This window comes from Chenopodium album, chromosome 20 (assembly GCF_948465745.1).
Source record: "Chenopodium album chromosome 20, dcCheAlbu1.1, whole genome shotgun sequence".
Taxonomy (NCBI): Eukaryota; Viridiplantae; Streptophyta; class Magnoliopsida; order Caryophyllales; family Amaranthaceae; genus Chenopodium; species Chenopodium album.
Genome location: NC_137853.1, coordinates 6,439,519 through 6,574,161, shown reverse-complemented (window position 1 = coordinate 6,574,161; position 134,643 = coordinate 6,439,519). Strand labels below are relative to the sequence as shown.

General features: G+C 34.8%; 11 protein-coding genes and 4 non-coding genes across 15 annotated transcripts; 7 read left to right on the top strand and 8 right to left on the bottom strand.

Annotated features, from left to right (window-relative positions):
• Positions 1-14,208: 14,208 nt before the first annotated feature.
• Positions 14,209-16,840, top strand: LOC145598026 (putative polygalacturonase). Its single transcript, XM_081654312.1, has 6 exons — positions 14,209-14,264; positions 14,377-14,727; positions 15,130-15,250; positions 15,373-15,547; positions 15,630-15,700; positions 15,978-16,840. Exons 1-6 carry the CDS (start codon positions 14,229-14,231, stop codon positions 16,688-16,690), a joined length of 1,467 nt encoding a protein of 488 aa, XP_081510438.1. The 5' UTR covers positions 14,209-14,228; the 3' UTR covers positions 16,691-16,840.
• A 504-nt stretch (positions 16,841-17,344) lies between these two features.
• On the bottom strand, positions 17,345-21,517 carry LOC145598488 (mitogen-activated protein kinase homolog MMK2-like). Its single transcript, XM_081654848.1, has 6 exons — positions 21,195-21,517; positions 19,676-19,805; positions 19,359-19,496; positions 18,630-18,962; positions 18,030-18,213; positions 17,345-17,927 (listed from the first exon to the last, which is right to left on the bottom strand). The coding sequence occupies exons 1-6, from the start codon at positions 21,371-21,373 to the stop codon at positions 17,755-17,757; spliced, it is 1,137 nt and encodes a 378-aa protein (XP_081510974.1). The 5' UTR covers positions 21,374-21,517; the 3' UTR covers positions 17,345-17,754.
• Positions 21,518-46,288: 24,771 nt separating this feature from the next.
• LOC145596688 (heat shock protein 83-like) lies at positions 46,289-51,052 on the top strand. Its single transcript, XM_081652909.1, has 4 exons — positions 46,289-46,429; positions 46,533-46,674; positions 47,472-47,752; positions 49,347-51,052. Exons 1-4 carry the CDS (start codon positions 46,289-46,291, stop codon positions 50,883-50,885), a joined length of 2,103 nt encoding a protein of 700 aa, XP_081509035.1. The 3' UTR covers positions 50,886-51,052.
• Positions 47,903-47,975, bottom strand: TRNAA-AGC (transfer RNA alanine (anticodon AGC)). Its single transcript has one exon. It is a non-coding gene; the product is annotated as a tRNA-Ala (tRNA).
• TRNAA-AGC (transfer RNA alanine (anticodon AGC)) lies at positions 48,321-48,393 on the bottom strand. Its single transcript has one exon. It is a non-coding gene; the product is annotated as a tRNA-Ala (tRNA).
• TRNAA-AGC (transfer RNA alanine (anticodon AGC)) lies at positions 48,733-48,805 on the bottom strand. The gene has a single exon. It is a non-coding gene; the product is annotated as a tRNA-Ala (tRNA).
• TRNAA-AGC (transfer RNA alanine (anticodon AGC)) lies at positions 49,109-49,181 on the bottom strand. The gene has a single exon. It is a non-coding gene; the product is annotated as a tRNA-Ala (tRNA).
• Positions 51,053-51,562: 510 nt separating the features above from the next.
• On the bottom strand, positions 51,563-62,165 carry LOC145596687 (uncharacterized). The gene is made up of 9 exons (XM_081652907.1): positions 62,033-62,165; positions 61,244-61,373; positions 59,179-60,063; positions 57,274-57,325; positions 54,252-54,344; positions 54,087-54,135; positions 52,957-53,230; positions 52,700-52,829; positions 51,563-51,854 (listed from the first exon to the last, which is right to left on the bottom strand). Exons 1-9 carry the CDS (start codon positions 62,163-62,165, stop codon positions 51,771-51,773), a joined length of 1,830 nt encoding a protein of 609 aa, XP_081509033.1. The 3' UTR covers positions 51,563-51,770.
• A 9,071-nt stretch (positions 62,166-71,236) lies between these two features.
• LOC145596686 (protein FAR1-RELATED SEQUENCE 5-like) lies at positions 71,237-73,210 on the top strand. Its single transcript, XM_081652906.1, has 2 exons — positions 71,237-71,594; positions 72,149-73,210. The coding sequence occupies exons 1-2, from the start codon at positions 71,544-71,546 to the stop codon at positions 73,208-73,210; spliced, it is 1,113 nt and encodes a 370-aa protein (XP_081509032.1). The 5' UTR covers positions 71,237-71,543.
• A 4,220-nt stretch (positions 73,211-77,430) lies between these two features.
• Positions 77,431-79,390, top strand: LOC145598487 (protein ROH1A-like). The gene is made up of 2 exons (XM_081654847.1): positions 77,431-78,146; positions 78,633-79,390. The coding sequence occupies exons 1-2, from the start codon at positions 77,610-77,612 to the stop codon at positions 79,356-79,358; spliced, it is 1,263 nt and encodes a 420-aa protein (XP_081510973.1). The 5' UTR covers positions 77,431-77,609; the 3' UTR covers positions 79,359-79,390.
• Positions 79,391-83,076: 3,686 nt separating this feature from the next.
• Positions 83,077-91,078, top strand: LOC145596525 (monodehydroascorbate reductase, chloroplastic/mitochondrial-like). Its single transcript, XM_081652701.1, has 18 exons — positions 83,077-83,360; positions 83,462-83,651; positions 83,764-83,863; positions 85,692-85,769; positions 85,958-86,029; positions 86,253-86,371; positions 87,014-87,098; positions 87,617-87,706; positions 87,976-88,077; positions 88,223-88,312; positions 88,479-88,559; positions 89,305-89,376; positions 89,471-89,565; positions 89,760-89,848; positions 89,960-90,022; positions 90,136-90,176; positions 90,704-90,835; positions 90,941-91,078. Exons 1-17 carry the CDS (start codon positions 83,348-83,350, stop codon positions 90,815-90,817), a joined length of 1,494 nt encoding a protein of 497 aa, XP_081508827.1. The 5' UTR covers positions 83,077-83,347; the 3' UTR covers positions 90,818-90,835; positions 90,941-91,078.
• Positions 91,079-94,397: 3,319 nt separating this feature from the next.
• On the top strand, positions 94,398-96,702 carry LOC145596526 (heavy metal-associated isoprenylated plant protein 39-like). The gene is made up of 3 exons (XM_081652702.1): positions 94,398-94,659; positions 95,112-95,187; positions 96,087-96,702. The coding sequence occupies exons 1-3, from the start codon at positions 94,648-94,650 to the stop codon at positions 96,407-96,409; spliced, it is 411 nt and encodes a 136-aa protein (XP_081508828.1). The 5' UTR covers positions 94,398-94,647; the 3' UTR covers positions 96,410-96,702.
• Positions 96,703-99,194: 2,492 nt separating this feature from the next.
• LOC145596564 (1-aminocyclopropane-1-carboxylate synthase-like) lies at positions 99,195-101,896 on the bottom strand. The gene is made up of 4 exons (XM_081652744.1): positions 101,464-101,896; positions 101,191-101,322; positions 100,717-100,877; positions 99,195-100,452 (listed from the first exon to the last, which is right to left on the bottom strand). The coding sequence occupies exons 1-4, from the start codon at positions 101,614-101,616 to the stop codon at positions 99,447-99,449; spliced, it is 1,452 nt and encodes a 483-aa protein (XP_081508870.1). The 5' UTR covers positions 101,617-101,896; the 3' UTR covers positions 99,195-99,446.
• Positions 101,897-112,704: 10,808 nt separating this feature from the next.
• Positions 112,705-121,313, bottom strand: LOC145598096 (2-C-methyl-D-erythritol 2,4-cyclodiphosphate synthase, chloroplastic-like). Its single transcript, XM_081654402.1, has 3 exons — positions 120,881-121,313; positions 120,334-120,464; positions 112,705-113,190 (listed from the first exon to the last, which is right to left on the bottom strand). Exons 1-3 carry the CDS (start codon positions 121,239-121,241, stop codon positions 112,957-112,959), a joined length of 726 nt encoding a protein of 241 aa, XP_081510528.1. The 5' UTR covers positions 121,242-121,313; the 3' UTR covers positions 112,705-112,956.
• Positions 121,314-127,497: 6,184 nt separating this feature from the next.
• Positions 127,498-133,126, top strand: LOC145597761 (G-patch domain-containing protein 1-like). Its single transcript, XM_081654006.1, has 11 exons — positions 127,498-127,633; positions 127,780-127,864; positions 127,983-128,059; positions 129,559-129,583; positions 129,680-129,770; positions 129,904-129,970; positions 130,187-130,271; positions 131,387-131,562; positions 132,027-132,260; positions 132,334-132,450; positions 132,645-133,126. The coding sequence occupies exons 1-11, from the start codon at positions 127,556-127,558 to the stop codon at positions 132,708-132,710; spliced, it is 1,101 nt and encodes a 366-aa protein (XP_081510132.1). The 5' UTR covers positions 127,498-127,555; the 3' UTR covers positions 132,711-133,126.
• The last annotated feature ends 1,517 nt before the right edge of the window (positions 133,127-134,643 follow it).

Here is a 134,643-nt window from a genome sequence, read left to right as displayed (position 1 = left end):
CTGAATCATCGTGATTGAGTGTGTGATAATTTCATTATGGAGCGGTAAGGGTTGATGGGATTGATTTTTTTGACACGCTAACTGACTTTGACTCTGATAGCATGTTAAATGACAACTCAATCAGGAAGGAGATTGAAACCTAATCACCCACAACTAATTTCTGAATCCGGATTAGCCCAAAGGGTAAACCGGGTGAAACAACACCAAAAAAAAAAAAAAAAATGACAACTCAACCAAAAACTGATAGTTGATACCTACAGATTGATTTCTATATTCTATCAATTCAAGAAGCAGTATTAATTTCCATATACTCCTCAATACTCAATCTTAATACTACCTCCGTTTCGTATTAGTTGCAACTTTAAAATATTTTATATCTCACAAATAATACCCCAAAGTTACAACTAATAAGAAACGGATGTAGTAATTATGTACTGGTAGTAAAGGTATAATGGTGCAATCAATTAACTATAGCAAGCACCAATTTATGAAAGGTAAGTTACATTATTTTGTAGACCCTTTAAAACAATACTCCCCTTATCACAGAATAACTAACATAGTTAAGCGTTGCACGCACGTCAATACATAACTTCTCCAAAAAGGCGGGTGTAAATTAATTTACTGTAATTGTAAGACGAGTTAAAGTTATTCGATATTAAAAGTATTTAAAGTTACCCTTTATACTACAAAAAGTTATTATATATTTTTCTAATAATAAATTATATCTTACAAAAACTTATAATGTATTAGACTAATCATATTAGCCTTTATAGTATGTGTGAGAGGACCAACTCAACCAAAAGCTTAAGTTGATGGTTGAGGCATAGTAATATGTTATATAAACTATCACTCCTCCTCACATGAAAGACCCTTGAAATATGGATACAACACAGGCCCACCCATACCTTATGCGAATTAATTCCACTTTGAAGGAGGGGTGGATGAGATTCGAACTCGTGACCTTTGTGTCACGTTGGCTCTTGATACCATGTTAGAGGAGATCAACCAAAAGTTTAAGCTGATGATTAAGGCCCAGGAATATGTTATATACACTATCAGTATGTAATCACGAATCTATAAGAAATTACACATTAAAATAAAATTTAAACCAATGACAATTTAAAAGTTACACTTTGTGGGGTTAAAGTTATCATAAAAATAGTTAATGTCACCCTCAAACTGACCATATTCATTAACGTACACCCACCTTACACAACACTTGAATTGATCTCTGTAAAAAAAATGAAATTATGAAACTTTATATCAATACTTATCTAACACCATATTGTATATATCATAAAATATGTTGTTACTATGTTAATAAAAAAAAAATGTAGTCAAAGTTAATATATGAATAGTGAAAAAAAAGTTTAACGAGAGACAGTACATAAAAATTTATTTTGTTGCAAATAATAAGAAATGGAGGTAGTAATTAAATTTGATGGTTATCGAGTATTTTTTTATTTAAAGTTGTAAGAGAAAGCATAAACTTAGACAACATGATAAGTTTTGCTAGAGTGAGTTTGTTGAGAGTTCATGTCAACAGAGAATCAAGATTAATTAGTTGATTCAGTTTGTCGATGGATTTTTTACATCAAAAAATGAAAATTAGTAATCTAGCATCTAGGTCAGAGACTAGCAAAGGTAGTAATAGTAGACATTAGACATTATTGTATGCTCCACCTACAAACTAGAAAGCACCTAACTAGGCTTTGAAAGATGAGGGCATTACAGTGTAATTACTAATTAGCTTTTGTTCACAGGGTTGCAAAACTTGATTAATCATCTTTATATGATACCTTTTTCGATAAAATGTTTCCGTTGAATGTATATTATTATTACTTCCTCCGTCCTCCTATTTAATACGAAGTATTGGATAGACAATATTGCTGTAAAGAAGTTGATAAATGAGAGGAATCACAAAAATCATGTGAAACTATTGAATTGAAATACATTATAGTTCACTTGTAAATGTCCTATATTGGATAATAAAGAAAGATGGTACTACTTAATAAGCTAGAGGAGTTACTCTTGCTATCGCCAATAATTGGCCTGGTTTTATTATAAAACCCCTTATGACATAACTCTCCTCCTCATTGTATTGGTTGTCTAGGCCCGTTTGATGAAACATTCAAGAACCGAGGAAGTATTAAGAAAATGTTACGAACTTAGCTTCTTTAAAAGGTAGCTAATTGGAGAAATTAATATTTTAAGAAAATGCTTTACTTCTTTAAATGGTTATGTTAATTTGAGTCTTGCTAGGTTCAGACTCGATAAAGCCTTCTCCTTAATTACTAAAAACCTGCAACAGAAAAAAAAAAAAAAAAAAAAAAAAAAAAACAACGTGTATTAATTAATAATTAATTAAAATAGTGAAAATGTAGGAAAAAAAAAAGAGGTTTTAATTGGACTATTGGTCCCAACTCTATATATGAAAATTGAAAAAAAAAAAAATTGTCTTAATAAAAATATGGCTCAACTACAAACATTGACATGAACTTATGTACACAATAAAATTAAAATGAAGTTGGATGGTTAAGACACTCACTAATATGAACTTAATTAATAAAGCTAATAATGTCACTGGAATTGTCTTTGACTACAAATTTCTTGCCATTGAGTGTCTTTGATTAGTATGTTGTTTATGTCACTAAGTTCCTTTAGCGTCTAAGTTCATGTCAATGGTTGTAGTTGAGTCATAGTTCAGGTCAATGAGTGTAATTTTGCCTTTATATTGTTACATAAACTAGTCTCAACTTATTTTGAGGATAAAATAGAGCTTTGCCTTTATTACGTACTGATATACTTTTTGAAGGAAACTCGATCAACTAAAAAAGAAGAATTTAACAATTACTATTTTGGGACTGTGGCTAATTTAATCAAAGTGACAGATGATCAAGTGACATCGACTTAGTAGTGTATCTTTGGCCTACAGGCACCCTTCCAACCGAGCTTAGGCTATCATAAAATAACCAACTCAATGTTGCTATTGAGGACAACCCCTAATTAGTGGTCTTAATTGAGCACTAAGATATACATATTTGTATTAGTGGTCAATTTCCTTGATTAAACACCACAAATATATCTTTTTTAGCTTTTGCTAAATATTCTGATTAGGTCTCCAAGCCACATCAAATTGCAATGACTATTGATGGAATATTGGGTCCCTAACTTTTTTAAAAACCAGTTTGTTTGATGGTATTTGTTGTGTTTTTATGATTATTATATCGTGGAATTTGATCCGACTCTTTTATAGCTTGGTTTAGATTCTTCAACTATTTCATCATGCTCTTATGCGACTGTTAGATACTAGTATGAGTATGTTATCACACACGTATAAAGTGATGAAGACATTTTAATAAAGAGAGTTTTGATTAAAAAAAAAAAAAAAAAAAAAAAGAGCTCATTTGACTAATCTAGAGACTTGACTTTAAAAATCCATTATATCAATTGTTTGGTGAAAAGTTGATTCAACGATATTATGCTCTTATTGCTCAACCCTCTAATTTCTAAAAATAAAAAATAAATAAATAAAAAAGAGAAAGAAAAGAAAACACTTTTTTAGGTCCTTCAGCTCGGCTGTAATCTTAAGTAATTGACAACTTTGTGTTATATACCTATACTACCTTGTTGGGCTTGTTCTAGTAGTATCTTGATGAAACATGTTAATCAAATAATAATGATCATTAACTGATATCCATATGCTTTTCATATCTAGTTAAGTTGGAGAGTATAGAATAGAGATTTTACTGAATGTCAATCTAAAATTGCCAATTAAGGATGTAAATGACGTTGTCAATCTAATTGCAATATGTGATCTGCATGTCTTTTACTTAGTATAATAGTGATGGCTTGCTTAATTGTATGGGCGTCACCCTGTCACATATGATATAAACGGAAACAACCTTTTTTCGAACATCTATTGTTATGATTTAGAGTGGAACTAATTGCAATCAATACCCACAACAACAATATGAACAAATAAGTAAGCAATCAATCAATGAAGAAATAAACAAAGTAAGTGGAGACGATGTAACCTTGGAAAAACCTAAAAACCGAGAGAAAAAACCCACTTTGCACTATAAAGTAGTATTGATAGTGAATGAACATGAGAATACAAGCATGAATCGTATGAAATTCAAATGCACCTCACAAAACCTCTCATAAACTCTTAAACAGTGTTTAATATTTTGTGAATAATGAAAGATTGACAGGTACAACTAGACCTGGTTATTGGGCGGGTCGGGTCAGGGTCGGTGCGGGTCGGTTGCGGGTCAGGGTCAAAGAGGGTCACATTTTATAGGGTCAATATAGGGTCGGGCCAATGTGGGTCGCGGGTCGATAATGGGCGGGCCTACAAAATATCAATTAAAATAAATATTGGACAAAGCCATTATTAAATACATATGAATACAAATTAATCTATATAATTATTTTTACATTATGTATTTTCTTTATCAACTAAATTGGAAAACATGTTGGCCCTGTATTGACCCTACCCAATAAGGGCCCTGTCCATTAATGGCCCTGTCCATTAAAAGCCCTATAAGCTTGGCCCTGACCCTGTTATCATTGGGCTACCCTGTCCAATAACCACCTCTAGGTACAACGTATAGTACATATATATTCTCCAAGCATTAAATTAACGATCAACAGCTAATTAAGAAAAAAGGTGCGTGGAAAAAATTGGGGAATCAAGCCCTTGCGTGAACGTGCCCTTTTCGGATGCACAAGGGTCATCTTCTCATTAAAATCAGCTTTGTATGGACGCACTAATTTACCTTACGCATATGTTAAATGTTTGATTTGTATATATCATCATAGTAAGCAAGCCCTTGCGCAAACGTGCCCCTTTGTGGCCTTTTGCAGATGCGCATGCAAGGGCCATCCTCTCTTTGAAATTAGATTTGCGCAGATGCACTTCTTTACCTTTCGCATATTTTAAATGTTTTATTTGTATAGATCGTCATTCAAGTAAAAAAAAGGGGTTGTTTCAATAATGTGAGCTTATTAGATTATAGAGATATGTAAACTATTTATGGCTTGTATATATATAGGATTGTAATTAGAGTAACTATCTATCTTTTATCCTTTGTTGGGTTGTAAAGGTTATATATTCCAATGAAATCACTAATTCTAGATGTCTAGGAGAATTGGCCAGGCCACTCCTCTGATAGATGTGGTATCAAAATTCTAAACAATCAAACCCTACTCTGATCTCTCTCATGCCATTTTACATTACACTTTGTTTATATTGTGCAATTTTGAGTTGGCTCTTAATAAGATTAATGTAATATGATATCTTGGATTGCCTCTCAATTTGAAAATTGTTGCATAAACACGAGTGCAAATAAAGATGATTATATAAGCAATATTAATCATCAAAATGATTTTTTTTTTATCGAGTAAAATTTAACCTTGGGTGTATATGAGAATTTCTCGCTTAAAATAGTTTTTTTTTTCTTTTATCCCCATTTAAGGGATCTCTTTTAGGCTTTTATTCTCCTTTAAGTGTTCTCTTTTTGACTTGTTACTTGTACCAGAATCAACAAAAGAATAATAATTAAAAAGAAAAGTAAAATGTTCATTTCATCTAAGTTCAATCTATCTGAACTTATTTGCTCTTATCGATTTGAGCTTGTACACCATCCAAGCACTAGCGGTGGTGCTATAATTATTAATTAACTGTTGACCTCATAGATAAAACATGTAAAACACCACAAATTGAAGACAGCTAGTAACTTTAAACTGTACTATATATAGCTAGGAAAGTGTGTTTCTCTTTCATTCCTTAATTATTCACCTAATATAAAAACACCGTAGAATTATACAAAATAATCACCCATCAAATCATATAATGCTGATCGATGTACAATCATGTCCATCTAATTAGTACAAATATATATGGCCTCACTGTATTAGGTGGGATATTAGGATAATCACTTTAGAAAAAGAACTATCAACTACCTTTCTATATATATATAGTCAAATCTGTCATGCCCTATCTTTTTGCTAATCACATTTTTCCTTGAGAAAAAAAAACATGAGTAGAGGTGAAAGTTATGGTGGTGGGCAAAGCTCCTTGGGCTACTTGTTTGGCTCGAAAGAAGGGCAACTGGCGAACAACCCTCCTCCATCACCATCTAAAGCTGTGAACCCGCCTTATGGTACCGACATAGAAGAAGAAAATTCCTCTCCACAAAAGGTAGAAAACACCAACAATAACTATCATAGAGCACAAGGCCCTAACTCAGGAAATTTCATTACTGTGAGTACTAATTTGATGGTTTTTCGAAAATTTCTAATTAGCTATATATTATAGTTTGGTATGTAGACTATGTATTAAGATATTCAAGCTTTAATTTTCTTTTCATCTTTAGGATCGTCCATCAACCAAAGTGAAATCTGTTCCGGGAGGAAGTTCATCACTCGGGTACTTGTTTGGAGATAAGCAGTGATGACCTTGTGCTCCACACTTCATGTTACCCTAAGCTATGTGACATAGATCTATATATATTTGTTTTTTTTTTTTTTATTTTTTTATTTTGTGTGTGTGTGTGTGTGTGTGTGTGTGTGATGTGCCTAAAACAAGGGTTTTTTTAGCTTGTTTGTGTGCAAAGAGTTTGATTGGTGTATTTGATTATATTCTATTCCGGTTGCATCGTACGTATGTATGTGTGAATTCTACTAATTCTAGGGTTTTACTGTTTGTAATATGTAAATTTTTCAAAATTTATAAACGAATTTCTCATTTGTGTCATACAAAGCCAATTATATAAATGGACCATATATTTCAATGGCCTGGTGGTGAGATCTCAATCATCTCATGGCTTGTGTGTGTTTGTCCTGGTTGTTCTACTTGCAGAAAATCTGTGTTCATATTAGATCTAGGGATTTTAATTCTTGATCTTATTAATTGAATCTCATTTTCTGATTTCGCGTTCTTTTATATATATAACTCGATCTGATCAAGATTATGATATGTAAGCCAAGGCCTTTTTTTCTTCTTCTTATAGAGCACCTTAAGCACAACACTTGATGGATGTAATTATATGATTAGTTGATGTTCAATTAATTACCTAATAATATCAATGAATATATTAGCTTCTACTTCATGCATCGCATATACTACGTATGTATTGGCTTGATTTTTGTTGGCATCTCACTCGATCTCCTAAGCTCGTTCCACACACTGATGCAAACAAGGTAACTATGCTTTTGATCTATCATTTGGACACCCCTTGACCTTGCTTTCCCTTTCTAATTTATGCACTTTAATCTTATTTTCTTTTTTCTCTTTCAATTTAGCTATTGATGATCTACGGAAACATACGATTATTATTGTAGGACCTCTCAATATATACGCGCTTATGGGAAGTTATTACATACGCGAGTAAGTATTGTAGGATTATAATCACTATATTAGGATCTTTTCATCTCTTTCAAGCTAGATAAAGTTTATTTTTACCTACTTTATGCTATGTGTATGAAACTTCTTTTATTTATTATCGAATTTAAGTTAGATATTGATTGTTTAATTCACACAATACTAAGCAAGCTAGTCTTACAATTTGAGTACGTGCAGTATACATGTTATTGGTAAATAGCTATGGATATAGACAAGTTGGTGTATGAATTGGTGTGTATGTAAGTGTGAAATATATTAGGACCGACCTCATCAAACACAAGCAAGTATTCCTTTTTTTATCCAACCAAAAAAGAACTAGCTAGGCCGATATACAAAATTATGAAGTATAAATCAAGTTGTATTAAGTAATGACTAGCACTAGCATTGAGTTAAATTTCCCAAAAAAAAAAAAAAAAAAAAAAAAAAAAGAAAAAAAAAAAAAAAAAAAAAAAATCAAAGAGAAGAACTTTTGGAAATTAGGATCAACGTAGTTCAAATTTCACCCTAGAGAACTTGGAATAAAAGTTCAAGTCTTTGAAGAATTCAAATAAGAACAAAGTTAGAACTTAAAGCTATCCAAGTGATTAATTCGAAAGGAAGGGCTAAAAGCATGAAGAACAAGGAGCAGTTTCATTATTTCTCTTTTTAATTTTTTAGCACTAATTAAATGAACATTGTTTGCACTTTGTTAGACATGCATGCATTTAGAACAATTTGTAGCCGTACGTAGAAAACAAATTAACAAAATGCATCACTACACCATGAAATAAGTGTTTATAATATATAATATGCATGTACGTGTATACATTAGGATGCCTTATCTTCTCTCAATCTATCTGTTGTTTTCCTGCTTCATCAAGATATCATGTCATCATCTTTAGAGGTTGCATAATTCACAAGGACTATTGTCTCTTTAAAGATTATAAGTCTTGCTTTGATTAATTGATGATTTTATATATATATATACGTCGTATGTATAGGTTATTGGCAATAATTGTTTTTGTAGCAACAATAATTGAAAAACTAAAATGTGATGGTACAATAGCATGGTTGTTGTTATACATATTGTCGGTGTAATGAAGGCTTTCACAGGGATGATATTGTATAGACAGATAGCTGGCCTTATGACAAGCTATACCTAGTGCTCGCCTCGTTCATCTGCCTGTACGTTAGGCTGAAAAATCTTGTACACTTGGTTGTGCAGTGGCATATTGAGACTTAAGGCCTTGACCTGTTGACCACACTCTATGCACAATGCATATGAATAACAATAATAATAATGTTAAGAAGACAGTATGCATTTAACTTTGATCGATTGTGCTGTATGAAAATGCTTAACTTGTGAGTTGTGAACTTGTGATAGTACAAAACTTTGCCTAATGTGTGTGATAATATATTTGATCGACAGAAATTGAAGTTGCCACTTAATTTTAAATGGTTGAATTGCATGGACTATCTATTATAGCTAGGTGACATACATAAGTTTTTGCATTTTTCTTGCATAGGAAGTCATAATGGCCTAGCTATTGATGTAAAGTGTGCAAGTCTTAGAAATTTCATACAAGTATTTTCGGAAGTTGGGGATTGGGGAGGTATTAAAGTTGCATCCGGACTCAATAGTAGTCAAAGGATAAATATTAAAGTTGTGCATGTTTTTCTACTTTTGAAAAAAGTGCGTCCTATTCATGATAACCTGAATCCCTCTTATTTGAATTTATTGAATGTAGCTTTAAATCGAATTTTGATAGTCTGTATATGAACTAATTTGTGCTAAGCTAGTCTGAACTAATTTTGCTATGAAATACTTTGTAAGTCGAAAGAAGTTCAACGCAACAACACCTTACCTAAACCTTTTTTTTGTCTATAAGACTATAACCTAAGTGTTGTTTATAGTTTATCCTAGTTCCCATACGTAGAAGGGCCAGAAAACCTTGTTTGTTATAAACGTTGAAGTTTATGCATGTCCCAGCTTTTGGGGGCACTTAAAATTACAAAGTTAGGTGATGTTCCTAAGGTGTTTAATTTGCATGTCATGTAGGTTGCTTTTCCTACTTAGTGGAATTTTAATTGTTATCTAAAGACTAAAGACCCCCAGTTTTTAGGGAACTACTTACGTCTAATCGAACTTAATTAGTATATCAATATATTATATTATATAATAAATTTATATATAATTGAAGCATTGTAGGGTAAAGAGGTTTTATCCCAAGGCTTCCTGGAGCTTTGCGCTTACTATGTGTAAGTCATTACGTCAAAGCCATTTAGTTCGATAATTCATTTTTTATTACCATAGTGATAGAGTATAAGGGTCTGTTCACATCAACTGAACTGAGTTAAGCTGAGCTAAACTGAACTAATTGGAACTGAACTGATTGGAGCTAAACTGAATAGAGCTGAAATTAATATTTTATGAGAGAAAGAAATTAGGAGCAGAACTGAATTGATTGGAGTTGAACTGAACTTAACTGAACTGGACTGAAGTGAAACTAAGCTGAAGTAAACAGGCCCTAAAACCAATCCTAGTGCTTCAATTATTTATGTAAATTTTTAATTGAATTGCTTATTTGACATTCATATCAATAGCCGCAAAGCCATTAAGTTCATAATTCATTATATTCAATATTTATTGATAAAGTATAAAACCAATCTTGATGCATCAAAGTTAAAAATTTAAATCAATATTGGGTTTGGTTGGTGCAACTTAAATTTATTATTGGGTTAGGTTGGGGGTTATATCCTTTATCCTTTATATACATGTGGAACTTAAATTTATTATTCTTTTTTTGGAGAGAATATAGGTTTAATTAGCTATGTTACATCCACATTTCAATATAATCTCAAAGGATTATTGGGTTAGATTGGTGCATTCACATATTTAGGGGTGCTTATGAGAAGAGACAACTCGCAAGCTACTCAATTCGACTCGGTCAAAACTCGACTCGAATGAGCTCAACTCGAACTCGAGATTGACTCGAAATGTTAACGAGTCGAGTTCAGTTATTCATTACTCAACTCGAAAGCTCGTATGAAGCTTGAAATCCTTCATATAATATAATATTTACAAAAAATGAAATAATTTGATAAAAAAAAACTTTTATATTAGATTATTAATTAATAAATAAACATTATATATGTACTCTTATCATCAAATATATACTTCCCAAATGACAAAATTAAAAAGAATGAAGAGATGTTATAGTAAATAAGGAGTTTTACTAAAGACGAATCAAATTACAAGCTACTCGAGATCGACTCGATTCAGTCAGATTTGGTCAAAGCTCGACTCGAGGGCCTGTTCACATTTACTTAATTTCAGTTCAGTTCAGTTCAGCTCCAATTAGTTCAGTTCAGCTTCAATCAGTTAAGTTCACTTCAGCTCCCAATTTCCATCTCTCATAAAATATTCATTTCAGCTCAGCGCAGTTCAGTTTAGCTCCAATCAGTTCAGTTCAGCTCAAATGTGAACAGGCCCCGAAGCTCGGTCAAAACTCGACTCGATATGTTAACGAGTCGAGTTGAGCTACCCCAAACTTGAACTCGACTCGCATCATAAGAGCCTACATATATTTATAATATTAAAATTAACAGATACTTTGTACTCCCTCTGTTTTTAAATACTTGCTCCATTTCTATTTTTTGCACTATTCATTTGTCCTACTTTGACTAATGTTTGTAATTTATACATAAGAAAAAATATAGTCTTGTGGGTACTTGTTGGAATCATCTCAATGAATAGATTATTAATTTTCAATTGTTAGAATTTATATTAATTGATAATTAAATATATTAGTGATCAAAGATCAGTATCGGCATGCGTGTACAAGAGAAATGGAGCAAGTATTTAAAAACGGTGGGAGTACTTCGTAAGATATTAGAGTTAAGGTCAAATTCGAACATTCGATCCGTCAACTTTGGTACTCGTATTGTATGCTTTAACTCCTTAACTTTTGAATGTGGCAAATTGGTCCCTCATGGGCTTTATCAGGTGGAGAAAAGATGGGCTTTGTCTTCAAATTCATTATGGCATCAAAGGATGGGCCTACCATTAACAAAAAATTTCGTTTATGTATATACCTACGATAAAAGTGGATTTCTGTAAATAATGTTGGCCCAATTCATCAATGGGGCTACTTTACCATTCAGTTTGTATTATTGGCCTTATTGAAAAAAATTCTCATTAATACTCCGTATAATTTTGTTTAACCCGGTAATAGATGATGGATAAATCACTATAGACTAACATAGTAACATAACTTTTGTTTTAGGTGGTTCTACCCGGTTTACCCTTTGGGCTAATCCGGATTCGGGGCTTAGTTCTTGGTGGCTAGGTTCTAGTGCCCTTCCAATTTTTGTTGCGAGGGATCAAACATGCATTCCTCCCTATCAAATGCAGCCCCAATCACTATTGCACCAACAACCAATTGGTAAAATACTCCAATATACTCTTAACTTATAAAAGGTACATTTACGGGAGTAAAACTAGTTGATATTAAATAGTGAAACGTTTCGAGTTGGTCATTACATCATATAACAGGAGACTCAACCCAAATAACTGGTCTGGCATGCATTTGCCATTGCAATATGCTCAGAAGTAGATGAATCTACTAATTTAAATTGACTGATCATGGTTATAAATGTATAGCAATGGCCTATAGTTAGTATTTAGTTATTTACTAGTAGAAAACATATGTGCAACAGTTATTTTTTTTAAAAAACAACACACCAATCCTTTAGAACATGGACTGATAATGATCCATTACAACCCACAGAAAGTGATGAAAGAAATTGTATTGAATGAACGTATAAACTTGCAAATTTAAATAAGGAACAACGAACAGTTAGAAAAATTATGTATACTTGTGAATATTGCAATACAAACAAAAGAGTTGAAAAAAAAATGGTAGCTTAGTGCCTTAGTGTAGTAGTGTTGTCCTCCACTTAACATAAACCCGTGAGAAACTTAGGTGGCCGCTAATAATAATATAGGATGATCTCACGTAGCGACGAACTTGTGGCTCACGGGTTCTATGTTTTGTGCAAAATGCCCTCTGACAAAACTTTCCGCATACTTTGGGTCCCATTTACCCACCTTGATGCCATCAAGCCCATGATCATAATCTAGAGCCGCTATTAATATCGTAGATGCGATTTGATTTGAGCTAATCTATTCTATGTAATATGTATAGGTTAGCTTGATTCGATATTTACTTAAATGAGTTAACAAATTGGTAATAGTTCATGTTAGTGTTAATATTGATTTCCTATTTATGTCGACTTTATGGTCCTATTGAGTTTTAGGTGTTGTTCAATCAAGGACCAAATACATTGAATTGATTGTGCTAACAATGGTCTTGAGAAGGTTATTGTTAATATGGTAGTACTAAAATATATAAATATCAAATAGTATTATAAAAACAAAATTTCATGATCAATTGTTACTACTTTAAAGATTATCTTAAGTAGGTATACTTAATTAATTCTAATTTGATTATTACCATAACTATGTTACATTTATCGTTATTTATTATCACCTACCAAATATAGTATATAAACTCGAACATGCTACTTTAGAAAAAAAAGTTATTGGGTACACCTTACACGTTTTGGTTCTTAAATATTGGCTAGAAAGATTGCTCTATTTGCTCAATGCTATTAATATATGTTAGTGCAACAACCATTTGATTGGACCTGCACTAAAAAGCTTTGAGGGGAATAAAAATAAATTGACAATAAGTTTGGAGCTATTCTTGTAAATGGCAGTAATAATAATATTTTTTGTGTAAAAGGCTGTTGTGTAACTAAGATTAGGTACCACTAAACTAACCAATTAATTTAGTAAGTGGTAGTTTTTGTTGTGGAAGCCACAACAAGTAGTAGTGGGTCTTGAGTGTGCTCTTCTGCTTTAATAGTGCAATCTGTTTATTTGATAATTTATCTTATCATTTACTATGTTGCATTGTAAATCCTTATGCACAAATTGCACGTTATGCCACACTAATCTAATTTGGCCCATATGGCCACATGTATGGGCGTATGGCTGTTTACTTTATAGTGTTTATACTTATCGTGTTTCAAAATACCTAACAGGTTTCTAGAGACATTTATAAGAATGAGATCAGATAAGATAAATTAAAGTGAAACTAAAATATACTGAGTATGAAACCTTAATATCTCGACTCAAAGAGAAATTGATTATGTTTATGACTTATTGCGCTATCAATGGAAGTGAAGCTTTCAAGATATAGTTGTGTGCACAACTCTGAAACCAGTAAACAATCATCATCAAGAGATAATGTTGTGTGCACACAAGTTTGTCCAGGCAAGAATATTTGCGTCACAAATTTGCAGAATTTTCTTTAATAGGTTACTGAAAGAGTTTATTCAATATAATTTATATACGTAGTACCTCTTTTTGACAGTGTATTTAAACCAAGCTCGGCTCGAGTAGCTCATGAAGTCATCAACACACTAGACTATACGTCTATACTCCCTATGATCGTATCACAAGTCGCGACAATGACCAACACATAATCCATTATCCATACGACCATACTCGATACTCCACAGCACATTCTATAGGATAAAATTAAAACAAACTACTAGCTGGCTACATTCCAAGAATAACATAAGGTCAGTCCATGACCATTAAGAGAACAGTAATAACTTCCGTGAACATTATTTATTAATTAACCTTATATTATTACATTTTGGGACCCAAAAAACAAAACTTTTCCTTCCACTTTTTCTCTAATATATAAATTCACCCACAAATTCATCATCATTCATACAATCCAAAACTAAACCACATTATTCCAAAAAAATGCATCTAAAGGGAATTTCTTTAACAACTTATAAGGTAACAAGAAACATAGTTAAACAACCTCTCTTTACATGTTCTTTTGTATAAAACTTTGTTTACATTTTAATAAATTTTTTTCTTTTCAATCTAAATTTAATTTTGTTTTCAGGTACAAAAAATGGGTGTAGTATTATTCTGTTTAGTTTTCTTATTAGGAATAATCATTGATTCGAAAGGCGTCGAAGGAAGAAAAACAAGGGCAGTATTGGAAAACTTTGAGTATGTTGCAATGAGCTGCAGAAGTCATAGTGCTTCTATTACTGATTTTGGAGGTGTAGGTGATGGAAACACCTCTAATACTAAAGCTTTTAAGACAGCCGTTGATCATCTTAGCCAGTTTGAATCGGACGGTGGAGCTTTGCTGTTTGTTCCTGCTGGAAAATGGTTAACTGGAAGCTTCAATCTTACTAGTCATTTTACTCTTTTTCTTCACAAGGATGCTGTTCTTTTAGCTTCTCAGGTTTGTTTTTTACTTTTTTGTAAGATTTTTTTTTTTTTTACACTTGTATTATAATTTTAATGAAATGTTATTGGGTGGATTTTGTTAGTAAAATATAGTTACATACTATTGCATTGGTTATTAGACTTATGTCTTAAATTACATTGGGTGACCAAAACTCGACTTGTACTCAATGTTTGTTGAACTTGACCCGATCCAAACCAACCTGATAATTTCAGTCACTAGTAATATCCAACCAAATGGCTCAACCCTTAAATATGGCTGAACCAAATCACATTCAAATGACTCGTTTACCACCTCTAGACAACATGTAGTATGCTAGACCAACCCGTAAATATAGAAAAATAAAGATGGTGTTCATTTTATCATATGCTAAAACAGAAATTACTTCTACTATAACAGGACATGAACGAGTGGCCATTGATCACGCCCTTGCCATCATATGGCCATGGAAGGGATGGTCCTGGTGGAAGATATGCCAGCCTAATTACTGGTAGCAACCTCACAGATGTGATAATCACAGGTACACTACTTATAAATTATAATTAGGATGCACTTTCATATTGTAACCAAAGTTTATCTAATCATAGTATTAATAGACATTAAACAATATATTAATATGGAGTTACTATGTTATATTAACAGGGGAAAATGGCACAATTGATGGTCAAGGTGAAATGTGGTGGCAGAAATTCCATCATAAGCAGCTTAAGAATACTAGGCCTTACTTAATAGAGCTTCTGTACTCTGATGGTATTCAAATATCGAACATCACACTAATTAATTCACCTTCATGGAATATTCATCCTGTTTATAGCAGGTAAACTTACTTTCATCATCTTTTTAAGCTTCATTTACAACATTTTTTAATACAATTTAATGATAATTTTTCATAATGACAGCAATATTATAATTCAAGGCATTACAATCAGTGCTCCAGTTAACTCTCCTAACACTGATGGGATTAACCCAGGTATATTTTGGTTCTTTTGGTTAAATTTTCTAGTTTTTTACACTAATCTAGATTGGTTAACGATAACTTATCGAATAATGTTCTGTGATTCTCTCAGAGGTGTAATATAATTCCAATCCCTAGAGAAGAAGGTAGTTGTGGACTTGTGGTAGTATATCACATGGTTATGGTGATACATTGGATTGTCGTAGTGGTACCTTAAATGGTTGCGATTGTCAATTTGTGAAAAATGTTAATCTAATTACATGTGTTATGCCCTGCCTTTTTTTTTTTGCAGACTCCTGCACAAACACTAGAATTGAAGACTGCTACATTGTCTCTGGGGATGATTGTGTTGCTGTCAAGAGTGGGTGGGATGAGTATGGAATTTCCTACGGAATGCCCACGAAGCAGCTCATTATCCGTCGTTTGACATGCATTTCTCCTACAAGTGCTGTGATTGCTTTAGGTAGCGAAATGTCAGGAGGAATACAAGATGTCAGGGCAGAGAACATAGTGGCCATAAACTCGGAGTCTGGGGTGAGAATCAAGACAGGAGCAGGACGAGGAGGTTTTGTGAAAGATATTTATGTGAAAGGCTTTACAATGCATACAATGAAATGGGCGTTTTGGATGACAGGGAATTACGGGTCACATCCTGATGACAAGTATGATCCGAATGCTCTTCCTACTATAAAAAACATCAACTACAGAGATATGGTAGCTGATGATGTGAAAATGGCAGCTAGATTAGAAGGGATTGCAGGTGATCCTTTTACTGAGATTTGTATATCGAATGTGACCATAACGCTGGCTGCTAAACCAAAGAAAGTTCAGTGGACTTGCACTGATGTTGGTGGGATCTCAAGCGATGTCACACCTAAACCTTGTGATGCGTTGGCTGATCAAGGAGCTGATCATAAAACAGAATGTCAGTATCCTAAAGATCCTTTGCCAATCGACGATGTCAAACTCCAAACATGTTCTTACGAGAGAAAGAGGTACCTTTGATGGATGAGAATTGAAGCCAGTCTAGAAGCAAAGAAGATATGAATGAAAGTTTTTACATTACCCTATTCTTCTGTCTGAAATGTATTGTTGCTTTTTACCATAGAGAATGAAGGATTTTACAATCTGATATCATATACAATTTCGATTAAATCCTTGGAGTTTGTTTCAATCTCCCTACCAAAGAAAAGGGGGCTACCTTATTAAGAGAAGCATATCAATGTATTTATGGATATGAAATTGAGATTTGAGAAGCTGATCAAAAAACTCCAATACCTACTATGAATGTGTCCAAATAAGAAAGCTCCTCTATAAACCCATTACCCGTATCTTATGGTATCTGGTATCGGGATATACTAGACTCCTTACCTAAGAAACAATATTACTCGCTCTATCAGAAATTGATAGTAAAAAAAAAAAGTTGTCACATTATTTTAAATATCTTAGTTTATGTATGAATTTTCTTACATGCCGTTACTTAAACACTGATATTATAAATGAATATATACTAAAAATAGTCAAATAATTGAATATGAGAAGTGAGACAGTGTGAACTAATTCCGGACAAAAAGGATTGATGACATGTAGTAGACAACTAGACATACTATATATTCTAGCTAGTTACCAAGGATGAGAAATTGCAACAATAGAAGGTAGTTCTGATTGAATACAGGCTGAATGCAGAGAATGTATTCAACTTCAGTAAATATACAGAGTCAAGAAGTTCTGAGCAAGTTATACAAAATAAACTAAAATAACTCACTTTAAAGTATTAAGAGGTCATATAATTGTCCATAATCTAAAATTCTAGCTATAGAGGAACTCCAATTTCCTTATTTTCCTATTTCATCAACTCTTTTACAAGGAACCGAAGCTAAATACATAATCCAAATTGGCTAACATTTCGGAATGAAAGAACTGGATGCTGACTCTTGACAAACAGCTTCATTTACCTAAAAAGGCAGTCTCCTCCAAGAATAAGCAGGGTATGCAAGAGTAAAAACTGCAGAAGACTACCTTTTGTAGCAGAAGCAAAGCAATTTGTCGGTTTGTCCTGTCATTTGTACTTAATGAGCGGGATCTGGGTTGAACTTCACTGATTCCTTCCAGATGAGCTCTTTCACGTTCTCTTCTGTCAAGGATGATTGCTCAAAATCAAAGCGGAAAGGTGCTGAGCAGATGGGCTCATCATTGATGTCATGGAGGGAGGCTAAGTATGGGTGACACAGTGCCTCGTCCACTGTAGACAGATTAGCACACAAAGAAGATTAATCAATGATGAACCAAAGGAGTGTTTAAGGAATACTTGTAAATGTAAATGCAAAATGGTTTTCGTCAGTACCAGTAACGCGTTTGTTGGGATCAAAGACGAGCATCTTCTCCAACAGATCAGTGGCTGCTGGGGACATATTAGGAAACCTTGCTGAGAATTGCTGTTTTGGATACTGTGGAAGCTGTTTCACGTACCTCCTGGCATGGTTACTCCGCAGAAAGCCCAGGCTCGAATCATCTGGTGACCCTATCAACTTTTGGATCCAAAATGACATAATGTATCAGTCTGTTGTAGGGTATTAAGAAATCATCTTAATTGTACAATTAACATGTCTAATGAAGAATTTTAAGATATAATATATCATAAATAATGCCAACGCAATGTATGACATGAAAGCACCAAAGCACGAAGAAAGTTGGCATATACACTAAAATTGCATGATCATTTCCAGGCTATATATATCAGAAATTGGCTATTATAATTAACACAAGTAGAATTTACCAGCTGACGAGAGCATCAAATGGACATATATCAAGCTAACCTCAGAGGATGCCTTCCTCAAGCTTAACCAAGTACTTCAAAGTCTGAGCTTCGAACATACTTCCTCATGAACTGAACTTCAGAGGAATAAACTGTAACTATAAAATAAGAGGGAGGGCAGATATTTACCTCAGTAATAAGCCTCAGTTGGTGAACATAATCTTTGCCTGGGAACAAGGGTTCTCTTGTCATAATTTCACCAAATATACAACCAACAGACCAGACATCAATTGCAGCTGTGTATTCTGAACAATTAAGGAGCAACTCAGGTGCTCTATACCAGCGAGTTACAACATACTCAGTCATAAAATCTGTCTCAGTAGTGGTCCTAGCCAGCCCGAAGTCTCCAATCTTTAGGTCACAGTTTGCATTAAGAAGTAAATTACTGGGCTTGAGATCACGATGCAAGACCTTTGCAGAGTGTACATATTTTAAGCCGCGTAATAGCTGGTATAAGAAGTACTGCAATTCACAAAAAATATCAGTCTCTTTAACAACTTGGATTGAGAAAAGTTAACAGCAAGTTCAATGGGGAAATTACATGTTTAAAACAGTGGAAAAATAAATTATTAAAACTTCAGAGGTATCCCAAACAACCACTAACTAGTTCCAAACATTATCCAAGTTGAAAAGTGTTATTCTTTTCAAAGTAAGCAATGTCATATATTCCTCCATATTCTTTCAATTTCCTTCCCATTCATTTTCTTTTTCACCTTCTCTAGTAAGGACCAAACAAAGAAAACTGATTTGAAACTCGATTTCCATTAACATAGAATTCTTTTTCTTAACTAAACAAAGCCTAAGAATGACTTGGGGATTCCAGAGAACTTGATCTCAATTGCAGTAATTATGACAAACCTGGCAATGATCATCAGTCAAAGCTTGGTTAGAGCGAATTATCTGATGAAGATCAGTGTCCATCAGTTCATAAACAATGTAAACATCATTGAATGCTTCTTTCTTTGGTGGTCGGATGATATCCTTTATGGCAATAATCTGCATCAAACCAAGAAATTTAAACTCTGATAAATCTTAGAGATTACTGATAACCTGACATGAAGATGTGTACAATTGCAGCAAGAAACTAAATGCAATAATCAAAGATAATACTTTGAAACGCAAAATCTTTACTGCTAGAAGGCTAACACATAATGAAACTGCGAAAGCAAGCTCACATTTTCATGGTCCATATGGCGAAGTAGTTTGATCTCTCTGAGAGTTCTTTTTGCGTCTACTATGTTGTCAAACGCATTACCAATCTTCTTGATAGCAACCTCATGGTGTGTGTCTGAGTTCACAGCAGCACTGGAAATAAAAAAATGTGTTATTTCTCTGACAGTTGTAACCCATATAGCATAAGTCATTTTCCGACATCATGTAAGCCAAACAGACATGAACTCTTTCCTATGTACTTTGAGATGGATCACCCTCAATGAAAATGACTACAGAAAAACTAAATAAGCACAGAAAGCAAGCAGAAGGGCAGGGGCACGGAAATTCCACAAGTAGATCGAACTGACAAAAAGACAGTAATCTATGAAATTTCCTTTGGAAAACCATCTCTATAAAGTCGAAAATTGGCCTTATTTGAGCAGTCAGGAAAGTTCTAGTCTTAACACTACAATATATGTTAAATTCAAGTAGTTTTAGCAGCATCCATCCTTCATGATTAATTTAGATTAGAGATAACAAACACTAATCAACACTCACAGATTCACAGCATCAATTTCAAATCATTGGGCTAACAAGAGCTACTACAGTAGTGTTCATTAGTAATCACAACCACCAATTGAAGATAACAGATAGCAATGCATTTATCATCAATCACAGATTCACAGCGTTTATTTCGAGTCATGGGCTAACAAGAGCTACTATAGTAGTGTTCATTAGTAATCACAACCACCAATCGAAGATTACAATACATTTATCAACAATCACAGCATCTATTTTCAATTATGGACTAACAAGAAATACTATAGTAGTGTTCATTTATAATCACAGCCACAAGTTGAAGATAACAATAACTTTATCAACAATCACAGCATCTATTTGCAATCCATGGAGTAACAACAAATGATACAGTATTTGCTCATTCTCAATCAAAAACAACCATTTTCTGTTTTGATCTCCTAAAAACAAATAAATTAGCAGATACAAACTACAAATAGCTCATTAAGACATCAAAAGAGACAAAATACAGTATAAATACAAACTCCCTTTCATCTAGCTCTAATAAGTCAATCAATATCAATTAACCCAAACTTTAATTTTCAACAAGAAAACATACAAACCAATATAAACAACACCCATCAAATTTTCCAAAAACCAAAAACCAACTACATCAATTAACCCATTTTTCAAAACTGAAACAACGTTACCCCATTAGAGAACATGTTAGTCTTATACCCTTACCACCTATTTTGTACGAGATAGTCTCACAATAACTTATTCTTTGTACAAATATGAAGTAATTTTCAACATTTCACGATAAATTAATGATATAGTGAGCTTGCATGCTCGTTTAAATTACACTATCAACGTGACTTGACTATTTTTGCTACAATTACTTGTTACTACGAGAAAAAAACACACCAAAATTCAAACAAGAACACAAATCCACATAATAAATGAGCATTAATAACAAAAAAAACAAAGAATTAAAGAAATTACAAAGAATTTGAAATGAAGACATACCAAACGAGGCCAGAGGCGCCACGACCAATGGGACGAATAGGAGGAACATACTTAGAAGAAACTTCAAATAAACTGCCGTGGACATTGTACTGAACATAACGACCACCGTGCGTCATTACTCCTTTTATTTTAGATTCTTGGTTTCCTTCTGTTGAGTGCAATGCTTCGAAACAATCCATCTTTTTTCTCTCTCTTCTTTCTCTCTCTTCTGTACAATATTAGTGATGTTTTTGGAGTGGGAGAAATGTGAGTTATGCAACCAAACAATGCAAAAAGAAAGACTCAATTTTTTTGACCTCCCAACCAATTAATTATTTTTAGGGGTGGAAAGGAAATGAAATAAAAATGAAAGAAAAGAAAAGTCTCTTTTTTCAAATTCCGTGAGTTGCAAACGGACTTCTTCTTCTTCATGGGTTTCTGTTCCACGCGTCACCTTTCTATGATGTTGACACCTTTTTTTTTTTTTTTTTTTTTTTTTTTTTTTTTTTACAAAATTGACAGCTTTTTTAAAATTGCTTTCTTCTTCCTTTGCATTTTGCAATTTATTTTTGATCATTAATATATACTCTATTATTTTAAATTTATAAAATGATACTTCTGTCCGTTATTGATAGTTACTTATGGCCTAATTTAAGTTTCAAAATGACAGTGTCATTTATTTTTTCCAACTGCTATTAATATTAATTTTTTTTTACCAAAATCTCCTCCAATTTGCATCAATATTTGTGCAAATTTAGCTTCCCTATGTAAATCTTGCATTTGCATATACTTTTATTACTTTCTTTCTCTAGATCTTACAATACCCCATATAAATTTACCTTGCTAAGCAAATGTAATTTTAGTACTTTTTATTTAAGTTATTTAAGTTTCTTCCTGTGAAATTTCACCATAAACGACTATCAATAAGGGACGGAGGGAGTATTAGTTAGTACAACTTACAAGTATGTTACCACGAGTGTAATATAAAAGAATTGATCAAAACTAGGTTGAAGTCTTGAAAGCTTATAAGAATTATTTCAAAAATACATTTATATTTAACCTGTAAAATACAATTAAGACAAATTGTCATAAATATTTTGTAACATGAAAGACCCTGCTAAATCAGAATCTCTTACAGGTCAATTCATCGTAGTTCTGCATATTGCACTTGAAATTACGTAGGCTTGAGAGTAGAGGGAAGAGAGGTAAGGGAATTTCTGGATCTTCCAACTCCCAAACAATTGTAATTGTTGGGGTATTTTTATTAGTATCATATTAGACACGGCCAAAAATTCATAGTTACATACCATTCAAAGTAATTTTCCCTTGTTTCTATACAAATAATACATTAATACATGGTCATATCATTGAAAGTCATTTTAGTTCCCTAGTTTTTGTACAAAAAATTCTTGGTCATCTCGCATTACATTCTACTATACAATTTGTTTTTTACCTTTGAATTGTAGAATATATGTTGAATCAATTACATGGAAAAAAGGAAAAACAAATTCATGTCTTCGCTGAAGTTTCAATTAAATTGATTGTGGAATATGTACATACTACTTACTCATATATGTGTGTGTCAACCATATATAGACTTTTGACCAAATTTTTATGCCCTTGTTACCTTGTGGTGCACTTCTAAATTCCACCAACTTTTTATTGTATAGCTTAATTATCTATTATTATATCATTACTTTATTTTTACTTTTATTTTGTTACATAAAAAAGTATAAAAAGGAAAATTGGTGGATAATGTTTCAACACTTGCATGATCAAAATTGAATAAGAGTTTAATCAAGTATGTTTTCTAGAGGATTTGGTAGTTGTGGGAGTTCACGAGACATGAGCTCTTACTCACAAGCATGACATTGTTGTAAGGTTCTTTCTCTATCCAAATGTCACTTTTTTAAGGCAAAAATTAATTAAAAGGACAAAAAAATGCCAGCCAAATTTAGTTCTTCCATATATATCTCCAAATTTGCTTATAAAAATTTCCCCATTCGATAGCATGAGAAGCCATATTCTCCAACTTCACTTTACCAAGAGCATATCCCTAAGCTAATATCCATAGATTTGATTAGACGGGCGATCAACGTTACGTACATTCATTGATACAATAATAGTATATATATCGATCTACTTAAAGGCTCATGCTATACTTGAGTTAAATGCTTCAATTGTTTGATGTATATGGTCAAACAACAAATTGCATATTATATCATACTTTGAAGATTGGCAACAAGCTTAGCTTATAGTAATTGAATTAAAGGACTTTGTAATGCATAATGGAACAATAAAACTAATAATTACAACACATAAACAACAAAAGGTTGAAGTTCTAGTCTAGCTATATCAATTTAACATTCAAATAAAAATGTCCAACTTTAAACGATCAACATTATTTTTCAATCTAACATAAACTAACTAACATCCTATCTCTTGTTTATTAATTGTGATATATAGCTATTATGTATGCATGATCACTTATGAGTAATAAATTATAAAATTTAAAAAACGAAGCCTAAGAAATATTGGTGCTCAAGTTTGAGCATTCTTATATATATTTGGCTCTAGATCAAAGAATTTTGATGGCATAGCCTCAACATGAGTTTGATCATATATGGTTTGAGCTCGAAATGACATTTAATTTTCTTGAATCACAGAATCAAATACGCATTTGACATGGTAATTTTCAAGATCATAAAATATATTAAATAAAGATCGATGAGTGAGTTTTCACAATCCTTTTTAAAACATGTACTTCCTCGGTTCTTTTTTACTTGACCTGTTTCTTTTATCACGTTTGTCAATGCAAAACTTTAACGAACAATAACTTTAATTCTCTATAAGTAAAAATTATAAAATTTACATATTATAATAGTACTTATTGAGACGAATTCAAAAATATCTTACATGAATATGTTTTTCCTTATATATTATTCACAAAAGACGGTCAAAGAAGGGGTGATGAATAGTGTAAAAGTCAAAGCGGGTCAAGTAAAAAAGAACGGAGGAAGTATAAACTAAATATTACCGCAACACTTATTAGTTGTTTGATCACATTGTAAAGCCAATTGCTATTTATATACCAAACACCCCCTTTACCTAAATATATACACTATCACCAAATTATGTGCATATCCGAGATGCACAATAAGGTGCTTGGCATGGATTGAGCTTTCTTATTGTGTGCCTTCAAGTTAGTCTTCGACGTGATTCATGTATAATTGTATATCATTCATGTTTGTGATATATCTAGCATTTTCGCTCTTTAACGTGCCCCAATAATTGATCTAACTACCATAGACATTTTACTCTATTAAACTTATAAGCTAGAATTCAATCTTCAACTCAACATGAGCTAGCTATTAAAGAGTACGTACAATGTTTCTCCAACGATTGAATCTCTAAGCTCGCCTCGTTGAGTATTACATTACAATAAGTAGAGCATTACAATAAGTCCGAATAAAGGCTTATCTAGAAGCTTCATTCCGATCCCAATGTACCGTCTAACCGCGATGATATTCGTTCTAGTTCTTTTAAAGGATTGAAAAAAATGTAATCCTTTGAAAATGGTTCAGACCAGAAGCCAGAAATTTCTATGAGTTTTGGAATTGAGAATATAGCCTGAATTTTGTCCCTTCTTTTGCACTGCCACACAAGTACATGGACTATTTTCTATTAGATATTCAACCATGTCTACTGGTTTTGGTGCACCTCCTCGTAATATTGTTGAACCAGTACTAAAAGATCTTCTCGGCCTGTCATATAAACCATAGATATGTTACAAAATTATATGATCAATTATTAGTACATTATTTGCATAAGAGAACTAATTATATGTATATAGTATTTCACCCAAATATAGCCCTTAGGGCTATGTATAAGCATTAAATATACTTTTTAAAATGAAATTAAGTTGGACATTAATGACAAAATCACGCGCAGATCGGTGTAATGAATGTTAATTATTCTCAATATTTCCTTTTTAAGCTTCTTATATGTTTATCGTTTTCCTATAAATTAATAGGGTTGCTATATTTATTTTCAAAATTCAAATAATACTATTTCAATTTCCCCTCATACGCCATAATATCATACAACACTCATCAATTGTTGAACCAAATTGCATGAAGTTAAATAAAATAAATAGGTAAAAAATCAGAAGATGATGCAGAGTTTTTATCAACTAAAATTAATTGATATTCAATTACTCTCTATACCATATATGCTAATTACAGATTTCTTCGTACGTCCAAATTAACAACACAATAGGCGATCACGCCAATTAGACAGCATAGCATATTAACAATAATTGTTTGAACACAGTCCACCAAAACAAAACAATTGTGTAAACACAAATTTTTTAATTTTATATTATATGAATGATGATCATATTAATGTGCAATTATAAAAATAATAAGAATAATTATTGATGAATGGTTAACTTTTAACAAGAAATCTCACCCTAAGAGAACAGATACAAGGTGACGACGTTGGCCAACAACAAGTAAATCAACCATCAATTCCTTACACCTTAGCAAAATAACAGCCCCCTTACTATCCAAACTCCCTTGTTCTACCTTCTCAACCCAAACCCTCGAATTTGGGAACGTCCCTTTACATGCCCTCTTCATAACCTCTAGGAAATCTTTGCCACCACCACCGCCGCCACCCTCCCCGACATCAGCCATAGGATCAAAGTTAGCTATCCCTGCCAAGCCGGGGTCGGAGTGACGTCTAAAAAATGATTTTATCAACAAAGGGGATTTTTTGGAAGGTTGTGTTACGTGCATGAGAATTAGGTCATCATTGTCTTGCATTGCATGGGAAAGAACGTATTGTAGGGCGGCCACCGACTCTGCGGTGGCGTCCGCCACCACCATCACCCTCCGTTTACAAGAGGGTGATGCGCTCGATTTCCATGCCATGCAGTTGTGTGGTGGTGTTAGTAGGGGAGGACGCCGCCTCTCCCCATCGTGTAGAGGGCTCGAGAAGGTGGAGGTGGAGACGGTGGTGGCGGTGGTGTAATTCGAGGGTGTTAGTTGATAAGATTTAGGTTTTACATGGTTAATTTTTTTTTGGAAGATGCATTTGATTGGAAACCTAAAGATGTATTTGCCTTTTTTTGGTGACATTTTTTTTTCCTAATTCATAGGTTAAATTATTGGAGTATTGTGTTTATTTTTAAATTTGGGTTTTGTGACTTGAGGTTAGATTTCTTGAATCCAGCTACAATACATGACCAGGTCATATTTCCTAACTATAGATGTTTATGTACTTTAATTATGGAATTATAGATAAGGTGATTGGTTTCGAGCAATAATGCATTATTCATATATGCAGTATGTATCATGAAACCAATTAAGTGTAAATTATTTGGCGAGAAGAATGTGTTTACTTTAAACACAACTAAAATTATGATCAATCTTAATATTTTAAAAATATACATCTAGATACAATCTTACATCAACCTTTTTTTTCCCTAATATTATGCTTAGCTTGTATTCATGATCAAAATTTACGCTCCTTAAACAAGATATATACGTAGTATTTATTTCAAAGAAAAAAAAAAAACAAAAGAGAAAAAAAACAGATATATATTAAGATATTCCAATTCAATAACAAATTCTTAGGAAATCGAACATACTTCATCTCTTTTATTATATGTACTTCATATTCATTATGTACGTATCTTTTGATCTTTTCATAAATAACTTTTCAATAAAAATATATAGCCTTGCATATATTCTTAACTTTTATCAAATTGGTTAGTGGACCATCTCAACCAAAATCTTAAGCTGATGGTTGATGTTTCGGGGTTTTTTGTGAATTCCTCGGATACTGGTCACGTTTCCTCTGACAATGAGACTCGGACACCTGCAAGACAACGAATATTCCGGTGATCGGAATATTCGCCTCCGACGATCAAGTTAGTGATCGGAAATCGGAAAAGCTAGAGAGAGAAAGTAGAGAGAAGTTGGAGCTTTTAAATGCTCTATATTTATGTTATGTCCTAATCCACCCCTCCCATCATAAATGATTGGGGTATTTATAAGGGTGGGAACATGTGCCCCTCTAGGGTTTGCACCCTAGAATGTCGTGACGTGATTGGCTGCGCAATCAGGGATCGCCACGTGTCATGGGGGGCGCCGTTTTACGGCTTTCAAGGGTTTCTCGGGATTTGGGCCTGATGTAATCAGGGCCTTTTTCTCTTTCTGATGTTGTATTGTGTATTTAAAGATAGCTGACATGTGTCACCCTGTTAGGTGGACACGTGTCACACTCTCATAGGGCCACGTGTCGCCTTCTTATTGGGCCACATGTCACTATGAGATTGGGCCACGTACCTGGGGTATTTTTACCCTAAACATTTGCCCCTCAGAGGGGGTGGCTTGTACACTTACTGGCCGCCTCCTCTGATCTTGCATTCTGGACGTCCTGGTACTCTGGGTTGGGTTTACCTCCCATCTGCCCTGGACGTCCATATACTTTGGACTCAAAGCTCTCTTTGCTACCTGGACGTCCGTATATTTTGTTCTGGACGTCCTCGTAGTCTGGAGTGAGCTTGTCTTCTTGCTCATTTGGACGTCCATACTTTGTACTGGATGTTCTCATACTCTGAGAGAGGCTTAACCCCTGGTTCATTTGGACGTCCACATACTTTGGACTGGACGTCTTCATACTCTGGGAGGAGCTTATCTCCTAGCTCATCGGGACGTCCACATATTTTGGACTGGACGTCCTCATACTCTGGGAGGAGCTTATCTCCTAGCTCATCGGGACGTCCACATATTTTGGACTGGACGTCCTCATACTCTGGGAGGAGCTTATCTCCTAACTACCCAGAGCGTCCACAGCATTGAAAATGAACATCCTTGCTTTTTAGTCTGGACGCCCTCGTACTCTGGGAGGAGCTTATCTCCTTGCTACCCAGAGCATCCACAGCAGTGGGACTGGACGTCCTCCGATTTTGGTCTGGACGTTCTGGTACTCTGGGAGGAGCTTATCTCCTAACTACCCAGAGCGTCCACATATTTTTGAAATGGATTGGGCTTTTTTGATTTCAGGCGTACTATCTGGTTCTTTCATCATGCTGCGTACGTCTGAACTTTTCCCTTTGGACTAAACATCTGAGAACTGGGCGGACGCATTTTCCTCTTAGATATTTTCAAGTTTTGGAGGCTAAGTGTTGAAGGTGTAAAACTCTTGAATTTGTGACTTAACTCATTTCAACTCACTTTGACGTGCCGTCAATTGTCCGTCTGATTTTTTCACAAGTTAACAGAACCCTAACGTCATTCTGTCCCTTTCTTCGAGTAATTTATCAAGAAATTACCGTTTGAATGTTTAGGCGGGAAAGATGGTTTTACCATTTTGCCCCCATGAGTTCATTCTATAAATATGGGAAATGAATTCTCATTTTCACACTTTACCCAATTGTGAATTCTAGAGAGAAGTCACAGCATTCTAGTGAGAGAAAGTAATTTTTTCCTTAATCTTCAAGAGCGCCGCCGTGAGTTTGAGTTTTCCGGGCATTTTTTAGTTTTCCGGTCAATCTTCAAGAACTTCAAGAACACCTTCAAAGTTTTCAGAACGCACAAAGGTAGGCCGTCTACATTTTCTCTTTTACTTTTACTTGTGTTTTTCTTTTTTCTTTACTTCAATTCTGGATCCATACTCGGCTTCGTTCGACTCTCCTCATGAGGCCGGCCGTTCGCCTGGGACTGAGGAGTCTAGAGTGGACGGAGAAGAGTTGTCTCCTCCTTGGAGTGAGTCTATGTCTGATGCATACATACTCACCCCACTTATTCTTCTCTGTCCCAACAGGCAATGGCAAGAACAATGCGTACGCGTGAGCGTCATGCGGCCAGGAACCCAGACGGCAGTCTGGTTCACCCTAGGGTCCCCTATGACCCTAGTAACCCAAGTACAATGGAGGTGGAGACTACCTCCACCACCCAAACAACGACCGCCTCCACTGGCTCTCATCACTTGGCCGTGGAGGTCACTTCTTCCTTCGAGGAACGCCTACAAGCTGAAGGCGCCTCGTCCACTCCTGCTCTGGAACTTAGGTTCCCTCAATTTGCCAGTTCAGTCATGGATGGGGCCGAACTGGTAGCCTGCAAAGACCATCCTACCGATCTTGGGGCGGACGCTGCTGGTTCGTCCGTCCCCTCTTCCTCTCAACCTCTACTTCAACTGGGCGGGGCGGACAGACCCATGACGGGAATCTCAATTAGGGAACCGTCCGACCTGCCTATTCGCAACGCCCCTCCTTCGGGAAATCAGGCGGACGCTGCCAAAGACAAAGGCAAGCGTCCATTAGTTGAGGAGGGCGTTCCTTCTTCCATGGGCGTACATAGCTCAAGAGGCCGAAGCTCGGCCGAGGCAGCAGACTTGGACAGGGTGTTGTCTTTAGAGTTTGGGAGTGCCCCTTCTCACCAAGTGGAAGAAGAAGAAGTTGAGAAAGAGGCCGTGGGTGAGACGGCCGAAGGTGAGGCGGCGGCCGAAGAGAACGTCGCCAATATTGACAACTTCAGGGACCCGTACGCCTGTACGGTTGGAGAGACGACCCTGAAGTTCTTGAAAAAGGATTTTGAGGAGTACAAGGAGTCCCTCCATTTGGGGGAGGGATTCGAAATACAAGTCCCCAAGAAAGCCATTGCTGTGGCTACCTGGGATGATGAGAAGCCGCGCAAACGGGCGTTTTGCGTTTACAGGGCCGCTTTGGATGTAGGCCTTCGCTTCCCTCTTCATCCATTCGTCCGGACAGTTCTGGACGAATATGACATTGGCCTTTTCCAACTGACGCCAAACAGTTGGTTAAATATTTCTGGGTATTTGGTGACGTGCATCTGCAAGGGTTTCACGCCAGACTTTGCGGTCTTCTGTGAGATGCACTCACTCACTCGGCTGGAGAAGGATACGGATGGTTGGCTTGTCTTGAGCGCGACCAGGGATTACATGGTTGTGGTCGACCGTGTCAGCAAATGGAGGGACTGGAAGCACCGATTCTACCGCATCAAAACCCAAGATGCGGAGTTCAACCTCCGCATGAACAAGTGTCGTCCGGATCTCATTCAGCTCGGACGCGGGGACCATAAACCTGACAAGCCGCCCATCCATCCAAGCCACGAGCACCAACTTGAATATTTCATGGTCAACCGAGTCAAGCGGGGTAACAAAACCGAACGTGTCCCTCGCCATTGGGTTCCTCTTGCCAATTGGCTTAGGGACACTACCTTCATGTCTGCGTACGGCCTGTACCAGAACATGCCCCAAGGTGGACACTTAGATATATAAACTTTTTGTACGCACGTAGAGTTTTTAGAAAAATATTCTAACACTTTGCTTTTTTCTCTTTGCAGCGGAGGCGTACGCTATGCTTGACCCGGCTCAGAAGGGAGAGGTGGCGATGTCCGAGGTGGACCTTGCTCGATACAAGGCTCGTTTCAAGATGTACGAGCAACTCAAGGAGGTAAACACTTAGTTTATTTTTTTGAGTTTTTCTTTCCTCATTGTCCGTTCTGCGATATTGGGAGGAGTCTGCTTCCCGAGTTTGCACGGACGCATTTCGTTCGTTCAGGCATACTGGAAGGGAGCTCCTTCTCCAATTCGCACGGACGCTAACATATTCTCTGCCTTGTAAAATTTTTCTAACTTTGCTTGTGTTTTTACAGTCTTCTTCTACTCCGAAGGCAAGGAGGAAGCAGCCGGCCTCGTCCACTCCTGATGCGAACGTGTAGACACCCATTTGTGTCTCCCCAAAACCAAACCCAGTGATGAATTCCTTTCACGTCGAACCATTATCGAATTAGGTGAAAGTGGTTTAAAGTCAAGTGTTGCGGTTTAGTTTTAATTAAAGTTCTCTTCTCTCTGTTTTTGAAAATGACTTTATTTATTTGAAAATAGCCAAACCAGTTTATTTTGGTCCATAATTAAGGTCCAATAATTGTGTAGATGGATGGGGCTTTAAAAGACCTTTCCAACGATATATTATAAGCTCAATTCCGATGAATATTGAGGAAGTTATGGCCAAAATACTAAACTGGGCCTAGTTAATTATTTAAATACGGCCCAATGATCTAGAGGAGGGCCCAATGTTAATTATTATTCCTAAATTTATTAGGATTAATTATAGTTTTCTAGAAGTTTCTAGAAAGTTCTTTTTAATTCTAATATTATTAGATTTAATAATTAATTATTTTAAATAGACTTTTATTTGGAGTAAAATATCGTTTTATTATCTTAAAAATACATATTTTATCTTCTGTACGGATTCCGTAGATCAAGTTGATTAAAGATCGGATTCCGCGTGAAGAAAACGCGCTAATACAGGTTGTCGCCAAACGACAAGTCTGTCGCCGCGCGACAGTCCCTGTCGCCTCGCGACAGACATTGTCGCGTCGCGACAGAGTCGATTCCTGGCGACAGCGTATAGTTTTATTCCTTATCAAATTCTATGATTTTCCGGATTATTTCCTTATAAATTGGGTCCCGAATCTCTGTTTTTTCATTCATCAACAATCAACTCTCATCATCAATTCTCTCTATCCCCTCTCAAGAATTACTTAATTCTTTCTTTTTCTCCCTCTCTTTCTAAACTAGCTTTTTTCAAAATACAATATTCCGCATTCACAAGATCTTGAGTCTCTTAGCCAAGTTCGAAGTTGCCTTCGCCCTAGACGTGAAAGGTTGATAATTTCTGAGGGTTTGGTCCAAAACTAGTCAAAACTTTATTTAACTTGATTATAATTTACTTTCTTTAATTATTGTTTATTATTTTCATTGAAGTTACTAACTTGTGTATTTTGTTATTAGAAAGAGGTACGAGGCTTCAAAGTATGTAATCTTATTACTCTCTTTCAATGTAGAAAGCATGTTTAGATTTGTTTATTATTGTCTTATAATTCCTAGTATCATGTTAGGATGTTTAATATTTCTAGTATCATGTTAGGATGTTTTTTATGCTTTCTAGTATCATGTTTAGGGTGCCTTTACTCCTTTCTAATATCATGTTAGTACCATGTTAGGTTTAAAGCTTTGATCTTTATTGCTTAGTGACATGCTAGGAGTTGTTATTAATCTTGTTAGTATCATGCCTAGGATCTTGCTATTATTATTAAGCTTTATTATGCCTTATCATGCTATTATCATCATTATGATTGTTATTGATTTATTATTACGTTGCTTGATATTTTTTATTGTTATTGCTTGATCACACCTTTTATGATTGTTAAAGGGAATTTGTACTTGAAATCACGCTTAATAAGATAATTATTAATTTGGTTTAGGCTAATGTGATTTTAATTCAAGTGATCGCCCATAATAGTATTATTTGTGCATTAATATTCAACCAACATAGATAAATAGGGTAGGTTCAATATGATGTTTGTATGTTATTCGAAAAGCGCACATGAATACGAGCAGAACAAAGTAGAGGCCTATTTTATAGGGCGGGTCCTTTCTTTTGTAGATTGGATTCGTACCCTCATCCCCGGACCCTGTTTGGTTCAAGACCTTATGGAGTTGATGGTCCTTTTGGATTGTCTTTTGGGTTTACAAGTTCCTAAAACTTGTTGGCGACTCTTTTTGCTCTTTTTCTTTCCCTTTGGAACGCCACCGTACTTTAGTGTATGATCACAGTGGGGTTCAAGTTTGGGGTTATCATAATGCTTGAAATATTCCCTACAGAACACATCTAAAAGGAGGAAGACGGTTGCAACCAAGACGCCTTCAAAATCCGCGGCCAAGGCGAAGTCGCAGACTGCTACGACGCAGTCTCAAGGAGAACAGCCCCGGCTGACATAAAGCGGGGTCTCCAAGCCCGTGGAACCTGAAGCTGATCAGGTCCACGATGCGTCCGTCCCTTTGGACGGTGGGGATAAGTCAACCCCAGAAAAAATGACCGGTTCCCTCTCGATTTCGGGAATTGAGATAGTCAAAAAATCTGACTGGCTAAATGCCAGTCAGTCGGCCAGTGATGCTGATGCTGGTCGCCCAGGAAACGAGGGGGAGGCCTCTTTGCCGCCTCCTCCCATCAATCTCTCTCCTCCAAGCTTCTCCACTGGTTAGCCTTTTTTCTTTATTCTTGTACATTTTGGTTTACTTGTACTTATAAATTTTAGCTAATTCTTTTTGCACGGTCGTCCGCAGATATCTCAGAGGAGTTGCAGATGAGGCTGCCCGGCCAGTCACTTACTGGTGCGGACAGAAAAGTGATGCGCGAGGCCATGGTCCGCGCAGTTCCCCAAGCGCAGCGTGACAAGCTGCGGGGAATAAATGAGGGCTTCCTCGACCCTATGCTCAACTGTAGCGCTGAGGTACGCCTCCTTTTCTCTATACCTTTTCTTTCCAACACTTAGCAAATTTTTTTTATATATTTGACTAAGTTTTCTTCTTTTGTCCGCAGCTCTTCCTCCGCCTGAACGCCTTCCTAGACTGGAAGGACAAGGAAAACGAGCGGCTGAAGCAGGCTTGGCTTGAAATCAGGAAGGCCGAGGATGCAGTGACGGGGACGGCCGCCGTCCAACAGGTGCACCTTGAGACCCAAATAACTGCGCTGGCCGACAAGGCGGCGCGACAAACTGAAGACCTGGTCAAACTGGGCAAGGCGCTCGAAGAGGAGTCCTTGGCCAGGGAGGCCATGCGGGTTGAGAGGGACGAGGCCGTCCTGGAGAAAGAAAAATGGAGGCTGGGCTTCGAGGCGTCTGAGGCCTTGAAAAGTGAGCTGAGGTTGAGGCGGACGGTGAGGAGTAACTAAAAACTCCTCGTCCACCCAGCGCGGAAGAAATTGTCCGCATTGAGCAGAACGCCGAAGACCGTCTTAAGGCATACTTCTTCGATGTCTTTGAGCTGATGGTGGATGATGGCGAGGCCGCATACTATGAAGAACGCTTCAAGAAGCGGCTGAACTATGTCTGCCTCAGGGAAGAGGCGAAGAAGGCCGGTCAGCCTCCTCCAGAGCTGGTAGTTACCTCTCCTGAGTCCAGAGAGGACGAGGGAGAGGGAGATGAGGAGGAGGAGGCGGACGGTGAGGCCGCTCCGGCCGAAGACGCCAAGGTTGCAGAGGAGCCTGCCAAGGATGATACGGCTAAGTAGAGCTCAGGTCCTGCAGCAACCATCTGCTCAGGTTCCCAGCTTTTGCTTCTTTTTTCAGCTTTACTTTTCTTAGCTTATTCTGTACTTCTCTTTTTTTTTGTTTTTATTTTGAGGCCGCCTGTTAGAGCGGTATTGTAAACATTTCGGCCGCCTTTGCGAGGTCTAATCAATGAAAAATTTGTCCGCCTTTTGAGCGGTTCTTCACCTCTGTTTCATACTTAGCAATTTTTGCAATTTTGTGCTTTTTGAATGTTTTTCGTACGTCTTAATATTATGCCTTTTTGTACGCTCCTAGGGGTATGCCCCTTTATTCGGTGTTCATCTAGTCCATTCTCTAAGTGGTTTGATTAACTTGGTAGTTTTTATGCCTTAAAGGGTATGACGACTAGCAAGTTAATCAAATCATAGTAATGATTGCCCTTGGACTAGGTGAAGCACCGAGTCAATTTAATCGGCTGTTCGGCTATCTTTGTGCGAGTAGTCCGTTGAATCTATCGCTCGGACGTACCCTAGAAATCCCAAGTATTATCTCAACTTAGAGATTCCTGGCTCGGCCGGGCTAAACGCCTAGGTATGCCCTTGCCCTATTTGTAAAGGACACTTGCTTTCTACACAAGTTCAGAATACCTTGCCTCAACCGTCCGCCTTGAATGGGGCGGACGCATTGTTCTCTGAATTAAATCAGTTTTTTTTTTTTTTTTTTTTTTTTTTTTTTTTTTTTTTTTTTTTTTTTTTTTTTTTTTTTATGTGTGTGGCCGAATTGCTATATTGGGAGCAATCTTGCTTCCTTTTTACTTCGGCCACTCAGTAAGACTGATAAGCCGTGTTGCTATATTGGAAGCAACTTAGTAAATCATTTCTTTCGACCTTTAATCACAAATCATAATATGCAAATAAATATAAGTAAAATAGCAAATAGTTCAACAATGCCTGACTTTTCATTAATTTTGTCAAAAGTACATTGTTGTGGCCGTATGGCTTTAATTACAAGGCTCGGTCAGTAGACCTAGCTGTATACACAGCTTTTTGGCTAAGTACTTAGAGAAATAAAAACTTAAACATGATATTTCTTCAGATTGTCAGTGTTCCATGTCCGCGGGATCTGACGGCCATCAATTGCCTCAAGACGATATGTGCCGTCTCGGACTTCTTCCCTGATTCGGTACGGCCCCTCCCAGTTTGGGGTCAACTTGCCGTCCTCATTGGCACGGCCAACAGCTTCCATTTTTCTCAACACTAGATCCCCCATTTTGAGCGGCCGCTTAGACACTCGGCGGTTATATACCCTTGTCATCCTTAAGCGATAAATTTCATGTCTAAGCGCCGAATTGCCCCTAGCTTCTGGAAGAAAGTTTAGAGCGGTCTTCATGGCCTCCCAATTGGCCGATTCATCATAGAGCATTACCCGCAAAGTGGGCTCGTATATTTCAATTGGGAGTACAACCTCAGCTCCATAGACCAAAAAGAATGGAGTCTCCCCTGTAGAACTCTTTGCTGTTGTCCGTATGGACCATAGCACATTAACCAACTCATCTGCCCATAGGCCGCCTGCCTTTTCAAGCTTGCGCTTGATCCCATTTGAAATCAACTTGTTATAGGCTTCAACTTGGCCATTGGCTTGTGGTCGGCCGACTGAGGCAAAACAATGAGTTATGCCTTGGTCCCCCAACCATTCCTTGAGTTGGCGCATCTCAAACTGAGGTCCATTGTCGAACACCATTGACTGAGGTACCCCATACCGAGTGATTATGCTCTTCCAAATGAAGGCTGACACATCCGTCCATTTGATGCCCCGGACGGCCTCAGCTTCAACCCATTTAGTGAAGTAGTCTACTGCCACTAGTACATATCGTCTCTGGCCGGATGCAGGAGTATACGGCCCCAAAATGTCCATGCCCCATTTAGCAAAAGGAAGCGGACTACTGATGGCTGATAGACTATTTGTTGGACGATGAATAAGGGTTGAAAACCTCTGGCACTTGTCAAATTTTTTCACCATTTGCATGGCGTCCGCATTCAAGCTCGGCCAGTAATAACCCAAATGTGTTGCTTTTTCAGCTAAGGCTCGTCCTCCAATATGTGAGCCACAATGTCCCTGATGAAGGTCGTCCAATACATCATGCCCTCTTTCAGGGGTTATACACTTAAGGTAAGGCTCCACAAAGGCTTTTTTGAATAGCTCCCCATCCTTCATCTCGAACCAGGCCGCCCTCCTCTTCATTAGCCAACTCTCTTTTGGATCATCCGGAAGTATTCCATCCCTTAGATAGGAAATAATTCCGTCCATCCAGGTTGAACTTCTATCTATTATCTGAACGGGCTCGGCATCAATGCTCCTTTTCTCCTTTACTTCCCAAAACACTGATCTTGGAGTATCACACGATGCCGAGGAAGCCAATTTGGAGAGCGCGTCCACTTGATGATTCTCTGAACGAGGAACTTGTTTGAGAGAGAAAAGCTCTAGGCTCTCGGCCTCATCCTTTACTAGCTGCATGTACTTCATCATGGCCGGCTCCCTGGCTTCGAAGCCACCATTGACTTGGTGGACTATTAGCCGGGAGTCCGAGCATACTTCAACTTTGGTTGCCTCGGCCGCTTTACACATCCTTAGGCCGGCCAACAATGCTTCGTACTCAGCTTCATTGTTTGACGCTTGGAACTGAAATCTCAATGCGTACTCATACTTGTCTCCCTCAGGAGACTCACATATAATACCAGCACCACACCCGGTCGCTGTTGCACTACCATCCACAAACACTTTCCAGACTTGGTCCCCGACCGGCTGAAGGTCAGGCCGTGTCATTTCAGCCAAAAAGTCCGCAAAAGCTTGCCCCTTGATTGCCTTCCTTGGTTCAAACACAAGGTCAAAACCTCTGAGTTCCAACGCCCACTTGAGCATGCGGCCACTTGCTTCTAATGTTAAGAACGGCTTCTTCAAGGGTTAGTCTGTGTAGACCACAATTGAATGTGCCAAAAAGTATGGCCGCAGCTTCTTTGATGCCATGTACAAGGCCAGGCCAAATTTTTCAATTGGGGGGTACTTAAGCTCAGCATTGTGAAGTACATGGCTGATAAAATACACTGGGACCTGATGGCCGTCCCTCTCAGCAAGAAGGACGGCACTTAGAGAATGTTCAGAGATGGCAAGATAGATATATAGCTTCTCATTCCTGAGCGGACTGACGAGGCGAGGCAATGTATGCAAGTGACTTTTCAACTGTACGAATGCTTCCTCGGCCTCCTCTGTCCACTCAAACATGGCTTTCTTCTTAATGGTTTGAAAAAAGTAACGACACTTATCCCCTGACCTTGACAAAAATCTTCCAAGGGCTGCTAAACAGCCGGTCAGTCTTTGCACCTCCTTAATTGTTCTTGGAGACTTCATGTCAAGGACGGCTTGAATTTTTTCAGGGTTGGCCTCAATTCCACGTTGATCAATAAAAAATCCGAGAAACTTGCCGGACTCAACACCAACTACACACTTCTTTGGATTTAACATCATCTTATGCCGCCTGAGTTCGGTGAACGTTTCTCCTAGATCCTTGAGATGGTCGGCCGGCTCTTTTGACTTGACAATCATGTCATCAATGTACGCCTCCATATTCCGGCCGAGCTGGTCTCTAAAGACTGTGTTAACAAGCCTCTGAAATGTAGCAGGGGCATTCTTGAGGCCGAATGACATAACTTTGTAACAGTACAACCCCTGCTCGGTCACAAACGCTGTCTTTTCTTGATCTTCTTCCCACAAAGGAATTTGATGGAATCCGGAGTATGTGTCCATAAAACTCATTAGGGTGTGTCCGGCCGTAGAGTCAACCAAACGGTTAATCTTAAGCAAGGGGAAGCTATCCTTAGGACACGCCTTGTTCAAGTCCATGTAATCCACACACATCCTCCAAGTCTCATTCGGCTTTTTCACAAGAACTACATTGGCCACCCAATCTGGGTAGAAACATTGCCGAATGAAACCGGCGTCCAGCAGCTTTTTCACCTCTGCTGCGGCCGCCTGATTCCTCTCTTCTCCGTGATTCCTCTTCTTCTGGCGGACAGGCTTTATCAAAGGGTTCACGGCCAACTTGTGCACGGCCAGGTCAGGACTTATTCCTGGCATTTCACCAACTTCAAATGCAAACACATCTTTGATTTCTCTTAACAGCTGAACTAACTCATCCCCAAGCAATCCCAAGGCTATAGTGCCAACACTAACTGTCCGTTCTGGGTAGTTGGAGTCAAGCACTATATCCTGGTGGCTGCCGGCCGGCTGGGGTCTCAACTCATCTGGTCGGCCGACAGTCATTAATTGCTAGGCTTCTTCTGCCCTGGCCGCCTTACGCTTCTGGCCGACCTGGTATGCTGGGAGTGAGGTTCCTTCTTCCTTTGGCTCGGACAATTTTGGGCCGCGCGCTGTTGGCTTCACGGCCAGCTGATTACATTCCTTAGCCATTTTCTGACTTCCTTGAATTGTTCCAATTTTTCCGTCCGACTTTCAAACTTCAGCAACATTAAGTGGGGCACTATGACCGCCTTGGCTGCATTCAAAGTGGGGCGGCCAAGGATGACGTTGTACCCGGTCAACTCTTTGACAACAAGGAAGCGGACGACCATGTCTCTTCCCTCTCCCTTCTGCCCGAAACGGATTAGAAGATCGATCCGTCCAACCGGATGAATAATATTCCCCCCAAATCCTACCAAGGGGTGAGTGATATCCTGGAGAGCATCTTCTGGGAAACTTAAATTCCTTAGGGCAGACAGGCTGATGATATCGGCCGAACTCCCCGTATCAATCAATATCCGTCCCACCTTCAAATCTGCTATCTTCATGACAAAGACCATGGGATCATTGTGCAAAGCCCTGACCTCTCCACGGTCAGCCTCACTTATGATCACTTCAGGAAATGGCTCGGCCTTTACGGCGTCCGTTTGCATCACATTTGACAAATTTCGAGCGTCCTGCTTGATTCCTTTCATGGTAGGGCCGCCTAAAGCAAAGCCTCCTGATATCACGGCCACAAATCCTGAATCAGTGCTATTCCCATCATCTTCCTTGTCATTTTTCTTATCACTTTGTTGCTTTTTCTCGGACGTGTTGTCTGTCCGTTTGAAGGTGAATTTGGACTTGGTCACATAGGGTTTCAGCAGACCCTTGTCGGCCAACTTATCCAACAGCCTCTTCAGATTGATACAATCGTTCGTGTCATGACCTACATCCTTGTGATAATGACAATACTTGTTCTTGTTTCTGTACTGGGCCGAGCCTCTCAAAGGCTGGGGCTTCTCAAACTCAAACTTGTCTTTTATCTCCATCAAAATGGAGTAGCCATCCTTGTTGAACTCATACTGAGGCTCGTACGTCTTGCTTTTCTTTGACTTGGGTTGCTTGTCATCAGCCACCCAGATTTCTTTTCTTTTGTTTCCTTCTTTCTTTCGGTCGGCCGAGTCTTGCTGAGAAGATTGCTTCTTCTCAGCCCCCTTGGCCGGCTGTTCTGATTTGGTGAGCGAACAAAAGTCCGCGGCCTCAATATAGGCTTCGGCTTCCCGCAATACGCCTGCGTATGACCGAATCTTTTTCCTTACCAAATCGAACTTAAAACCATTATGCCTTAATCCCCGGAGAAATTCTGAGTATGCCATTTCATCCGGAAGATTATGAATTTGGGCTTTTTCTTGGTTAAATCTTTGGACGTACGAGCGTAGTCCTTCATTCTTTCCTTGAACAATTGTTGCCAAGTTGAGACTTGTCTTTCTTGGTGGGATGTTGTATGAGAAATTTCCCACGAACAACAAACTGAGGGTAGTAAAACAATTTATGCATCCGGCTGGAAGGCTGTTAAACCAATCCTGGGCCACTCCCTTAAGAGTGGCCGGGAAGCATCTGCACCATGTGGCATCATCTACACTTTGCAAGTACATCAAATTCCTGTACGAGGTAATATGCTCCTCTGGGTTGCCCGTACCATCATAGGCACCCACTAGTACACTCTTCACTTTTGCTGGTTGAGGGGACGCTAGTATGTCTTGCGAAAACGGAGGCGGCTTATCTCCCAAATTCAACAAACGCATCTGCCAATCGATGGGCTGAGGCTGCGCGGACGTTCCAGCCAGGTAGGGAGCCTGGCCGAATATCTGGCCATACGGCCCATATTGCCCAAAGACTTGGGGAGTTGGCTGTATCAACCCATTGAGTACTTGAGGGGGCTGATATTGTGATGGCTGAACTGGAATGGGAGTGACAGTATGAGCAGCCTGACTTCTGCTGGAAACGGCCGTGTTGGTGTATTGAGAGAAAGATTGGTTGGAGACTTCATCCGGCATAGTTGGGGTAGAGGCCGTGTCAGAGTATGCGGCCCTCTCCCTTTGCTTGTGCCGAATGTAATCCCTTGCGTCCTTGAAACGCTGTGACGGCTCAGTCTCCACTCTTTTCGGCTGTCTGCCCCTCCCCCCAGCCGACTGTGTTTTCGTCAACAGGCTAGAGAAGTTGGTCCGTGGGACTCGGGGAGACCTTCCGTGCGGACGACTGTAGGGAATATTTCAAGCATTACGATAACCCCAAACTTGAACCCCACTGTGATCATACACTAAAGTACGGTGGCGTTCCAAAGGGAAAAACAAAGAGCAAAAAGAGTCGCCAACAAGTTTTAGGAACTTGTAAACCCAAAAGACAATCCAAAAGGACCATCAACTACTCCATAAGGTCTAGAACCAAACAGGGTCCGGGGATGAAGGTACGAATCCAATCTACAAAAGAAAGGACCCGCCCTATAAAAATAGGCCTCTACTTTGTTCTACTCGTATTCATGTGCGCTTTTCGAATAACATACAAACATTATATTAAACCTACCCTGTTTATCTATGTTGGTTGAATATTAATGCACAAATAAGACTATTATTGGCGATCACTTGAGTTAAAATCACATTAGCCTAAACCAAATTAATAATTATCTTATTAAGCGTGATTTCAAGTACAAATTCCCTTTAAACCTGCATAGAAGGCGTGATCAAGCAATAACAATAAAATAAAACAAGCAACATAATAAATCAATAACCAATAAACAATAACAGCGGTGATAATAACATGATATAATAAAGCTTAAACATAATAGCAAGATCCTAGGCATGATACTAACAAGATTAATAACAAACCCTAGCATGTCACTAAACAATAAAGATCAAAGCTTTAAACCTAACATGGTACTAACATGATATTAGAAAAGATAAGAGGCACCCTAAACATGATACTAGAAAGCATTAAATAACATCCTAACATGATACTAGGAATATTAAACATCCTAACATGATACTAGGAATTATAAGACAATAATAAACAAATCTAAACATGCTTTCTACATTGAAAGAGAGTAAAAAGATTACATACTTTGAAGCCTCGTACCTCTTTCTAATAACAAAATACACAAGTTAGTAAACTTCAATGAAAATAATAAACGATAATTAAAGAATCAAATAATTAAATTGAAATCAAGTTAAACAAAGTTTAGACTAGTTTTGGACCAAACCCTCAGAAATTATCAACCTTTCACGTCTAGGGCGAAGGCAACTTCGAACTTGGCTAAGAGACTCTAAGTCTTGTGAATGCGGAATATTGTTTGTAAAAAGGTAGTTTAGAAATAGAGAGAATAGAGAGAATTAAGAATATTGTTTTTAGAGGATTCTGAATGATTTCTGAAAACAGGAATTCGGACGCTATTTATAACGAAAATAATCCGGAAAAACATAGAATTTGATAAGGAATAAAACTCCACGTTGTCGCCAGGAATTAACTCTGTCGCGACGCGACAATGTCTGTCGCGCAGCGACAGGGTCTGTCGCGCGGCGACAGACTTGTCGTTTGGCGACAGCCTGTATTAGCGCGTTTTTCTTCACGCGGAATCCGATCTTTAATCAACTTGATCTACGGAATCCGTACAGAAGATAAAATATATTTTTAAGATAATAAAACCATATTTTATTCCAAATAAAAATCTTTTAAAGACAATTAATTATTAAATCTAACAATATTAGAATTAAAAGGAACTTTCTAGAAACTTCTAGAAAACTATAATTAATCCTAATAATTTTAGGAATAATAATTAATATTGGGCCCTCCTCTAGATCATTGGGCCGTATTAAAATAAATAACCGGGCCCAGTTTAGTATTTTGGCCATAACTTCCTCAATATTCATCGGAATCGGGCTTATAATATATCGTTGGAAAGGTCTTTTCGAGCTCCATCCATCTACACCATTATTGGACCCTTATCATGGACCAGAATAAACTGGAATGGACGTTTTCAAATAAATAAGGTCATTTTCAAAAACAGAGAGAGAAGAATTTAATTAAAACTAAACCGCAACACTTGACTTTCAAATCACTTTCACCTAATTCGATAATAACACAACGTGCAAGGCATTCATCACTGGGTTTGGTTTTGGGGAGACACAAATGGGTGTCTACAACGACGGGATGGGGTGATACCAGCATCAGTTGCATTGGTCTTGTTGTTTGCTTTCTTGGAAGTACCTCCTCCCCCCTTTTGCTGGTTAGCGGCCAACTCTTTGCGGAGCTTAGTCAGCTCGGCCATTAGGGTAGCTGGGGTAACAGGAGGTTGTTCGGCCTCTTCAAATGAGGCAGTCAAAGGATTGCTTGAATGTATGGTAGTACGTATGTCTTCTACATATCCGTCCTCGCCTTGACGAGGACCAGTATTAGGTGTCTGACCATCTATTGCCATAACGGACGAGTATCCCCACAGACGGCACCAAATGTTTCGGGGTTTTTTGTGAATTCCTCGGATACTGGTCACGTTTCCTCTGACAATGAGACTCGGACACCTGCAAGACAACGAATATTCCGGTGATCGGAATATTCGCCTCCGACAATCAAGTTAGTGATCGGAAATCGGAAAAGATAGAGAGAGAAAGTAGAGAGAAGTTGGAGCTTTTAAATGCTCTATATTTATGTTATGTCCTAATCCACCCCTCCCATCATAAATGATTGGGGTATTTATAGGGGTGGGAACATGTGCCCCTCTAGGGTTTGCACCCTAGAATGTCGTGACGTGATTGGCTGCGCAATCAGGGGTCGCCACGTGTCATGGGGGGCGCCGTTTTACGGCTTTCAAGGGTTTCTCGGGATTTGGGCCTGATGTAATCAGGGCCTTTTTCTCTTTCTGATGTTGTATTGTGTATTTAAAGATAGCTGACATGTGTCACCCTGTCAGGTGGACACGTGTCACACTCTCATAGGGCCACGTGTCGCCTTCTTATTGGGCCACGTGTCACTATGAGATTGGGCCACGTACCTGGGGTATTTTTACCCTAAACAGTTGAGGCTCAGGAATATCAAAATTTACTTTTTCAATTGAAGTAATGCACTACTTTCTCTGTTATTTTGTAGTTGAAACATTTTGACTTTTTCGCAATTTGTAAACATGGTCTACGTTATTTAGTTTATTGTGATTTAAAATATTAATAAATCATAGTGGCATATGAGATTTTGTTATAATCCTCTCAATATATGTCATACGTACTATCAGCTATAATCTCTATTTATATTTTATATTGATAATTAGAGATATATGTATAAATGCTACGCTTAATCAAAGGTGTCAGTTAGCACTTTGGAGAGGGAGATAAACTTGGACCAGCTAGTGTACTCCTTACGAGTTCGATCGATTTGGTATGCATTCCAATAGCAGACCGAAAGATGCACTTTCGTCTTCAAACATCTCAGCCCATTTGAAAGAATAAGAATTTTAACTTTATAAAAAAGTGATAGCAATTATCAATGCAACTTTAAGCCCAAGTGATTACAAATTACATGATCCAGACCACAATCGCAAAGTTACAACTTTTTAAAGGCATGTTTGAAATCAATCTATCTATAAATGATACTTTAATAGCAACAGCGAACATCATCCCTTATATATACACATGTCAAATTGTGATAAAAAAATTTCCCGCCATGTATGTGATGTCATCAATTTTTAATATATTTTTTTTTATATTTTTGTTATTTGATAAAACTTTGGCCAGGTATTTCACTCCAATCCAATTTTATAATTTTGCTATTAATATTTCAATTACTAATCTACTATCCTTTTTTTTTTTTTGTAATTTGGATTAGTACTCCTTATATTAATTAATTTTTAAACTTAATCTTATAACTTTGCAACTTTGACCATATACCAATTTATATTTGTCAAAATCATGTATCGCACGAGAGTACAAGACTAATCTAGCAGGAATAATAAATTAAGGGGTAATAAAAGTCAAACTAAAAAAGGGCACAAGTGAGTAGAGGTATTATTGTAAAAGAGAATGTGTTTACAAATGGAGTAGGAGAAAAGACGAGGGAATTATTACTCTCGTAATGGGGGTAATAGTTACCCACCCTCCCCTAGTGTTACTATTACCTCCACAATGAAGGTAATAGTTCCCTTTTCTTTATCTCTCACCACTCCATCACTACATAATTTTCTTAAAATCACACCATTACTCTCTCATTTTACTTCATATTCACATTCACTTTCTTAAGTTTGACTTTTATTACCCTAGTAATACATTATCTCAATCCAAGCATGCCCTAATTAAAGATGGCCCAAAAAAGTAGCTATTCGGTTTTTAAAGTGCTATTTGTTAGGAAATACCGGAATTGGGCGACCTAGAAACGGTGGGGATTTAGTTTCAGCCTTTTAGCCAATGATTTGATATGGAGTAGACTTGGTTATTGGACAAGTTGGGTCATGGTCGGTACAGATCAGGTAGACTTGGTTATTAGGCAAGTTGGGTCATGGTCGGTACAGATCAGGTCAAGTCAAAGAGGGTCACTTTTTATGGGGTCAATAGCAAGTCGGGTAGATAGGGGTCACAGGTCAATAATGGACGGGCCAAAAAACTATAGATACTGCACAAAGCCATAATTAAGGGTCTGTTCTCATTTCATGAACTGAACTGATGAACTAAACAGAGCTGAACTGAATTGTTTATGAAAGAAGGAAATTAGGAATTGAACTGAACTGAAATTAAGTTGAAGAGAGCATGCCCTAATTATATATGAATACGATAATATCTGTGTAATTAATTTTTTTTACATTATCTATTTTGTTTATATATCATATTGGACAAACATTTAGGTCATATATTGACCCTACCAAATAAGGACTTACATTGCCCATTAAAAGTCCATTAAGCTTGGTCTGCCATATTATCACTGGACTACCCCTGCCAGTAATCACGTGAGTATGGCATTCTAGGAAAATGTGATAGAATTAGAATTCTTTCTGGTATGAGACTCCATACTTAAAATAAATTGTTTAACTGATGCTTGACATCATTTTTTGTTTAGTGTTTTGATTGTTTGAAAACTGAAAACCAAAATTAGAAAACAAGAAAATGTGCTTTTATTTTCTTGTTTTCAATTTCAAAAGTATAATGATTTTAATAAATTTGACCAATTTTTAATTCGTTAAACAATATCATACGAAGTATAATTTTATAAAACAGAAAACCATAGCGATACCAAAAGAACTTTAAACAATAAAATGAATGAAAACAAACTTAACAACATTCCAATTCATTTTAAAAGTTTCAACTAAATGATTTGTTAAAAAAATTGGGATAAATTGACCAATCCAAACGCCCAAACCCAACACTTGATAATTCCAAGAGGATTAAAACCGTAAATAGGATTAAAACCCTAACACAAATTCCAGTAAAATTAATTAGATAGGGGTAAATCCGTAAATAATTTGAAAAATGAAGAAATGTCTAGAAAGCGGGGAAACACATTCCAAAACCTTCCATGTACTACGTGTCTACGTACAATCAAGAATTGCCGCCTTAAAACCAAAGAATTTACCCGAAAATCCCTCCCTTTTCATTTTCTATATAAAAACTCTACTCCTCCTTTCTATCTCTTCTGAAAACAAATAAATATCATCTGCATTTCTGCTAATCCATTCACAAATCATCAATACTTCTCAATTTCTCGATAATCTGCTAATAACTCATCAATGGCGGACGTCGAGATGTCAGGCGAACGAGAGACCTTCGCATTTCAAGCAGAGATCAACCAGCTTCTCAGTCTAATCATCAACACTTTTTACAGTAACAAGGAGATTTTTCTTCGTGAACTCATCAGTAATTCTTCTGATGTAAGTTTCTCTCTCCTCAAATTCTGATAAATTAAGATGAATTTGTAATGTTAATTGATCGATTTTGTAATTTTTGGCTGATTTTTTGTTCGTTGTGTTGTAGGCGCTGGATAAAATTCGACATGAGAGTTTAATTGATAAGAGCAAACTTGATACTCAACCAGAATTGTTCATCAGAATTGTACCAGATAAAGTTAATAAAACTCTCACTATTATTGATAGTGGCGTCGGAATGACCAAAGCAGGTACGGAGTACTCTGCTTCATCTCAAATTATCGTTTCAATTTTATTTTCTGCGTCACTAGAATGTTTCGTTATTCGATTGCTGAATTATTTTGGTTGAATGATGTTTGAATTTTCTTGAATTTATTGTAATTTTAATAAAATGTTTAGATTTTAGGGTTTTTACTTGACTGATTAGGTTTCGTAATGATTTCGATAAATCAGTATTACTGTATATAAATTTTCATCTATCTGTTGATTTATGTATTGCAATTTCTGTGGGATTATCTCATTGTCTGAATTAATTTCGGCAGTTGTCATCCATAAATGTTGATTTAATGAATTTTGCTACATATGAAGGCTTAAAATTACAAATACATAATATTAATTTCAAAATTCTTGATCAAATCATGAATCGATTGTTGTTATTATTGAGTTATTTAGGCTAAGATCACTTATACTCGTACTCCATGTCATTTGATAGAATATACGATAGATATTCTAGTTATTCTGTTATAGTAGGAGATATATTTTGTGAATATTTGTAAATATCTTTTGAGATTCCTAATGTGATTAGGACTCACGATAGTAACCCTATATATATTGATTAATGGAATACACTCCAATCTGAGGAGTTTAGAGTATCTAACATCATTTTCCTTCATCCTGATGATCACTTGAATACTTGAATGTGTTCGTTTGAATTTGTTAAATTCGCAGTGTTAAAAACTAAAATTGTTAGCCTTCTACGTACAACTCTGTTACTTTTCCTCGTGGGGAAAAAAATATTTGTGTGACAATTGATTTTGGATGTTTTTAGAGCTGGTGAATAATTTGGGAACAATTGCGAGGTCCGGAACAAAGGAGTTCATGGAGGCTCTACAGGCAGGTGCTGATGTGAGTATGATTGGTCAATTTGGTGTCGGATTTTACTCGGCGTATTTGGTTGCTGAGAGGGTGGTGGTGACAACCAAGCATAATGATGATGAACAATACATTTGGGAGTCTCAAGCTGGGGGTTCTTTCACTGTTACTAGGGATATCAATGGAGAGCCTTTAGGCAGGGGCACCAAGATCACCCTCTTCCTCAAGGATGATCAGGTAAAATCTTCATACCATTCTTTTGAACTTACTAAATTGTTCAATTGTTTGTATATGTATGCTTTTGGCTAGTATAGCTAGTAAAAATTACTGAAGATGTTGAACATCTTATCATATTTTATGGATTTTTAAAAAATGTCATTACTTAAGTGGAGATGCGGGGTATCGATCCCCGTACCTCTCGCATGCTAAGCGAGCGCTCTACCATCTGAGCTACATCCCCATGAATGTGCATTTTTAACTGTGATCAAGCAAGACTATAGAAAAGTGTATGTTATCTGTGCTTGATGTCAGAACATTTGGATTATTATTTGAAATGGTTGGATTATGTTGAAAGGTGATGGAGGGCACCAGCTTGCTTTTGTTAACATTTGTTTGCAAGTGTAGCTAAATTTTAGGATTGGCCAGAATTGGTCTTCAGACTTAAAATTCACATTTATTCACTGAAAATGACAACTTGTATAGTTGTATGAGGAAAAAAGAGCAAATGAAAACTGTATTCTGTTATGTGCTAATTATAAGGGTTTTTGTGAGGGGTCACAAAAAAGGGTTAAAATTGGATGTTGATTGGAGATGCGGGGTATCGATCCCCGTACCTCTCGCATGCTAAGCGAGCGCTCTACCATCTGAGCTACATCCCCATGACTGTTATAGAACCTTACTTTTTTTGGCTGTAATCAAAGGAACAATAGCAAAGTCCCATGGGTTATCTCTGCAAATTGCCAAAATGTTGGATTATTTTTAACTCAGAACCTGTGGTTGGATTTACTTGATGACAATGAGTGAGTCTCAGGCTTGTTTTTGCTATCAACTAAATTGCAGCTTAAATTCAGGATTGGCCTAACTTGTATACTGAGTTTCTGACCATGAATCACGTCTGTTTTCTGAGAGCTTCAACCTGCATGGAAAAAAAATAAAAAATTTGAGAGCTTTAATTTGAAATGGAAGGAGCGTTGAGAGGTCAAAAGGTAAAACTTGAATGGAGATGCGGGGTATCGATCCCCGTACCTCTCGCATGCTAAGCGAGCGCTCTACCATCTGAGCTACATCCCCATGAATGTTATTTAGCTAAATAGCTATACCTGAGTGTTGAGTCCAATGAACAAGTAGCATAGAGTTACAAAGTGTGTGCAAAATATGAAATTTTGAATTATTGAAACCTTGCTGTGAGATAGTATTTGTGGGGTTTGTAATGAAACCAGCTTGTTTTCTCTACCATTGCTATTAGTGACTACTAACTGGAACTCAAGATAGCCCTATGCTTGTCTGTAGATGTTTGCAACATAAATTCCTGTATGTCATGAAATAACGGGTTAAGGGACTGCTGAGGATTTATAAAAAGGTAAAGTTGGCAATTGGAGATGCGGGGTATCGATCCCCGTACCTCTCGCATGCTAAGCGAGCGCTCTACCATCTGAGCTACATCCCCATGGATGATGGTACACTTTTAGACTTTTTATTTCAAAAAAAAATATTGGGATGTAAATGAGAAGGCAATTTTTTTAAGCTACATTGTGTGTGTTGTCATTCCATATTTTGGTAAGATGTAGCCGTTTGTTGCTGCATATATAAATATGTTTCAATTATTCTGCAGCTGGACTTCTTGGAAGAAAGGAGGATAAAGGACCTTGTGAAGAAGCATTCTGAATTCATAAGCTACCCTATCTACCTCTGGGTAGAAAAGACTACTGAGAAGGAAGTCAGTGATGACGAGGAGGAAGAAAAGGAAGAAGAAGGACAAGTTGAAGATGTGGATGAAGACAAGGAAAAGAAAGGCAAGAAGAAAAAGATTAAAGAGGTGACACATGAGTGGCAGCATATCAACAAACAGAAGCCAATTTGGCTCAGGAAGCCAGAAGATGTAAACAAAGAGGAATACTGCTCATTTTACAAGAGCATTACTAATGACTGGGAAGACCCTCTTCACTGGAAACACTTCTCAGTCGAAGGGCAGCTCGAGTTCAGGGCTATCCTTTTCGTTCCAAAGAGGGCACCATTTGATCTTTTCGACACGAAGAAGAAACTTAATAACATCAAGCTCTATGTCAGGAGGGTGTTTATCATGGACAACTGTGAAGAGTTAATTCCAGAGTACTTGGGATTTGTCAAGGGAGTGGTTGATTCTGATGACTTACCCCTGAACATCTCCCGTGAAACGCTGCAGCAGAACAAGATCCTTAAGGTCATAAGGAAGAATATTGTCAAGAAATGCATTGAAATGTTCAGTGAAATTGCTGAAAACAAAGATGATTATGCCAAGTTCTATGATGCATTTTCCAAAAATATCAAGTTAGGGATTCATGAGGACAGCCAGAACAGGGCTAAACTAGCTGACTTGTTGAGGTATTACTCATCAAAGAGCGGTGATTTAATGACTAGCTTGAAGGACTATGTTACCAGAATGAAAGAGGGCCAGAAAGATATTTACTACATCACGGGCGAGAGCAGGAAAGCTGTTGAGAACTCTCCCTTTCTTGAGAGGCTTAAGAAGAAAGGCTATGAAGTTCTCTTCATGGTAGATGCTATTGATGAGTATGCTATCACGCAGTTGAAAGAGTACGAAGGGCACAAGCTTGTAGCTGCTACAAAAGAGGGATTAAAGATTGAGGAAACCGAGGAAGAGAAGCAGCAGAAGGAAGAGAAAAAGAAGTCATTCGAGAATCTCTGCAAAGTGATCAAGGATATTCTAGGTGACAAGGTGGAAAAGGTGGTGGTTTCTGATAGAATTGTTGATTCGCCTTGTGTTCTTGTGACCGGGGAGTACGGATGGACAGCTAACATGGAGAGGATCATGAAGGCTCAGGCACTGAGAGATTCAAGTATGAGTGCTTACATGTCAAGCAAGAGAACTATGGAAATCAACCCAGATAATGGTATTATGGAGGAGTTAAGGAAGAGAGCTGAAGCTGATAAGAATGACAAATCTGTCAAGGACCTTGTGCTGCTGTTATATGAGACTGCACTTCTGACCTCGGGTTTTAGCCTTGATGATCCTAACACTTTTTCTGCAAGGATTCACAGGATGCTGAAACTAGGGCTGAGTATCGAGGAGGATGAGAATGCTGGTGATGAGGAAATGCCATCACTGGAGGAAGATCAAGCTGAAGAAAGCAAAATGGAGGAAGTTGACTAAAAAATAGAATTAGTATGGGGTTAACATTCTTGCATGATCAATGTTTTGAATTGCAGATCTGGTTGTGACTTTGCGAGGTCTTCAACCTGTTTTCTTTTGATTATGGAATACCCCCTCGTATTTTTTGGCGAAAATACAGGGCTGTATAAACTGAAATATCGACGCTTGTAAGTAGCACATCATATGTGAGATATGTTTGATAATAAAAGCCTTCAGTTGCTCTGTAAAATCTGGAATTTCACTTGATTTCTATTATGAGTATTATCCTTCGTGATCTTCCACCCTGTTTTAGAAACACGATTAACAGCTAACACCACCAAAAAAAAATTTTGGATTTAATTGCTGTTATAGAAGCATGACGGATAAAGAAATGCAAAAATTAATTGCTGTCATATAGAAGAATGACAAATCTGCTGGTTTTAATTGCTGTTATAGAAGCGTGACGGATAAAGAACATATGGACGATGTAATGATGTACTCGTATCAACAAAACATATTCATCACTACACAATCAAGGAGCAACAAGGGGTTATTTTACACCTCTACTTTTAAGTAGTTGTTTCATATCTCAAACGTACTGAAATTTTCGTTCTAGTGCTTCAAACTGCGCATTATAATCAATAACGTGCACATAGTATATTCAGACGGCAATAGCAAAATTTTAGCATAGACGACAATAAACAGAAGCTTAAAATTGTGGCCATGCAGATGATCTCTTGAGTATTCACAACATCCACCAACCAAAGAAAAACTCAAGGTACAAGTAATCATTCTAAAAAGGAGCCTCTTGCAAAATATTGTAATGATTATAGCTTCAACTCAATCCAAAATTGTCAAGACATTCAAAACTGGAATAATCCTATTCATTTCATATTAGTAGAATTTTCAAGGAAGATTTGAGCTTGGTGGTGCAGCACCAAAGCTTCCAGCTCCACGACCAAAGCCTGGCCTTCCACTTCCACTAGGACCCTGTAAAATGGAATGATATGATAAATAAATTACTAATCATAGACAAATGTGGTACTGCAAAATACTAAGTATAGAATTTGACCATCATACAGAGAATATAGGGTAAAACCCTTTACGGACATTATGGTTTGGAAGGGGAAAGAGGGATGACAGATCTATCCCTGAGACGGGATATAATCATAAAACCATACACCCAAAAGGATAATTTAGCGTATTCACATAATAAAAATTAATAGTAAAAAATTCCCACGAGGCTTATGATGAGTGGTAAAGTGGCAATATATACAGACCATGATATCAATACAAATTATTTTGCCCCTTATTAAAAAGTATCAACTTAGCTTAGACAAAACTGGAGCTATCAGCTTAGCTCTCTTATTCCAGTCCACCATTAAAAGCTACCTAACTAAAGCAATCAAGACTCCAGCCCAAGATAAGTGAATCCAAACACCCTTGAAGAGACTCAAACATTGTAAACTTATCTAATGACAGTTCTCATCTCAGTACTTATTTCAACTAGGCCAAAATATAACTAAGCCAAGGTATAAAGTTCACACGTCCTCATCACATACGGTATATCTCCTTAAGAATGTACTCATGCCTACAGTATAAGCAATAGGAGGCAGAGCAGCTAGTCCTTTAATAAATAAAATTACATTCATTATTCAAAGAGATACAACAATATCTTGATCAGATATTTGATTATCAGATTTGGGGTCAAAAAACATACCATGTATGATCAAAACCATATCAATAGGACAGTAATACGCAATTAGCACAATCAACAAGCAAAAACTACCCCAGATACACATATGCATTTAACACAGTAAAAAATTCACTCTTACCCCAAAAGATGGTCTGTAGTCAGCTGGAGCACCACCCTTCTCACTGAAATCACCTTGCCCACGAGGTCCGGAACGGTAGCCTTCCCTATCACCAAACCTAGGCCTGTCTCCTTCAAATCGAGATCCACCACTGATTGAAGTTCACCAACAGTACAATTAGGTAAGCGAAGAACAAACAATGAAAGCATGTAGCATATACAAATACCATTCAATTACACGACTTGGAGCATTCAGATAAAAGAAAAGTAGGCAATTACCGTGGGCCAGGTGCGCCACCCATGGGCCTGCCAGCAGGTTTTGCCTGCTTCTTCAAGGTAGCAGGAACAATCTCTGATGGAAGGTTGAGATAATTGCGGAGAAATTCAATACCCTCATTGGTCAGATACCAGTAGTAGTGCATCCAAGCAAAGGTTTCCCTCACATACTCCTTTGACTTAAAGCTTTGCATCAGCTTGATCACTTGTAGATTAGGGACATCAATGTCTGGGTGCTTGGCCAAGTTGTAGTCCTTCTTTGCAAAGCAAACTCCCTCTGATAAAGCCACATTAACACTTTTAAATCAGAACAACAAACTAACATCTCGAAATCATTTTAATATAAGAATAATCCCTGATGTCCAGGTCACTGAAACCCTAAAAACAGTCAATAGCACATAACAAGCAACAACAAGTCAACAATACAAGGAAAGCTCAACCATTTATACTCAGCATATAAAAAGCAATGCCATTGTAAGACACAATAGACAAAGTAGCACAAGAGGTATGCTGGTGAATCAATTCATAATAGTAACTTAACACTCTTCGTCACCACATTTGACATTCGTTATTCGACCAAGTCGGCTTAGAGGATTATTTTCTGTACACATACGACAGTAAAAATCACAATCTAATCACCTTGCTGAAACAATTCTTAAGGAAAAATTTAGAAATGTTACAGTATCATCAATTCAAATGATGATTCTTGAAACAGTCATAATAAATGCAATCTTCATTCAACCAGCAAAGTCGAAGCTGAATATCTCAAAACTAAATTAGTAATACTCTGTATTCAGCTTACAAAATAAACACCAAATGCAACCCAGATTCATCAGTTCCTTAAACTCCCAATAATCCAATAGTAAAACAAACTAAAGCTAAAGCAACTTCATGCTAAAATCTACATACAAAAACCCAAAATAACAAAATTAAACATTTCAGCTGTTAAATTGATAATCAACTACAAACCACATTAGCAAAAACCCAGTAAATCTTATCCTTTTCGATATTCTAAACAACTAATTTACCATAAAAAATGAAAAATAAATGGGAAAAATACAGTCTTTTCATATAAATTAGCATCCACAATATGAAATGTTGTATAACAAACATAATTATGAGATGGAGATTACCTTGGAAGAGGTACTTGCTGATCTCACGGCGGTTTTTCTCAGTGATAATCTGTTCAACAATATCCCAAAAATTTTAATTAATTCAATTAAAAAAAAAAAAAAATTTGCAACAAATCAGAAAATCAAAACTAAAACAGCGAGTGTGAAATAGAAATAGGGGAATACCATGGTGATGGGAAGAAGAAGACGGGTGATCTGGGAATCGATGTAAAGTTCGAAACTTTGCAAAGAGTTTTCAAGAGAATGCCGCAATACTAACTTCAAATAATAAGCTTAAATCGCTGAGAAACCCTAGTTTTCTTCTTTCCTTTGTTTTTCTAACACCTTTTTTTTCATTATTTTTGGGCCACTTCCACGTCATTGGGCTTAAAATTAACCATTTTCCTTATTTCCGTAGGTAAACAAAGATCAACTATGAATTCTTAATTATATATGGCTAGACTCTAGTCTAGGCATCTTAGCCTACACCCCTCCCTAAACTCATCGTTTAACACCCCTTCCCCAAATGCTCACTTTTACAGTAACTACATAGTAATATCCGTACTATTTCCCCCACCCCATATATACAGAAGAAAAAAAAAACCACTATCATTTCACTTTCTCTCTCCTCACCCATTTTCTACATTTTCTCTCTCTACATCTATTTTTTGCATTTTCAAATCTGAAATTTCTATGAATTTATGACAAATTATCAAAAAAAAATTGTTTAGTTACTACATAATTCAACTAATCAAGGTCGAAATTCAAAGGAGTAAGTGATTTTGTTCATAATTAGTTCAAAAAAGAGTATAAACCCTAGTTTTAGTAATTTTTTGTTGCAATTGTGTTACACGATCATCATCGAAGTATAAAACATAGAAAAAGATTATGAACTATTGCATTTTAGTAATTTTTACTAATTTTCGTTTAAAATCTAGTATCTGAACAAGTAGCTTTTGATTTTTGGGTATGAACTATGAAGTATTCTCTTTTTTTTTTTTTGGGGGGGGGGGGGGCAGTTGAAGGAAATAGTTTCAGAGAAGAACATCAAAGAATCTGGAGAAAAGTAAGCATTAATTGAATTAGTTCGTAGCGTTTCTTTTTTACTGAATGTTCATTTCCATTTCAATAAATGTTCATTTATATACTAGTATACAATCATTCACATGTTAATAGATGATTAATATAAATATATTACTACATTTATATATTACAACATAGTCATTGTATTAATGTTCATTCTTTTTCATAGTTTGGAGTGGAAAATTATTACTACATAGTCATTGTATATATAAATGTTCATTCTTTTTCATAGTTTGGAGTGGAAAGTTATTTTAGATGAATATTCATTTGTATTTTGGTAGATGTTCAATCGCATAAAAGTATATGGTTTTCACATATTAATATACGATTACTAGAATTTTGATAAATATTTATATTTTGGTCATCTTCTTCAAATATTTCATGCTCGGTTAAATTTTGAGTTTCAACATATGTCTTTTTTTCAGATGGATGTATGATAAATCACATATTGATAGCTTCATCAAGTGTTATTTACGTATATATTTCATGTTCATTGATTGATATCTTTCATAGGCATTTTTTAACTAATGCATGTTCATTTATATATTAATAGATGTACATTTTCATATTCAATTATGTAAATATGTTCATTATTGTATTAATAGTTGTTTATTCCATATTAATAGATGATCAATTCTACAAATATATATGTTCATTTATATATTAATATATGTTCATTTCCATATCGATCATTTCAATTGTTATATTTTCATATTCATATGAAAATTGGTTCATTTCAACACTTATTCTTGCTCATATCTAACTACAAAAATCTTGTTTTTGTCTATTAGTTAAACAAAGAATCATGGATATTTAGCAAGGAAAAAAAAAGGAAGATCAGACGACAAAAATAAGGAAATCAAGAATGCATGGATTCGCGCAACATCAATATGTGTAGAATTGAATTGTATATTTAATATTCAATAGTTTAATTTTTGGTGATATACAATTTCTATTTGATTTTAATAAGAAGGATATAAACTTTTTGTTTCCCAAAGTATTATTACAAATCACATCGTTCAAAAGCAAACATTTAAATAGTATATATATAATACTAATATTTTTTTGACGACATTGAACCATCATTCACTAACTATATTAGAATATGTTCATAAACACACCTTAACGATCAATAGGAAACTGTACAAAAGTTAAACATTCAGTTCTTGAATCAAGTCACTCATAGGAAATAATATTTCTACACTTATTATCTTTATAACCCCTTATTAGAACAAATAAATCCTTTCATTAAAAATGAGCCATCCTTTCGCCTCTTACTCCTCCTAACTCTGATCCCAAACCTTTCATAAAAGCATACTCATTATACATTTTATAAGCATCATCTATCAAAGGAAATTGTTTCATCCAAAAATCAAAGTGACTTGCTTCTTAAAAATAACAGCATCCTCTATTCCCACTGCAATAATTAAACATGTAATAAATGAACAAATACAGTAGCAATAATGGTCAATTACAATAATGCATTTGATCAATTACAGTAAAATTACCAAATGTAAAAATATATATGATTATCTATAGTTACATAACTGAACATTATTAATGAAACTACAAAACAGTGATAATCATTAAAAGTTGCATGTACAACTTATAATTCCATAAACACAAGTGTATATATAAATGAACATTTATAATTGCATAATTGAACATTATTACAACAAAACAGAATAACAAATGTTAAACTATTTTTTTGGAGGGAATAAATATTAAAATATGTTCACTAGTTAAAATTTACATGAGCATCTTTAAAAGAATGAAAATCATTCAAATTTACATGTACAACATATATTTTCGTATACGACTACAATAAACCTATAGTTTACTACAGAAACATACATTAAACATAAATGAACATTTACTATTACACAAGTGATCATTTTTTTTACTATAATTATTTTTAAACGATACACCAATGTGATAAAAATAATCGATTTGGCAAAACAATAACAACTATAGATGTTCATATAAGACGCACAAAACTGGAAAAACAACAATCAAATAATAAGATTACAATCATAATTACAAAATAAAAACAATTACACAAATAAGAATCAAATTAGAAGAATAATACAACCAAAATTTTGAATCAACTACTAATAACAAAAACCAATACCAAAACCAGAGCATTATAATCAAAATTAAAATCAGTAGAACAAAAACTATGAAGTCAAAACATTATAATCGTACAATCACAATCACGATCAAAAGCAATTAAGCTAGAATCACAGTCACGATCAAACGCAATTGAGCTAGAAATTTCCATGGAAGAAGAGAGAGAAAAATTGGGGGAAAAATAAAAAATGCAGGAGAGAGAAAATGAAATCAGTAAAATAAGAGAGAAATAAAATGGAAATTAGGTTAAGAAAATCATTATATAGTTGCTTGAATAGAAAGTTAACAAAAATGAAAAATGAAGAAAGAAAAAAAAAAAACAAAAAAAAAAAAGTGGCAGAATAGTGCAATATAAAACGACGTAGTATCATGGGGGTGTAGGGAAAGCTGACTAGCCTAGAGTCTAGGCAAAAATTTGTAATGAATTCTAGCCTGTTATCTATAAAGGTGACAATCGAGTTGTTTGGTTACATAATATGCTATGGAGTAATATGGTAATAGTAATATTGATGATATAATCTTTATTAGACATCTCTCCAAATCAAAATACTGTCTAGGTTAGGCTTTACAAAACTAACTCCAAAAAACCCGGTCTATAATACTCGAAATGAAACTCAAACTCTTCTAAAACCAAATCACTTGATTTTATATTGACCCAACACGACAATCAATATGTCTATATTTTATTTTATTAGACTAAGCATATTAAACAACAAAAGACCTTCACTGGTCCTACCCGATCTGATAAGTCTAATCCAAACCAAATTAATGCGATCCAAACCCTATTTGAACAACCCAATTGCCACATCGATCTAAGCTTGTTAAATCCATTGGCCTACTGTGAAATCATGTGTGTACGGCATGTACCCACAAGAGTTTTATAAGATGATTCATTTAAGGCCCTGTTTGATTCACCTTAATTTTGCTGAACTGAAATTATTTTTACTGAACTGAACTTATTTTTACTGAACTGAACTTAATTTTACTGAACTGAAATTATTTTTACTGAAATTAAATTATTTTTATTGAACTGAAATTATTTTTACTGATTTTCAATTATATTTCTTCTTTAAGAAAACTGAATTTTACTGAACTGAACTTATTTTTACTGAACTGAAATTACTTTTACTGAACTGAAATTAATTTTACTGAACTGAACTTATTTTTACTGAACTGAAATTATTTTTACTTAATGTTATTTTTTTAAGGTGAAAAGAACAGGGCCTAAGTGTAACATAAGCTTTAATAAATTAAATTCCATAATATTATGATTGTATTCATATTATATTCAAGGCATTTGGTACGTGGGATGGTGGACGGATAGAGGGAGTGGGGGAGGATAGAAAGAGAATTGCTAAATGGGGTAAGAGTAGATAGAGTATACACTCCTTGTTTGTTTGGTGTTGGAAAAGATTGAAAATATTAACAAATGGACTAAACCACCATTTCATCATCAAGCTGTTGAATTCATTATATCATTTTGTATTTCGACTCAAGTAAAAAAAAAAAAAATACACTTCATGTACGGTTACGTATAATAGATTACATCGTGTAAAGTTGAGGTGGAGTAGTAACGTCGCTGCACACCTCAAATCCCTGTAATATAGGCTAGGGATTAAATCTCATGCATAAAGCTCATTTGAGGGATTTCCCTTATCTTCCTTCTCAAATGAGTCCCCTTCTTCTTACCTTAAAAAAAAATAACTAAGTACATCGCATCATTTATACAAATTTCAAGTTAGCACCTCACCACACTCAATCATTGTATATATAAATAACCAATAAAAAATCAAACCCAAAAAAATGAAAAAAAAATTCTCCAAATCAAGCCCTTTGTTTGAATTTGAAAGAAAAATCAGTAAACTCTATAGCTCGATCATTTTGCAGATCAATTCCTCACAAAGGAGAAGGGAAAGAAGAAAGCAATGTCCCTGTGTTCGACGACGAAGACGGTCCAAGGTGATGCTCCTCATCACCAATATTGTTAAGAGTCAAACCTTCTACTTGATCCCAAAATAATAAACTAGGGCAACTTTGTGATTCAATCATCCCCCATCCATTAACACCCACCAATTGATCATGATGATCGTTGTCATGTTGCCTTTGCACGCATTGATTGACCGCCATTCGATAATGTTCTTGGTCAATACCTTCACTTGTACATGATTGCACCTCATTTGGAACCATGCTATCCATACTATCTACCAAACTTGGCATATAATTATTGCTATTATTGTTAGTAATTAAATCCAATCCACTAATAGTACTTATTGTACTAGTAGTGCAATTAGTAAATATTGGCATATTAGTAGTAGTGCCAATATTAGTGAATATTGGTATGTTACAAGAATTCCAAATTTGTTGTTGATAAGATGTACTTAACCCCATGGCATTACTACTAGTAATACCAATGTTGTCACCAATAACGGGGTCAATTTGGGTACTTGTGTCGAACATGAATAAAGGACAAGAGGAAGGAATTAGGGTTGTGTTATTTTCTTGTGTGGATATTGTGTCCTCCTTTGTGGGCCCATCTTGATTCACCCCGTGAACTGAGTCAGGTCCAAACCTTATGATAAACGGGTAATTAGAGGAGCCGATGGCTGCCTGGGCTTGCGTGGAAGTGGTGGTGGTGGTGGAGGTGGTGGTTGCGTTCATGGTTGAAGGGGCAGACGACGTGGAGGAAGAAATGGGCTTTCGGATCTTTTTCTTGATCCATGAATTCCAATAGTTCTTAATTTCATTGTCTGTTCTTCCTGGTAAGTGACTTGCTATATGTGCCCACCTGCATATCATTCAAATGGAGATAAGTCATACATATAGATATATCAATGCAAACTAGCTATGTAGATAATCTTAGTATTCTATTCAAACAAATCTTACCTTATTAACATAAGTTACTCTTCAAAATATAATTTCAAAGTACATACTACTATAACACTATTCTATAACCATTCACATAAAATAAAGTAACTGAATTAAAATAATAATGTAAACAGGAACGGAGCGAATATATAGTTATTATTTTTAGTCAAGTATATAGAGAATTGACATATAAGACAGTTTACGTGAAACGTACAAAAACGATGAATATAAGATGATTATAATATTGAAAAGGATGATGTTACAAATAAATCCACATAAGGAATTGAAAGAAAATTGAAAGTAATACTATAGATTGATAGTTCATACTTGGCCAAATATTTTGTATTAGTGGTAGTTATTAGTTGACAAAATGAAAGGAAGAAAGGGAAGTAATTAGGCAACTTATTAATAGTGCTATGATGTGAGAATTCCAACTGAAAGACAAGCCAAAGCCAGCCAACCTCAAACTTGCTTCAAGGTGTATTAAGCATGTGTAATAGTTTTAGTATTCTAAAGGAAAATTCTTTGTACAAAAAAACGTGCATGAAATTTTCTCATAAATAGTATAAACTTAGTGTACAAGATACATTATATTATTTGAATATTTAGAGTTGATGAAATTCTACTCAAACTTAGTTTAGAAGCTAATGTTCAGTTGCTCAGCAATTAATCAAGTTGGTAGTTTCTACTGTTTACAAATCAATTGATGTTGCTTGTTAATGACAATAGAAGTGAGAAAATGAGGGCTAATTAGAATTTATGGTCTATTTGCAAGTATGCAACAACTTGATCAATATGTTGTATTCGAAAAAGACATCGAGTTCATTCAATTCTTCAAATGATAAAAAAAAAAAAAAAAAAAAAAAAAAAAAAAAAAAAAAAAAAGTCCATTGAAAACATCTAGGAGATGAGGGTTGATCTTGATGAGCTACATATAGTGTTAGTTATAATTTTTTAATCGATCGAGTGATTTTCTTTTTTTTGACAAGTGCGTGATCAATTTCATGTTATAGTTTTATTACTACTAATAACAATGCATTAGTAGCCTTGTATTGCAAGGATAATTATGAAGGGAAATAAGTAATTTAAAGGAGTTGAACCTGTTTCCTACAACTTCATGAAGATTGATGATCAATTTCTCTTCTTCTGGAGTGAACCTTCCTCTCCTTATATCAGGTCTTAAGTAGTTAATCCATCGTAAACGACAACTCTTGCCACATCTTTGAAGCCCTAACCCCAGAAAATTTATTAGAAATGAAGACATTGTTAGAATGTTATGTATAGCCGTTCAAAGTCGTAATGCATGTACGTACTTGATTAAATAGTCCTATCAGATATATATACTATGAAAAACATAATTAAGTACATACATCTATATGTTTTCCACTATTTTCAATCAAAATGTGACCAAATTATAAAAACTTAGATAGATTTTTGTCTGTCTTAGTTGAAACCTAAATGATGAATGCATGATCCTAGCTATGATATTTTTGTTGCTCTTGTTTCAATTATATATTATTCTTAAGGGACTAAATAGCTCAATTAAACCTCATTTTTTCAATTCATACATAAAATTAGACTAATATTAGCCGCTTAACATTTAAAACATTACATGCATATTAATTTCTTTTTGTTTTTTGAAACCACATGCATATTAATTTAGATTTTATGTACATACAACAAATAACACCATGTTTGTAGGAGCATATACTCTACCAAGCAAGTACCAACACATGCACATGCATCACAACAGACGTGACTAATGTTTGATGGGAGTGCATGCTCCGAAGAAAGAGTCATATAAACTCTCTCAATACATAATTAGTAAGAAAGAAATCAAACTATAAAATTAAAGACTAAATGAGGGAGCGAGAAGGGGGAGTTCAAACCAGCTTTCTCAGGGACTTCACTCCAACAACCATAGCCATGAGTTGAAATATATCGCATGAGCTTCTCGTCTTCCTCGGGTGACCATAGTCCTCTCTTAACCTTCTGTTGATTACAACAAGAATGGTGCCCCATTTTCGTAGCTATACACAAGTATTCACTACTCCTTGTGCTAGCTATGTAGTTAAATCCACACTTCCACACTATTTAAGTAGTGAATTACAAAATACAATTAAGAAACTAATTAAACTAGAACTTTTTAAGATGAATAATCAAGAAGAAAGAAGAATTAAACGAATAAAATTCAAGTAGCAAGTCTCTCTCTTAGTTCAAGCCATTTTTGTATATATATGGTATTTGTAAAAAGAGCCGACATTTGAAAATGAAGGAGGAAGAAGAGGGTCCAATGCATGGGACCAATTGCATCTAAATCTAACCCCTTTAAAATGACCTTTCATCAAACTATACATGTTTTCCATCATTTCTCCAATGAAAATAATCTTACTCTACTTCATATTATAAGAATTATGTATTTTAATTATAATTTTGTTACATATAACAAACTATCACGTACACATTGCATAATTATTTATAGACATACCCTGTCCCACTATGCTCCCTCTATAGCAAGTAGAAATATGCCACGTCAACATCAAAACTCCGAATTGAATTTCACCCTTGTTTACCTCGATTCATTTGTCAAGTGATGTACGTATCATGCATGATTGCATGATACATGACATGCAATTGATCTAAACTCCATAAGCTAAGGCGCATCGCAAGTGATGATTGTTTCACTACATGCATTGTAGATGCTTTGTCTAGACAAGGTCTATACAAGGATAAATGAAGGGTGTATGGGTGGCCATATATGTATTAAGTATATACATAACTAGCAAGTAATAGTGTTACACGACACCTCATCAACGTACACTTGTTGTATACTTCCTCCATTTCTTTTTAGATGAGAAGTTCAATATAGGCACACACTTTAAGGAAAGGTGAGAGAATACTAAAGCAAGTGGCTAAATCATGTGCTGCTTACCTTATTTAATCAAGTTTGTAGAGGGTTCAACTAAAAATATATTTTCCAAAATGGAGTACTCGTCAAGCCGACAATTAAATAAAACCTTCTAAAAAAGAATACTTGTCAACTAAAAAAAACGGAGGTAATATATATGTAAAAAGTAGTCTACTACGTAGTAGTACGTATGAAGTATTAAAAATCACAATTAATTTTTTTATTTTTAAAAACTGAAATCATAACTAAATTAAGATTAATTAAACTATCTTTATATTTTATTAGGCACTCAAAATTCCCCTTCGTATGTTGAAGTAGCCGAAGGTGTACTCCGTAGTCCGTATACATTGCTTATGATCTCTTATTTAATGGAATGGAAATATATACAAGCTTACAACATATTGAGGTTAGATCCGTAATCATATTAAGTTACATCATACAATAATAACTAATTAGTTTAATCCAGCATAATGTGTCAAAAAAAATAAAAAAATAAAAAAATCCAGCATAATATATACATAGTGGTAGTTAATTTGTTATGCTCCTAAATTTTGCTTCTATAGTTACTTTGAGCATGTAAAGTCATTTGTTGCTTTCTATTGATTTAAAAGTGGATTAGATGCCTTTTAAATTAAATGAGTGTATGCTTTTTCAGTTTGTACATATGGACATAAAGGTATACTATATATGAAGACTATGTTGATACCAATCAACATTTTACATAGGCTAGTATATGGTTGTTTTTCTTTGAAAAGTATTGTATAACATTGTTAATTATCCTGAATTCGGTATTCGTTGATTACTCTATATCAATATATCATTGATACTGACTTTTATTTTTTCTGTTACCATCTAATAGACGATGATTTGATCTTGATGAAAATTTTTCAATAACTAGGTATATAAAAAAGGCCTTAATCTATTTACTTATTTTTCCAAATGTAAATTATTTTTACTAAACTGGTAATAATTACATTAACGATTAAATTAAAGCTTATTTCCAATTCATGGTATCTTTTGTTACTCTAATACTATTAATAAAACTAGCTACGGAGTATTGGAGTTTGCTTGTTAAATACTACTCACTAAATTTATTTACCTTAAGTTTTCACTTTTAAAATTTAAGCATGCAAATAAATGTCATGATGTAATAATGGGCAAGATCGATCAAATCCCTTTATAATTTGATGGATTGCATTTGTGTGAAAACCCTACGATTTAAGTATTGCAAACACAATAAAAGTCCTAATCAATATTGGTTAATTATGTTCTTTGCTTAAGTAGAAAGACTATAAATGCTTATTCTACCAGAAATTAAGAGCTAATTTGTATAAATCGTACCATGTATTGACGTCATCCTTTCCGCATTGGGTTAGTGTTGGTCCACAAATCTTCTCATCCTTTCATTATTTTTTGCTTAATTGTTTATGATAATAAAGTATTGATTAAGATATAAATCAGAGTGATAATGAAGTATATGCATGATAATTATACATTAAAACTTCATTTAGGGGTGTACTTAACTTAGAAATTAAACCAATAAAAAAATATACGTTGTAGAATCATGAACCATGAGTTGAATATGCACGTCAAAGGGTCACTTGTGTACTTTTAGACTTTAGTTGATATGAAATGTCTACTACCAACATATTAACATCTACATTTAGGTCAATAAAATACCTAGGGTAACCTTGTACATGCGTACTCCAATACTCCATATTATACTATATGTATCTTCAAAAGTGCATTTCATTAGTGGAATTTTGAATGCAAATTTTCTGAATTATTAGGCCTTGTTTGGTAATTAGCTGGTATCTAATTGAAATAGCTGGTTTGACTAACTGGCTATAATTAGCTGATTGTGTACTGTAAAAGTGTTTGGTAAATAGCTATTAAATGTTAGTTGTTGTAGGTATTTAAGAGACAAAAAGCTAATTGTTCAATAAGCTAATTTTAAAAAGCTCTTATCTAAAAGAGGTTTTTAAGCCCAAAAAGCTCTATAAGCTACTTACCAAACACCCAAATTAGCTTTTTTAATTGGTCAAACATCTAATTAGGCAAAATAAGCTAAAAGCTCTTTACCAAATAAGGCCTTAGTGTTGTTTTATTGATAATATTTTCAGTTTGAATTCTATTAATAGTTAAACCAATAAATTCTACTTGTATTAATTATTAAACTATTATAAATAAAACAACGCTGTTATTGATGTTTTATTTATAATATTTCCAGTATAACTATTAGTAGAATTTATAATTTTTCTGAAGTATTAGCGTTGTTAAATTTATGATATCAAAGTGTTTCAAAAAAAAAAAAAAAAAATTAATGATATCAAAGGTGATGTTTGGATGGAAATCTATATGATAACTCAATAAAACAAAACATAAGAGACTAGGTCAAATTATATTATGTTGTTTGAACCCCTGTTAACTTATCAATTTTATCTCCTTTATTTTCAAATGATATTGTCAAATATTCTATATACGAAGTATATAATTATATAGCCTATAAATGCAAGGTAAGATTCGTTTAGAAATAATGAATGGATTGATACATTATTTAGCTCTGTATAAGCTCACTTTAATCTTTATCTTAGGCCCTGTTTGATTCACCTTAATTTTGCTGAACTGAAATTATTTTTACTGAACTGAACTTATTTTTACTGAACTGAACTTAATTTTACTGAACTGAAATTATTTTTACTGAACTGAAATTATTTTTACTGATTTTCTATTATAATTCTTCTTTAAGAAAATTGAATTTTACTGAACTGAACTTATTTTTACTGAACTGAAATTATTTTTACTGAACTAAAATTAATTTTACTGAATTGAAATTATTTTTACTTAATATTATTTTTTTAAGGTGAATCAAACAGGGCCTTAGTTTTCTTGTGTCTATATACGGAGTATTTTTTATATATATAATTTAATTTGCTACTTTTAGCATCCACGTCATCTCCAAAATATCCATTATATTGACATAAAGTTTGAGTAAAATAAATCTAAATATTGCAAAGAATTTAAAACGGTATATTAATAAGTAATTCATGTAAATCACCAAATTAAAAGTAAACAATAAACAGAAATGAAGAAAGGAATTGTACACTAGCTAGTACTTTCTCAATTGTAAGTAGTGCTGGTAGTGCACCTATTGCTATCAAGAGAAAAAGTGAAAATATGGCCATATTATAAGCATACAAGAAGAATAATTAGTTACAAAGTTTACGGGTCAGTGTAATATAATTATGTGTCGACATGAAACTCGTGTTCACGTACCACTAGTGTTATTGTTAAATATTGTGTATGTATATTATATGATACTATTTTCAAACGAACTCTATTTAATTAATTAATTTAATTAATACCCTAAATAATGTTTAAAATTTTGTATGTTAATTGAAGTTTCTGTTGAATGATGTTGATTATCTACCGCATTTGATATAAATGGAGTGATTGAGGTGACATTTGCTTGGATGAATAGCAAAATGATTTGAGAAAGTAACAAGCAAATCATTTTGGCCTAAGACTAAATAGAGAGATTAATATATCATAAAGAAGCTTGTTGGCTAGGATATGAAAAAGGGGTTTAATTATTACACTTAGCTTTGAAATGAAATTTTTCTTTAGGGCCTACCATTTAATTGGCTAGTAATTAAACTATTATACTTCCTCCGTTTTTTTTAGTTGACACCGTTTGATTTTTACACTATTCACACAACACGCTTTGACTCGCTTTTGTGGTTTATAGATACGATAAAACATATTCATGTGGGACGATCCTGTTTGAATCGTCTATATGTATGTTTTATTAATATCCCCTTTTATAATTTTATAATGTTGATAATTGAAGCTATCTATTAAGCGTTAAAAACATGCGTTAACAAGCGTGATAATAGAAAGGTGTCAACTAAAAAAAATAGAGGAAGTATGATCAAAGATCAATTGTTATGAAATAGAGTATTATGTGGACGCCATTATGTGATTTACATTATATCCTTGTATATTTTTAGAAAATTCTAGATTTAGGGTTTATTGTTCTCTAGCTAAGTAAATTGTAGTTACGTTGTATGTATATATAATTATAAATATATATCCCATTGACATTTTAGTAATGAATTAGAGCATGATTATTCTCTCTACAACTTGTCTCAAATTCCCCCTCTTTCTCTTTATTTTATAACATCAATAAGTTTTTAAATTATAAAGTGGTGAAATGTGTGAAAAAGGATGCATGATAAAAGAGTCAAATATTCAATTTACTAATGTACATGTAAAAGAAATTGTAACAATCACGGAAATAACATCGAAAACATTAATAGGGACATCTCTCAATAATAGCTATTCTCTAATTCAACCTATCAATAAATAGTAAATACTACTGTACAAAGAAAATTAGGGTATGAAATTAAAATTAATTTAGTACTTAACTTACTTCCTAATCAGGAATTAGCTAGTAACATGACCCAGTTTAATTAAAAATAAAGGTAATTAATCAACGACTTAATTAGCTTCTCACAAATTGATGTATATTGTATATACAAGTAAATTTAATTATGATAAGGTCATCATAAACAAACTCTATTTGAAGATTTCTAATGAATAGGTAGCTACTCGAGCATACTATATAAGAAAAATCTTTTGCTCCTTTAACCCTAGTTATTTACTTATTTCTCTATGAAGAAGCTTAAATGTCGGTCTAATTCGTGCTATTTTAAATTCTTATTACCATTTTCTTATCACAGAGGGAATAGGTTAGAGAATGGTTAATCAATCTAATTATTACTGCCTCATCATATTGTAACATTCTCAACAATATTTTTTTAAAACAATGTGCTTAAACAATAATATTTTGCCCAAAAAAAAAAAAAAAAAAAGAAAAGCAAATAATGTTTCATCATTGGAATCAAAAATCAAGTACATATAGATAGCCAGATAGGTATATCGAATAAAAATTCTATCTCAAATGGTGTTTTATATATACATTTTTAGAAATGATCAAATAATACTCGTATCTTTTTATAATGAAGATTTTACTAAAGTATTTTGTTATAATAAAGCAAAAGAAAACTCAATTCAGAATTAATCATCATCTGTAATAATTAATGGCTGCAAAATGATGACTTCTAATCACACCTACCTTTAAAGAAGATCAGCCGAATAAATGGAATTTTAAGCTCAAATATGCTGGGATGCTAGCTGATCATGATGATTAATAAGAATGTACAAATGAGCTGTAAAAGATCTTATCGCTGGCTTCGTTGCAGACAAAAATTTAGTAACCATTTTATAATTTATAAAATTGCTTTAATACCAAGTACTCCCTCCGTTTTTTTTTTTTTTTTATTTTTTTTTATTTGCACCACTTCAGATTACACAAAATTTTAGGAGAGCAATATAATATTGTGAGTGCATGGGTGAATAAATTATGATACGGAGTAGTAAAAATAAAATGGGACCATGAAAGAGAAAGTATGTGAGAGAGGATAGATTTTTTTTTGGTGCAAATGTGAGAGAGGATAGATATTTTTATAATTTTAATGGGATCATAGAAGAAAGAGAAATAATAAAATAAATTGAATGCGATTTAAAATAAGATAGAGAAATGAGAAAATATACTTCCTTTGTTTTTTTTACTTGATCTGTTTCTTTTATCACCCTTACCAATGTAAAAAGAAGAGAAAGAACTGGGAGTTGGCGCCTGGATGCTTGCTGGCTCAAACATGATTTGAAGGGTCCTAGCTAGGGTGTTAGGCCTTCACTCTGCACTTTCCACTTCTTGTTTTAGCGATCAACAACTTTAATTTTCCATAAGTAAAAATTATAAAATTCGTATATTATTCAAAAATATCTCACATGAATATATTTTTCCTTACATATCATTCACAAAAGACGGTCAAAGAAGGGGTGGTGAATAGTGTAAAAGTCAAAGCGCATTAAATAAAAATACACCCCAAAAAGGAAAGTGATGCAAATAAAAAAAAATTTAAAAAAATTAAAAAATAAATAAATAAAAAAACGGAGGGAGTAATATATAATTATATATGTCTCTCCATAGCTAATATTCGCATACATGTTATGCTCTTGCTACATGGTTGAAACTCAGGATTAATTTAATTATATAAAACATCGATCATAGATGAGTAAAGTCATTTGCGCTTGCGTTATCTATCTCCTTGTAAAATGTAACTATATATTAGGTCTTTGGATTGGGCTTTAACTTTCATTAGTAGTCCAATATAATCAATACATTATCCCTTAAGTTTCTTACATATTAATTATCCCCTTTAACTAACCTAAAACTACGACTCGTAATAATTAGACCATTTTTGACATTTCAAATGGCACTTCATAGACTCATACAGAGTCATACTTGCCCACATTATCTTAACTGCGAATCGTACCATTTATTATCAGCATAACATATGTTGTCTGATGTCATTGTATTTGTATTGACAATTTGACAATGGTAGGAAACATAACTGTATGTGCGTGTGTTTTTGTGTGTGTATTGACAATTGGGCTTTGATGAATAATTTAATGAACTAAAGATATAAAATGGTGATATAACGAACTATAAAATGAGCTAAAGATATATTTGCAAGAGTTCAAATCTTGCCATTATATATAAGATACACATTTTTAGAAGATGATCAGAATAGCTAATTGAACAATTTAATCAAATGATTCTATCATGTGCAATAGAAAAGAGTTAAAAACTTATAATTATATCATTATATGTATCTAACCCTTTTTTTTATTATCATTTACATACGTAGTATTGACTAATCTCTTTCTTTTTTTTTTTTTTTACAGGAGTAATCTCTTTCTTGCGTGTCAATAAGGTTATAAATATGAAAGTGAAAAAAAATACATGTTGTAAAACCGAAAAATAATTATTTGGATAACAAATAAAGTCCCAAATTATTCTGAACTACCTTGATCAAAGAAGAATAAGTCGACTCAATAACCAGAGATTTAGAGAATCTTTAATTTTAATAAGAATATGGGCCAGTGATAAAATCTAAAAACAATTTAAAAAGGCTTTAATTGGGCCGTTGGGCCGGTGATGGGGCCGCAATCATCGTTGAAAGGCATCTGCAATTGTAATAGTGCACCACTGTTGTAGACAATCAAAACCCTTCACGACGCAGTCAATTTGCTCAAAGCCAAAGCCTAAATTCGAGCTATTTGTTTTTTTAAAAAAAAAAAAAAAAAAAAAAAAATCGAACAAAAGACAACGCGTCTATTTCCGCGCAATTGAGGGCCGTCATTTGCTGACTCAGATTGCTTCGATTGCCAAAACTACCCTCGAAGATTCCAGATGTTTTTGAGGTTGGTTTGGCTGTTTATGAGTGCATGGTCCGTACGAAGTATTGTCACAACTAAGTAAAATCTAAATACATACGAAGCAATATATTATATATATACTATGTCTGTTTTAATGTTTAATCGTTGTAAATAATTTGAAATGGAGATAGTAGGTATTTTAGCAGAGAATGAGTCTCTTTTTTTAATTGTAGCAAAGAAAAAGTTGTTTAAAGACATAATTTTGGGACTGTTCACATTTACTAAACTGAAGCATAATATTTGGGGACTGTTCACATTTACTGAACTGAACTGAAATGATTAGAGCTGAGCTAAACTGAACTGAATAGTGCTGGAATGAATATTTTATGAGAGAAGGAAATTAGGAGCTGAACTGAACTAAAGTAAATTAAACTGATTGGAGATGAACTGAACTGAAATTAAGCTGAAGTGAATAGGCCCTTAGTCCTCCCGATCCTCCAAGATTTTCACATTTTCTTTAGTATATTTGCCAATTCACGTTTTAAATTGATACTGTAGTATACATGTTAATAAAAATAATAAATATCTTGTTCAAATTTAATTATTTATTTGGTGAAGATCAAATTTAAATAATTATAAATATTCAATAATATGGAGATACTCATTAAGGATAATGAAACACTACCCTACACTTAATCATGTATTTTCTGATATAATGAAAATAATTTTAAAGATCATTTACGTTGTGAATAGCATATTTACATCTTAAATTGGAAGAACATTTAGATATGAGGGATAGATATCTGTGTAGTGTATTGTATTGTAGATTACTAGATCGTGAGGTGGAGTAGTGGAGGCAAGAAGGGATAAAAGTGAGAATTAAATTTTATTAGGGGGTTGTTATTTAACGCCCACAAATTACTCAAAACGCCCGCAAAATTACAAAATAATTACGATATTACCCTTGACTCTATTTCTTACCCTCTTCAACTCTATTTGTTATCTTCCATCCCTTTCATAACTCTAACTCTCAAAACCGAGCTAAAGTAAACTCTACCACCACCGAACACCGCCACGGTTACCAGCATCAACACCACCGCCAGCACCACCAACACCCAACACCACTACCACCACTATCACCACCACCACCACCACCACCACCACCGCCACCACCACCAGCACCACCACTATCGCCACCCGGTTACATGTCGGAGGCGGAAAGCAGGGTGTCCACCCCGCCGGACCCACTTGGTGAGGTAAATTTTTAATTTTTCTCGCCGAAAATGTACAAAACCGCCCGAAAAAACCGGTTTGACCATGGTCAAAACGCCCAGGAAAAGCGATTTGACCATGGTCAAACCGCCTACTACAACCGGTTTACCGTGGTCAAAACGGGTTTTCTAGGCGGTTTGACCATGGTCAAACCGGTTTTTCTGGGCGTTTTGACCATGGTCAAACCGCTTTTCCTGGGCGTTTTGACCATGGTCAAACCGGTTTTCTAGGGCGGTTTTGTATTTTTTTTTTAAAAAAAATCTTTGCTTTAATTACTATTATTATTATTATTATTATTTCTATTATTATTATTTCTATTATTATTATTATTACTATTATTATTATTACTATTATTATTATTATTTCTAATATTTTTATTATTATTATTTCTATTATTATTGTTATTATTTCTACTACTATTATTGTTATTTTTATGATAAGTAGAATTAAGTTGTGATCATTGTTGTGATTATTATGTTTTTTATTTCCATTATTATCATGGTTATTATGCTAAATTTCATGTTATTTCTTTGTTTAGGCGTCATTGCCGGATTATGGGGGTGATGGAGTTGACTACAGTGCAGTCTTTATAACGTCAACGATGTTCCCAACTTTTGAAGAGGCCTTTGAATGGGCTCAAAACATCTCTATTGGTTGCGGCTTTTTCCTTACAAAGTCTTCGTATAAGACACAACGAGATGGTCGGCCGGTCAAGTATCTGAAGTGCGATCGTGCCCATAGAAATACAGCCGAAGACAGGGATATGGAGAATGCTGTACGAAAAAACACAAAAAGAAAGGGTATCAAATGTCCTTTTCGGATCAAGATCACATGTGTGGTAGATGATCTTGGGTGGCAAATAATTCCTGTATCTGGTTTGCATGGCATGCACAACCACCCTATGATGGTTTATCGAGAGGGTCATAGACAAGTGAGTGGTTTAAGTCCGGCTGCGAAGCAATTGGTTCGACAAATGAGTTCAGCATGTGCAAAACCTAGTAACATAATGGCAGCTGTGAAAGATGCGTATCCCAATGAGAACCCTAACATGAGGCACATCTATAATTTCAGAAGTCGTTTAAGGGTTGATGATAGTGAAGGGAGAGATGTCGTAAACCAGTTTCTTCACTTGGCCAACGAGCACAAGTACGTTAGTTGGGTAGCTGCTGACCCCGACACACGTGTTGTCACCCATGCCTTTATGGCACATCCAGAGATGGCGAATATGTTGCGGACTTATCCACATGTCATAGGGATGGATTCCACATACAAGACAAACAGGTACAACATGGCGTTCTTCGAGATTGTTGGGGTCACACCGACAAACCAAAACTTTTTGATCGGGTATGCTTTAATGAAGACAGAGTCTTATGAGAGTTACAAGTGGGTGTTGGAGAAATTAAAGCTGTATATGGGTTTTGAAGTGACTCCTACTGCGATTCTAACTGATCGAGAGTTGGGACTGTTGAAGGCGGTGAAAGAGGTATTCCCAGACACAGCTCACTTGTTATGTAGATGGCATATCAACAAAGATGTGTTGGCCAAGGTATATCATTTGTGTAAGAAAGATATGGTGTTAGCTGAGAAATTCCAGTTTTAATTAGTTTTTAATTACAATTTTAGTTATAATTAAAAATTACATTAAATTCTATTACATTCTCATCATTGCATCCCACGCCGCAATAAGCTCCTGGGCCTCAACCACTGTTGGGGTGACCTCACCGCCCGTGTCTGCAATGAATCGCCGAATCACATGCATGGAACGACCCATCCACTGCAAAATACAAAGCAAATAATCATAACGTATAATATTTTGTACAATAATAAAATAATACAATGATGCACTTCATAAAATACTTACGTAATCAGTGTTCGTCCTCTCTGGAACTGCCGGAGGGGCTAGTTCCGCAGTATCGCAGATAAGCCGAGGATGGGAGTACGTAAAAAACCATGGCAAATAGTCAGGTGAGCATGTGGGAATCTCATCTAGTAGAGGTGGATGGACATGCAAGCCGAGACAGCAGCTCCCAGGACCGAACTTCTTCCATAAGACCTGACCCCGAAAAGTGACGCTGTACGACCGGACATTAGCAGGTCTATACGCCTCGTCAGGGACAAAACCAGGGAGCGGTATCCCCTGCACGTGACCAAGTTGCCGTAAGACCCTGTCTGGGTTATACGGCTCGACGATGTCCCGACACTGTATACAGCCCATGTAAGTGGTCCTCGGGACGTCCTGCGCAGGGGTGAGAGAGTAGGGCCGCCAGTTAACCTGCATATGCAATAACAATAAGAATGTTACGTTACATGACAACACGTTAAACAATATTACACATTTAATAAAACAATAACCATACCTCAGCATCAGTCATCTGATCAAGTCGGGCCCGAAATGATGCGAGTCGGTGCTCATCCCTGGACTGTGCTCTAGTATCCCACATCGAGGCACGAGCCTCACCAGGCTGTACCACCAAAGCTCCCTGACATGGCCGAAAGGATGGGAAGTACTCATATATCCATGCCTGGAGAAGCGTGAGACAACCACCAATGGCCTTACACTCAACACGGGAGGCGATACCCAACTGACGATAAAGGAAAGCAAGTGCAGCTGACCCCCAAGAGTAACGGTTAAGATCGTCAGTAGACTTCTTCAAATCCAAAATGCAGGAGGGAAGAAGGCGGTTACCACTCTTGTCAACAAATAAGGTGCTACCGAAGAGTGTAACAAAGAAAGCCATGAACTGAACGTCGGGAACCCGATCCAACAACTTGCACCGCTCATAAATGGTAGTCACCGCAACAGCACCGTTTTCCCAAACTGCTCTTGGTTTCACCAACAGCTCATCCCTACTCAACCCCAGCAACTCCTGAAAATCAGCCTGGAGAGACGCACTGTCGCTGACCATGTCCACCAAGTCCCCATCAACGGGGATCCCAAGAATGTAAGCGACGTCGTGTAGCATGATGGTCATCTCACCAAAAGGGAGGTGAAAAGTGTTCGTATCCGGCTGCCACCGTTCAACGAACGCAGAGATCAGAGGCCAATCAATGTGGGAATGCATGATAGACGGCAAGTGTCGTAGTCCAGTGACACTAACGCGCTCACGTAAATCAGCACTCAACTCTGTCTCCCACTCCTGCAGCGACTTGCACCACTGAATCCTACTGTGGCACCTCAACGGCTCACGATCCTGTCCGACCCAAATACGTGACGCAATATGAGCCGCGTAGGTGGGAATAAGACTCCCATCAACTGGACCCCCCGGCATCGCCTCCTGAACAAGCCAAGTAGTATCCGCGTCTCGAGCAGCACGAGACCTACGAGTACGGCCAGTGCTCGTACTCGCACTACTAGAAGCCACAAACCTCCCTCCTCTACCTTGCATGACGAAAACCCCTGATGGCGCCTCCTCGTGCTCGCCTCTTGCGGAAGTCGAGGCATCCTCCATGTAGTCATGATCAGGATCATAATCGTACATGTCATCATCCGCCGCTCGAGAAGCTGCCCTCTCCCTCCTAACAGAAGCATCAACACCTCGAGATCGTGTATGTCGAGGACCTGATCCTTCGACATGTGTGAACTCGATGTTTAACCTCCTCATGTTTCGTGGCTGTCATTTAATTAATAAATGTAATTGGTATACGATTCAATAAATTTAATATATATAGAAATATAAATGCAATTACTTTTTTTTATCTAATTTCCTAAATATAATGCTATTAATATATAAACTAAAATTTACCAAATATATTAATTAAACTCAACGTAAAATATAAAACTATATTAGTTGATTATCTAAACATACACCTAATTATTTTAAAATTCAAATACACAAATACATTATTTTATTTCTAAACATAAATTTAATAAAGCTACACATATAAAAAAACAAACATATACAATATCATTTTTTTCCTAAACATATAATTAATAAAGCTAAACATATACGAACATATTATTTAATTTCTTATACATAAAACGTGAACTTAAATTAAACAAATATATATAATTAATATTTTTTTAAATTATACATAAAACGTGAACTTCAAATAAATATTTTTTTTTTACTAAACAAATATTAAAATTAATCTAAACAATTAATAAACAAATATATTATTAGTATAAATTTAAATTAAAAAAAAATAATAATTTAAATTCCAGTGCTCAAACCGCTCAAGATATCCGGTTTGACCATGGTCAAACCGCCCAGTGAAAACGGTTGACCGTGGCCAAACCGGATTTCCTGGGCGGTTTGACCATGGTTAAAACGCCCATGAAATCCGTTTCGACCACGGTCAAACCGCCCAGGGAATCCGGTTTGGCCACGGTCAACCGTTTTCACTGGGCGGTTTGACCATGGTCAAACCGGATATCTTGAGCGATTTGACCATGGGTAAACCGCCTATTTTGGGCGATTCGGTCAAGCGTTAAAAAAAAACCGAACCTGCTCCTCCGGCACGCCGTCTTCCTCCCTCGACCGTCCAGCGTTCTTCGTCCTCGGCATCTTGGCGGTTCTCCGGTGGTGTTTTTGGGTGCTTGTGGTGGTGGTGGTAAGGGGGTTGGGTGTTGGTGAAAGTGGTGGTGGTTTTTTGTTTTTTTGGTTTGAAGGGAGTTGAAGAGAATGGTTTAGGGTAGAGTGGTTCAAGGGTAGAGTGGTAATTTCGTTGTAATTTTGCGGGCGTTTTGAGTAATTTGCGGGCGTCAAATAGCAGTTCACTTTTATTAACTCTTTTAAAAAAATCAAAAGTAAGAAAATTAAATATAGTTTACATAAAATGGAAAGTAGGAAGATTTATTAGTGTATGAAAGTGGCAAAAGTGAAGAAGTTTTAAACTAATGTGCTGTGTTAAAATATAACTAAAAATAAACTAATGTGGATCATATATTCAAAAGTAAGGGAAAAAAATTCTAGAATGTTTAAATTTTTTGTGAAATGGATAAATTAATAAGTCGGATCATTTTGTAATACAAAATAATACTTCCTCCGTTTTCTTTTACTTGCAACACAACCTTGTGGCACGTGTTTTGAGGTCGGGTTTATGTAATGTAAACGGACAAATTTTTCATTTTAATTTTTACAAATGATACTTAACCCTATTCTAATTCTCGTGTAAAAATTATATTGATAAAATCGCTCGTTTGCCCTCACTAATTATCTCCTGAAATTGCGAGCTTAAAAGGTGTGTTGCAAGTAAAAGAAAATGGAGGAAGTATTATTTAAAGTATATACTATCAAATTTTTGCTAGAAAAAAATAATTACATCAAAGTTTTATACATGATAATCCGTATCAAATAGCACACAAGTACACAAACCATTCTTAAGGAAAAAAAATAAATAAATTTGCACACCTTTCACTATTTTTTTTTTTTTTTTTTTTTTTTGAATTAGACAACAATTGGCTTGCAAAAAAAAAAAAAAAAAAAAAAAGAATAAAAATATCATGCTTATGTTTAAATCATTTGACATCTATAAAATAATTCCCATCCAATAATACCAAGTCCCCAATGCAAGTATTATTATTATTATCATCATCATTGGTCATTAAAAATTCTTTAATGATTTAAATTAATATAACAACCACCATAAACAAATATCTTCAATCTCTAATTTGCTACACCATATCCACGCACGAATGTAAACAAAAAGGGTATTTTAGGAAACATAAAATTCAACTAAAAAGAACACATACCAAGTCAGCTTGAAAGAAGAAATAACATTATCTAATCAAATCATATTTTATAGACAAGAATGAAAGAAATAGTCGTTGGCCTCAAAAAGCAACCTTGACCATCAACTCCCATATTTAATGGGCCCCCTCTACATCACCTACCCAACTCATTTAACTGTCAACCGCATTTCTTTTTCTTCTCTTCTCTTCTCTTCCCTCCCTTCTTTCTCTCTCCTCCCCTGTTTTTTCTATCTTCCTCTGTTTTCCCCTGTTTCTCCCCTGTTTTTTTATTTCATTAATTTTGATCTTTGAATTCAAAAAATAAAAAATGTGGACTGGAGGCGCGGATAATCAAGGGCACTTCCTCAGCCGGATAAGTATTCGTCGTAATCAAGTCGCTTCAATGGAAGGAGAAGTTGAGGATTTAGAGCTTTTCCAAAGGAAAATTGGTGATCGTTTTTCTGATCTTTTACCTCTTAATAAAAAAGACACCCATCATTTACCATCATCGATATCAATCTCATCTTCCGCCAGTGATTCCCCTATATCGGTTGATATCGACGGAGATTCTAGCCCTTTTTCGGGTAGTGATACTCTTCTTTCTATTGCTTGGATTAGAAAACTTCTTGATGCATTTCTTTGTTGTGAGTCGGAGTTTAAGGCTGTGTTGTTGATTGGAAGGGAACCATCTCAGGTTGCAAAATCGCCTCTCGATCGATTGATTCCTGATTTGTTGGATAGGGCTGTTAAGGGTTTGGATATTTGTAATGCGATTAATCATGGTATTGATGCAATTAAGTTTATGCTAAGTCAAGCTCAGATTGTTGTCTCTGCTTTAGAACAGAGGCCCTTTACCGATGGACAGGTAAATTTTATCAACAAAATTCCCAATTTCTGTCATTTTTTTTTTATTACAAATTTAATTTTGTAAGATTGTCATTTTGATTTTGATTATGTTTATGATTGAATTTTGTTCAAAATGGGATGAATTTTCAAGGTCAATTTGAAAATTTGACTGCTTGATTTCATATGGTTGTTGCATATTGCATGATATATCATTATTCATTAAGTTTGGTCAAACAAGGAATTAACAGATTTTGTACTAATATATCACAACGAATTTGAATATATTACTTGACTGGTTGAATTGAATTTTGGTTTATCTAAAATTTCCATTAAAAAATCAAGCTTTCAAAATTTGATGTTTTGTATGCCAATCCTAAATATTTGACCAATTTATTTGATTTGGCTGTACCAAAAGCCAAGATTGATGGAATTGAATTAAAAGGGTAGGCGAAATTTATGCATTTGAACAAAATAAAAATTCTAATTTTGCTATTATTGTTGGCAGATTCGAAGGGCAAGAAGAGCACTCGCAGCACTACAAGGTTCAATCGTGGTGGATGAGAAGGAAAATACAGGCAAGTCGACCGAGAGATCATGGTCCTTTGGGAAGCGCTCAAGTGGCGCGTCATCGAAAGACCGGCACCACGCGCCGAACTTCAAGTCTCTATCTTGGATGGTGGCCAAGAATTGGTCAGCTGCCAAGCAAGTCCAATCAATCTCCTCCAATCTCACTGCGCCACGTGGTGGGGAATCGACAGGGTTGGCCCTCACTGTATACATCATGAACGTGGTCCTAGTGTTTGTAATGTGGGCTCTAGTTGCAGCTATTCCTTGTCAGGACCGGGCGGGGCTCGGGACCCACATTCCGGTCCCAAAACAATCAAATTGGGCCCACGGAATCTGTGGGCTCCAGGAAAAAATAGCTGAGGAGTGGAAAAGGAAAGAAAAAAAAGGTTCACCAGGACTAATGAAAGAAGTGGTTAAAATTGATAAATTGTCTCAATCTTTGGTGGACTATGCTGACAATTTTCAGTACCCTATGGAGGAGGAGAAGGAGGCCGAATTCGCCACCCAAGTCGTCGAGCTAGCCGAGATATGCCGGAAAATGGAGGATGGTCTCGGCCCGTTACAACTACAAATTAGGGAGTTGTTCCATAGACTTGTTCAGACTCGTGCAATAATACTTGATGTCCTCGATCAAGCAGGCAAATCATCTACTCCCAATGTATAGGTTAGAAATAAAACTTTTTTTTAAAAAAAAAATTATGATTTTCGGGTTTATTTTTTTAATTCTATTGTGTTATGTAAATTTTGTCATTTGGAAATGTCTTTTTTCCCAAAGATGTAAAATGTTTTTCAAAAGAAGAAAAAAAGAGTAAAATTTAGGGTAGAATTAGTGTTTAGTAGAGGTTTTAATAGGGAGTTTTTGGGCTTTTCATCCATGCTTAATTGCATATATGCTAATTTGGGTGCTTAGCTTGTGTCATCTAAGCTTTAGAATAGCTGATTTGGGGCATGACTTTCTATATATAGAAATACTAAAATTAGTAGAGTGGGGGTGTTTTTCTTGTAATTTGTATGTATCTTTACATCTTTTGGGCATTTGGAGTGAATGTAATACTCTTTTCTGGATTGGTATAAGTTGTAACATATGCATATATAAATAGATTATATTCTAACCAAAAGTAAAATAAAGGTATTACATCTTTTCTTGTAAGAGTGTAATTGTTACATATTGGCCATTTGGGACTTGGTAGTGGTAGTGGACTAATGTTAATGGTAGATATCAACGGTAATATTCCATCAACCATAAAAAACAAGAAAGTCAAATCTTAAAATTGACCTCCGTATGTAATTTTTACATATTTCAATTTCAATTCTATGCTATACGCCAATTGCCAAAGTCCAAGCCTTTTCAAAAATGTCTAAACTAAGTAAAATTCTTCTACTTATAAAGTTATAAAGGTCTCTATTCATTGAGAAGTTGTAGGTTTGAGTCTTGATTCACTTTTGAATTTGTAGGTTTGATAAACAACGTGTAGCAAAATTTTGTGTTTGGTGTTTTATGCTCCTATTATTATAGTATGATGATTTCACTTTACTTTTTTAAGGTCAAAGTTTAAAATTTGTAAGGAAATTTTACTACATAGGGTCCTAGCTTGAGGGATTTTCAGTATAATTTTATTTATCCCATATATAATATTAAGTATTGGGGCTTCCTCTACGTGGTCTTGCCAAAATGCCATGCGATAAACAAATTTGGTTTATCCCATAGCTTGAGGGATTTTCAGTATAATTCCCTCTACGTGAGCCCCCTTCTTACTTTGAAAAATAAAAAAAAGTTACGCATGTAAATATCAATTTTTATTAAAAGACATGTAAATATCAATTTTTCATCCTATGATGTCTTATTAGATCCATTTGAATACTCAAAGGGCTTGTTCTCATTAACTGAACTTAGCTGAACTGAACTGAATATTTTATAAGAGAAGGAAATTAGGAGCTGAACTGAACTGAACTGAATTGAGCTGAACTGAACTGAACTGAACTGAACTCAGCTGAACTGAACTGAACTGAATTTCAACGTAAGAGAACAGGCCCTAAGAATATCTAATTACAAATTTTTCATTAGACCTATTTTAAAATATTAATGGTAAAAACGTGAACTATCAATTAAAGACCATGAACACTAGGTGTGACCATTTTAATAAAACATAGGGGTTATTAATAAGGATACAAAGTTGCAATTATTCATATGCCATGAACTCATAACAAGTATCTCTTCTCCTACTTTGTAAAACCACCAATATTATTATAATGTTACACAAGCTAGAAGAAGAACTCATTGTTAATTGATGAGATTAATTATTTCTTATTGAGATTGAGAAAATAGAAAAGAAAGATGAGTTTTCAAAGTTGCATATGTATATGGTTAAGCTCTTCTCCAACATGGCAACATTTACTTGATTTGAATACGCATGATTTAACTAGAATTTATCAATATGCTACATAGTATATAAATTACCGCGGGGTCTTATTACCTAGTTAAACAACACAATTATTATATTGATATGCAAAGTATATACATTTTTTTTTTTTGACAAGATATACACAATTAAAACCTAAATAAGTTAATTACTAAGGGCTTTTTTGGTATCATTTTTTGTTTTCATTATTCTGTTTTTTTAAAAACTAAAAACCAAAACAGGAAACAAGAAAAAGGTGTTTTCACTTTTCTGTTATCGGTTTTCAAAATTATCATGATTATAAGTCTACATAATTTTTGATTCATTATGTGACCTACATAATATACTTTTAAACACCAAAAAATAGAAAACCACAGCAATGCTAAAACAAATCCTAAGTTTTTTTTTTTTTTTTTTTTTTTTTTTTTTTTTTTTTGACACAGTTAATTACTAAGTTGATTATTTCAAATTCTCGTTAAAGCTAAGTTCCTTATACAGTTTGACTATTTACCAAGAAAAAGTCTTATAGAAGATCAAGTCAAAACTATACAAAGGGAGACTCCTGAGAACAACACACGTATGTAAGTTGTGAAATTCTGATACTTAAGCAGTGAAGTGCAAGTAACAGTCACATATTATAATCATTATATGGAAAAAAATATCCAGTTATAGTGATGGGTTACGTTTACTAATGTTTATGAAAGCCTCATGCATCCCCCCTTGCCCCCTTAATTACAAATTACAATAGCTTGATAGCATTATTATGATTTTATAAGAATTGTTTGGTAGTTAAATGTATCAATACATTATGTACCCTTTCACTCTTTGCATTGTATAATTACTAATTTTCTGGTAAAAAAAAAATAAAAAATAAAAATAATAATTACTAATTTGGGTCAAACTATAATGGTCTTTTCTAGTACTAAAATCTTTTTATATCACTGTAAAATAGACTATGATATGTGTAAGACTTTGCTTCCGGGTTAGTTTACTTGATTACCTATGAAACCAAAAGCAAATACTTCCTCCTATAATTTATTTATTGCCTGACAATAATTTTTTATAAATTTATTACAACTGGAATTATTATTTTCCTAAAAATGTTATAAGGAAAAATATAGTCATAAAAGATAATGTTTGGTTCATCTCAATTCATTTCAATGTGTAGTGTTCAAATATCAAATTTATTTAATATGTATTTGAATATACTCACAAATGGATGTATGCATAGAAACCTGATACAAAAACAAAACTTCAAAATTGTGTGAGCTGTGCTGCGACAAGCCTGAGGAAGTTTGAATTGACCAATGCAACACGGGTAGACATTAATTGATTTGTTAGGTTATTCCAAAACAAAAAATGATTAATAATTTTAATAAGATCAAATAAGTCCATTAATTGATTTGTTATACAAGTATAGAGAATATAAAGCACTTACCGCGCCCTAAACCATTATCATGCATTTACTAGAATACACCAAAAGTTAGTCACTTAGGTGTAATGTATTGATGTGTGGACTTAAAATATGTGAATTGCAAGATTTTACACTTACTGCTTCACACTCATAAATGATAAATGAGTAAGGCTTGTGCGAATACTTTATCCTCATACCCTAATCCATCCAACATTTTTGTACCATTGTACCCTAGTAGATATAATAATTGATTACATATCCAACATTAGTCGTCCAAGTAGATATAAACAAAAATTGACACCAGCTCCTCCAACCAAGGTGATTTCCACTAACTCCCTAAATCCATAGAGCGGCAGTGATCGGGCTTCACATAGATGCATGATGGAACGAATATGATTATGAATCCACCACCTATGACGGATATATGTCCCTACTTGTCTACAATCCACAAATATCATACCCATATCCAACTTAACACGGTGTGAAATTCACATAGTACACACATGTTATTCATATAAGATTTGGGAAATAATTTTGACACATTTATCGGGACTTTATACTAAGAGAAGGTGTGCGAAAACCAATTTCCATCCACGAGCCACTAGCGATTGCAGGGCATTGGTACCGAAAAAAGCTTCAACTACAGTAGCTATTATTATTAGAAACAAAAACACAACATACTCTCTTCATTTTGTCTAATTCTCCATTTTCATCTCCCTCGTCAAATCACACGACCTTTGAGTCTCAGTTAAAGCCATCTTCAATAATTATACACTAAATTTACATTAATTTATTCAACAAAACACCACTATTTATTTTAATCATCACTCTTCACTTTCGATGTCAACAACAGGTTCAATCAATCCCTAAATCTTTCCCTTTTTCTCTCTCCTTCAATTTTCCCAGATTTTCATCATCATTTTCTCTAATTTAATTTTAATTTTTGTTCTTCAGTTTGTAGATTAATGGCGACTATGTCAAACTCACTCTCACTTAAACATGGCTATTCTTTATATTCATCTTCTTCTTCATTTTCTCTCTCCAAATTCCACTGTAAACCTTCGTTCGTCGCTTCTAGAACCATCAATGGCAATCGAAGTTTCTCCATCGCTGCTTCTTCCAGTTTCTCCAATGATAATCGAGAGTATGTCGGTTTATCTTATCAATTTTATTTTTGAATTTTTGAAATTTACGATTAATTTTTTGGATTAAAATTTTATTTGGATTGATTTTTGGTTGATGAAAATGAAATTTAGGTATGTGATCGTTGGAGGCGGAAATGCGGCGGGGTATGCGGCTCGGACATTTGTCGAACATGGATTGGCTGATGGCAAGCTCTGCATTGTCACTAAAGAGGTTTCTTCTTCATTTCAAATTTTTTGATTGATTGAGCTACTAGATATTTTTGGCTTCACCGCTTTATGATTATTATAACTCGTTGTCGCATTACTAGTTCAAATTACGATATCAACATAACTACTAATCCCTGCGAGTTAGTAATGTAGTTGTTTACCATATTTAAATGGAGATCATTACATATTATCTTAATTTATACTTTGTATTACTAGATAATGTGGATATAGTGTTTGTTTGGTTCCTAAAAATTATAAAGTACAATTTTATGGGTTCAATGATTTTGTAGGGAGTATAACTTCCCATGTTCAACCAAACAAGTATAGAGTCACATTGGCACGGAGTATAGTTGTGCTTATTTTGAGATTGAAGTATATATTACGGGGTACATTTTGCCTAATGTTCATTGTAGACTTGAAGTTACATGTGTTATGTCATGTTGAGTTGTTGACATAGGACTTGTAGTGACTTTTAGAAAGGGATTAACGAAGTATGGATTGGGAATTGAAATCTGATACGGTGCAAGAGTACCTTGATCATGGGTGTTGTAGGCAATTCTAGCTATATGGTAGACAGTTTTAATCCAGAGGTTGAGATAGCGGTTGAAGCACGTCTAGGCTTTCGTGTCTACGATTAGAAAACAAAATTGCCATTTCTATCTGAAAGACTGGATGGCTCTGATTACCTCAAATTGTTAGCTTGTTAGGGGGATACTGATGTTACTGTTTTGTCACCTGTTGTGTTATTCGTGCCTCAAATTTGGCTGAGGCAAATGGGGAAAGACGTAATGGAGGTGAATGGGGAAGAGAAGTCGTGTCAACATAGTTGATTTTGCTGAGGGTATTATAGATGAAGATAATTATCACCAGGAATGTGGTGCATTTGACACATGGGTTGCATTGTAGGAAGCTGTTCAGTCACTTAACTGTGTGATAACAAATTTTTAACTTAAGCACCTTGTTATGTGGTTTATGTCATGGGATGTGAGAATGCAATATGAGGTTTGAGGAATATAACACAGCAGCTATGTGTCAGACTTCTTCTGTGATTGTTATTATTTTTTGAGTGGTGATCTTAACCATCATCTTATGAGCTAAGTTTTAGAACATTACTTGTAGATAAGTTAAGAGAAAGGAGGAAAAAACAAAAAAGGAACTAACCCGAGCTTTAGTACTCGAGCTAATCTGTTTCATGGAAACATTGGAAATGCTGGTATCCTACAACGTTTTGTACTTCTGAGTAGATAGCCAGGTAGAGGTCTCCACCAGGCTCATTGGCTGTGGTATTATTTTTGTAATGGGGATACAAAGTGTTAGGAGATGACATGTAGCCATAAGCCCATAATAGTGGCATGAAACTTTTGAGCTGTGAAATTTTTGGAAAGACATTCTTGAAAAGTGAGTATGAATGTAAGTCATTTTCTTGGAACATTACCTTTGTGTAGATTGTCCGAACTCCCATTGGATAGGTTGGATGCAAAATAAGAGCATACTCTGGGAGTCTGGGTACATCAATTTTAATGATCTTTTTGTAATATCGCTTTACTTGTCTGTAGTAGGTTATATTGTTTGTGTGGGTACTGTGCCACTGATTTTAATTTGCAGAAGATCCTAAGTTTTTGTAGATCACTTGTATATATTTTTAAAACAATGTCTATGGTTGTATTTGGTTTATATTAGTTGTCGGTCAAGTACTGAAATCAGAATTCACCCACACCCCAATCCCAAACAAGGAAAACTAAAAAGTTTTAACTGAATTTCACTTATTAAGTCACTGTTACATCTGTTGATTGTTTCTAGTGTTAACTGTTGACATATCTTTTTGATGCAAGGCTTACGCACCATATGAGCGTCCAGCATTGACGAAGGGCTACTTGTTTCCATTGGATAAGAAGCCTGCACGACTACCAGTAAGATACCAATTTCATCTTAAAATATTTGCCAATTTTTAGGTTGCAGGTGTAACTTAAATAATTTCAAACTCGGTGAAGTAAGTTATTAACCATTTTTATTTGTTATGATTTCTTAAGGGTATGCTGGACTTCCTGTATTTAAAATTTAGTGTATCTATGGCACTGACTTTAATATGACTTTGAAGGGTTTCCATACTTGCGTTGGATCTGGTGGTGAAAGGCAGACTCCGGAATGGTACCAGGAGAAGGGGATTGAGGTATCCTTAACAATCTTCTTTGATGTTCAGTACTTATTTACTGGCTGTTCTCTTTATCTTTCTTGTTTAGTTATTTTTTGGCTAGTTAAAAAAGCTTTGTACGTGACTAATGAGTGATGAATTTTAACTTATGTCCTCACAATTATCTGTTCATATTTCTCATTTTTGGCTATTGTGCCTAGGAGGTTGTGACATCTATGTGGTAAATTTTGTTTCTCCACAGATGATTTACGAGGACGCTGTGACAGGCGTTGATATTGATAAGCACACTCTACAAACCCAGTCAGGCAAATCACTGAAGTATGGGTCACTTATAATTGCAACAGGTTGCACAGCTACAAGGTATTGTCGTCTGTTTCTCTTTGTGACTTGTTTCCATTTTCTGTTTTTCTTTTAAAGTGAAAAATTTACACTTTTAATGAAATAGTGGTTTATACCAAAGATATCTTTCTTCAACAAAGCTTGTAACATGATATCTAGCTGATGCATAGAGTTTTCTTGCATGCAATCTAACGACTAAATTTTGAGGAAAAATTACCACATTTGATACCTAGTGAGTTAAACCTTTGGTTCAGTCTGATTTGTTGCAAGCCTTGTGGTTAAGACTTCATGAGCTTATTAGCACATCAATCTATAATGATAAATGAATCGAGGCCATACTTATGTTAACTTGTTAAGTATTAAGTAGTGTCTTCTGGTACTCCAAACTTGTTAGTGGCAATATTGATGATATAATGTGGACTGTGGAGCACTAGAAGTATAATTTTTATGTCTGAAATCCATTAACATGACATGTAATTTTGCATTTCTATATTCTGAAAGGATTACTCTGTTAATTATTGTGATCTCTTCTCCTTCATTATCTCTTATTTTTTATACCGTAGTTTCTAATCTAATGATGCCATTTTTTTTTGATGAAATCATCCTGCTATGTCAAGAATGTTGCAAATTCTGAGAGACCCATTTTCATACCTTTCGTTTCAGGTTTCCAGAGAAAATAGGAGGAAACTTACCTGGTGTGCACTATATTCGGGATGTAGCAGATGCTAACTCCCTTATAGAATCATTGGTAAGTTCAACACCCTTTTCGGGCTTAATTTTATCGTTGTTCATTTTGTAGTGCCCTTATGTAGACTCATGAGCTACTTGAAGCAGAATTCATTATCTTTTAACTTCAGGCCATGGATTCAATGCCAGTTGTCGTCAAGATTCAAGGGTGATCTCTAGAAGTCAGTTGTTTATTTGACTTATAGATTTACACATCGTAACTCCAAAAATTTGCATAGTTGCTCCACATGGGGATTTCATCTCTTGAACTTTGGCTATTTTTAAATGTATGTTCATGACTATATACGTTACTGAATATGGAGTGCCATCTCAACCTATGTTCAAGTGCTTCTTGATCTCTCCATTTATGGAATTTACATTCCTTTCCCTGAGCTCTATCCTTGTATTGTAGTCACTATATGTGTCAATGTGTGCGTTCTTCTTCATCATGAAATGAGTTTGAGATACCAGTCTGCCACTTGTATATAAACATGATGCTTCTATGCCTGAAGATTAAAGATAGTGTCTTTTAATATGCAGAAGAAAGCGAAGAAAGTTGTGGTGGTGGGTGGTGGCTATATTGGCATGGAAGTTGCAGCTGCAGCTGTGGGTTGGAACCTTGATACCACGGTATGGTCAATATCTCATTTGGTTGAAGTTGGACGTTTAAATATTAAATTGATGCACCAAGGATTTATTTGATAACTGGATGTATTTCCTTTCCAGTTTTGAAGATATAACTCGAAATAGGGTACATCTAGGATTAATGTGCCAACTTTTTCTGCAATATTCTTCTGGCAGTCGATTAATTTAGTGTGTAAATGTGGAAATATCATTTTGTATTGCTCTGGTTTAGCACTGATATCTTTCTCTTCATCTTGGTTGCTTTGATTAAGTAGGTCATTTTTCCTGAAGACCGTCTTTTGTCAAGACTGTTTACTCCTTCACTGGCCAGGAAGTATGAAGAGCTGTATGAGCAAAATGGGGTCAAGTTTGTAAAGGTGTCACTTAGTCTACAGCTTCTCTATCATTTTACTAAATCCTTTGTAATTTTTTTTTTTTTTTTTTTTTTTTTTTTTTTTTTTCATTTGGGATAAATTTTTATTTATGTACTGTACTAACACTCAGTGATAATAAATGATATAGGGTGCTATGATTAAAAATCTAGAAGCTGGTTCTGATGGAAGTGTGGCTGCTGTCAAACTTGAAGATGGTTCTACCATAGAAGCAGACACTGTGGGTTTGCTTAAATTCTTATTTTGTATTGTTTGCTTTGAAAATTAATTTAGTTACTTGGTGCCTTGGTGGTGGTTTTTTTTTTTTTAATTTTTAATTTTTTTATTTATTTTAATAAAGAGCAAATTGGAACTGAACTTGACTAAATTTATTTCAACTTGTGCAGATAGTTATTGGTATTGGAGCTAAACCTGCAGTTGGTCCTTTTGAAAACGTTGGCTTAGATACAACTGTTGGTGGTATTCAGGTGAATGCTAATTCTCTTTTGGAACTTGGAAGTAGTCCCTCTATTTCAAAATGATGTTCACTTAGGACTTGTTTGGTTGCCTAATAAATTCATGGGAAGTTTATTTTCCTAGGAAATAGATTTCTATATACTTGTTTGGTTGACAATTATGTAGGAAGTGGGACTTCCTAGGAACTTCTACTTCCCACAAAATGGAGGAATTAACTTACCTAATCCCCCCTAGGCAAGTTAAACTTCCCATGGGAAGTAGAAATTCCCACATTCAACCAAACAAATTTTGACAATTCCTAGGAATTACAATTTCATGGGCATTGAGTTTTCATGGGAATTTCTACTTCCTCCATCCAACCAAACAAGCTCTTAGTAAATTGTCACTTACTTTATGACTCGTAGTTTACAGTGGACTTTCTATTCTAAATATAAGATTTTTGTAGCTGACTAGCACTATTGTTGGCGTAATTTCATTGTTAGGCTTGCAGTAAGCATGGTATTCACATGTAGTAGTTTCGCAGCATTAACCTCATTTATGGAGTACTGAATTCTCAGATCTGTAGGCCTAAGCCTGTTGAAAATAATAAAAAAGCATCACTCCCTGTAGATGAACTTCATATATGTAGTCAGGTTCTGGTTTCTTTTAGAATAAATAGATTGAGTGCAATGCTAAACATATGTAAGAGGTTTTAGAATATATGCAGTGAGCATCTCAGCATCATATCATTGTGCTAAATTGTGAACTTGGTATCAGGTTGATGGTCTATTTCGCTCCAGAGTTCCTGGAATATTTGCCATTGGAGATGTCGCAGCTTTTCCATTGAAAGTATGTTAAGCATTCTCACTCTATTCAATATATTTTTCAAGGGGCTGCTTTCTCACTATAGGAAGTGATGGCCTGATGAGCTCATGTTTGGCAGATGTATGACCGTGTTGCTCGTGTTGAACATGTGGACCATGCTCGTAAATCAGCTCAGCATTGTGTCAGTGCACTTTTGAGTGCTCGAACTCACACGTAAGCCTGGCTATTTAATTTTTTCTTTTATTCACCCTCTTTTTTTTTTTTTTTTTTTTTTTTATTTATTTTCATTTCATTTCATTTTATTTTATTTTATTTTATTTTATCTACTTTTTAGATTGGTAATTGTGATGCTTCCTGACAAGCTATCAGTCATCTATCTTGATAAATATTTTCTTGCTTGAATGTAGATACGATTACCTTCCCTATTTCTACTCAAGGGTATTTGAGTATGAAGGGAGCCAAAGAAAAATATGGTGGCAATTTTTTGGAGACAATGGTAATCATGCTGCTTTAAATAATTGTGTACTCTGCTTTTAACTGCAGCATATTTACAATATGACTTAATAATCATGTACTTTATTGCTTATAATGATCACTTTTTTAACAGTTGGAGAGACAGTTGAGGTTGGAAACTTTGACCCCAAGATTGCTACATTCTGGATAGATTCTGGTATACACTTTTCTTCACCTTCCTTCCTGCTGCTGCTTTTCTTTCCCCACACTGTCACAGACTCTCAGTCAATAATTCTTGAGCACTTCTAACAAGCCTTGTCTACTAAACAGGGCGACTGAAAGGAGTTCTTGTTGAAAGCGGAAGTCCTGAGGTACTTATTACTGTCATTGTTACCGAGTACCTCATAGTTGGATTTCATAAATTTGTTGCATTTTTTGACGTGTATGTGTGGTATACCCTTCTAAATGGCATAGGTTGTTAATATGTAATCTTGAAGGCTGAAAAGTTACTTTTAGTATTTTTCTGAAATTGAAAAATGATGCTCTTCTTGATTGGAATTGATTGTATTGTTAGCCTGTTAGGCTGTTAAGAGTGTTAGGTACTAGGTCTTAGAACTGTATTGCATATATATGGTTCATTGATCCCTCAAAGGAGTCAAATCTTTGAAACTACATCATGCCTGATAATATCATAATCTATCAATCTGAACTTAAGCTTAAGCATGATTTTATATTGAAAGACTTGTATTCAACCCACAATTTTTCACAGTGTTACATTTACTTTTGCCATTTTACCAGTAGGATCTTTTTATCAGCTTCACATATCACATATGCATGTATGTTCATAGTTTTGAACTTTTGATTGGAAGTAAATGCTGATATCGTATGATCATTTCAGGAATTCCAACTTCTTCCCAAAGTTGCTAAGGCTCAGCCTTTCGTTGACAAAGCTAAGCTGCAAAGTGCATCATCAGTAGAGGAGGCCTTAGAAGTTGTTCGTCAATCACTTTAGGCTGGGGCAACAGTTTAGGTAGGGCAAGTAGCTGATTAGTTCTGTACTCAGCTCAGCCATTTACACTGATTGTCAAATTTTATGGACATGTAACAAATAATCGGATTTTTTTGTGCTTGATAGGTGAGGTGATGGAGAGGGGAGGTGAATTGGCGAAAGGAAACTGTTGGCAGACAGGCCATGGTTTCCTGTGTTCTACATGTTCATCTAAATAAAAACTAGTTTTTGACCCCATTCGATGAAGGGGATGCTTTTTGTTAATCTATAGTCACACCTACATGAAGTTGGAGTTTACTTTCTAACGCCTATAAATGTTCTTCTACTTCGGCTATTGTAATCAAGAACAATATCCTCTCTAAAATGTAGAAAATAACTTTCCGTCTATTTTTTTTACAAAAAAAATTTTATTTAGACAGTCACATAACAAAAGCTGTAGATAGTATTCAAACTAAGGTCTAAGGTTTGTAATTGTGGCAGATCTAGTTGTTCAAGTCTACTTATCTTTAACGCATGAACTTAGATATCTCATTATGTTCATAAGATCCATTTATATTTAGCAACAGCAACACCTTAAGGTGGCATAACCTTCAATTTAAGGGCAAGGTTCGAATGAGGAAAGGTTTACAGAGTATACTGAGACGTCTAGGGACGAGGAAGGCACATTAATTGACAAACTACTATGGAGATTGGAGAGTTGAAAATAAGCATAGAATCGGAGATTCCTAAATAGGTCAACCTTTTGAATTTCTATTGAATCCATAGATAGACAAGAGACAAGCTAATGACCAAAACGTCTACATGCATAGCCAGACGAAAGGAAAGCAAAAGCGATTCCCACTGTAGCTATGATGTCTGTGAGTGAAATGGGAGCAGCCAAAACACCTCCCTAGACTTTACCAAACAACTGGTGTACAAACAAGCCATAAAATGAGTAAATTTGCAAATTTGTCACTTTAATTTACTGGAAAATGTACAAAAGCCATGTGATATTGTGAGTTGGTAAAATGGTAAGGAAGAGAAAGTTATAGATGATGCACCAACTATACTACTCATTATGAGCTTCAATTTCAGACCTTGAATACATAATTACATCATTTCCAAACTCTATTCTTATTAGAATCGCAATTCACAAAAGCACCGACTTTTACACGTTCATAGCCAAATTTTCTACCCTTATATCAAAAGTTCAAATCCAAAATTAGACAAAAGATTACAAATAAATTTCTCAATGAAGCATCTTTCTTGATGTCACAAATGCATTTAAAACAATAATGATATTAGCATCTTTTTGCAGATATATATTAGTATATGTTCTTGAAGCATGTAGAAGCACATTAGAGTTGATAGTGGCTTTCTAACTGTAGCTCCAAATCACATCCAATTATTACTTATATTTAAAATCTAATTTCCTTTAATTAACTTAAATTAAATTGACGTGTTGAATTAGGGCAACCTAATCCTGGTCTAATACATGTTTGGAACATAAAAAAATGATTAAATTCTTAATCTGCGTTGACTATATAACCTATCATTGCCTCGCTCATTGGTGAGCTCATATGATTCTAGAGCTGGTAGCCATGTCACTCCCACGTAAGAAGTCATTAATAAGATTTAAATTTTGTAATGTAGCAAGAGTTAGCTAATTTTGATTCAAGGGTCACTACTCACTACTCTTTAATGTTATTTGTGAAATATTTGATTTTGCTATCATATATAAAAACATAATTGTGTGGAATTATAATCTTTAGAAAATTTGATTTGTTGTTTAACAGCAACCCTTCCAAGCGAGTAGAAGTGCACCGGAAAAAAAAAATAATACTCCGTAATAAAAAATAATGTTCGACACAAGTAACCCCTATAGCACCAATGAGACAACCTATCAAACAGTGAGTATTGTGTGCGGCTGGTCACACCATGTGGCCACTTATAAAAAATTACAGTAACCCCTGTAATACTAACCAAGTAATCCCTAGTTAACCCCTAAAACACTGACGAAGTAACCCCTGTAAAACTAAACAAGTAACCCCTATAGCACCAATGAGATAACCTTTATACTGAATGGCCATACTGTATGGTCAGCCACATATAAGACTTTATGTTTTGCAAAATTACAAGCTACAATTATGTTATTAATTTGACAATAAAAATGATCATACTAAATTCCATTTTGCAAAAGAAGTAATAGAATTTTTTTCTACATGGTAGAAGAATATCATCACTAAGGAGTACAAATAATGTTTAATCTTTTGAGGTCAATGTTAGATTTGTATTGGTTAATTATTAAACAAAATTGTTTTGTTCAATTGTAATACATGAACAATATGTATCTATCGTAGACTTTGCAAATGTAGGTCTTCGGCCGATCAGAGCATGACATAAAGTTTGTCTTATCATGGTCGCATGGAAAATTCAAAATTATATCAATTGGTTATTTGATTACTTCAAAAAATGAAATTCCTAAATGGAATTCAGCCATTAATTGGGGACTTGGGGTCCTTTTTAAAAATATAAATAAATTAAATTTCACTAAATACTTCTAATAATAAATTGGAATTGGCGACGTAGACATAAGACATTGACAAGATCGTAAGTATTCATGTAGTTGGATTTGTGGTCCATTATTTAAAGATAATATTGGCAAATGCTCATATATACTCATATTTTACTTAAAATACTTACTCATATTTTGAATGGTATTAAGATATGGGATTAATTTACACATCATTGTTTTTTGTGACTCAGAGAAATAGGTGAGATTGTGAGAATGCTTGTTGGTTGAAGACTTGAAGTTCAACTAAAGAACTAGTTAGAGCTTTATCATTACATTTGATATGGTAAATAAATAGAGTTACAACTTACAAGCCTGACTACATAAGTTGGAGCGAACATATACTCCATATTAACTACATACTAGGGTTTGCTATAGGGAATTGTAACCTAGTTTAATCAAAGTCACAAGGTACGTGAGTTTCCCACCATATACTTAATTGACATCACAATTCAAGTACGTACAAGTTTCAGCGTATACTCTCTTCATGTTTTTTCTTATATATAACTTGAAAAATAATGAGCAAAATCAAAGTGTGTAAAAACGTGAGCAATTAAGCCAACTCTTATAAGGAGTTAGAACAACGTTTACCATTTCCATGCCTAAACTTCATATCATTACTATACGAAGACCTTACTTTCAACGTTTGAATCCACATGTAAACGTTGTTAAACATACGTCAATAAAATTATTGAATGGGTCGTTAGATGCAACAAATTATAGCCCACCAATCCACTATACCATATATATTTAATTATTTTATTTTCTAAATATAATTATTTCCCGTCAATAAAAATATATAATTATTAGTCTCTTTCTATTGTCCATATCCATAATTATGTTTATATCATCTAAAGTATTTCTTTTTCCTACGTTATTAGCAAATAGCCAAATACACTACCAAAAAGAGACACTGTGTTGACAACTTGACTAAAAAAATCAATGTATTCAGGAAATTTCTAGCCAAAATCAAATTAATATCGCTCCAAAAAAAATATATATAAAAAAAATAAATAAATTGGAGTGACGAAGTCTTTGTATTACCTTGTAGTCCAAGGAAATTGTATAGAGTTTTCCCTTGGTTGAAAATTCAAGGTCATCTCATCTTATAAGTTACAAGTTCTCTCATTTTCTCTCTCACAATTTGTGTTAAACTATACAATTGTGTCTATATTAATAAATATTAGTCATCTATTCTTGTGATATCACCTTAATTTCTTTTATATTTGTTAGCTAGTCAAACTGTGATCTTATTTGCAGAAGCAAGTCAAGCAACTACTCTATGGAAATCAAGGTAATTAATACTCTGATATTCATGTCTTAAGTTGATAGGATCATTTATGTTTTCTTATTGTGTTGTTATTTTCAGTGATTTCATTGAGTGTTTCTTAATCAAGTTTCCCTTACATCATAACAATTAAAAATAAAATGCATATGTATACATATATCTCTTCTTCCTCTATATGTATATATACAAGGGAAACTCGACTAGGAAGTTATTACCTTGTTGCGAGCTAGGGGCATGTCGTATGCCCCTAGATCGAGTTTTTATAGTTGACTTTAATTTATTTATGAGATAGGTGGGTTGGACCCAGATTAATATGCGAATGCGTACTTGGTTGATGTATCGTAGCTCGTATGAGTAGCCTAAGAGAAAACGATGTGATCAAATGAAGAAATTTACGCTATTATTAAGAAATATGATGATCATTTGTGATTTATCTGGTTGTTGGGTTGTTTGTGTAGAAAGTGGTGATGAAGTTGGACATCCATGATGACAAAGACAAGCAAAAGGCCATGAAAGCAGTCTCTTCACTTACAGGTTGGTGCTCTTTCCTTATATTTCTTGTCTAACTTCTTTTATTTCCTTTCTGTTTTTTCAATAATTTTTTCTTTGACGAATATAGGTTTTTTTATTTATATTTTTACCTTTTCTGCTACTACCAAGGTACATAAATTGTGTAAAAAAGGATTTCGTAAGACAGGTTATCGCGTGATTTTGTTGTTCTTGTAAAAGGTCTTTTGACACGGTAGATATTGTTGGAAAAATTAATATAATACGATCAAGGCGATTAGTGTATTTTTTTCATGGCGTAACAAAATTACAGTTCACAACAATCATACAGAAGGTTTTTTTTTTTTAATTAAATGATCATAATATTAGCTACAAAATGTGACTGATTGGTAAATGGTAATATCAAGAGAATATTCTGAACGTCTTGAATTATAAAAGTTCAAATCAATAAGTTGTTGAATTTTATCAAATACGAAGTATTAAACAAAGTTCTTTTAAGTTGTTGATTAATTTAGGGGGTGTTTGGTATAGTAATTTTAGATGTAGGAAACGGATTCAATTAAGTGTTTCTATTTCTACTTGTTTGGTATGTGTTAAAAGTAATAAATACCGTTTCCTAAGGGTAACAAAATCCCCCAATTTGTTACCCTTGACAAACTAGTGGAAACAAATTACGTTTCCCCACTCAATCACAATCTACTCAAACTGTTTTCATTCCATTAGGATACCAAACATATAGTAAAGGTAACGTTTATCATTACCCTTTCCCCTACTTATTTGAATCCTTTCCGTTTCATTTACAATATTTATACCAAACAAATATTAAACAATTTATACTTTTCCTAACAACAAAAAAACAGAGGAAAACAGGGTATGTATAATGATGCTAATTAATTAATTAGAATTAAAATGGTTAATTAATGCAGGGATTAATTCAGTGGAAGTAGACTTGAAGGAAAGTAAAATGACAGTGATAGGAGATGCAGATCCAGTTGACGTGGTAAGCAAGTTAAAGAAACCCTGGAATGCACAGATTGTAACAGTGGGCCCCCCTAAAGAGGAGAAAAAGGATGATAAAAAAGATGATGATAAAGCGAAGAAGGAGAAGGAAGAAAAAGAGAAGAAGGAAAAGGAAGAAAAAGAGAAACAACTTGCTGAGCTTGCTAGACTTTACAGATTACATAACCCTCCTGTTTACTATTGTTATCAAACTATAGAAGATAATCCTAATAGTTGTGTGATTTGCTAATTTAATTACGTTAATATGGTTTTAAATGGAAAAGTCATTTTCTGTTTTACCTGAGAGTTGAATCCCGTAAGGTGTAAAGGCGGACGCAAGAAGACTGGACATGATGTTATGGTCATTTGCTATACTTGTGTATGGAATGATATACATACAAGTAATTATTTTAAGAAGAGCGATGTATAGAAGGATGACCACTCCTTGCTTCTACTTTGAATTTCAACTACTTGTATCAAAAGTACATATTTTGAAAATGTACCTAATAAGAGTTTGGAATAATATTTGTTACGAATTGAGAAGCTTTGATTGTGATTATTAGTAAGTAAGGTTATACAGCGGTTAATTAGAAAAATGTTTTACATTTGAGATTTTTCCCTTGTTTGTATGATTTATTATGTATTTATCAGAAAATTATAGTGCGTGTGTTCAGGAGATAAGTTATACGAAGTAGTATATATAGTTTTCTTATTGTGTTAGACTTCTTGCCCTAGGTGCCAAACTGTTGCTTCCATAACAAGATAGGTTTCCTCCTCCTCCTCCTCCTCCTCTTCTTCATCTTCCCTTGTACAATTGTACTATGTATACTCCATACTTACTTGTGCACAACATCAATACTACTTGATGAGTTGCATATTTTATCAACCATTGTGTCTTAACATTTTGTCTTAATACGGTATCTAGTATCTCGGTTAAGAATTATACCTCTATCTATGATAGGGTGCACCTCTCACTATATTGTAAGACAATTTTTTTTCACAACTTTACTAGTCCACATAAACAAGTCAATTTAAACAACACACATGATCCACAAACATCATGTATGCGAAATCCAAGTCACTATATAAAAGATGAACTTTTTATAGCAGAAAGAGTACATTGCATCTAAGCATATAATGTCACAATTTAAAAATTAAGATATGTAGGAGGATATGTCAATTCTCAAGTGTCCTCTAGGCTAGGTTGTTGATTTATGCCACTAATTACTAAGTGAAATTCTGCTCAATTTTCATTAAGGAACAATTTATAATGAGCCAATCCAATAGTGGGTGGATCATGTTTCAAACTCCCTACGCACAAGCGTAATTGGAGAGAATAGAGGATAACTCAGGTGGTTAGAGCTTTCCTCTGATTTTCAAGGATTCTGAAATCGATTCTTATCATCCACCTTAGTGACTCTCTAAACACTAAAAAAAAAAATTGTCTTAATTGAACTGGATAGATCTACCTTGATCTAACTCAATGGATCCACTATTTTATTTTAAAATTTTCAAAAATACAAAAACGTTGACCAAAAGTTGACCGATTAGTTCCCTGATCCGAGAACCAACCCACCCGAATTTGTGATTATATTGGTTTTTTGTGTCCAATTCACTGACCCAACCAAAACTACCCATTTGTTTTGCCTTTTATAAGCTGTAAGACAAAATGAGCTAGGCCTAGAGCCCTAGAGGGAAGCTCTTGGCCCAATAAGAGAGTTAAGGGGCCCATAAGAAGAAAGACAAGTGTCCATTTGCCACCAACAAAATCATAGAGTTCCTAACAAGATTACAAGACTACAATTATTCAAAGGAAATTTTTTAAGAAAATAAATAGATTGAATAGAAAAGGGAAGTAATTATGTGATCCATATCTTCACAAAAAGTCAAACAAAAAATGACAAAGTTCATGTGTTGTCTTCACATGATTTTTGAAGGATAATCATCTCAATTAGCAACCAAAACCGACTTCTAGAGACACCACAAACCTTTAATTAAAACTTAATAATGTTTCACAAAGTGCTTTAACTTTTGTTCTTTTCCTTGAATTTCTTCTTGTTTATAGTTTAATATACACTTATAAAATTGTAAGGTAGGCAAAAGATGATGTAATACCTAAAAGAAATATATAGATCTTAGTCAAAAACCCATAAAAATTAATGATAAGATAGTTTAATTTAAGGTCATATTAAACAGAACAGCCAATTATATTCCATCTTTCACATCATTAAGTGTTGTTTAGCTTCCATTTTCTTTGCTCCATTGTCTTTGTCTGTTTTATGCTGCAAAATAAATTAAAATTGTGTCATTTTTATGCAATGGTTGGTAGCGTAGGATACACCTACTTTATCTGTTCATAGCTGTAACTTGTCTTACGTACTTTGAGCCTTAAATAATACATGAAATATGCATTATGAGTTTATGATCTTCTGTGCATGCACATGCATGGTATCATGCTAAATAAGTAGCGATTTGTGCTTGTATGAAATTAGTACTCTTAGTTGTGCATGAATGTTTTTGGTGGTTGGATTTTGGATAATACCACGTGAGGTGCGACAATAATGCTAATTAGTAAATAGTAATTACCCTCTCGTTAAAGTTAATGAATATCCGTTAAAGTTAATGAATATCCGATAATAAGATCCACTCGTATATATAGCTTAATAAAAATATTGTTTAATTGTACAAGTTCGACCCCAAGTCTCCGGTCATGCCTATGTCTCAAAAGTAGTTAAGCCTAGAAGTTGGAGGAAATTGAAAGCCAGTAAAGTAAGCCACCACTCTATCATTTCAACCTCGATTATCTTTTGATTACAAAAGGTTTAGGAGAATACAGTGCTATTAACATACATTGAGTGAAAGATGTACAATTATGGAGTATGGTCTTTTAACAGCTGCATAAGTATGTACTAGTATAGTAGTATATATCATTTTAAGGCAGAGAATCGGATGATTTTATTCTTCTGAATTATTTGTTGCTAGTCTACTACGATATATAGTAGTATATGTACATAGTACAAAACGAAATCTGAGTTAATCAATTTCATTCATTCAATTTTCTTTGACTGCTGAATAACATTACAATGTATTTTTTCTAAGGACATTACAAAATACATTTTTTTTTTGTAATATCCTGCTCTCATTACTAGATACAAACAAATGATCATAAATTTTACAATTCAATTATACACACAAGTCACAAAAGATAATAATCTCTATACTATAAACATTATGATCAATTTTATTCCAAATGATACACTTTAAGCCATGCTAATTAATAGAATTAATTAAGTCTGAGCTCGAACGAGGGGAGACATGGGTGAGTGTGGAGATCCATGTTGTGATGAAACTCCCATCAAATCCTCCAACCTTCGAGATGATATTCTGAGCTGAAGATTGGATTGCCAGCACTTCCTCTTCGCGGCACCAGAAGGTTTAGGCTTAGCCACCTTTTGTGCCGCGAATGTCCTAATCCTTTTCAAAGCCACCTCCATTGTCTCATCATCCATGTTAGCAATACAAACCCTGAACCACCCTGGCTCATGGCAATGGAAAGAACAACCCGGTGACACGTTGATTTTCACTTCATTGATGATTACTCGCCACAAGGCTAGCTCTCCCTCCATCGTTAGATCTTGCTCGATGAGTGGTCGCAAATTCATCCACACAAAAAGACCAGCATTACTCTTTAAGCATTGGATTCCTACTTGGTTTAGCCCCCAAGTGAATACATTGTGCCTTGTTTCGAGTCTTTTGCTACTTTCGACTAGGAACTTCTCGACAAACTCCTCATCTGATAGCATCGAGGCTATTAGCAATTGTGTTTGAGCCGAAACTAGCCCAAAACTCGACATTTTCCTTGCAACATTTACAACTTTATCATTGTAAGAGTACACAATCCCTACTCTAAACCCTGGAAAACCCAAATCTTTCGATAAACTGTAAACGATATGGATTAAATCCGGGTTATGGTCTTGTTCGAGCATGATCTCCGCTATGCTAACGAAATTTGGATATCCAAAGACAGTAGCACCATATATTTCGTCACATACTAAGTGAATATTTTTCTCATTGGTGAAAGCTAATATGCTCGATAAGGTCTCTCTGTCTAGGACTGTACCGAGTGGGTTCGAAGGGTTCGTTATCAGTACACCTTTCACTATAATGTTGTCTTCTTGAGCTTTGTTATATGCTTCTTCCAACGATTTTCGAGTTACTTTGAAGTTATTCGAGCTATGACATTCAACTGGGACAAGTTCCACCCCTGTTCTCCACCTTAAATCTCTATCAAATCTGCAAATATTTGCAAATAAAACATAATTAGTTTACATGAAATAATTTACCATTACGTAATTAATGACATATTCTCTTCAGTTATCGGACTATCTAAGGTAGACCTAGTAAAGTACAAATAATAATTGGACTGTCTAGTTACTAGAGAGAATCTCGATCTTTTAGTAGAATATTCTCGATCATGCATAACTTTGACTAGTCGTGTATAGAATTTTTGTTAATGCAAAAGAAAACGAGTGTAATAAAATGTCCAAGTGTACGTACCCAGGATAGTAAGGTGTAGGAACCAAAAACGCTTCACCGGGGTTAGCCAAGCAAAATGCCATTAATTCATGGGCTCCAGTAGCTCCACCACTCATTACTATACGATCAGGATCAAATGTCACCTTATTTCCTCTCACTCTCTCCATGAAACTTGCTACAGCCTGTAAAAAAAAAATTAATCCAATAATTAGTCACAAATTAATAACCACAACAATCATGAATTATACAAAGTATATCCTTAAATAGTATTTTTTTTTTGCTATGGTATATGATATGGCTGCTATGCTTAGTCAAAGTGTGACGTGGAATTCCAACGTAATTTATATTACTTCATTCGTGAGCTACTCGAGTTGGACTTGGCCAAAACTTGACTTAAATCAAGCTCGGCTTTGGTTTAATAATTAAACTTGAGCTCAACTCGACTCAAATTGACTCATAAAAAATTGACCAATGAGGATGAGAATAGAAAATTACCTTTCTAAAAGCTGGTAAACCATGGTAGTCTTGAAAAATGGCAATATCTTGAAATTGATCAATTCCTTCAGCAGTACAAATGGAAGCACCAGGATTTTTCAGAATCCACTCTTTCACCAAATCAAAAGAAAGCTGCAATAATTATAAAAAAAAATTAATAAATAGATAAAATTAATACTTCATAATATTCAATGTTGACAATATTTATAAAAAATGGAAAATAAATAAGAAGTCATAATCAGATAATTAAGAGATTAATTAGTAGATAATTACCTGATTTTCAGCAAGACCCATCTGAATAACACCAGTAGGATTATTAGCAGGGTGAAAAGGATCATTTTCATAGGCTTTCCATCCATCAAAATAGGCAGATTCTTCACCATGCCCATTTCCAGCTGCAATTCTTGACAACAATTCAGCCACCATTATCTTGAATTTATATACTCAAATGACAATTTTACCCTTCAAAGGATTAAATACACAAGAAATAAAAGTTTCCTTAATTAGAAGTAAATAAATACAGTTGTTGTTTTTGTGGTTTAATTTGTAAAAACAGAAGCAAATGAGGTTGCTATATATAGGGGTGGAAAAAGCAGGGAATGAAATATAATTGATGATGTTTGAAAGATCGTTTAAAAATGTATAGCTGGCACTTGAAATATGTATTGAATTAGTTGGACATTAATGTTTGGAGTTGGTAATACTCTCTATATATTAGTATATTTATACTAGTAGCTAGTATAAACTACTTTTATTATTGGTCTCTTAAGAGTTAACAGGAAGTTTCGTTTTGTGGGGGCCTATAATCCTTTAGGGCTAGCTGTGGAGGTGCTACCATAGGAGGATCCGATTGCAATCTTTTTTTAAATCGAGTGTACTTTTATCGGTGATTCTGTGAGGCAAATCATGCAGCGGACTTTTTTGTGATTATATTGTATTTTAATCAATTGTGTATTTGTGTTTGTTTCTTTTTGTATGTAATGATAAGTGTTTTTTGAACTATTTGTTTTGAGGTTAAATAGCAATAATAATCTTGATTTTAGTCGTTAAATTTGATTCAAATTTGGATAGATAAGAATAGTTTAGACCTTAAGAGAATGTAAATGAGGTGGTTTGACTAGGAAAATTTAACCAAAGTACGGATTGGAGTATTTTATTTTAACACAACATTTAACTAGTCAATCAAAAATTCAAAGCGTGCAATGCCATGTTTGTTCACTTGGGTTGAAAAATTGCATGTTCAACAATTGAGCATTTATGGTGAGACAACTAGGACTAGTCTACCATCAAGGCCTTGACTCTTTTCACTCTTGTAATTTTATTGTGAAATTATGAAAGGAAATCAGGAGGAGCTTACTAAGAAAGCTTCAACCCAAATCATGCATACAAGTAAATTGCAAGTTTGCAACAATAATATCGAGATGCTTTAGGTTTTCAATAATTATTTTAAAAAATTTCTATAATTAGTAAAAATTAAAATTGATGATTTAAAAGTATATATATCGAGATGGATTATATGTAAATAAAAAAAAAATGAGGGTGGCGTATTACAAATCAGAATAATGTAAAATGGATTAATACTCCGTGTATAGAAATCACAAGTTTTTACCCTCACTCTTAAAGATTATATGAGGTACTTATATCTTTCTCCTAATTAACTTAGAATAATCAATAATATATCAGGTTATTACATTGATCGGATAACAACATGCATTGGTAACCATGCATGAAATAGATGAATAATGGACCAATTATATATAAATCTTGAAAATAATATAATTTAAATAAAAAAAACATTGAAGAGTACAATGTACAAATCTCAATGTTTCAATCTACTTGTTCAAATGTCTGAGACTCTGAAGTCTGAACAAGATTAAAGAAGGATGTATTGTACATTTGTACATTACTTTCTACTAGAGACCAAATGCTCTTGGAAACATTATTCGACAAGCCTAGTGAGAGATTTTTTTAGTACAAGTACTATATCTGCAAACGTGGATCTTAGTAAGATGGACGGTGTTAGAAAATTGTAAGGTACTTAATTAAATTGTTAATAAACATAAAATACTTTTTTTTTTTTTTTTGGAAATAAACAAACATAAAATACTTGAATTAGCAGGTTTTGAGCTCTTAATGTTTACAAATAAAATCTCGAAATTTATAGATAAATTAATTCAAGGATAATGTTATATATAGTCCTTAGGTTAAGATTAAGGACCTGTTTACTTCAGCTTAATTTCAGTTCAGTTCAATTCATCTCCTAATTTCCTTCTCTCATAAAATATTCATTTCAAGTTTATTCAGTTCAGTTCAGCTCCAATCCAGCTTAGTTCAATTAATGTGAACAGGTCCTAAGTATTTAATAACTTTTCTAATTTGAAATTAATTTAGAAATACATGACAAAAATTACGCGCAAATTAGATTATGTTACATTTTTTTTTCTTTTTTTTTTAAAAAATAAGCTTTTTATATGTAACCTAAAAAAAAAACTACACTATCTTTAATTTAATCCGTAATTAATGAGCATTGACCAAAAATTGATTGAAATTATTTACAAATGCACGTACGGAAATATATTTGCCACCCTGAAAAATCTTTACGACAGAAATCTCCTAACCGACCGGAAATAGCCTAGAAAGAATTGTTTCATAAATAATGGAAATCCTCCAAACTTTAAAGTGGGACATAAATTTATTTCTTTATTTAATTTTTCCGAGTAAGTTGAATAATTAGCTTATTGTATATTTATTACACACGTACACACCATTATTTTATTTAAAGTTGCACGAATAATAACAAGACAACCTAGATATATATTGCACGGTTGTCTGCTTAATCTTAGATAACATCCTTTTTTATAAAAAAAATTTGGTAATTGGTTTCCCCTTTATTGTAGCACAAACAAGATAATTAACATTTTTAACGTGTAATAAAACATTTCTGCCAAACTTTACTGCTAAATTTAAAATTTATTTAACTTTTAGTTATTTTAATTTTTGGGTTTATGTTTAATTTTAGGGAATTTTGACTTTTACCACCTTCAAATAACCACTAAATTGAATTTACCACCTCCAAAAAAAAAAGATTTACTTTACCACCACCAAAATTTCCAAAAATTTGATTTTACCACCAACTAACGGATTCCGTCCATGAATCCGTTAGTAGGGCCCACATTTTTGACGTTTCTTCTTCATCTTCCCCGATCTTCCTTTTCAACCAACCAGCAACGAAATCAACTACCTCGGTTGGTCGGAATTTCGAGTGGGTTTCGCGTCTGGGTGGTGGTGGTTTCGGGTCGCGATGGTTTCGCGTCTGGGCGGCGTTGTTTCTGGTCAGGGGTTAGGTTGGCTGGGGCGGATTGCGGTGGTTACGCGTCTGGGTGGTGTTGGTTTCGGGTCGCGGTGGTTTTGCGTCTGGGTGACGGCGATTTCTGGTCTGGGTTTGGATGGTGGTGGGGTTCGTCGTAGTTGTTAGGTGGTGGCTAGGGTTTTGAGGTCGGAATTTTGTGGAAAGGGGGTAGAAATCGGCGCGGCTGTGGTGTGCGGTACGGTGCGGCTGTGGTCGGAATCGGGGAGGGAGAGGGATGGGGTGGTCGGAATCGGGGAGGGAGAGGGAAGGGGTGGTCGGAATCGGGGAGGGAGAGGGAAGCGGTGGTCCGAATCGGGGAGGGAGAGGGAAGGGGTGGTCGGAATCGGGGAGGGAGAGGGAGGGGGTGGTCGGAATCGGAGATGGTGGCCGGAATTGGGTAGGGGAGGTGGGGCTGCCGGAATTGGGTAGGGGAGGTGGGGCTGCCGGATTTAATTTTTTTAATTTTTTTTTTTTTTTTTTGTTTTTTTTTAAACTTACCCAATAATATAGCGACACGTGTGCAAGGTAGGCCCCACTAACGGATTTATGGACGGAATCCGTTAGTTGGAGGTGATTGGTGGTAAAACTGATGTTTTATTTTTTTATGAGGTGGTAAAGTAAATCTTTTTTTTATGGAGGTGGTAAATTCGACAAAGTCGTTATTGGAAGGTGGTAAAAATCAAAATTTCCTTAATTTTATAATAACTCGTTTACAGAAATCAGAATTGTTGAGTAAATCGTGTGCGTAAATGTCGACGTCAATTACATGCAAATATATGACCAGATTCAGCCCCCAATAAAAACATTCTTTTTTATGGTCGATAAGTTCGGCAAAATTTCAATATCATGAAAAAAATGCGTCAAGATTATAGTCTGCTGCTTTATACTATATGATCAAGAAAGGAATTAAACAACTAGTGATTCACATGAATAAAACCTGGGATATAAAACAACATTTTTTAGTAAAAAAAAAAGTTGCATCCTCTATCAATAGTCACATAATCATGCTGATCGTGTTATTAGTTTGAACTATATATAATTACCGAATTGAATATGATACGGTGTATATGTTAATGATATTTGGACAAAGTAAGAATTATTATACAGTAATAGTTTTGAATGAGTAAATGTGATATATGTATGTAGATTATCTATTTTCCTAATGGAATAACTTAACCAGTACATTTGTTACGTTGTACACAATTTTGACTATTAAAATATATAATTGTATATTGATTAAACGTTCATATGATAGTTTGAATATTCTTATCGACTTCATCTTGTCATCTACCCTCCCTTCTCCAAATTCCCTGGTTCAACATTTTTCTTATTATGTAAATAGTTTTTTTTAACAACTTTCTTATTGGCTTTTGGCTTTGATCATTTTCATTAGAAAAACAAATGTCCGCCTTTGAAAATTAGCAGTTTAATCTTAGATGACTGCGTTAGTCCTTAGCTAATTTGACAAACTGATTTTTAGTAATAACGTGGTAACTAAAGTTTTTTAAAATAAATTTTTACTTATGTATGTGTGTATAATTTGTAAACTAAACTACAAGGTATTTAAGATAATTTATTGCTTGGTTGAGGAGAAATCTTGGTTAAGAAATATGGAGTAGTAAATTTGATCAACTTTAGAACAAATGGGTCACTTTACAAGTTCATGATTATATACAAACCTATTTACTGAAAATCTCTTTCAACTAGGTTTCTCAAAACTAATCTTTTGACGAACTCAAACCTCTTTTTAAATTTTCTCTTAAGCAAACACTCCTATTAGGGTTTTGGACTTTGAAATAGGCATACCTCATTTTTGTTTCAAACCTCTCTATTTGCTCTAAAAGTTTCTCAACCAAATACCTCAAACTATTACCTCATTTTAAATAAATAAATTAAAAAAAAAACCCTCAAAACTAAGACTATGTTTGATTTAAATGAAAAAAGTTATAGTTTGACTACTAGTTTTTTGAGAATTGGTTTTGGCTTTTTTTTTTTTTTTTTTTTTTGGTGAGAAGTTTTTGGCTTTTTATCCATCACGAAGTTACCAACTTTGTAGGGTAACAACCAACTATTGACTTCACCAAACACGTAACAACTAATGTTATAAACTAATTCAAACAAGAAACATCAACCAGTATAAATTTTTATTACAAACAATCTATCAAATCAGATTAGCGCATTCAATAACAACTGCTTATTATTAATTAAGTCCACTGTCAAAAGTAGAAGCTCATATAAGTTGAAAAAAGTATATCGATAATTTGAATTATACTTATAGAAAGTTTACTATTCAATAATAATACATAAAAGCTAGCATTAATATGAAAATTATATGCATGAGAAAATATACATGTAAAAGGTCAATATGCACATGGGAGGCCAATTTTAATTTGCTTGTCAAAGATGAAATATTCCTTGGTAAGCAATTTTAGTCCAAGACTTCAAATTCAACCTATAAACGTCGACCATTTTTAGCAGACTTTGCGTATCTAATACAGTAATATATAGTGTAACACCCAAAATAAAAAGTCGCATTTCCCCTACTCAGTCTTCTACTTAATTCTTCTTTTAAATTTTTAATTTTTCACAGGGTATGTAGTGTTTGACGACACAAAAGGAAGTCAGCCATAGTGCATGCTCAACTGCGCTCATGTAACTTTACAAATTCAAGCGTCATGTATATGGAAAATTCAACTGCTTATGGATTAAGCCAAGAGATCATGTTATAAAAGTTTTAGTCCTTTTTTCTTTTAGTTAAAGTATATCCATAGAGAAGCTAATAGAGAGTTGTGAATTATTAGCGTGTTTTCTATGTGGCTGGTACACTTTGTGACCAGTTAACATATGAGTAATCCCTGATTGGCCGAGTAACCCCTGACCAATCGAGTAACCCCTGACGGAGTAACTCCTGACCAAGTAATCCCTGATTGGCCGAGTAATCTCTGATTGAGTAACCCCTGATTGCTGGCTAAGTAACGAACCACTGACCAAGTAACCCTTGACTGGTCGAGTAATCCTTGATCGAATGAGTAATCCTTCACTGACCGAGTAACCCCTGACCAAAGAACTCCGGCCATTCTTTGTGGCTAACCACGTATGAAACTTTGTGGTGAATTGTATAGACTCGTTGGGCCATTAGGCAAATCGCCATCAACAAATAGACCCTTTTTTAAATACTGAGTAATTAATGTTTCTATTTTCTTAACTTTGATAGATTTGGTCTTAATTTTGAGAGAAGTTAAACTACCTTATAGTATTCATATATCTTTTGTTTAAAAAAAAAAATTGCAACTATTTTACGATATATTGTCATTGTATTATATGTATAGCAGTAATAATTAACATATTCTTTTGGTAGATTAGAATAAAGTAGGTGTTCTCAAATCAAAACTTCATGTATGTCAACTCGATCAAGATTAGGGCTTGTTTACTTACGTTGAAATTCAGTTGAGTTCAGTTTAGTTCAGCTCAATTCAGTTCAGTTCAGTTCAGTTTAGTTCAGCTCAATTCAGTTCAGTTCAGTTCAGTTCAATTCAGTTCAGTTCAGCTCCTAATTTCCTTCTCTTATAAAATATTCATTTCAGTTCAATTCAGTTCAGTTCAGTTCAGTTCAGTTCAGTTCAGTTCAGTTCAGTTGAATTCAGTCAATGAGAATAGGCCCTTATTGGCTGGACAAGAACCTCTGGAAGTGGAAGAAAGAAAAGGTATGGGAATCCTCACCCTAAAATGCCACTAGTAAAAATTGAGATCGATATCATCCAAAATGGCAAAACCAATTACTACTTGCTAATATAATAAGCATATGCTTTGATCTTGTTCTTCAGCAAGTACCAAAAGTTCTTTTGACTAGAAGAAAAATACGATATATTTTTATGTAGACCTTCTGGAGGTGCATATATTATCATTATGTCACATCACACATAAACATACTTCGTATTTATTATATAAATCAATATATTCCCTTTTAAAAAAAAAAAATTAAATAAAAAAATTGTAACATTGCGTTATTGCTGATGTATTAAGGTCACCAGTAGTCCAATGCGATGAAATTTACAAGAGAAGGGTTTTTAACTTTTTATGGCTCTATATCGCAATGGGAGAAAGGATTTTATGAATTGTTTTTTTTTTTTTTCATGTAATATTCTTTTGAAGCTAATTAAAGGTATCCTATTGTTTCAAAATGGTCCATATTATGGCCAGCTGTTCTAGGGAGACTATAGTACAATACTACGAGTAACTTTTAAGATATAGTAGGAAACATTGGTACTCCCTTCGTTCCTAAATGTTTTTTACGTTTCCATTTAGGGTGTTCCTTTTTATTCTTTACATTTAGTATCTTTCCTATTTTGGTCATAAATTTTGGACTAAATTACCCTTGTTTTACAATTTTTTTACTCAAAAGTCCTTACTTTTCCATGTGTTATTGTACTTTTTGTACTAGTTTAATAGTTTTTCATAGGGCTGAGCAAAACTACCCAAAAAACCGAAAACCCGAAAAACCGATCCGTAACCGTTCCGAAAATTAGGGTACCCGATCCAATAACCATAACGGTTCGGGTACCCGTTCCGATAATTTGTTATCGGGTATGGTTATGGGTATCATTTTAAAATTAACGGTTACCCGATCCGATCCGATAAACATTTTTTTTTGCTTGTTGTCCCTACTTAAATCTATTAATATAAATCTAAATTTTCACTTTACTTCATAATCACTTTATTATATCAATGATTAGTAATATTATTAATAATTTAGTCAAGATCATATGGTATTGTTGTTAATTAGTTGTAAATTATATCATAGTAACTACATAATTAAGTATAATTATCATTATTGGATATCTTATTGGGTACCCGATAACCGATCCGAAAATCCGGGTACCCGAAGTCCGGGTACCCGAACTTATCGGTTCCGGTTATGGGTATCACTTTTAGTGATTTTGGTTATCGGGTACCCGAACCGTTAGTACTAACGGTACGGGTACCCGTCCCATGCTCACCCCTAGTTTTTCAACACTTATTATTACTTTCTCTCTCCTCTCTCCTCTAATTTCTCCACCCCACATGCTCAACATTGTATTTTTCAATAAATTTGTACTTTCAATCATTGAAATATTCCAATATACCTCAACTTTACACAATTTCTTAATTACCGCGCATAATTCCAAACGTAAAAAACATTTGGGAACGGAGGGAGTATTATATGTCGTTTGATTCTCTCATAATTTTGACTTATACCACGTCTCATAATATAAGATCGGTGATTTTTATTAATGGTTGTGTAATGACTCGTCAACTTTTACAACTTGCTTAGCAAGAAAACGGATGGAAAATAAAAGATTGAAAAGTAATTAAAATTCTTTTTATGGTTTGTTTTCAAAAAAAATCTTCTTATGTATTTAGGGAAACATTTGATATATCGCAATTGATACAAAAAAATAGCTATCTTTAATTAATACACACTCGTATGAAGAGTGTGTTTTTTTTTTTTTACTTCGTATCTTTTTAAAATTGAATAGTATATTAAGATACTGTCGGGGGAAATTCCAGCATATGCTGGGGGCAAGGATTGATCCCGTAACCTCGAGGTTACGAGATGGGAGTGCTACCATCAAGCCAACTCCACATCCTTATTATAATTTTAATTCCTGGCTAGTTACATTCCAATGTTTTCTTTTTTCTTTGGTTGGTACCTTTTCTCCGGCCTTACCATTAAATTAATACTAGTGATACCACTCTTCTGTCATTCTTTCAAGGGTTGCCACTTACTCCGTAGTCCATACCACTGCACCTAAAATTTACGAGGACACTCGCCTAAGTACAAACGTGGATGGTGGTTAATGTTACATTTCTAAGGTGTATATTACAGGAAATCATACATAAAACTTTTGTGTCGTTGTACTTGGTATATGTACGTGTAGGAGAAACTTGGCATTATCTCTTCACACGTCGAACAAAAATACATTCGATGACAAAACTTTAAGTGGGTTGTTTGGGAGCTAACCCATTGATAAGCTTGTTGGGACACACACATTTATATATAAGTCAATTCACGTCACTTTAGTAGGGTCACAAATCTCACAATACAAAAAAGGGGTTTTTAAGGAAATTGGCCAAATTAATGATCGTTTAAGCCACGCAGATGACACGGCTTAAAAGTTATTAGAGCACCATTAATATGCTTAATGGTTTACTCATTCAAAATAACATTTATCATGCATAACAGTTATTGTTGCACTAACATTTTATACTAGACTACTAGTGTTATAGTGTACTAGTGCTACTTTAACATGCAAATGATGCAATGAATGATATACTTACACTGTTTCATAATTATTTAACATTGTTTAAATTGAACCATTTGTTAAGGATCTAATTCATACTCGTATGTGAGTTGTAATTAATTATCTCATATTCCGTATAAAATAATGTAAGGAGAATTACTACTTCATTTATCACAATTGCTTTTAGATTGAAACTTTATTTAGCTTATAGTATGTGTGGTAATACTACGTATATTCTTCTCTGACATGGGTTTTTGCTCGGTCTAGATTATGAATATACAAAGACAACAAAGTACCTTATAGTTATTCGGGGCTCCGAGGTAATTGGTATGATGCTCAAGGGTATGGTCAGTCACTTCATTTTCCCTCTAGTAAGTGGCAAACCCTCTCTATGGGTTTGTTTGGGTGTGTGAGTTCTGCAACAATACACAAGGTTTATCTTTTTGTTTTTGCTTGTTTAGATAGGTGGGTTTAGTTGTTTTTAGTTACTTGTTTTAGTTCTCTTAGGGCCTGTTCTCATTGACTGAACTCAACTGAACTGGACTGAACTGAGTTGAACTGAAGTGAAGTAAACTGAAATGAATATTTTATAAGAGAAGGAAATTAGGAGTAGAGTTGAATTGAACTGAACTGAATTTCAACGTAAGAGAACAGGACCTTAGGATGTAATTTGCCCTTTATTTATTGTCAAAAAATAAATAAATAAATAAAAATAAAAAAAGTACTTCATATACAATTGCTGACATATGGATATATAATTGTAGGATTTGTACTTTGTAGGCCTAAACTTTCCGGGCGTACAGTTGGCATTGAATAGTATATGAGTATATCCATATTTCATTTGTTATCCAAAGTTTATTATTAAGATCATGACATGGTGAGTTTGATATTTAAGGGTGTATTCTCTTCAGTTAAAGTTCAGTTTTTAATTTCTTCCTCTCATAATATATTCAGTTCAACTCAATTCAATAAATTAGAACATGTCCTAACTGTACATATTGAGGTTATAATTAAGAAACATTTTGCGCAAATTTATTGCTCCATAAGTGTTAAATATCTGATGTTTTATAAAATTGAACTAGGAAATATTACCAGTCATTTAAAAGGACAGTATTATTCATTCTACACATATATGAGCACATAGGCCAAAAATACAAGAGCTTTAAATTACGTACACCCATTACATGTAACTTGAAAATTGTCATGAAATTTAATTTCAATTAGATTGCATCTAGTAGAATCAAAGATAATGAGATGAGTCAAATGTTGCTTAAGGTTGTGTCAGTCCAACACCAACATGTACTTGTTTATCACCAAAATGACTATAATTAAGATGTGTACATATCAAAACATTGTTTGAAATCTAGCTTAACTCCATTTCATTTCACATGCTCCCCAACAAAAATACAGTCACACATTTGACTTTTCAAGATGTTATAACTTCTTATGTTTGAAATTTACTTGCTCAAGCGAATATATTGATAATTGATTTTATGATACATTAAAAGTCTTTATAATTCATTTCTGCAAAATTTCAACATTAAGAAAAAAGAAAGCAATGATAATTAATTGTGTCTATCTCGACTAATTAAGTATTTTGGTCAATTAGCTAGATTAGTAAATTAAAATTTATGTGGGATGAATACAAGTGACACAATAAGTGATATTCCATTAAAAAAATACACCTAAAAAATGTCAACTTATTTTTTATTATACACGTAAGTTGTTGATTTAATCATAGATTAGCTCTTTGTTTTGATAAATTGTGTCCCAACAACGACTAAGTCTTTTAATTTGGTAGGTTGCTCTTTGTTTACTATTTGATCCTGGTTTTTGTCGGGCGAAACCGAAACCGGAAACCATTTACAAATTTAGACATGGAGCTGCTAAAATGCTATACACAATACTCTGTTAGTATTACATTGATACATGAATGCATCAAGCTGTCGTTGAATGAAAGTCGAGATAATGATGTTTAAACATGTAGTTGTAAAAATGCTATACACGATAATTTGCAAGTTATACTCACCAAAAACCTACCAAAAGACACATATAACACATGAGATTTTTCAATGGTTACAGCATGAGAATAATACGATGATGTTGATCTTCTATTTGTGGTTCGCGATGGTTCCTTTACTTTTTCATCAATAGAACCACTGTATGAGCTGCAATACTTCTATTTTCTCCGAGACTATCAACCTTCTCATGGGTTTTCGCTTTCAGATTCAAGACGGAGGGATCAACCCCGAGTAGAGCGGACAAGTTGGCCTTGATTGCTTCTTTGTGTGGGCTAACTTTAGGTCTTTGAAGAATTAAGGTGGCATCTAAATTGCCAAGCTCATACCCAGCCTCGCCCATTAATCTTACCTGTTGTTACAAAATTTAGAGCATAAGCATAACTTAACCATATCAAGGGATTCCAGCATCATTGCCTCAAATAGAAATGCAAATTAACAAATCATGCAGGAGTTAAAATCCAAGCATTCGGAAATGAAAACGTCTATTTGCTTAACTAGTTTACATAGGCGAAGTGTCCTGGAGACCTCTAATGAACATATTGTAGTAGTGTAGCTTAACACAAATAATAACACTATCTACATTTAGCCATTTTTAGTTGCTTAACTGTGTTACACAATAATTGGACCATTTGGAAATGATGATATTATTATGTACCATCATTTTAGAGTGGCCCCTTCAGTGTGATCGCCAATCAATCACAAAGAAAAGGAACAAAAAATGGTAGAAAATTTAAGGATTGAGCAAATAGCTTGGGACCATAACTCTTGAAAAAAAATCATGAGATATTCTCAGTTTAAAGTTTAAACCACAAAGTTGGAAGTGTGTAGTTCTTCAAAGGGCATCTCCAAAGGTTGGCCACTCCTACTACTAGTCTACTCTTGCCACGTACACTAGCTAAGCTAATTGGCTAATAGGATAGACATTTCTCCCATTGTTGACTAATGGCTACATGTACGAATTAAGTTCAGAGAGTCTCACATGTAAAAGTTCAAAAGGTTGGTTGGGGGTGGGACAATGGCAGAGTGACAATCTGTGTGTGTGTGTGTAGAAGGGGACGAGCGTGGCGGCATCCCAGTGTTGAAAAGAGGGCTACTTCGCCCACTTGCAACGACAAGTATCACTAGCTGAAAACAACAAAAAAAAAATTTATTGCATTTCTCCTACTGGTACATTTTTGTCCGCGTTTTGCCTTTTTTAGCCAAGATAGGTCATTTTGTAGCCAAGATAGGTCATTTCGTAGCCAAGCTGCCAAACTTGGCAGCTACTTTCTCTCTAATGGCAAGGGAGTGTACAAGTCAGTGAAGTGCTTATAAATGTTATGTCCCTTCCAATCAGTGTATAAGCCAGTGGGGTACTCCGATAAGAAATTGCAACCGTACCATATTATCAAGGACATGAAGTGGGCATACTGGACACTATCCTGCTTAAGCATAATCTTGGAATATGTCTATCAAGGAACTAACTCACATAAGAAGTATACTGTCACTTCTATCATCCAATTTGCTCAAGCTTTCACACTTTAGCCCACTCCCCACTGCATCACTTACTAACACATCCGATTTTGTACAAAATAGTCATTTCACCTAGATGTCCAGGCTTCTTATCTGGTAATGCAATAATGCAGTTTTCATTGTCAGTTAAGGTGGCCATATGTTTCGCCTTACAAAATATATACAAATCAAAACAAATAAACAAGAGAGGAAAATCTGTACTAGGATCTATAAAGAATTCCCATCCCAATATCCCATTGCCATTGGTGCAAGCTACAGCAAGTTTCAGCTTACCATGGGTTATTATGCAATATGCTACCCTTTGTAAGTGTAAAAATGAAACATAGCATATAGGCATTGGTAAATTTACTTTAGTATAATCAAAGGACAAAGTTTCATTTCTTAGCCTCCGCCTAAAATCTTGTCAATTACTGCCTTTTTGAAGCACTATTTATCTATTTATCAACAGCAGAACGGAATAGGATTTACAGGAAGCCCTAAGTTAGTATAATAATGTCATGCACAAGAAACAGTCATTATCAAGATTAAACACAAGTAATCCATCTCATCTACTATAAGGGCATTGGGGAAAATCTGTTAGGAATCCAAATTATCACTGAGTGAAAAAATCTATGATGTATCCACTGAGTATGATAGTAAAAACAAATGCAAAAGTACAATATCCATTTGATCTACTTGATTCTCTCTACAGATAATCCATTAAAGTACAATATCCATTTGATCTACTTGATTCTCTCTACAGATAATCCATTAAAGTTCTAAACTAGCAGTCAATATAATAGTGCAACACCCAAAACTAATTATCAAGAATTTGTATACCTAAAGTTGATCAACTTAGATTTCTGACGTATTGCGTACTTAACTACTTAACTTTTCTTCACTCCTCAATTTAACCAGCAAAGTTTCTAAGACACCGAATCTCACCTTACATAAGATTCGCATCGCCATTCGGCACATAAAGATGTCACTTCAATGAATAAAAAATATTTGCTGCTAAATCATCTAACATGTGAGATAATGGATTTACTCCACTACTTGTGACAGCCACGAAATGTATGCGAGCCGGATGATGAAAAATTCTCATGTCCGGTTCTTTCGGGGGATGAATCGAATCTCTAAGAAAAGAATTCACCTATCCTAATAACAAAAAAACCTGACTTGAATGATCCTGTATTAAGGGCTAAATTAGCCTCAAAACTCTCAATACCTCATGTCTTTATCATCTACTTGACTCAGTCAAGGTCCTCCTCAGCTTATAGCCCAACTCATGTGAATATTTATTCTTGATAGTATTGGCCTTCCAGCCCATCTCACTCTTTTATTCTTTCCATTTTTTCCCTTGTGGCTGTACATATTTTTAGTGTGTAGTACAAGAATAGTAGCTTCAATGGTGATGTTCTTCATTCCTGTACAGTCGACATTCTTCATTTAAGTTTGCTAATTTATTTGCTAGAGGCCTCTTTTAAGCATTTGAATTGAATAGATTCCCATCTCCATCTAATTAAGTTCAACTATTAATTAACCTAACTTCAAATCACATAAAAATCACATTCTGTTCTTTTTCGTCTTCAGTTCTTTACCAGATGATCTATATCAACCACCCTCCAACCCCCTCAATCACCCCCCCCCCAACACACACATACATACACAACCAAAAAATTATAAAATACGTATTTGCAAAGTGAAAAAAGAACCACAGTGAAAATAATGTCAGGTTAATAACCATTGATTCCGACCAGATCTTATACTTACACAACTAAGCCATGCTAACCACCCTGACTATAGCCTAGCTACTATATTATTATATGTAACTAACTATGAAGAATTCCCATCCCAATATCCCATTGCCATTGGTGCAAGCTACAGCAAGTTTCAGCTTACCTTGGGTATTATGCAATATACTACCCTTTGTAAGTGTAAAAATGAAACATAACATATTAGAATTGATACATTTACTTTTAGTATAATTGAAGGACAAAGTTTCAATTCTTAGGCCTCACCTTAAAAACTGCCATTTTGAAGCACTATATATCAACAGCATAACAGTATAGGATTTACAGGAAGCCTTAAGTTCGCATAATTATATCATGCACAAGAAACAGTCAATATCAAGATTAAACACCAGTAATCCACCTCATCTGATATAAGGGCACTGGGGAAAATCTGTTAGGAGTCCATCTATTTATGTATCACTGAGTATGACACTATGACAGTAAAAACAAATGCAAAAGTACAATATCAGCATGCCTACATTTGATCTACTTGATTTTCTCAACAGATAATCCACTGAAATTCTAAACTAGCAGTCAATAAAGTTAGTGCAACAACATAACATATCATCAAAGAATTAGTATGCCTACAGTTGATCAACTTAAATTTATGACGTCTTGCGTACTTGACTTTTCTATACCCCTCAATTTAACCAGCAAAGTTCCTAAGACACCAAATCTCACCTTACATAAGATTGCATAGCCATACGGCACATAAAGTTGTCACTTCAATGAATAAATAAATATTTGCTGCTAAATCATCTAACATGTGAGTTAATGGATTTACTCCATTCGTGACTGCCACAAAATGCATGTGTCAAAACTCTCAATGCCTCATGCCTTTGTCATCTACTTGACTCAGTCAAGGTCCTCCTTAGCTTACCCAACTCATGTGAATATTTACTCTTGTTAGTTTTGGTCTTCCAGCCCATCTCACTCTTTAATCTTTCAATTTTTGTCCCTTGTGGCTGTACATATTTTTTTTTTTGGTAGTACAAGGGTAGTAACTTCAATGGTGATGTTCTTCATTCCATACAATTGACATTCTTCATCTAAGTTTGCTAACTTATTTGTTAGAGACCTCTTATAAGCATTTGAATTGAATAGACTCCCCTCTCCATCTAATTAAGTTCAACTATTAATTAGCCTAACTTCAAATCACACAAAAATCACGTTCTGCTCTTTCTTGACTATAGTTCTTTACCGGATGAGCTATATACACCACCCCTCCAACCCCCTAAATCACACCCCTCCACCCCCCTAAAAAAAAAAAATTTAAAAAAAGAAAAAGAAAAAAAAAATAAAAAACTACACACACACAACCCAAAAAATATAAAATATCCATATTTGCAAAGTGAAAAAAGAACCACAGTGAAAAAAATGACAGGTTAATAACCATTGATTCCAACCAGATCTTATACTTACACAATTAAGCCATGCTGACCACCTCAGCTACAGCCTAGCTACTGTTCTAGGGTTCTACAATATGTCACTTGGTGGAAGAGGTCTAATGAAATTTCCTTAAGGACAAAACAAATCGGGATATATGATGGTAACATTTGTAAAACCGACTCAAAAGTTTGCCAAGCAGCAATAGGAGAGGTGTGTGGACCATAGGGTAGCATCCTGGCTAAATAATTACAGACCAAAAGACATTTTATCCGGTCTGTGACTTAGAAATGATCTGATAGATAGGTATGCATAATATTTCCAAGGATATATCTTTCTGTGTCTACCTATTGCATGAAATAAGGATGATTACTCAGAGGCCACAATACACCTACTCACACTTGCTGTTCAGCTATTGTTCAATTGATACAAAACCATCAGTTAACACAATAGCTTAAGGGCTCCGACGACAATGATTATTTATGCAGGGTCTTTCGAGAAAACAACCTTATTACAACTCTACTGACCAAGCTAATCAGATACCCTGCTTCTTTGTTGTCAGATTTCAGCAGCAACGAAAGCAACTACAACAAGAGATAGCATCCTCGAAAAAGTTGCAATGGTAATGTGGGGGACACTTTATAAGTTTATATCCTTGACTCAACAATCAGCAAAATTGAATCCAAACAACCTAAGATAATACCCACCCACCCCCTCCTCCTCCTTGTTCAAAAGGAGCCTTCTAGGCTTTATATGTATGGAAACCAAGTAAAACTTCTGTGACCATTGTAAGATTGATTAAAAATCAACAGAAAGGCGCTTCAAACTCCATCTTAATTTTACGAGGCGCAAAGGGTCCCCGGAGCCTAGGTGCAAGGCCCAAGGCGCATATGAGGAGCAAAATTTTTAAATTTTATGAGCAAGAATAGTCTTATGAATTACACTGGATCATGGCGACACTTTTTCTACCTCAGATTAAGTAACAAATTCAGCACCAAATCTCATAGTAAAGCAATAGTGACATGCCAAGACCTCTCCACACCACCAGTGTAACAAGGAGATGAAACTTCCACGGATTTCTTAGCACGTAAAAAAGTTTGCCTTTAGACACAACTCCTACTGGGTCATATATAGTGGAGCAACATACTAAATTAGTCCTTGTTTATCCCAGTTCAACCCTTACATAAAGATAACACATCCTGACAACCATATTACAATACCAAATAGAATAGAAACCTAAACCCAAATCGACTACATAGGAATGGTCAGCTCATATATTGACACTGTTTTGCACGAATTCGTGTGCCTGATTTCCCTTACAAATCTCACCTCCAAATTCCACCTCATCCTGCAATTAATGAGGCCTATGAATCACTCGAATCATTCTCTGCTCCTATAGTCTCACGCATATCAGGATGTCGTTCTTTGATTTATACCTAGGCTATATGCGTTCTAGTGTATTGATGCAATTTGGTGCAACATTATACAGTTTCCGCAGTTTCCTACTTTCCTATCACTCACAATGCCTTAGTATCATGCATTGGTTCCTGCAAAGAACCTACAACTAAAGCCTTACAAGACCTTAAAAGGTTCGATGCAATGCAAAAGGGATTAGATGCACAGGAACTCACAAAGTCACAAGCCCACAATCCCCAGCAGGCAAAGACCTATGGATTGCTAGCGGGATATTTTAAAATTAAGCTGAGCCAGACAGAATCGTTGAAAGGTTAAAAGCATAGTGGCACTCGAAGCTGCTGGAATTGATTTCCAAATGAATTAATATGTCACATATCAGGTGCGTAATAGTGTTATTACAGCATCAAGGGGGTGGAGACAAGAGCTTAAACCAATTGTATGTACCCTCTTACAAGGAGAATTGAATGAGGAAGTTCAAGTGAAGATGCCCGAAAGCATAACAAATTGACAAAGTCCTTACATGGACTTAAATGAGCAGCCAGGCTGCCAGGCAATGGTCTGCAAAGCTAACTTGAGTCTTATAAAGAGGAGCTGTAAGCAGTCTAAGGATGACAAGTCCATCAGAGCAAGAGCAATAATACGAAATCGTGCAGGTGATACATGGGTGACAGGCACTGTTAACAAGAAAGTTACTATACCCAAAGGGCAACGCTCAGTTGAATGAGGCATTCAGCATCAAGGACTTAGAGTAGTTCAATTGCCTACGGTGACTGGACTGGAGGATTGACAAATGGTTGGGAGAAAATTAGTATGATTTCCAAAAGATTGGAGAGATAAGAAGAATGATAAACCCTGGAAACATAAAGACTAATTATTGATCAATATAATTTGACATAAGTTTTATAGAAGCCCTAATTGTTCAAGTTAGAAACTATCTCATCCTTCTTAGTACTCAAGGTGCAGCTGAAAGAGGGGGAAAACGATCATGAGGATAAAGAAGAAGAGTAAGAGTAATTATGAGATGCAGAAAAGATAAGGTAAGACATCACTATTGAAACTCATGCTGTCCAATTTCCACCTCCAACAACTCTCTAAGACCATAACTTCTCCCTACTGAATAATACTGTTTGGGGTTTACATCCTTACCTGATATAGCTCCACGCCTCCACCTTATTTTGAATAAAATCTTTAACTCGAGTTCTTAAACTAAATTTTTGAAAAGTTCGAGTCTAGATATTGGTGTTATCTCACCTAAAGCATCTCAAAGGACCACACACTAATGGAATATGAGTTACACCCACATTTCATCTCATTAGCAGAAAATGATATTCAAAAGGTTCAAATTCATTGGAACCAACCATGAATTACGATATATAATAAATGGGAGAGGTAAACAAATCACTCACAGCTTCTTTGATGAAAACAGAAGAAGCTGCTCCCTTCCACTTAGGATCATTATCAGGGAAAAGCTGCCCGATATCCGGAAGCCCTAATGCCCCCAATATAGCATCCACCACACAATGAAGCAGCACATCCCCTACAATCATACATTACAAATATACATATAATTACAATATACCACTTTAAATTTCCTAACTATTAAGTAAAATAATCCATAAAAATCCGAATTTGCCCAAAATTATTCCAACAACACAGATAATTCACCCACAATAACACAAAAATGCCCAACATTATTCAATACACAGTTCAACATTCCAACAAATATATCTAGAAACAACAACAACAACAACAAAAAAACAATCAATTTCCAATACCCCCTTCAAATTCCAGACAAAAAAAAAATCAGAAATTTCCAACCAAGCAGGTAATCAATCCACAATAACGCAAAATATCCCAACATTATTCAATACAAAATTCAACACTCAAAACAAAATTAAACTCAATAAAAATGAAAAACAAAAAACTCCCAGAAATGAGAGAGAAAAAGGGTACCATCAGAGTGAGCCTCGCATCCTTTATCATGAGGAATGTCAATACCACCAATAATCAAAGGATAACCCGGCTCCAAGCGATGGAGATCGAACCCGTGACCGACCCGAAAAGGAAGGGTTTTTGAGGGTTTTGAATTTGATGATGAATTGGATTGAGAAGTTTCAGCAATTGGGGTAGAAACTGCTGAAATTGAGAAAGAATTGGTGGGTTTTAAAGCTGAATTGTTGAGGAATTTGGTGTTGAGAGTGAAGTAGGGAAGAGAGTGTGAGAGGTGGGAAGAAGAGGAGAGAGAAAGTAGAGGTTTTTGTGTGGTGGTGTGAAGGAATGAGCAAGTGCAGAGAGCAGTTGTCATAGCCGCCATTGATTAACCTTCAGAAAGGTGGGAAATTGAAGAAGAGGAAATGAGCAAGAAAACAGGATTTTTTAGGAGGAAGCCCAATTAATCTTTGGGATTTCCCATGGCAGTTTGGTAAATAAATCAACAACTTTATGGCCTCATTATTCATTTGTCTAGTTTATTGAGATTGAACTCATTGAAGCATGTGGAGAATAAGAAGCTTATGTTGAGGGAGTACTTAAGTTGAAGTTCATATTGGTTTAGGACATGTTCACATTTACTAAACTGAGCTGAACAGAACAGAACTGAACTGATTGGAGCTTAACTGAACTGAACTGAATTGAGCTGAAATAAATATTTTATGTGAGAGGGAAATTAAGAGCTGAACTGAACTGATTGGAGCTGAACTGAACTGAAATTAAGTAAATATGAACAGGCCCTTAGTACTTGTATTTACGGATGGTGGACTAGGAGACTAGGAGTGAAGCCGACTAGCCGTGTAGTTCTACTCGCTCCATCTCAATTTGATGTGAACAATGAATATGGTAGTTTTAGGAGACATTTGTCCTTATATTAGCAAACGTAGGTAGTAGATTATTTCTATAATATCTTTTAGAATACTATAAATAGAGCCTATAGGCATTATTTTTATTAACTACAATTCACCATCTTTATACCCTTCTCATCTTTCATTGAGGAGACGGAGGTTGCATGGGTAGCTTTGTACTTCTACATGCATTATTTTATTAACCTGGTGATATTAACGCTCTTCTTTGAGCTGAAATGAAATAATTGCAATTAAATAAAAAATAAACTAAACAATACTTCAATGAAATAAAATGAATAGAATTTAATTAAGTCCAATCGGGCAACACTAAACTACTACAAACAATTGCAGAATATTCGACTCTACTTGAAATATGCTACAAACTATTATACATTTATACCATATCGACACTAGTCGCTTTCAACCCACCAACAACCATCCACAACCCTACATCACCACCACTTTCACATTTATGTTGAAAAAAACATATATATACATATACCAAACTATTTACTTTAATTTGCCAAAATTTGGTCTAAAATTACTGCATAATTTAGCATTTTGATAACCTTAAAATCATTATTAAATTAAACAATTCACAAATCCCTTTAACATTTGTTTTTAGGTTCTAAAATTGCATTGTATGCAACATAGTTATAATCCTTTAGGTCACTTTGGAAACTCTAAGTCGATTACACTTTTTTACCAACTTCTATTTTCAATGGTAGTCAGCAGGAGGGTTAAAAAGATGGTGAAACTATATCGACATTTGCTTGGAATGAAAAATAAGGAATCAAAATGTCGATTGTTGATTGGATTAAATACCAATAATCAGTGAATTGATTATATATGAATCTGAAATGTTAATAAAACAACAAGACATTGCAATCAATCACTATATACAAAAATAATGTTTACATACCTTTTAATTCATTATAATACGATACGATGACACATTTTTTATTATTTTTTATTATTCATATACAAAACTATAACATCTAAATAATTTAACTAAAACAATTTGTATCGGATAAAATGTATTGTATTAACATTTTTATCAATGTTTAATCACATATATAGATAGTCAGATTACCATATGTGTGTCAAATTTGACTATGTAATTTATCTTAAATTGGAAAAAATTAAATTATTCTTTATAAAAGATTTTTTATGTTGTTAATTGTCAATTGTAAATATCGTACGACTTTAATTAATGATGAAATATGTTGTGCTTTAGGACTCTTTTTTTTATCATTTTGGGTTTTTCTAAGTTATACCCTTAAGTGTAACACCCTAGAAATTCCTTTCCTTTAAATACACACTTTACTCTTTTTAAAATACGATTTAGGAATATCTAAGACATTACCGCCACCGTGAAAACGGCTAAGGCAATTATCAAAGACACACAGCGGAAGACTTAACTCAAAACCATTCAAAACGAGTCAACTTAAAAGTCAACCAAACGAAAGTAAAGATTAAAACCAAAGTCAAACGAGGACAAATAAAATCAACCTACAACTTGGAACCATTGAAGGCCCTTATCAAAACCAATTAAATTATGAAAACCTTTGCGTTAGTCTCATAAGCATAACATAATATAATATTTGAAAGAAATAAACCACATCTCAACTAATAGAAACTAGCATGATTCGCTCTTCACTCATGCCCCGTCATGAATATGCTTCAACGCCTGAAAAGATTATCTCCACTTGTCCCCACTACTCTCCATTAAAATGGATCATCGTAGGGCCAAGATAAAGACATAGCCAGACACAAACAACACACACAATCAGCAAAGCTGAGTACATAAGCGTATTTAAACACACTAACATGCAACTCCTAGCATCACACATACTTACCTCATTGCACCTGTTTACAAGCACACACAACAAACAACAAGACTCTTTAACTGGACACTAAATAATTTATTTAGCGTTGATTACGCATCGAACGGGTTTCTAACTTGACTAAACCTTCCTCAATGAATTGAGGACCACTGACACGGGAGCTAACCGTGCCAGCATCACCTGTGCCACACATTGGTGGCGGAATTCCAGCGCATAATAATAATAATAAAAGGGAATATACAGCGTCCTGTACTCCATTAGAAGTTATGGTTAAATATAAAACCCCATAACTCCCCCCCATATGTTCATACTCAAGGTATATACGTTCCAAGAGTTTTGGTGCGTAATCTCTTTCACTTTACGTTGTTTACATATTATTAGACTTGGTGATGACTCTCAAAGCATAACAATTCAATCATCAATAATAATTCAACCATTCAAACATACCAATTTAATTCTTGAATATTTAGTGACCACATAATATTTAATGTTGAACCCTTTTTAATTCTACCTCAGTGTCATAGACACTGTAAACGCATAAAGCGCCAACAATCCTATCCCTCGGTGTTAAAAACACCTTAAGTGCACAAAGGCACCAACATACAATTTATTCCTTGTGTACATAGACACTTATATAGCTCCTTCTTTATGCTTAAAGCATCAATAAAAATTATATGAACTATAATAAAATTCCTTTTCAATATTCCAAACATAATTAAACAATTTGTTTAATTAAACATGCTCTTTAACATTCCATAAATAAATATGTAGTCCATATAATCATGCCAAAAATATAATTTTCAATCCATAGAGCATCACAAATAAATTCATGCTTCATAATTCAATCACCAATACTAATAATTCACAATTTAATACATAAACCTTAGCATGATGCTACTTGTAATTGATTGAAACCAAACATAGCATGATTCTACATCATCAAATATGCTAAGTACGCGAACGTACCTCAATTAAGCCCATAAAGTGGCCGAAAATACTACAACAATTCCCGAATCAAGTCTCCTACAATAAGGGACAATAATACTAAATTAATTACTCTTGTATATACAATTTCCAGCAACTTAAACTCACTTTAAACTATTTAGAATAATCTGAAAATTATTTAAAAACCCCTAATTAAACTCCTTTTTAATAGGTTATCACACCCTTTTATTAAAATCACAATTATACTACTTTAAATAAAATTCCAGCATTTTAAACTAATCTAAAACCCCTTTAAAACTTCATCAAAATATATTTTCATACTTAAATTATCCATAGAAAAATTAAATTATATCTTACCCTTTAAACTCAAGGATAAAATTTTAAAAAAAACTTCGTTAAAAATCAAAAACTGCCCGAAAATCATACTTAGAGGCTGAATTTGGCCACGAGAGGGTGGTGCTCACTACCAAGGGTAGAGGGTAGTGAGTCTTTCTTAAAACGCTGTTTCCACATGGAAAACACTACATTTTTGTCAAAATCGGATGAGTTTAGAACCTGATCGGGATTAAAACGAGATTAATATTAACGAACGAAAATCTGTAAATTAAAACACGAATTTATGTGTTCAAAATAATCTAGGATTAAGTTAAACTAATTAGTAGTTATAATCACCAAAATTTCCAAAATATCATTACTATAAAAGCCCTAAATCAATTGTTCATAAAACCCTAAAAATCAAAGTCTTTAATAATTTTAAAACCCTAACTTATAATTTTATGAAATCTAAAAATAAAACACTTTATTATTTAAAATTTACAATCTTTAATCATCAAAATATAATTATGATACTAATTAAACATACTTTGAATAATTAAAACCAAAATCCATAAATAAAATCATCAAAATAGCTAGAATGAAAAGAGGAGAGAAAAAGGAAGAAAATAAGACTAACCTTTTTGTGTGGGAAATTTTGGGGATCTAGTAGATATATATAGTGTAGGGTAATTAGTGTAGGTTTGGGCTTCATATAATCATGGACTTTAAATGTTGAAATAGGTGACCCAAAAGTAAAAATAGGGTGATTGGGCTTATAATGAAGATGGGCTACATTTGGATTAAATACTTGTTGGCCCAAATATAAATACTTGATTAATCTATAATCCAATAATTAAAATAGTTTGACCCAAAATATATTTTATAAATAAATAAATAAAATATAAAATACGCTAAAAATACGGGGTATTACATTAAGGTTGTTCAGCTTCCAAGGCATGCTCCCGTGCTTTTTTAAAGTTACAAGTTGTGTCCTCCAACTTCAATGTTGGTAATTGTATCAAAATGGGAAGTAATAAGAAATGAATGAGACAAAAAGTACACTAAGAGCTTGACCATTTCAATAGTTGCTTTTAGGAAAAAGGAGAAAAAGTAAATGTGAAATTGTGAAAAAAAAATTCTTAATGCTAATCTCCAAATTCCAATTGACCAAGCAAGCTATGGAACGTAGGGAGGGACTGCTATTGGAGCAGGGGACTAAACGCAGAAGAGAACAGAGTTACATTCGTTGGATTATGCCGAAAATAGGCTGGGTCAAACTGAATTCGGATGGGGCGGCCAAAGGCAACCCGGGACCAGCAGGTGCAGGGGGTTTGATTACGGGCTATAATGGTGAATTGTTTGAGTTCTTTGCGATGAAATGTGGTATTTGCACGTGTACAAAGGCGGAGCTCATGGTTGTAATGAAGGGTTTGATGATAGATCATGGTTGTAAAGTTGTTTCTCGAATGTTGGTGGATGAGATCCGACCAACTCTCCTTATATTCATATTCTTCGCAAGTGGAAGACTCATCTTTGGTAAAGATTGGGAGGTAGTTGTATCTCACTGCTATAGGGAAGCTAACCAAGCAGCCAACTGGTTAGCAAATTATGGAGTGCAAGCGGAGCAAAACCTAATCCTCTTTGATGCGGTTCCGAGGGATCTTAATGCCATTTTATCGGAGGATTTAAGTGGAGTATCAAGGCCGAGGATGGTGCTAGTGGGTCACGGAGGGGCTTTTAATCGCTAATTGTGTTCTAGGAGCTAGTTCTACTGTGTGCTTTTGTTTTTCATTTTTCTTATCTTTTCCTTTTGTGTGTGTCTTTAGTTTCTGTCTGTTGGTTTTTGTTTTAGTGTGTTTGTTTATCTTTGTTTGGGGGCTTTGCCCCTCTCTTTCACCAAAAAAAAATAACCTTAAACCAATTTGGGGTGAAAATTTCTCTCCAAACTAGGGTGATTAACAGTACTATTAATATTACAGTTGAATAAATACTTTAAGTTGGAGAACACATCTTGTAATTTTTAAAAAGCATTGACATACCTTAGACCCTCTCCAATGGTGAGACTCAAGTGAGTATCTTCAGGAGAGAGAAAATATTTTTTGCAATGTATATTAATAAGTTGATATCTAAACTTAGCAACTCCAAAAAAAGTTGCTAAGTTTGGATACTCAACTTTGAGTCTCAATTGACAAAAAGTGTGGGCCATTATCAATATTATAATATGTTTTGTAATTTATTTAAGTTTTAATTTTAGTTTTTATTGTAAAAAAACTTATAATATAATTTGGTGGGCCATAAATTGAAAGTGATATTAGTATACTTCAGAAAGTTTCACCATTGGGAAATTAGACTTCACATGAGTTGCTAAATTGAGAAGTGGGTTGAGTATCACCATTGGAGGTAAAAAATAACTCAATTTATATTTCAATACTCAAACGTGTATCTCGCCATTAGAGATGGTTAGAAAACTCGACAACTAGGGGGCATATAGCTTAGAAAAACCTTTTTTTTAAAAAAAAAATAAGTATGGGCAATTGTGAGCCGTTAGATATTGTACACCCATAAACCCTTACACAACACCTTCAAACACACTACAATCAACCTTCCCCTTGTAAGTAATTACCTTTATAACCCCACAAAACCCTTCTCCCTCTTCTTCCGAGAGCAGCAGCAGCAACCAAGCCATGGCTGCTCCCGAAGCTCCCGTACGCTACGTCGGCATCGACCGCACATCCGCCGCCTTCCGCCTCATGAAGCAAATGGTTCTTCACTTTCTCTCTCCTCCAATCCCTTTTTTCTTTCTTCAATTTGTTCGAAATTCCAACAATCTAGGAACTTCGATTTCTAGGGTTTTTCGTTTCATCGGAAGATAATTTCTTAATTGATTTACTTTACCTTCTCAATTCAGGGTTGGGAAGAAGGCGAAGGGATTGGGAAAGATAAGCAAGGTATCAAAGGTTACATCAGAGTTCAAAACAAACAGGATACTTCTGGTTTGTATTTCTTTCTTTCTCTCTTAATCATTTGTTTTTGTTCTTAATAATCTATTAATCTGGATATTTTTGTTGTAATGGGTTGTATAATTGATGAAATTATGTGAAATGTTAATAGGTATTGGAGTTGAGAAGCCTAATCATTGGGCATATGATACCTCACAATTCGATAACATATTGAAAAAATTGAAAGTGGTGAGCTTACACGATCAAAGTTACTTTCTTTTTCTTCGTTTGTTTATAATCATTATTGTTCACATTTGTTAAACTTCATTAAATTATGGTTCCTTTGGCTTATGTTATTCCATTGATATATGCTTTTATACGATATGCTACACAACTAATCATAAGAACATCATGCAATTATTATGTACTTATCTCATCAAACGTTTGCTAAATTGTGACTGCAATGACAAGGACGAAGAAGCGCTTTTTTAAACCATCCATTACAAATAATAAATGTAGCTTGTTATTTTGATTCCTTGATTATGTTAAGTCTTAACATTACTCTCATAGCATTTTTTTGGTGTCAATATTTTGGGTTTTTTATGGTGTCTTTGTGTCTCTTTAAAATCTGTATTGTACTCTAAGAGGGTGTTTGGATTGAAGGAAATGGAGGGAAAAGAAGTGAAGGGAAATGGAGAGAGGGTGTATCTTTCATTTGGATAACAAATTGAAATTAGGGATGAAGGGAATTGGAGGGGAGAGAAATGGAGGGATTAAATTTTAAGAAAATGATCCCTCTAACAATGGAGAGATTTGGAAGGAAAACTTACCCTTCTTCCTTCCCTTAACATTACCCAAACAAACTGTAAATTTCCTGATTCCCCGTTACGTTCAAAATTTTATCAGTTTTAATTTTGCTGATGAAACCGCATTAGGTGTTTATGTTAGTTGATTACTTGTACCATTTAAAACCAAATTAAGATATTTTAGTCTTTAAAAAAAAAAAAGATATTTTAGAGAATATCACAGTATAAAAGGCTCAAGATGCACAGAGGCAATAGGGATCCTTTTCTGCATTTTTTGTGCTTAATTGTACCTCATTGAAATCATCTCGCTAGACAAAAATAAGTAAATAACACTGGACCCCTATTGCATAGGTGCCTTTTATACATGGGACTATTGAAAATATCAATCCCTTTTTATCAGCATAACTTAACACACTATCAACTGACCCAATCCTCCTTGGGGAGATGATGGCTGAAGAAGAGGGGTGGCTAGAGGAGGCTGTAGACGAGGTAGGGAGTAATTAGAGAGGCTGACAGAGAGGAAAAGGAGGATAATGATTGGTGGTTTGGTTTTGATGTGGTGGAGACTGGAGAATTATGCTTTTGCACCACTTTTGCTAGTGTACAGAAAGATCCCAAAAAAATTACGAGTGGGGTTACATCTTACATGCACACCATAGAAAAACCCATATCTTTATAGGTATTTGTATTGCCATTGAAATTCGTAGAAGCAGGTGTACAACTTAGATTTCCAAAAAAATACAGGGGTGCATGCACACCATAAAAAAACCCATATTTTTTAGGTATTTGTATTACTGTTCTTTTTTTTTTTTTTTTTTGGCACGATTTCATTATAACATCCCTTGGTGTTGCTCATAGTATTATTGAGTATGCTGTTGAGTTTCAATATCCTGTAATCATAACTGAATTTCTCACAAGCCTGATTTTTTCTCCATCTTGCAGCAAGCAGCGGAGACAAATATAGAAGGTATTTGCAATATTAGAATATAATACGTGTAAATGAAACATATGTTGTTCATATAACTGTTGTGGATTTTAACTTGGACCATTTTTATTCACGCAGTTGAAGAAGATAAAGATAAGCAAGTGAGTACTGAAATTTGTGAAACTGTTGTGGCAGTGAAATCAGTAAAGGTTACTCGACCTCAAGGACGGTATGTATTTTTGCCTTAATGGGGTTGTGGTGTTTGTACTTTGTAGTTACTACATGAATTCAATTAACGTTGTTTAAGGATACTTTCTACCATGTGTATTTTTTTTAATAAATTGTTTTTAATGAATGTTCAGGTATAAGAAGAGGGAAAAAGGAAAGCTAGTTCACAACTATTCTTCTCTGGATCTTGAAGGAATACTTGTAAGTATCTATTGTTATAAATCTTTAAATGCTACATGTGTGCATCTTGAAGTCTTTAGTTTTATTGATGGTAACTTAATTTTCTACTTCTCATTGAAATTTAAAATTACATTCTCAAAATTGTAAATGCTGATGTCAATACATTGATGTACTGTGATCTATTTGACCAATATGTTTAATCTCAATTTTCATGTAATTGGAAATTATGTACTGTAGGGGAAGAAGTCCGAGGAACCGACAATTCCCACAGAAGATGAATCAGAGACAAAAGTTTTTGATGAGCTTCCTTATGATGCTGAAGGTAATGTTTGGATCTATTTAGATCCTGAATTATTTATGCCAACTGTCTACATCTGGTGCTTTAATTTTTCATGAATGTATAACAAAGTACGACACTAGCAGTCTAGCACTGAGATATACAAAGTTATTTGCCTTAAGTACTACTTCTATGTTTTATGTAATAAACTTTATAGAGAGAATATTACACTATACAAACGAGTGTTAATCCTACCCTAACATTTTTCTTCATATAAAATTTCCATTTTTTTTTTCTGTAGTGCCTTGGTGCACTCCTTGTGCCCTTCAAACTAGTGACTTGAAGTCTTTTGACTTCTGTGCTTCAACCTATGAGGGCCATCTAAAAGTGGTCATCAAGGGAGGACCCCCCCCCCCCCCCCCTTCTCTCTCTTCTCAAACAAAAAAAAATGTTTCCTCCGTTCCCCAAATATTGCAACATGGTAGTGGGACACGGATTTTAAGAAGGGAAGAGAGATAGAGAGGAATAAAGATAGGGATCCACATGATAAGGAGAGAGAAGAGAGAAACATGTGCAAATAAGGAAATGTTGCAATATAACTTCCAAAAATGGTAATTGTTACAATATTTGTGGATCGGAGGAAGTATTAGAGCAAATTCGTGTTACCCAAGGAAAGGGAATAGAAAGTTATGACTGCAATACAGTCAAGAATAGGGTCTTTTGTCATGGCTTGTGACAAGAAAAATATCAAATGATGTTTGGGAAAGTTTTGTTGCTGGTAGTCTGGTAGGATGACACGTATCCATTATTGGCAACTAAGAATTATCGTCTTGGTACTTATAAAGGCATAACTGATCAATGTCTAACATCATTATGAGATGCAGTGTTTTTGTGTTTTAAATTGTCAGAGCTTAATGCGTTTTTGGGGTGGTTCTGTAGCAAATCTAAATTCTGCTTTAGTGGCTTACTTATGTCAAGTTATTCATTTCTGGTTGTTGGTATATTTATGCTGATGTTGCAGTCTTAAAGTGCAACTTGCTGGTCTTATGTGTCTTTGCACCTCTCTGATATTGAATTACAAAGATTGGGGAGAGAAATAATAAGACTTACCATTTGTGAATTTTTTCTGCTAATCTCTTACATATTATATTTGTGTACAGTAAAGGAGATTGTTGAATACCCACCAGAGTGGTGGGGTTACAAGTATGGTTTTGTTATTGGGGGTTTTCTTGGAGCCAAATCTAAAAAGAGGAAAGCTGCTGATGAGGCTTCTACTAGTAACAAAAAGATCGGTTTTGCTGAAGAAGATCAAGAGAATTTATACAATCTTTGTCAAGTGAGTAATCATCTTCCAATTATTTAGTCTTTAATATTCAACATAAAATTAAGGCTTGGGATAGGATTTTCTGGTACTTTTGCATGGAAGACATATTCTAGTAAATATTTGCGGACTATATATAAGGGAGATCCTAATGTCAAAGACTTGCCAAGGAGAGATTGATGTGAAATTTCATTAAAATAAGATACCCATATGTGATTCTTATTCAGCTGTTCAGCTCTAGCATGTAATTCTAATGAGCGTAGTATGCTTGGCTCTTGCTTTGTTTTGTTTTCTACGGTTATTGAGAATTATTTCTCTGTAGTTCTTGGACTCCCTAGAACCATGCATATTGGCAGGATCAACAATGGCTGTTGTTTTCTTGTTGTTTATCTGTTACAATGGCAATTGAGGGAAACCACTAAGTAAAAGGAAATGAAAGTTGTGGATTAATTTCTAAGTGACACTTATTTGATTTCCAGGATAAAAAAACAACTGGGAGACAAGGTCTTGGTATGAAAGACAGGCCTAGAAAAGTTGCTGGTGTTCACTTCGGAGGGAAAAAGACAACCTTTGGTGACAGTGATAGTGATGATGAAGATTCTCACAGTGCTGGTTCTGTTGAGAGAGAAGAACATGATGAGGTGCCTGAAACCGACAGTGGTAGGGAGCCAAAAGTGAAGCTGAAAAATCTGTGCCGCCAGTTGCTTCGCCAGGTTTGTTTTCCTTGTATCAATAAGCCTTGAAGTAAATATGTCGGTTTGCTGAGAATCTAGGTGGTTGTTGCAGGTACCTGGTAAAACTTTAAAGCTGAAAGAGCTGAAAGCTATGGTAGATCAGCACTCTGCTACAGTTTTCTCTAGTTTCTCTTCTAAAGCAGACTCTCTTTCTTTTCTAAAACAAAAGGTATATTTCGAAGTTTTGATCTGTTGAATAAGTATTTCTGTTTCTTTGTTTCATGTCTATTGAGGGAAGTTTTGATTGTAACACTAATGTTTGCATCCCATCCCCCTCCAAAATGGAAGGATTAAAAAAAATTGGAGCCAGCTTGCAAAGAGTTTAATATGAAGGTTCTAATTTCATCTTCCTGTTTGCTGTAGCTTCAAGGAAGTTCAAAATTCTGCGTGGAGGGAAAGAGAGTGACCTTATCGTCAAAGAGAAGGTAAAATTTTGCAGATGTGTCATGAATGTAACGATATGTACATTGCAGATCGGATGCAAAGCCTCTACTACAGTCATGCAAATCTCATACTACTGTGAAGCTGCAGTGGGCTGTGAGGTTTTAAATATTCTTACTATCTATAGTTGTTGTTTCTATAGATGTTAGTGGTAATGTTTTCCACAATGAGAATGTAATTCTTTTCGTTAGAAAGTAACAAGTGAGCATTATAGTTGTCGGTATCAAGTCATAGCATGCTTTCAATATGGAAGGAATTAGGATGATAAGTATCATTGTATCACTCACTTACTACCAGTAGTATCAATTTTGGCTATTTGATTTGCTCTTTATTTCATATCTCTATTATGGCTGTAATTGTTATTTTATATATTTTTTTTTTAATGTTAAAATTGTTACTTGATATTTGTGTTCTAAGTAAGCACAACTGCACTATCAGATATACTGAGTCATTCGAGATTAAATTACCCAAACAATTATGGATCCATGTCTTATATATCTGGACTTTAGTTAGAATAATTTCATCTTGCTAATCGATATAGCAATAGCATTAAAAAAAAAAAAAATAGTTTTTAATTTTTTTTCTCTGACTAAAATCTGTCAAACGTGGTTTATTTTTGCTATTTTTGATATTTAAAAGGGTAATGTTATATGAAGCCCTTATGGTTGTATATAGTCATATATGTAGACATGTTTTAATTAAAAAAAAAAATTCTCTTGAATATAGTAATATTCATTTACACAGATCACTAGAGAGTAACATAGTTGCAACATAATATCTTAAGAATAAATAAATACCAAAGTAAAATCTTATTAGAATATAAACGTACATTGAATAGGATTAAAAGTTTAAAACTAGTTCACATTACATCATATGACAGGAGACTCAACCCAAGTAACCGGTGTGCGTTTGCCATTGCAATATTTGCGACGAATTGATGAGCCATAGTCTAACTTGTACAACCTCCCATCCGTTAAATTGTAAATACAAGTGTCTGAGCAATAAAATTTACATCCAGACCACTTCTTTGCTACACGATCATCAGTGTTGTATATGCAATTAGGCTTAAACCCAGACACACCAGATACATCCACAGAAAACGAAGAGTTCATACCTACAAAGATTGCTCTGTTCCCCAAACTTTGCACCTTCTTAACTTGACCATCTTTTACAAAGATTGCTCTGTTCCCCAGAACAAACCCAACGCAAAGTTTCAAAGTCTTCATAGAGTTTTACATGCTCTGCAATCTTAGTCACCAAATCTTTTGACATATTAGCCCAATTTGCCATGTTTGAATTGAATTCTCCAAGCAAAATCTTGTTAAGTTTGACGGTATATATTGTAATTGTTTGTTAATATTTGAGTTGTTTACATTAGAAAGTAATATTGTTCGATGTAAGATATCGATAAATATATAGTTGATATATACAAAGTATATTTTCGGAGATATAATTAGGTTAAAATATTATTTAGAGAATATATATTGAATTTATAATTATAGTAGTATATCTTTTAGGAATATAGGTAATTTATGTTAAAGATATTATTTAAAAAATATATTAGATTCATAATTATAGTAATATCACTACTAAGGGCCTGTTCTCTTACGTTGAAATTCAGTTCAGCTCAATTCAGTTCAGTTCAGTTCAGCTCAGCTCCTAATTTCCTTCTCTTATAAAATATTCATTTCAGTTCATTTCAGTTCGGTTCGGTTCAGTTCAGTTCAATTCAGCTGAGTTCAGTCAATAAGAACAGACCCTAATCCTAATCCTACTTTAGAGTACCCCCTAATCCTACACCACCTCAAAGCCTTAAACTCCACTACACCACCACCACCTCTCGTACTCACTGCCCCACATCACTAGCAACCATTTCCCCACATCTTTTAATTCGCTCCACTCACTCCCTACAACAATATTT

Coding starts and splice junctions, on each gene's coding strand:
- LOC145598026 (XM_081654312.1), top strand. CDS start 14,229: ATGCATCTAAAGGGAATTTCTTTAACAACTTATAAG. Junction 15,548..15,629: donor ATTCATCCTGTTTATAGCAG/GTAAACTTACTT, acceptor TCATAATGACAG/CAATATTATAATTCAAGGCA. Junction 15,701..15,977: donor CACTGATGGGATTAACCCAG/GTATATTTTGGT, acceptor TTTTTTTTGCAG/ACTCCTGCACAAACACTAGA.
- LOC145598488 (XM_081654848.1), bottom strand. CDS start 21,373: ATGGATTGTTTCGAAGCATTGCACTCAACAGAAGGAAACCAAGAATCT. Junction 18,214..18,629: donor AACTGAGGCTTATTACTGAG/GTAAATATCTGC, acceptor TGGATCCAAAAG/TTGATAGGGTCACCAGATGA. Junction 17,928..18,029: donor TCCCAACAAACGCGTTACTG/GTACTGACGAAA, acceptor ATCTGTCTACAG/TGGACGAGGCACTGTGTCAC.
- LOC145596688 (XM_081652909.1), top strand. CDS start 46,289: ATGGCGGACGTCGAGATGTCAGGCGAACGAGAGACCTTCGCATTTCAA. Junction 46,675..47,471: donor CGTCGGAATGACCAAAGCAG/GTACGGAGTACT, acceptor GGATGTTTTTAG/AGCTGGTGAATAATTTGGGA. Junction 47,753..49,346: donor TCTTCCTCAAGGATGATCAG/GTAAAATCTTCA, acceptor ATTATTCTGCAG/CTGGACTTCTTGGAAGAAAG.
- LOC145596687 (XM_081652907.1), bottom strand. CDS start 62,165: ATGGGGCACCATTCTTGTTGTAATCAACAGAAGGTTAAGAGAGGACTA. Junction 54,136..54,251: donor TTCTTCTTCCCATCACCATG/GTATTCCCCTAT, acceptor ATTGTTGAACAG/ATTATCACTGAGAAAAACCG. Junction 51,855..52,699: donor ACTACAGACCATCTTTTGGG/GTAAGAGTGAAT, acceptor TCCATTTTACAG/GGTCCTAGTGGAAGTGGAAG.
- LOC145596686 (XM_081652906.1), top strand. CDS start 71,544: ATGTCGGAGGCGGAAAGCAGGGTGTCCACCCCGCCGGACCCACTTGGT. Junction 71,595..72,148: donor CGCCGGACCCACTTGGTGAG/GTAAATTTTTAA, acceptor TTCTTTGTTTAG/GCGTCATTGCCGGATTATGG.
- LOC145598487 (XM_081654847.1), top strand. CDS start 77,610: ATGTGGACTGGAGGCGCGGATAATCAAGGGCACTTCCTCAGCCGGATA. Junction 78,147..78,632: donor GGCCCTTTACCGATGGACAG/GTAAATTTTATC, acceptor TATTGTTGGCAG/ATTCGAAGGGCAAGAAGAGC.
- LOC145596525 (XM_081652701.1), top strand. Junction 85,770..85,957: donor AGAAGCCTGCACGACTACCA/GTAAGATACCAA, acceptor ATGACTTTGAAG/GGTTTCCATACTTGCGTTGG. Junction 89,566..89,759: donor TTGAGTGCTCGAACTCACAC/GTAAGCCTGGCT, acceptor GCTTGAATGTAG/ATACGATTACCTTCCCTATT.
- LOC145596526 (XM_081652702.1), top strand. Junction 95,188..96,086: donor AGCAGTCTCTTCACTTACAG/GTTGGTGCTCTT, acceptor TAATTAATGCAG/GGATTAATTCAGTGGAAGTA.
- LOC145596564 (XM_081652744.1), bottom strand. CDS start 101,616: ATGGTGGCTGAATTGTTGTCAAGAATTGCAGCTGGAAATGGGCATGGT. Junction 100,878..101,190: donor GTTTACCAGCTTTTAGAAAG/GTAATTTTCTAT, acceptor TTTTTTTTACAG/GCTGTAGCAAGTTTCATGGA. Junction 100,453..100,716: donor CCTACACCTTACTATCCTGG/GTACGTACACTT, acceptor AAATATTTGCAG/ATTTGATAGAGATTTAAGGT.
- LOC145598096 (XM_081654402.1), bottom strand. CDS start 121,241: ATGGCGGCTATGACAACTGCTCTCTGCACTTGCTCATTCCTTCACACC. Junction 120,465..120,880: donor ATGCGAGGCTCACTCTGATG/GTACCCTTTTTC, acceptor GTATGATTGTAG/GGGATGTGCTGCTTCATTGT. Junction 113,191..120,333: donor CTGTTTTCATCAAAGAAGCT/GTGAGTGATTTG, acceptor TTGTAACAACAG/GTAAGATTAATGGGCGAGGC.
- LOC145597761 (XM_081654006.1), top strand. CDS start 127,556: ATGGCTGCTCCCGAAGCTCCCGTACGCTACGTCGGCATCGACCGCACA. Junction 130,272..131,386: donor GCTTCCTTATGATGCTGAAG/GTAATGTTTGGA, acceptor ATTTGTGTACAG/TAAAGGAGATTGTTGAATAC. Junction 131,563..132,026: donor ATTTATACAATCTTTGTCAA/GTGAGTAATCAT, acceptor TTTGATTTCCAG/GATAAAAAAACAACTGGGAG.